We start from the raw sequence: 144,179 nt of genomic DNA on the forward strand, positions 1-144,179 counted from the left end.
ATCTGAATTTTCTGTTAGATTTGTAGAAATTTTTCTGTTGGCAGAACACACACACACACACACACACACACACACACACACATTTATTTAAAAATTTCCAAAATAGCTGTCATATAACCACTACTTTTGAAGAACGAAAATTAGCTGCTAACTGAAAATTCTGAGCATGTGAACTATTTGGATAGAACTCCTAGAAGAAATGCATCTAGAGGGATAAACAGAATCAAGAATCATAGAGCAAAATGTGCAGAAGGGGATGTATAAGGGTCACAGAAAGATTGATTGTTTTTTTTTTTTTTTTTTTGAGCAATCCGGAGACCAGCTCTAAATCATTTGCTTCTAGGGGCTCTCAGCATCTTTGCCTTATGGGAGGGTGGACACTCCAAAATCCCAAGGAACTCTTATCTAATACTACAACAATCCAAAAGAATGTAAACTTGGGAAAGGCCCTCCTCTCCTGCCTGGGGTGCGGGCTGGCTTCTGTCTCAGGGGGAGATGGCATCTGTGTATCTCCTGCTTGGAGACCTTGCCCTTTGGAAACCTGTCCTGGCTAACGCCTGTGAGCCAATGACTGCTTTTTCTTGGGAGCCTGGCACTGGAGTGCAGCTGCAGGGGTGTTCTTGCAGGAGCAGGCACAGCCCAGCCTTTTTGTTACTGTGCAAGCAGAGGGTTGTGGTGGCCATAGGGACTTGTGCACCCTTCCCTCCCTGCATTTCCGTAGACAGATTGAATGCTACACAGGGCAGAACACAGTCACGGGAAGGAGTTCCTGTTTTTCTTTTGACTGTGCCAAATGTGGGGGAGAAAAAAGTCCTCCTACCTTGTCTTTTTAACATGTTTTTCTGTCTCCTTTTTTTTTTTATATAGTTCTCTCATCTCCTTTTTGAAATGGAAATATCAAGTTCAATAGGGCAAATGTTTTGGTTGGGAAGAGAGGTGAGGAGCAGTACCGTAAGCTAGGACACCAGAATCACGTAAGCTAGGACACCAGAATCACGGGGCTCCTCTCACCTCAAGGGTCCTGGGAACCTCTGTTGTTTTCTTTTTTTTTTGTGTGTGTGGGGGGTTGGGGATGGAACCCAGGGGCATTTGACCTCCGAGCTACACCTCCTGTCCTGTTTTTTATTCTTCTTCTTCTTCTTTTTTTTTTTTTTTTTTTGTAGTACTGGGGTTTCTGGAAACCCTTCTACCTCCAGGTTACACTCCCAGACCTATTTTATATTTTTATTAGGAGACAGGGTCTCTTAAGCCAGCGCAACTGGCTTCAAACCTGCACCATCCTCCTGTCTCTGCCTCCCAAGCGTGAGGATTACAAGTGTGCGCCACCACGCCCGGTTTATTCTTTATTTTTTGAAACAGGGTCTCACTGAGTTGCAGAGGGCCTCACTAAGTAGCTGAGGCTGTGAACCGCGGTCTCAGCCTCCCGAATGCTGGGATTACAAGCGTGCGCCATCATGCCTGGCTTGTTGTTTCCTTTATTTAGCATCATTGAGTCTGCCTGACATTCCACGTTTGAGTTGAGGAACAAGTGAAATGAATTTATTATTTATATATATATATATATATTTATTTATTTATTTATTGTAACTGGCGATTGAGCCCAGGGGCATTCTACCGCTGAGCTACACCTCCAGCCCTATGTTTTATTCTTTATTTTGAAACAGGATCTCACTAAGTTGCAGAGGGCCTCACTAAGTAGCTGAGGCTGATTGTGAGCCTGCAATCCTCCCGTCTCAGCCTCCCAAGTATTGGGATTACAAGCAGGCGCCACCACACCTGACTGAAAAGAATTTATAATACTGGCTGTTACTAAAGTGATCCTTCTGGAGGCAGCATATGGTAGGGCCACTCTCTTGCTTCATAATCCTGAAAATGCCTTATAAGAAAGGAGCTACCCCCTTCTCTCCCTACCTTATTTTTCTTTACAACTCCTAGCTCCCACTCCCTTAAATACCACTCTTACTTCTTTAGTTTGAACCTTCTCTGCTGGAATAGAGGCCTCATGAAAGTAGGACCCTTGCCTCTCTTGTGCCCTGCCAAATCTCCAGGGTCTTCAACTGTACCAGGCACATGATAGTTGCTCAATAAATATTTGTTGTGGCTAAAGGAAGCCTTGCAGAACTGAGGCTGCGGTCGTTTGTGGAATTAATAAACAGTGATGAATATTTATCAACTGTTTCTCTTCTGGGAGGACCACACAATAATCAGGCTTTGTGTTCTCCAGGTCTTCGATCTCCCAAGGCATAATTTGAGCTCTGGGATATGTTCATTATTATAATAAAAGGTAGATTTTTAGGCAATATCAGATTTAAGGACATATAATTTATATACAGTAAAATTCATCCCTTCAAAATGTGCAGTTTGATATGTTTTCGTAGGTATATATGTTCTAACTACCATGACTCTCCCAATATAGAATATTTATTTGTTCCTTTACAGTCTCTCCTCTTCTTCACGGATCACCCCCTGCATCTATTGATCTGATTTCTGTCTCCTTTGTTTTATCTTTTCCAGCTCCTCAATCAGAATCTTACAGTGTGTAGTCTTTTGCATGTGACTCATTTAAGGCTATTGATACTTAAACATGTCGTGTGACTTAAACAGTTTAACAAACATAGTTTGTTCCTTCTTATTGCTAAGTAGTATTCTACTTTCGTTTGCTCACCTCTTGATGGATATGTGGGCTGTTTCCATCTTTTGGCTCTCCCGTATACCTTGTATAAACATTCATGTATAGGCCTTCATGTAGACATACTGTCATTACTTTGGGGTAAATACCAAGCTTGGGTATGACTGGGTGATATCACAAGTATATGTATAACTTTTCAAGAAACTCCTGAACTTTTCCAAAGTGGCCCTTCTACTTTATATTCCAGTTGTTCTACATATGTTTTAGCGCTTCCTAACTTTTAGTGGGTGTGTAGTGACGTTTTATTATGGTTTTCATTTGCATTTCTCTATAACTCAAGATGCATTTTGCTTATTGGGGAAGGTGATATTTTAGCAATCTTTTGTATTCTATAGCTATGAATAGCGTCAAAATATCAGTGGTGTCAGGAGTAGTAGCGGATGTCTGTAATCTCCATACTTGGAAGGCTGAGACGAGAGAAGAGCTGCAATTTAACCAGGCCCTCAGAATAAAAAAATAAAACAAGACGGTGTAGCAGCGGGTATAGCTCAGAGGTAGAATGCCCCAGGGTTCAATTCCCAGTACTGGGGAAAAAAATTGGTCAGCAGTTTGAGCAGTAACTTCCTCCACAAAACAATGCTGGGATGTGGAAATTACCACGTTCTGGCCAGGAGTGATCTACCCGGGTGGCTGGTAGGGAGATCCAGAGAGACTGCCTCTGGGACTTGAGCATGAGGATGGGTAGAAAGCTGATTTCATGGTCCCAGTGGCTGAGGAGAGCTGCTCAGTCCTTAACTAAACGTGATGTGTATGGCAAGGCCACTGGGATTCAATTACAGTTCCCAGGATGCCCCAGGAGTCACCTGGTGATCTCCTTAGTCCTTTGAGTATTCTGTGGAAGCCCGAGAACTCCCTCTCTGGGGACCATTCACCTGAATCAGTTAGTCAAGCTTGAGAAATCAGTTACCACAGGCTCAGAATTGCTGCCACCCTTCAATGCTCAGACCTTATTTCTCATGTCCATCTTTTTGTTAATTAGTTAAGCAGATGTCCCTTACTACAAGCCTATACTGGTTTGTGCATACTGGAAGAAGAAACAGAGATGAAGGAACCATGAGCCATCTTTGCTATGACTCAGGAGGTAGAAATAATCCTGCCAGGGAAAACAGAGGCTGGCTTTGGAGTACCTGGCAAGGGCTTCTGAGCCAGTGCAGGGGAAAGGACCAAGAAAAGACTCCTGAGGCACTGACAGCTGTGTAGACACTCAGGGAAGAGGAAGGCTTAGCCTCCAATGGTGCTGGACAAAGTGCTTCAGGACAAGGGAACCTGCTCCTGAAATCTCAGTGGTAGAAGCAAGCTCAGCCCCTCCTGAGCCTGTGAATCCAAGCTCCAGGGCATTGTTGAGTAGGTGGGGAGAAGAAGAGAGGAGCCTGCGGTCCCAGCAGGGAGGCCTGGTCAGTCTTAGTGAGGACCAGACTCCCACCTTCAGTGTCGGGGAGTGGCATGCTTGGATATTTGGTTTAGTGGAAGAGGTTCAAGTACTTTGTGTGAAACGGATGGAGTAGAGGTAGACTGGAGGCAGGGAGGCCAGGAAAGCAGCCCTTGTGATCATCCAGGAGTAAGAGGATGGTGGCCTATTGACTGGCAATGAAGTAGGAGCCTTTCCAGCCAGTAACTGGAAATGTGTATAAGGGCAGGAGTGGGTGTGCTATGCTTTGAAAGGTTGAGAAACCCAGTACATGGTACTGGTGTGTGTGTGTGTGTGTGTGTGTGTGTGTGTGTGTGTATGTGTGTGTGGTTTTGGTTTGTTTGTTCACTTCCTTGGAAAACTGATGTGGAAATGTCCTTTTGGCTTCAGTTACCTGGACAAAAGGGCTCGGGCATTGCCAAACCCCCTTCTTTGGATAGACTTGCTCCCAGGATCGATCTTTGTGTTCTGAGTTGGGGTCTAGGGAGGAGGGATTGTGTAGGCGACCAGGAAATGCCAAGGCTGGGGAGGGTTTGGTTCAGGAAACTTGACCATTTGCACACAGCCCCGTCAGCCAGAGCAGGATTTTCTACCATTGTTTTAGGCTACTTCTTGCTGACCCTCTCAGTGTGACCCTTGAGGGTCCTTGGGGTCAGAATAGAGACCCAGAGACTCAATTTGTAGGAAACTGTTTCCAGTGAAACTCTGCCTGGCTTTTCTTTCCTCCTCTTATGAACACTCTATAGAGACATATCTTCCCTTTTTTGAGCTTCACCACTCAGGATTTGGGGGAGGCATTTCTGTACTCAGGTTTGGCCCTGGAGAGCCCAACACTAGGCTACTTAGATTTCATCATTCCTCTTTAACCCCTCCCACGTTTCCAGAAACTCACAATAGATTTGCTAGAAATAATGGAATGTCCTATTTGGACAGGATATGGCTGTTTCTCTGGGTTATAATAGAACAAAAATACCTAAGTGGGTAGAAGGGAACTTGTATTTCTTTGGCACATATTATGTCATGGACTGTGTTGGCAATTTACTTATATTATCTAATTTAATACTTAGAATATCATATCAGGCAGGTATTTTCATACTTATTTTATATTGAGGAAATTGATGCTCAAGACAGCATGAAACCTTGGGCAAGAAAACATATTCCTGAGGGTAGGCTGGTGCCAGGGCCAGCAAGGCTGGGATCGGAGCCTGCCATGAGGCAAGGCCAGTGCTGGGGCCTCTGAGGCCAGGATAGGAGACTGCCAAGGGTTTAGGCCAGTGCCAGGGTCAGCGAGGCTGGGACGGAGCCTGCCTTGAGGTAAGGCCAGTGCTGGGGCCACTGAGGCTGGGATCGGAGCTAGCTGAGGGGTTAGGCCAGTGCGGGGGCCAGTGAGGCCAGAATCGAGGCCTCCCATGAGGCAAGGCCACTGCTGGAGCCAGCGAGGTCTGGATCAGTCCACCAGGTAGCCAGGCCACTACTGAGGCCGTCAAGAGTGGGATCGGTATCGCAATGCGGCATGCACAGAGAAATATCGCAGAAAATAAAAACCTCATGCTTCCCCTAATCAGCAATAACTAGGAGGAAAGGGGTAACAGGAAGAGGTCGAGTTATAGAAAGGGCCCTATAGTGAAGCAATTAAGGTGACCAATCAGAGGGTATGGGATAGGGGAGGATGGAACCTCTTTAAAACTCAGGAGGCAGGTAAACAAATGTATCAAAGTTAATTACCAAATAAGCTTGGGATCGAGGGGGGGGCGGAGGGAATGGGATGGGGAGTGGATGAGGGCTAATTGGATAATGTGTACTTGTGTATCCTCTCAAGTCTTATATTTCAATGTGATGTATGATTACAATGCACCAATAAAAATAAATAAAAAAAAAGAAAACATATTCGTGGGAGGCTGGGGCTAATGCAGGTCTGGGTTCTCTCTGTTAGGTTAGTTTTTCTTTTGTAAGAGCAAACTTGTGTCCCATCCTCCTCTGTGTTACCTTGGGGATCTGAAAAAATTCACTTAGCTTACCAATCAAGTAAGTGATTTTTGCAGTGCAGCTTTTTTTTTTTGTAATAAGAGAAAAACAGAGCCAATAATTTATTGTAGTGGTTTTTGGAATGTGAGCTGTATCCTTAACGATTTACAGAAGAATTTGGTGTTTTAAGCAATTGTCTCCCTGTACCATTCTGGTTTTGAGGGCTGTGAGGCCAGTTGAGATTTTTTTTTTACTTGCTAATTTTGAAATTATTTTTTATACTTTTATTAGTTCATTGCAGTTATACTTCAGAATGAGGTTCAAAGTGATACAAGCATATATGGATACATCACTAGGAGTATCTCAACCTGCTCCCTACTTCTTCTTCTCCCTGTCTGCGTTAGTGAAGCTGGTAGTAATAGTTGACATTTTTATTTTTATTTATTTATTTATTTTTGGTGGTATTGGGGATGGAACCCACGGGCCTTCTACCTCCGGGCTACACTCCCAGACCTATTTTATATTTTATTTGGAAACAGGGTCTCTTAAGCCAGCTGAGGCTGGCTTCGAACCTGCGTGATCCTCCTGTCTCAGCCTCCCAAGCGCGGGGATTACAAGTGCTCCACCATGCCCTGCTGATAGTTGACATTTTTAATCAAGGAACTGCAAACCAATGTGGTGCTGCTGGTTTAAGTCTTCCTCTTTTTGGAATGAGAAACTTTGGGACTCTGTGGCCTTTAGAAGTTTGCTGAGCAAAGGATAAAGAAAAGATAGGCTTTAAGGCTTGGCTGTCTCAGAATTCCTGATTTATTAGATTGCTAAGGAATGGAATACAAAAATGATAAACCCTCCCTTCTTCTCAACAGTGAGAATTCCCTCAGATCCCTGTTCTTTCTTAGATTTAAATAAAAAACTTGTGGGCTGAGGGACAAAAGGGGAAGGGCCGGCTGGAAGCCGACCTTTGCACAGGGATTTCCTTTGCTCTCCCGGATCTGAAGTCCAGTTTGGGGGTTTGCATCCATAAGTGGTTACTATGTTTGTAGCTCCTTTCGCTATCAGTCTCTCGTGTCCAATGTTTCACCCTATTTCTGTGTCACTACGAGCCGCAATCATTAACTGAGCCATTTCATAAGTAAAGCCGATTTCTGCTAAAAGGTCTGGCTACCAAATGCCAGTGTGTGTATTTCTTTCTGCTTCCAGTTTTCATTTTCTGCCTCCTCCCCAACTTTAACTTTTAGCAAGAGTACTTGGGATTATTCCAGCATTAAATAAATACAGCTGGTTAGCTGGGCGTGGTGGCTCACACTTGTAATCCTAGTACTTAGGAGGCAGAGACAGGAGGATGGCAGGTTCGCAGCCAGCCTCAGCTACTTAGTGAGGCTCTCTGCAACTAAGTGAGACCCTATTTCAAAAGAAAGAATAATGGCCGGGCATGGTGGTGCACGCTTGTAATCTCCAAGTTTGGGAGGCGAAGACCGGAGGAACGTGCAGGTTCAAAGCCAGCTGTGCTGGCTTAAGAGACCCTGTTTCCAAATAAAAAAAAAAAAAAAGAGTGTAAAATAGGCTTGAGAGTGTAGCCTGGAGGCAGAAGGGCTTCCAGGAACCCCAGTACCACATACACACACACAAAAAAAAAAAGATTAAAAAATAGGGTCAGGAGAGTAGCTCAGAAGTAGAATGCCCCTGGGATTTAATCCCTAGTACTACCAAAAAAAAAAAAAAAATACAGCTGTTGGGTGGGCAACTGGGACACATGGACTGTTGTATCTCCAGTGTAAGAACTCCTCTTTGTCTCTGCATGATGAAGTACTCCTCCCAGGAGGCAGTGGTAGAACCTGGTATGTTAGTTGGGCCCTGTGCTCAGGTGCAGGGAGAGTAGGGCCAGAAGCTTGTCTGTGTGTCTGGATCGTGGGAGCTTGTCAGTTCCACGGACGCCGTGCGCTTACCTTAGCAGACTCGCTTCTCTGTGGGATATTACTTCCTTTCTGTGGAGACGCAGCACTATGGTCAGGTCATCTTTATCATCTGGGTTACCTAAGACACACTGATGCTTTCCAGAGTGGGAAACTGCTGTATGCATGGGGCCCTTTATCACCTGAAGGACCCAACTTTGTGGCCAGAGAAAAATATTGTCTGCGGTGAAGTTTAGAGACTAGCATAAGTCACTGCAGGCTTGCGGCAAACTTCTAAAGGCTGCTGACCTTTTGTATAAGGGGAGATTATTCTTTCTTTGAGAAGGGAGGCAGGCCTCTGGGATTCCAGTATGCCGTTTCCGCTGTCAGTGTTTTAGCCATCTAAGAAGGTGCTTGCTCAAATCTGCTTTTCTATGCACATTTTTAATTCCCAGATGATTACACTAGTGCAGTTAAAATGGTTGGGGCCATAACCACTAGCTCAAAGAAAAAGTGTCTCAATGCCTTGTTTGCTATACAACCTGGAAGTCCAGGACTCTTTTATTTTTCTTTTATAATGGTACTATAGATTGAACCCAGGGGCATTCTACCTTCAAGCTACACCCCCCAGCCCTATCTAAATTTTTTTGTTTTGTTTTGTTTTGTTTTGTTTTGTTTGAAACAGGGTGTTACTAGGTTAGATTGCTTAGGGTCTCTGTACTTGCTGAGACCGCCTTTGAACCTGGGATTCTACTATCTCAGACTCCCTAGTACTGGGATTCCAGGCTAGCCAGGATTCTTGGCCACTGAAGAGCACACAGAACTGGCCGTGGTGGCGCACGCTTGTAATCCCAGCATTTGAAGAGGCCGAGACAGGAGGATCGCGGTTCATGGACAGTTTCAGCTACTTAGTGAGGCCCTTCACAACTCTGTGAGACCCTGTTTCAAAAAAATAAACAATAAAAAAAAAATAGGGCTGGAGGGTGTAGCTTGGAGGTAGAATGCCCCTGGGTTCATCCCCAGTACCGAAAAATAAAAAACGCCAAAAAAAAAAAAAGCACGCAGGATGCAAACTCCAGTACTGGAGGTGTGAGTTGAGGGCTAGAGCCACAGCCCTCATTGGTGTATGGCGTCTTTGCATCAGTAACTGATCGCTCTTGCCCCACCCTGCTTTATCTTTCAGTTAATGACTAGCCACAGCGACCCTGCTCCGGCCACCGCCTCCAGGGCTCCCAGCCACACACGCAGGTTGCTGTGGGCGCCGGCTGAGGCGACATGGCTTGCTGGTCTCAGCTGAGGTTGTTACTTTGGAAGAACCTCACTTTCAGAAGAAGACAAACAGTAAGCCTGGGTTTCTCGGGGGAGGGGGTTATTGTGCTTTTTTCTAGTTGCCCGTTGGAGAGGGGACGGAGTTGGGGTGCTCTCAGTTTTTCTCTAGTGATCAAATGATTCTGATACTTGGGGGCACAGAACTTCGAGGTGGCCCCATGGCTTAGCATGGGGGAAAATTTTCACCTAGGCAGAAAGGGTCCACTTTGGTGTGTGCTAGCACCCAGGTATGAGTTCTGTCTGACCTCTGAAACCTGTCAGAGAATTGCCTGATCACCCCACTGGTGTTTTTGGCTGCAGCCCCAGGAGCCTCCTGGCTTTCCAAGAGCACCTCCTGGGCTCCTGGGCTTCTGGGAGTGAGAAGTGAAGTGAGTTACAGCCTTACTCTCAGAGATCAATTTCAGGATCTCTTCGAGTCAGTCTGCTGTCCCTCCACCCAGCACTGGTGGCAGGCCTGGAGGAGTGGAGTAACAGGGACATGGCTCATTAGTGTGGAGGGTTCTTGGCCATCCGCTTCCCCAGATGGGCCGGTAATGCCTGGATTAATCTGGAAGATACTCTGTAATGCACAGGAAAAGGGTGCTTTCCACAGAGAAAAGAGAGTGCTATGGGCAGGGTGAGCTCCCTGCGTGGGCTCCTTGCCGCTAGACCCTATCCACTCTTTCTTAAGCGATCCCCAAGAGTCCACTGGATGTAGAGCTATGCCTTTCTGTAGTTTAGTTTCTTAATCTCTCTTTCCTCTCCTGCCTTTTTCCTGCTGCCCAAGCCTGCATCTCCACTTGGCTGTCTTAAAGTTCATCCTGTCTCTAACCAAAATGATTCTCTTTCTGAAACTCAAAGGGCAAGAAAGAACCTCGGAGAGAGTTTAATTCAATCGTTCTCAAACTAGAATAATGCTTGTATCTTCTTTAAAAGAAAACCAATGTCAGATTATCTTGAATTCATTAAATTCCTTTCTGTCATAATGTTACTTAAGTATGTTCACACATAATATTAGATATGATACTCTCTATATGGGTCATATATAAAAACAATACTTTATATATAAATAATAATATATAAATTTATTAAATATATAAATATATATTTACACATAAAATACAAGAAAACTATCAAAAAAGTACAATTCAGATGAACTAGACAACTGATGTTGTTTAGCTAAAATCCAAATTTACAAGTGGCAGCGTGAATATGGTTGTGAACGATACAGTGCTGAGTCTTTTGAGTTTGGCCACTGTATATTACTTTGGGCTAACGATTCAATTATCCATCCATTTTTTTTTTTCAATGTGAACAACTTTCATTTGATGCCATTTGGTTTCCCTTTGGTCCAGTCCCATCTTTCATAAGTTGAGTCTGAATCTGCACTTTTCTCATTAGTCTGCTACAGCTATACTGATGCCAACATAGCCGCAAGCACAGATATAAACTTGAGCTTTGAAGTCTTGTGCCAGAATTTGATTCTAAAGTAAGCGTTCAGAAAACCCAGATATTTTTATCAGGATTTGTTTGGATGACCATTCAATTGAAAACACAAATTTCTTAAACTCTCATAGAGAACGCAAGTATAATCCATCAAAGAAAACATGTACACCAAGTTTCAAGTTTGAGAAATAATGATTTTGTTCAGCCTTTTATGTTACAAATAGGGAACCTTGAGTTCCAGGGTCACTAGTAAGAGAGCAGGGACTAAAACCAATGTATCTGGTCTGTTTTAGTAATAATAATAATAGTGACATATAATGCATATTATATTAATACAGCATAAGCAAACATTTAGAATGAGCTTCCTTGGGCCAGGCGGGAAGCAGGATATTAACTGGATTTATTCCCTCGAAGGCCCAGAAAGTGCTGTTTTCTTTCACGTTATAGCTGAGGAATTTGATGCACAGAGAGTTTACACATTTTCCAGAGCTCCTCACTGCTACTAAAGAGCACCCGTAGGGTTCAAATCCAGATAAGCTGATTCCAGAGTCGAAGCTCTGCCTCACCACATGGGATTGCATATTAGTAGTGTCATTATTTTTTCTGCACTCTATCCAGAATCATGAAGTCTCTAACATCTTCCTTGCCTCAACTCCAGCCTCTTGCATTCGTCCCAGGCTCAGAATTTCTGTTGCTAGGATATCTTTGTGCTTATGTCTTAGCTACCGTGTAGTCCACGTTTCCTGCCTCTTCTCCACCTCGTGGCAGTGGCCTCCTTGGTGAGAAGTCATCCCAGCCACGGTGCGTCCATTAGTGACTTGTGGAAAGGATCCTATTATCTTAGCAGTGACAAGGGTGTTTGACGGTAGGTAGTCTGGTCCACACTGCTGATCTTACAAATGAGGAAGCAGAGACATAAAGTGTGGACGGGATGCAAGGTCAGCTCTGAGCAGCAACTGACCTGCGACAGAGGCTGATATCTCTTCATTCTATCCCAGCTTCCTTTTATTTGTTCTTCCTCCTCCTGAACCCTTCGCAGCTGTATAGCAGTGCCCGGGAGTGGAGGAAGTGGCAAAGGAAGAAGTTTGCTGTGCTCAGCTAGGAAAGGAATCTGGAGCTCACTGCCCTGGAGCAGGATGGGCCATCCAGCCTGGGTAGTCACCACCGGTTTTAAGCCTGTGGCTTCTTGCTCTATATTGTTTCAGCCTCTAAGAGGGTTAGGATTCAAGAGATAGCAGGCTTATTTAAAGGCAATTTGTGCAGAATTCCCATTGAAAAAGGAAGTAGGGACCCCCCACCACCACCACCACAAAAGGCCCTTTTTTAGATACCCTGCCTACTCTGGTTACTTTCCTTCATGGTTTGCAAAGGAAATCCATTTTGATGAATCGGAAAGAAAAATGGTTTCTTTCCAGTCATAGATGGTCAGAGCTGGGGCTGGAAAGATCTGGCTTGCCTCTTGTACAGTTGATGGAAGTAGGGCTCAGAGGGCTGCAAGGGTCCAGAGAGGGTTAGCCATGAATGTAGCACCAGAGCCAATCTCCTGGTGGCCTTATAGACTCAGTTCTTAGCAGACTTTGCTTACCTGCACTAACGGTTTTATGCTCTTGAGTATGAGATGGGAACTGGTGTCTACTTCTCAGTCCCTTTGGCTTGGATTTCTAGATTATATTGTTTAGACATTGGAACCTCTTAAGAGTTTCAGTGTTGCTTTGTTAGAGCACATGGTCAGAACCGGCCAAGACCATTAGGTATAGAGAGAAGTTAGCATCCCCAGGACTGCACTTGCCTACTCTCTATGGAAATTCATTCCCTGTTTTGGTGGTCCTGAGATTTTGACATGCATGCACTTGACCCTGAAGCCCAGCACAGAGCCTGGGGACATGCTTAATAAAAATTTGCCAAATTAATGGTAAATGTGTTGCTGGTCCCTTAGGCATAGGTCTTGAGATTTTCTTGCTTCAAGGGGACCTCATTTACTGCTGCCAGGAGGAATAGAAGAATATGTCAAAGTCTAGAACCCAGCAAAAGGAAGCCCATGGAAGCCCTTTGCTCCCCTTCATGCTGAGTTTGCTGATGAGTCCTAGAGACCTCTCTCTTGTGCCTCCATTGTGTAGATACATGAGGACCTAAGCCAGGGTTAGTTTTCCACCATTTTGTTAGGCAAAGAATACATTGGATTGAATTGCAAAAGTTGGGTGCAAAGTTCAGTTTGGGTCCAAAGTAACAGTTAATTTGTGTGGGTGGTAGTCACTCAGCACAAACAGGGCATGGGACAGGAAGGGGGAGGGACTTCAGATTTCTCATCTCAGGATCTTCATCTGGTTTTAGGTTGAGCCAGGGGCCAAGGTCTCTGTGGAACAGATGGAACAAAGCGAAATTGGCCATATGGCCTCTTTTCTGTTGACTTTACCATTCTTTGTTTGTTTGCTAGATCTGACCTGGTATGTGGCTTGAAACATAGATAATTCTAATTTTTCTATAACTTAGGATAATGCTGTTTGGGCACTCTTTAGTAACAAGAAATAAACCAGAAATAAAATTTCTCTTTCCTGAGCTGTTAGAGAGTATAATGAAGTAGATGGCAACTCTGCATCCCCTCTTCATTTCCAGGTTCATGGGCACATTTTGTCCTGGTTCTTAGTCTTGGCACAGCTACTATGGTCTTGATTCTAAATGTAGCTCGGCCACTGTGTCCCTCAGTGGCTTTACTTTTCTTTTCTATGGAATGAGGAAAGTTAGAACAAATAACCACTTGTCTTATTTGTATAAATATTTATTGAGCATCTAGTACTTAAGGGGATGTTGTGTTGGGTATAAAAACCAGACAGATGTGGTCCCTATTCTTACAGAACTTACAGTTTACAGTGAGAGAAGCAGGTATGAAACACATATGCACATAAACAAAAATGTAGTTATAAACTGCAGTTAAGTGTTATGAAGGAAACAATGAGACAAACCTTAAGACTAATCCGTGTGGATAGGAACAGCATTTAGAATGGAAAGTCATGACATTTATGCCTAGAGCCCTGAAATTTGAGCAGCAGTGTTTGTCAAAGATCGGGGCTCAGAGATCAGGGGCACTGCATTCTGGGCAGAGAGACTGCGGGTACATATATTTGGATCAGGGAACAAAAAGAAGCCAGAGTCACTGGTGGACTGATGGACGACTGGCGAGTAATGCGTTAGGCATAGGCTGAACCTTGAAGCCAAGCATACAGATTAACTTCATTTTATGTGCAAAAGGAGTCTCTGAGGGAAAGGGGAGGCTGGTGAATAAGGTCAGTCCTGTGACCCTTGGTGCTGAGGGAGCTTGAATGATGAGGCTTCAGGAAACAATCATGACCATTACATACAGTCCCACTTTACTCTCTGTTTTCTGTAGTTGAACATTATTATGCATGTGTTTCCAAACATGTTTACAAAATCTTTATAATGATTTCTGATGCATAGGGTACATTTGGTAGCTTTGAAAGTACTTTTAGGCTTCTTATGTCTCGATTTTTTTCAGATATTCTGAGAAGGATGCATTGCAGTTTCTGAAGAAGGTACTACTAGTAATTTAGTAAGAGGAGTGGATGGGCTGAGTGTGGTAGTGTGTACTGTAACCCAGTACTGGGGACGCTGAGACAGGAGGAGCTCAAGTCGAGGCCAGCAATTTAGCGAGATCTTTAGCAACTTAGTGAGACCCTGTTTCAAAATAAAAATAAAATAGGGCAGAGAGTAGAGCTTGGAGGTTAAAAGAAAAAAGAATACCTGAACTTTTCAGCTCCAAATCTATCACAGGACAATGTCATTCACATTCTAAAGAGCTTTATAGTAAACCATCAATGTAGTGTTTTTTTTTTTTAACCAACATTTAGTTTGCTTTGAGTGTTTACTATTAACAATAAAAAGAGTTCTCATAGATATGGCCTTTTCTTACTCTTATATTATTACCTTATGCCAGAGTCTCAGTATTGGGATTAATGGGCTGAAGGGAAATGGCCCTTGAAGTGTCTGATCAGATGTCTTTCCAAAGTATGGAACCAATTTAAAAAGCCATCAGCAAAGCATCAAGCTTTTATTGTTCTAGGGGGCAGGCCTGGTTTAAAAAATTGTACTTTCCCGGCTAGCATTTATCTGATTTTATCTTTGAGATTTCACTTCAGTTTTTTCTATGCTTTTTGTTTGTTTGTTTGTTTTGTTTTGTTTTGTTTTGTTTTGTTTTTTGGTGATACTGGGGTTCCTGGAAGCCCTTCTACCTCCGGGCTACACTCCCAGACCTATTTTATTTTTGGAAGCAGTGTCTCATAAGCCAGCGCGGCTGGCTTCAAACCCGTGCGATCCTCCTGTCTCTGCCTCCCAAGCGTGGGGATTACAAGCGTGCACCACCACGCCCGGCCAGATTTTTCTATGCTTAATCCAAGTATATATGGTATTAGATGAGGGTCTAAAATTATTATTATTTTTTTGTGGTAGTGAGCACTGAACCTTGGGACATTCTATTCCAAGCTATATTCCCAATCCTGACTTTAAAAACAAACAAACAAAGAAACAACAACAACAAAAAGGGATCTCACTAGGTTGCTGGGAGTCTTGCTGTGTTGCTGAGGCTGTCCTTAAACTTGCAATCCTCCTGTCTCAGCATCTCAAGTACTGGGATTACAACAGGTGTACTACCACACTGGCTTCAGGTTAATTTTTCTTTTTATTTATATCATGTTGCTGTAACTTTTGTTAAACAGTAATTCCTTTTTTATTTATTTTTGGGATGTTTATAAAATTGTATCTCCGTAGGGGGCTGTTTTGAAGCTGGTCATTTGGTTTTTTGATAGGTCTTTGATACCTTCTTGACATTGTGGCTCAGGGTGTGCACACCCTTTGGTGAACTTTCTGGTATCTGAGGGAGCTCATTGTCCCATCCTTCCCTTTTATTTGGCCCCTTACAATATTCTTCAGCATTTCCACTTATTTTTTTTTAAATCATTGAATTTTATTATCTTATGAAGTTCAAAAAAGTACCTATTGTTGTCCAATATATAAAATGACTTGGAAAGTTTGGGTATTAAATGTTTCCATCAAGAAGCATGGCTTAGCTCTCATTAATTCCCATTCCCCTTTAATTTACTAAGTTCTAGAATATTTGGCATTGAGTTAGTACCCAAGCTTTCTGTTTGCTTATGTGTCTGTTCTTACTACAAATAGTAATCACATGATTACTCATTACTGATTAATTTACCCACATTTTCAATTCATTTGCAGCTTTTTAGTTGATTTTGTGGCTCCTCCTGGATTTGGGACCATACTGGATATTTTCATCTCTTCATTTTTGATGTTTGCTTTTTTCTTTTTGGTGCCTTATTTTTTTCATGCCCCACTGAAATCTCAAGCATCTTCAACTCAGTACCAAGAAACAGTGACTCCTTTTTTTAGCCTGAACTGAATGTTTTTGGCCACCATTATTTAAGAGACCTTTGCCCCAGGGCCAACTTGATTCCATTGGTTTCTGTGTTTTGTTAGACATTCTTGCTGTCCCCCACCCTTAAATTCATGTGTGTTAGTCGTAAGTATTGAAGAGTACCATGACTGTTCTTAGGCTAGGTAGCCTAATGCTTTCACAGAGCGACTGAATTGTAATATATGAAAGTCTGTAACCAGCAGCAAAAGTGAGTTATGAATATTCAAGTGGACAGTGATTGAGTTTTGTGAACACTGGAAGTAGTCTCTTTATTCACACATATCTTTTAGTGTCTCTGCAAGGGCTTTGCAATGTAGCAGTCTATGTACTCTGGCTATAGGGAGGGAAGCGAGAGACCTGTATGTCCATGGTGGCTGTGAGCCATAGTCATAGCCAAAGCTCAGATTGGCTTTGAAGCTCAGCTGTGTTGCTTACCCATCTCATATCTCTAGCAGTTTATTAACTCTTTCTCAGTTTTCTCATCTGCAAAATAGGTATTATAATAATAGTACTAATTGGGTTGTTTGGAGGTGAATTGAGTAGGTTTATATAAAGCACTTAGCATACTGCCACATAGTAAGACCTATTTAAGTATTAGCCAGATCTAACATCGTCATCGTCAGCCTTCTTGGTACTCATTTCTCTGATGTGCTTACACACACTGGCTTTAGCAGTTGATGATGGTTTGTAACATTTTCCCTGTGCCCTTTGCTGTCAGTGCCATGGGAGAGAGCCATTCACTGTTTTCAATGAACCAACATATTTTGAGCATCTGCTACTTTACAGGGTCCTATATGTCGATCTGCAGTACAAAAACATACGGTCTGATACATTGGATCAGATTAATAGGGCTGTCAAGAGTGAGATGCCACTTCCAGGGCATATCTTAAAAGGTCCAGGTCCCCAGTTTTGCTCTGTAAGAAGCAGCATGATAGGTACCAAATCACAAATTTAGGGGCCAGTAGAATGGAGTTCAAACATTGGGTACATGCAGTCTCTTATCAGGCTTATGGTTCAGAATATATTTGAGCTTCAGTTCTTCACGTCTAAAGTAGTAATGATACCACTACCTCACTGGGTTATTATGGAGTCAATATTGGAGTTGAGGTAGAGAAAAATCCAGAGTACACAGTAAGTGCTCAGTGCTGCTGTAACCTGTAAATCTACAGGCTTTGAGTTCATCTTATGTCTGTGGATCCTGTTGATATTTTTAGTCTATGCTGCTTACTGGGGTCATCTCCTGGCTGAGATCCCTGTGACGTCAAATGGGATTTGATGTGGTCTCTGGATCTGGGCAGAACTGGCCACTAATCTCAACATCTCTGCTGACTAGTTCTGTGAGTCACACACTCTTTCTCCAACCTTCTCCTTTTCACATCAGAAATGCAGTCAGTCATGGGTCCTATCTCCCAGGTTTGTTCTGCAGAGTAAAGGAAAGAATCTCTATAAAATGTGCCCAGTAACTTATTGGGATCTAAATAGATGGTAGTAACTATTGTATCCTACAAGTACACTTGGTAGCTTCAGGGTTTCAAGGTTGGTGACTGTTTATCTTATACTCTTCATTTACTTTTCTTTTTCTCAGGGCTCATTACTCTTCTCTGAAGTCATTTACAGTCATGCTGTTTTTAAAAAGTTGTATTCCTATCTTTGTTAATATTTGTAAGTGCTTTCATTTAGCTGCAAGCTTGGAGTGCACGCGATTTTGTGTTCTGCTTTTTTTTTTGGTTAATGGTGTCGGTGTTTCATAAACATGGTTGTAATGACTGCATAATGTATTGCCAAGTACATGTACCATAATTTATTCATTTCCCTATTGCTGTGCAATTAAGTTGTTTCCAATATTTTGCAATTATAATGTTTCGATGAATGAATAACTTCATGTATATAGCTTTCTGATACTTTAAATTTAGTTCCCCAGGATGCTCCCAGGAATATTACTTGGTCAAAGGGGATAAACATGACTTTTGAATATGTATTGCCAAACTGCTTTCCCAAAGGGCCCTGTTGATTTATGTTTCCATCTCCATTACTTTATAAACTTCAGTTCATTCTCTTGCTCAACAAAAACTGCTGAAGCCCTCATCATGTGGCAGGTTTAGAGAGAAGAAAGGGACTGTAGGGGACAGCTTCATATGTAAACAGGACCCTGGCATGCCATGCCAACTGCTGATAAAGGCACAAAGTACCTGGGGGCTCAGAGGAAGGGCGTCCCGCTCACCTGGTACAGAGGTTTGCTTTGTGTGGTACTGAGGATTGAACCTAGGGGCATTCTACCTCTAAAGTATACCCCCAGCAATGCCTGGCTAAAAGTCATGTGTGTGTGTGTGTGTGTGTGTGTGTGTGTGTGTGTATAATATATATTTTTTGGTGGTACTGGGGTTCATGGAAACCCTTCTTCCTCCAGGCTACACTCCCAGATACCTATTTTTTTAATATTTTTATTTGGAAACAGGGTCTCTTAAGCCAGTGAGGCTGACTTTGAACCTGTGTGATCCTCCTGTCTCCGCCTCCCAAGCGCGGGGATTACAAGCGTGCACCACCACGCCCAGCTAAAAGTCATATTTTAAAATAATATTTTCTGCCGGGTGTGGTGGCGCACGCTTGTAATCCCTGTGCTTGGGAGGCTGAGACAGGAGGATCACACGGGTTCAAAGCCAGCCTCAGCTACTTAGTGAGGGTCTCAGCAACTTAGTGAGACCCTGTTTCCAAATAAAAATATAAAATAGGTCTGGGAGTACAGCCCAGAGGTAGAAGGCCTCTGGGTTCCACTCCCAGTACCACCAAAAAAATATATTTTTTTCTCTATTGGATAGTGTTCCCTTTATGATATTAAGGCCATGATGAGGAAGCCAGTGATTGAAACAAATGATTCGAGAGCTCATGTAGATGGACTGGAAGTCGGGTGTGTGGGTTAGTGGGGGAGACCAAGAGAAGGGCTTCTTGCTCAGGCCAAGATTTTAGTAAAGGACCATAGACCTGGTTGAGTCTCAAAGACTGCGTATGAGTGAAACTGCTGGAGCAGCAGGGAAGCATCTTCCCTGACATGAGGAAGACACAGAGGTACAGGTGAGAGCTGCAACCAGATTTTTATTTTTTGGTTCTGGGGATTGAACTCCAGGGGCATTCATTTGCCCCAGCCTGCTTTTGTTGAACCAGATTCTCTCTAAGTTGCTGAGGTTGTCCTCAAACCTGCTATCCTCCTGTCTCAACCACTCAGGTACTGTGATTTACAGGCGTGTGCCACCCTGCCCAACCAATTCAATGCTATTAAAGCACAGAGAGTGGCGGGAGAGGCTGGAGAAGTTGATCCATTATTAACTGACTTTGTCTGTGTATTTCTGGGACTGGGCACCATGTTACTTTTTAAGCTCATACCGCTTCTCTGTCTTTTCTCTGCTCAGTGTCAGCTGTTGCTGGAAGTGGCCTGGCCCCTGTTCATCTTCCTCATCTTGATCTCCGTTCGGCTGAGCTACCCACCCTACGAGCAACATGAATGTGAGTATTAGTGGATGTTGCCTGAGACTCGGCTAGCAAGTGAGATCCAGGCTAAAGGGACATGGGCTAAACTTCCGTTTCCAAAGGCTTTGTTTTTAGGGAACAACACTGATAGCCCGTGGCTGAAAATATAGGCTTCTGATTTTGTGACAAGGTATGAACTCAGCAGACTCTTTTTTTCAGCCCTGGTGAATGCTGATCATAGTAATGATAATAATAGCTAACATCCGTTTCACACATTTTAAATCACAAAAATACTGAGTTCAGAAAAGGAATGATTAAAAAAAAACAAAACTTAAGGCAAAGCCTTAACATCTCTGTCATTGGATCCCCACTGGTCTTTCCATATGTAGGTGCCTTAATCACACAGTTCCAAATTGTGGAATGCACATTTTTAGGCAGAATTTGCGTAGTCCATCTTAGTCTGACAATTATTATTTAGTTCGGTTTTTGTAACAACTTTATATAGTATTTCCTTCCTTCCTTCCTTCCTTCCTTCCTTCCTTCCTTCCTTCCTCTGGGGATTGAACCCAGGGACATTCTACCTCCCAGCTGTACTCTCAGTCTTACTTTACTTGGAAACAGGGTCTCGTGACATTACTGAGGGTCTCCCTAAATTTCTCAGGCAGGCTTCGAACCTGAGCTCTTCCTGTTTCAGCTTCGCAAGTATTGGGATTTCAGGTGTGGGCCGCCATGCCTGGCTTGCTTTAATTTCTTGATAAGTAGCTGGGGGCTAACATAGATGGAGGGACTTGCCCAAGGTCCCGTACCTAGTAAAGGTGGAGAAGGAAAGAAAAATCAAATCATCTGCCTCTCCGTCATATGTTTTGTAATGGCTGTTATTGTGAGTGTGGAAAATGCAGCAGAGACTAAGAACTTAGGGGGATCTGGGTTCGAATCCTGGCTTCAGTATTCACGATACATGTCACCTTGGTTCAGTAACTCTAACTTCTTTTTAAAAAGAATTAATAATATCCATCTCATATTATTGCTGCCAGTGTTATCATGCCGTAATCAGAGTCTCTCTCTTGTGGCTGGGCTCAGTGGTTGGATCCACACTACAGAAATGTCCAGATTAAAAGATCAGCACTTGCTGGGCATGGTGGTGCACACTTATAATTCCTTTACTTGGGAGGCTGAGACTGGAGGGTCACAGGTTTGAGGACAGCCTCAGCAAGTAGTGAGATTCTTTATCAACCTCACGAGACCCTGTTTCAAAATAAAAATAAAATAGTGCTGGGGGTATAGCTCAGAGATAGATTGCCCCTGCGTTCAATCCCCAGTAACACACACACACACACACACACACACACACACACACACACACACATACACTCAACATTTATGTGGGCAGTTAACTAGGATCTTGGCTTCACTGTCCCAGGGACATTTTGTTTGTTTGGTCTTAGTGGTAGTGGGGATTGAACCCAACAACATTCTACCCCTGAGCTATACCTCCAGCCTGACTTTTGAAATAGGGTCTCACCAAGGTACTGAGGCTGGCCTTATACCTGTGATCCTCCTGTCTCAGTCTCCCAAATACTGTGATTCCAGACATGCACCACCGGGCCTAACCTCCCAGGGACGTTTCTTACTTAACCAGCTCTACTCACACCCCCACCAGACCCAGAGGTTTGTAGAATTTTGTTCTTCCAGGAAAGCCAGTTATTTATATACTAATTTGCAACCGCCATCATACATATTCAGTTTACACACACACACACACACACACACACACACACACACACACCACACTACACCACACACACACCCCTAAAAACTTTCCCCAGATGATTCATATTAATTAATTAATTTATTTATTTATTCTCTTTCTCCAAAGTGCGTGTGTGCATGCACACACACCCCCACACACACCCAAGAACTTCTCTCCAGATATGATTTTTTACTTCATTAGGAAAGAATGAGCACAGGATGAAATCTATCCTTGATTAATGGGCCCATGGGTAATTCTGATCGATTAGCAAGTACATATTAGAATTTACTTACGCATTACCCTGAGCCCCACAGAAGCATATATTTTAGGGCATGCTCAGCGTTTTCGTTCCCTAGGCTTTTCTTGTTTTGGAATGAGCACAGGCAGGCAAGGTAGCATAGTGGAAATAGTACCGACCTTGGCTCAGAATCAGACAGATTGGGGTTTGTTTGGACACTGGCTCCACCATGCATTGGGGTTATGGTCTTGGGTAAGTCGCTGAGTTCTGCTCCAAATCCCTGTGGGCCCAGACCACATATTTTCAGAAATGTTGTGAAATTCTTGTACATATAAAAGGCAGATAGCACTTTCCCATCCATCCAAGGACTTCCTGCAGGCTTCGCTCCTGTCCTCACCACTTTCTGGAGGCCTCTTTGAAAGGACGAAGCTGATAGTTTGCAGAGGTGACTTGTCTCTGGGACAAAGGTCTGGTGGAAAATTCTTCCCTATAAGCCTTTCCCAGTTCAGCAGAGTCCTCAAGGTCCTGAACGCCCCCCGCCACCTGGTCCTGGGAGTCCAGTGTGCTATTTGATGGGCATCCCATGTACTCAGTGCCTACTCTTCACCCTGCTTTGTTTGCAGAAAAGACAGGACCTAACACACAAGGACCATCTCTCTTTCCCACACCACAGTGCCGCCTGAAATACCGTCACCATCACTGTTCTGTACTGCCTTAGGCCTACACCACCCTGCCCTTAGCACCAGTTTTTTGGAGTTGAAAGCAGAGAATCCCTTGGTCCTTGGAGTCATTGGTTGGGTTACATAAGTCTCTGAATGAGGAGCAGCTGACTTAGGCAAGGGGCCTTGTTTGGTTTTCCTTGAACTATTAACAGGGAGATAAAGAGATTAACTGAGCAAATGTTCCACAGGCCAGAGTCCCTGCAGAGAGTGACCACGGGGATCAGATCTCGGCACATCCTTGCTCTGGATGCTGTTTCTCTGTGGGAGTATGGATAGAAGAAAGATAAGAAGGGCCCACACACTGATGTGCAAAGTCCGGCTTTGGATTAATTTATGGGGACTCTCTATGAGCCCAGGCCCATCCTCTGAGCTTTTATTCTGTGCTAGGCACTCTGCAAAAGGCCTTTTCCCAGAAGAGTTTGTGTAATGCTTACCACCTGTATTTTTGCCACCACTTTACAGATGAGAAAACTGAGGGTGGGGGTCGGTTAGTGGCTCAGCCAGATTGTTGCTTAGCAAGTTGCAGGGACTCAGTGTGAACCCTGGTTGGTCTGACCTGAAGTCTGTAAAGCTACAGACTCTTCCCCACCTGCTCTGGTTCTTAATGGTTGTCAGCTCTTCTTGGGGTAGCAGATAATCCCTAGAATATGATGAAAGCTGGAGCCACGGTTGTTCTGTTCAAACATGAATAGACCCCTGGGTTAAGAGCCCTTGATCCAAGCAAGGCACGTTCATCCTGATCCCCATTCCTAGCACCCATGGGTGACAGCCACATGCCAACCTGTGCCTTTGAAGCCTGGGACCCAGCCCAGACATGCCCGATCATCCTGCTTGTAAGAAGCTCTCAGGATGAAGGGAGAGGAGGGTGGGGAACTCACCTGGAGGATGGGATGGGGTGGCCTTGTTTTGAGGCGTGACAGAATAAAAACAAAACCCTGTAGCTTCACAGATGACATCTGACCTCAAGTGAGCATGTTGGTGGGTTGCCCTGGAGGAGCTTTGGAGCTGGCAGAGGAGGAGAAACATATGGTTGGTCAACTGAATAGCAAACCAGAGGGAACTGAGAAGAGCTAGGTTACAGAGGAGGCCACTGTGTAAGGAAGGGGTTTGGGCTGGGACCATGGAGGGGTCGCTAGTGCTTGGTGACTCCCTGATGTTCCTCATCGGCCATGATGTCTTGCTGTCATCTCCTCCTTAAAGCCTGAAGGAATTAGGTCATCCCCAAGGCCCTGGTAGCTCTCTGCGAGGTGAGGACTGCTGTAGAAGGTGACCGATGGTGGCCAGGCACTTGCTGCCTGCCACGTGCATTCTGTATATGGCGTAATCTACCCACCCCTGGGGCATGGTGTCATGAACCCCACTCCAGAGATGATGCCAAGTCGATGTGGAGCTTCTGTCTGATGCTGGGCCCCCAGCCCAAAGGCAGGTCGGTCCCGAGGAGGCAGGTCTCTAGGATGGGAGAACAAGGGAGTTGAGGGATTGGGGATAGACCATCGTGTGATGGAGTCTCAGAAACACTTTCAAGGATTAATGCTTCTCCCTAAGTGTTTCTTCTCCTTTTCTTCCACAGGCCACTTTCCAAATAAGGCCATGCCGTCTGCAGGAACACTTCCTTGGGTTCAGGGGATCATCTGTAATGCCAACAACCCCTGTTTCCGCTATCCGACTCCTGGTGAGGCTCCGGGGGTTGTTGGAAACTTTAACAAATCCATGTAAGTACCAGCTCACGTCTTCTCTCTCAAACGCGTCAGCTAACTTATCCTTCCCATCTTGCCCTCTGGAGAATTCTCAACGGCTGGATTTGAGCGAAGTTGCTTGAGTGAGGTTGCTTTTTTTTTTTTTTTTGGTGGTACTGGGGTTCCTGGAAGCCCTTCTTCCTCCGGGCTACACTCCCAGACCTATTTTACATTTTTGAAACAGGGTCTCTTACGCCAGCACGGCTGGCTTCGAACCTGCGCGATCCTCCTGTCTCCGCCTCCCAAGCGCGGGGATTACAAGCGTGCGCCACCACGCCCGGCTATGAGGTTGCTTTTGTTAAGGTTTGTGTGAAGAAGCCTGCAGAAGGAGGGAAGGGAAAATGGCCACCAGGATTCAGGATGGTGGGACCCGACGTTGACATGTTTTGGGAGGAACAGGGATATGTAGCCCGGAGCTGTCTGGTTGGACGCTCTTCTCTACTCTGGCCAGTTGTTAGAGAAGGAAGGCAGAGTTTGGTGCTCCATCTGATGATTAGTTCTCTCCCTTAGCAGGTGTGTGCTGCCCCTCTGAAGTAGCTGGGTCCAGGGGCACCAGGCTGGGAGGGTCTAGTCTTCTGCTCTCAGATCCTGGCTCTGACCCCTGTTGCCGCCTCTGTCACACTGTGATGTCACTGCTGTCTGCAGGGCTTCCCCTCCTGGGGTGGGAACTCTGGGAGCACAGCATGCAGCTTTCTTTGTGTTTGGGTCCCTGGTTCCCGGCTCCAGTGCCAAACACAAGTATGGGATCAGTAAGGACCCTTCAGCCAGGTGTAGTGGCACATGCTTGTAATCTCAGCATTTGGGAAGCTGAGACAGGAGGCTTGTGGTTCACAGCCAGCCTCAGCTACTTAGTGAGGCCCTTTGCAACTCAGTGAGACTGTTTCAAAATAAAGAATAAAAAATAGGGCTGGGGGCTGGGCATGGTGGCACACACTTGTAATCCCAGCATTCGGGAGGCTGAGACCAGAGGATCGCAGTTCACGAACAGCCTCATCTACTTAGTGAGGCCCTTTGCAACTCAGTGAGACCCAGTTTCAAAATAAAGAATAAAAAATAGGGCTGGAGGTGCAGCTCGGATGTAGAATGCCTCTGGGTTCCATCCCCAGTACTGCAAAAAAAAAAAAAAAAAAAATAGGATTCCATCCTCAGTACCATACGCGCGCGCGCACACACACACACACACACACACACTCACTCACACACACAATCCTTCAAATGTGCAGAAGTTAGGATGGAGTTAGGATGGAGTGAGGGCAGCAGGGCATGCTGCACACGATTCCAGGGGAGCTGCAGCTGGGCCAGGCAGGGCCATGAGCTAAGGGGTCATGGGTCACAGGCTTTGGAGCCTTCATGGGCCTTTCTTTTGTATAAAAATATTAAAAATTAGATTTTATGATGGTTTGGGATAAAGGTGAATATCCAGGGCAGCAGGATTTGTTACTGTGTATACATTCTTGTAATTCTGGTATTTTTTGGGGGAAAAAAAGAGAGATGACATTATTTTTCATGGGCCTCTAAGTGCTGGGTTCACTGTGCCTTGGGTAAGTTACCCTTGGGGCATGTGCTCACACACACGTGCATGTGTGTGCGTGCACGTGTGTGTGTGTGTGTGTGTGTGTGTGTGTGTGTGTGTGTATGATGGGCTTGTAGACACAAGGGCAGGACACTTGAGGCAGGAGCGGTGGGTGAGGGGTGGGTATAGCTTGTTATTGAGCTGGGGTGAAGAGAGCGGTCTGAGCAGCCTGAGGTGTGTCTGGAAACCCAGCTGGACTTGTGGACCTGGGAGGCACTTTCTTAAAGCGGGAGCGGCAGCAGGCCTAACCTTGGCTTTTTTCCTTTCTTGCACTCTTTCCAGTGTGTCTCGCCTGTTCTCGGATGCTCGCAGACTTCTTTTGTACAGCCAGAAAGACACCAGCATGAAGGACATACACAAAGTCTTGAGGACCTTACAGCAGATCCAGAGTTCCAGCCCAAGTAAGCAACAGCCTCCCGCGCCTGCCTTCGGGACTGGACGGCAGCCTGCCCTGCCCGCCTGGGGCTTGTCCCTTGACTCTTCCCTAAGGGTTTTTCCTCATCAGTGGCTGGGTGACAGGCCCTCTCTGAAGGATGCACTGGGAATGAGACTAGGGAAGCAGGGTGCCACAGAGTCAGCTCTCTGGCCCTCTGGAAGACAGAAGAGAAGTCCCCAAGCAGGGGTGGTGCAGGCTTGGTGTGAGGACAGCTAGGGGTGCAGGCTGCTGCCTACTGCATTTTCTTAGGGTAGGCCGTATGGATGCCATGAGTGCTAGGTTTATAGACGGGGAAGGAGTACCCCTTCCTCTATGTGCACAAGAGCGATTCATGTTGCAACTTGAGGTAGGTAAACGAGAGCTTAGCATTTATTTCCAAAAAGAAAGTGCACTTCCTATTTCCCCAAGTCATTTGATTTAGTCAGATTGGCACGAGAACTCTGATCTTTAAGAAATGAAATCATTGCCTCTGATCTGGTAAGTGCCCAGGCAGTTTATTGCATCCCACTGAAGAAGTGGCCGAGGAGGCAGTTTGCCACAGTGCACGCTCCCAGGCGATGGCTTGCCAAGGGACGGAGGCTGGTGGGAGCGGTCTATTGAGCACAGGCAAGAATGGTGTGGGTGGTCTAGGGAATTCAGAAGAAGTAATAAAAACTCCTGAAACGTTAGTCTGCTTTTTGCTACCACCATGTGCTGGTGTTTCTTAACAACATCAGCGATCTGGTACTTTTCTCTTGCTTAACTGCTCTAGGAGATACTTTTTACTGAGCTTGGAGTTTGAGGGGAGAATGGACTGAGTCAGCCTTTGCTGAAAAGTTTCTAGATTTGTGATTCATTTTGCAAAAGAAGAAATGGTAGAAAGTGCTAGAGTTGAAGGTGGACTCAGACTCAAGCTTTTTCTTGGGCAGACAGAACTGTGCTTTTTTTTTTTTTTTTTTTTGGTAGGAAAAGAGACAGGGAGCCATGTGGGACCAGATGACTAAGGGAAGCAAGCCTGTACTGGGGTGGTGTAGAGGAGTCGCTACACAGCACAGGGGTGTGGCTGTACTGAGGCCCCTGGTTTGGATGCCAGGGGCATCTAGCTCGACTATTCTGGCTGTGTGGCCGGGCCATCTGGGCGCAGACCACAGGTCAATGCTTTATCCTTCCTGAGTTACTGGAGGGCCCCTGACTGATTGACCAAGAGTAGAGCTAGGTTATTTCTTCTAACACCAAGGGACAGTGGTACATGGAGGACAGGGTGCTAGCATATATAGCTTTGTAGCTATGACTTTGTCAGTAAGTTTTCCTCTTGTGGGCCATCTCATCTTATCTGTAAAATGGCAATGATAGGAGTTATCTAGGGTTGTTAGGAGGAATAAATGAGATAAAATATTTGTTTGAAAATCACATTTGGTACCTAAGAAATACTCAGTAAACATGAGCTACTATGTCAGACTGTAAATATCCAAGCTATTTACCTCGCTGAGTTAATTTTCTCAGTTATAAAATAACAGATAACTTCCAATGTAAAATGTGAAACCTAACACAATGTTTGGCACATAGTAGATACTCACTAAATGGGAGTCAGTTGTTATTCTAAGATGGTAGTGGTGCATTTCTGACCATCTGGCCTGGTTCTTCTGCTTTTCAACCGGTGGGGCTGTCAAAACAGGTTAGCTGATGGGTACAAGTTCAGCAGACACAATTTAGGGTAGAAAAGAGAAGCTATACATGTGTGTATGGCTTTGTGGAGAGAAGGTCTCTGAACATTTTTTTGGTGTTGTATTGTGTACTAGGGATTGAACCCAGGGGTTTTCTTCCTCTGGGCTATACTCACAGCCCTTTTTTATTTTTATTTTGAAAGAGGGTCTTACTAAGTTGCTGAGGTTGCCTTAAACCTGCAATCCTCCTGTCTCCGCCTCCCAAGTACTGGGATTACAGGTGTCTACCACCATACCCGGTTTCTCCTCCATTATGACTTGTCAGGGCTTGTTTGACATTTTGTGCCTCCCTTTTCTGCCCTACAGCTAGTTATTGAATTCCTACCATCTTTGTTTCTTTGTCTTGCAACACAAAGCAGCCTTCAGTTCTAGAGGAAAATGCAAAGAAATGCTGCTGCTTCCTAGAGGGAGTCAGTAAGCTGATTTCAGTGTTGCTGATTTTGAACAGCACTTGGTACATCTCAGAGAGAATATGAGACAGGGGTATGTCAGCTTTCATCTCCAGAGGCCTGTGTTTATCTGCTCTGACACCTAGTTTCTAGCAAGGTGGGCCCAACCCTCTGTGCAATTTCTCTTCAGGGATAGAGGAATCCTGGGAACTGCTCTGGGTCAGAACTCTGCCCTTGTTCCTCTTCTCTATCTGCCTCCAGTCCTCAGGTAGTGATTTACCACTCACCAGGTAGGGCATTTTAAGTCTCCACAGCACCAATTGTTAAAAAATATTTACTACTATGCTATCATTTTTAAAGAATTAATTTAATTCTATTTGCCTTGAAAATTTAAAGACAGCTTCCAAATGTTTTCTCTTTCTGGTGTCTTTCATGTGTGTGTGTGTGTGTGTGTGTGTGTGTGTGTGTGTGTGTGTGTGTGTTTTACTTGGGATTGAACCCAAGGGCATTTTACCTCTGAGCTACACCCCCAGCTCTTTGTTTTTGTTTTGAATCAGGGTCTCACTGGGTTGCCAAGAGTTTAGAGTTGCTCAGTCTGGCTTTGAACCTGTGATCCTCCTGTCTCAGTCTTCCTAGTACTGGCATCATAGGTGTGTGGCCACTATGCCCACCATCTTCGATTTATTTTTCTAGGTTAAATGTCCTCCACTCCTCCTCTTACAGAGTACTTTTCCTCCTAGATTTCTGACTCTTCTCTGGTTCTGTCTCAGTGTGTTTATGTCATCTTTGAAGTTTACCAGAAATTACAAAAGTATTCTAGCAAGGAAGGAAAAGGGACTTTTGCCTCCCTTGCTCTGAGCATGGTATTTCTGCTCATGCAATCTAAGATTGCATTAGACTTTGGGCATCCATGCCAGCCTATTGACTCATATTCCACGTGCAGTCAGCCAAAATTGTAGATGCACTTAAATACACAGGACCACAAATAACTTGTTTCCCTTTTCTTCATTGTGCTACTGGCTTTTTGAACTACAGGGGAAATGTGTGTGTGTGTGTGTGTGTGTGTGTGTGTGTGTGTGTGTGTGTGTGTATATATATATATATATATATATATATAATCTTTTCCAATTTACATTTTTAGATTCCCCATGCCTTCTTATCCTACCAAATCATTTTAGATTCTGATTTTGTCATGTATTATATCTGCTGCAGCCTCCCATTTCCTGTTATCTAGGAATTCGATGAATAATTCTCTTTGTTCTCATCCAAGTCATTGATAACTCTGGGATCAAAGCTTTCAAGTACAGATCAGTCCCTGAAGTTGATGGATCCCTTTGGATACTACCCCTCGGGATCTTTGAGAGGTACCAGCCTATCTTGCCACCAAGAATTCTGCTTTTGTGATCCAGTTGGAGGATTTATATTGTTCTTTCTCCATCTTGCATCTGCTGAATCTTTGGGACTCTGTGCAGATGATCTATGGACATGGCCATCTCAGCTCAGCACTCTCTTCTAGTCTCATCTCATGGTTTCCTGAACTAGAGCATCATTTCATCCCACTCTTGAAAGGGACTTTGGAAGCTATTTAATTTATTAATAGATAAACAAGTTAGTTGATTGGCTCTTTCAGCCATGTGCAGCTACTGTTATGAGTGCTGAAACACAGAGGTACACAAAAAATACGAATCTTTTAACTGGAGTATACTCAGATTCTGAAAGGAGAGTTGGCTTCTTCAGGTATGCACTGCCACAGGAGGGGCATTCTGGGAACGGACCACACTCAAACTCCTGTAGTCCCATGCAGTTTTCTCTGCCTTGTGCTCTTGTAATATTCTTTCATTTGGAAGGCCTCCAATTTTAAGAATTAAGTCATAGACAACTCTTCTAATTACCCTTGAAACCATCCTAAGGAGAAGCCCAAAGAGGAAGCCTACCACAGGTGGCTCACCTAGTCTTTTTATCACTGGAACTTTTGGGTAATTGTATTGTTTTCTTTCTAAACCATGGTATAACTGCAGAGGTTGAGCTGTGGCGACATTAGTGTTTGGGAGCCAGTGTGAGGAGCCTTCATTCTTCTTACATTCCTATCGGAGCTGCGACTCTAAATGTTAAAATTGGGAAGATTCTCAGAAACCCTAGAAAAAGTGACATGCCTCATTTCTGCCCCTGTGAGATAAAGATGGGCAAAGATGAAAGTTTTTTGGGGTAAGTTTTAGATAATAGCTGAGATGATTTTAGGTAGGACAGGGATGACATCTTTGCATCTTGGCTCCTTATTAAATTGTAATTTCATGGGTAGTATTGCTTAGAAGGAAAAATAAAGTTAAAGACAGCATCATCTTTATCAAGGTGAGAGTAGTTTATCAATGATTGAAGATTGGAAAATGCAGATACTAAGAGCTCAATAAGTTTTGAACCATGTATAAATATTGTTTTGGCAACAAATTCAGGTTGTATCCTTCACTAAATATGAACCTTGGGCGAATTTTAATTCTTTCTGCTCCTCTCTTTACCCGCAGTTTAGAGATTCGCTGCCCTGCATCAAATGAGATGATTTCTTGAATATCTGATAGTGGGCTCCTAGCATGTAGTTAACACACCATAAGCCTGAGCTGTGTCTGTATCCCTGTTCTTCCATTTGGCCTTGGTCTGTTTTTTCACCCTTTCTTGAGGTTCCAGTTTTCCTGCCTCAAAATTGAGGTTTGGTAAAACCTCAGGAGGATGCTTCATCTTAGAAACTTGGAAGGACACCTGGGCTAACTGGTGTGGGTGATCTCCTAGACCTTCAGGGAAGGGCTGGGCCTCGCTATGGTTCTGCCTGAGCATCAGTGCGCTGGCTGGTACGTGATGGGCTCATGTGCTGATGCGTTAGTTGTCAGGGGTCTTGCCTGGCTAGAAGTTGGGACGTGCATATCCCAGGGCTGACTTGTCTTTCTGGAGTAGATCATCCTCATAGTCTCTCTAGAAAGTTCTTCAATTCCCTCATTTCCCATTTCCACAGTTATCTGGGCCCTTGTCCATTGCTTGGCTCCTATGGGGGCTTCCCCAGTCACACAATCACTCATGCTGGTCTGGGGACCGTTTCTAAGCTTATGTGGGTCCTGTGAAAGTTCTCCATTTTTTTTATAGCTTTGCCATGTTTTAGGTAGTGTGGACAGAGCTGTGGGTTCTGTGGTGTGGCTGGGTGCTAGTCGATGCCATGGGCCTCAGCTAGACCCTGCTGATAGCTCTCCAGCTATCTGGCCTTGTTCTAAGTGACAGCCACCCTGACATCACTTAACTACAGAAGCCCAGTGGTTGCTTTGTGGGATTGAAGAAGCTCATTATCTGGACCTGTGGAGTTTGTCCAGGGAGTACAGATGGGAGAGCTTGTGATGCCCTCCACACTCCACCCAGGGCTGCCAACTTACACATTTCTTGGAGAGCAGAGCCCCATGGTCCATGTGAATGGCACTCTTGTGACAACAGTGCTCTTCAAGTAGGGCGTGGTGCAGCCTGTGTGGCTTGTGCTGCGGTCTGGAGTACTTTTCAGCTTCCCCCACTGAGGGCTAGGATGAGAGCTGCCTCCCAAGGCCCCTGACGCAGGGGCTTCTCCACTTGAGGATCTAAAGCTCCTTGAAGTTCATGAGCATTTTGTCACTGGGATGGAGACATCCCATCAGAGGACATCTTATGTTGCTGAGGTTGGAAAGGACTGGAGGAGAGACCAAGAGCGGTGTGTGTGCATCTCCCATCCTAACTGAGGCCTTCAGTCTCTATCTCACAGCTAGATCTGGCATAACGTCAGTGGTTTGTTTGGCCTTTCTAATGTGGCTCAGTACAAGGTTTTTGTGAAAGTGGTCCTGCAGGTTATGCCAGACTTTACTTAGGGAAAAGGTAAGTATTGTCAGATTTATTGCAATACTGAAAACTGATGGTGTGGGCCTTTGATTCTACTGTAATATTTGAAAGTCAAGAAGACTTGAGCTCCTGGGGGCTGGGGGATTGTGGCAACATGGCAAGGTTGTTGGCTGTGGCAGGGGTTTGAAGGATGGGTGTAAAATTAACATCGCAAATATCCCCGGAAATAACATTTTAGTGAACAGACTTGGCAGCCAGACTGCCTAAGTTCAAATCCTGGCTCTGCTATCTGCTATGGATAATCCCATAATGTCTCTGTGGCTCAGGATGGGATAATAGCACTTCCCTCTAGGATGGCATAGCAAGTAAGCGAACCAGGAGAGGTAAAGCACTTAGTATAGTGCGTGGCTCATTGTGAGTACCAGGCTTCCACCTTAGCTCACTGCAATTTCACAGCCATCATGACAGTAGGTGATTTTATTTTTTTTTATGCACATAAAGGGTCTACGGTTCACAGAGGCTAACTAAATTTGCCTAAGAAAGCAGTTATCAAGGGGCAGCAATAGGACCAGAATTCCTCTCTTTCATGCTCTGCTGTTGTTGTATCCTAAAGAGAGCTGCCCTGGATAGCTAGGAACTTCTTTGAGGTCACAGGACACCTGGGCACAGACAGGCTGGGATGACAAAGGAGACAAGAGGGCTTTCAAGGCAGGTGCCAAGCTTCTTCCACTTCCTGGCTTCTTGGGTAGTGGGCCAGGAGCAATGCTTCCCAAAGTCCATCTATAAAGAGCAGCCCCACGGCCACTTCTGTCTTGCCTTAAGCCTCTCATCCGTTCTGCTGAGCAGCTGCTGAAGTTGAGGTGACAGCCCCAGACTCCGTTTTCTTTCTTCCCCCTTTCCTGTCACATGTGTCTTCTTACTGGGAGACTTGTTGACACACGTGTCAACATTATTTCATCAAAGTGGGAATCCCTTGAAATCTTTCGGTGGTTGCAATTGATGTTCCGTATGCACTTGTTAAGAGTGTTGGTTTGAGGGTTTCATATTTTGAAATCTTTCCATCTACCATAAGAAAGTTCTCCCAGACCTGTCAAAGCCAGGCTCTCTGTCCCAGAGCCCAAGCTGTTGATTTCCATCCAGGGCAGGGGCCTGACCCCGCCTGGGCTGAAAGCAGAGGGATGTAACACCCCAGGACAGTGTTGAAATAGTGCTTGAACTAAATCAAATCAAAGGTCAGCTCTGCCCAGACAAGAATAGAAAACAATTGCATTTAATTACAGAACAGCATGTACCCCATAAGCACCAGTCTGCTTTGAAATAATTTTGAATTGTTAATATAAAACACAGTGTTGTATGTCCCCTGCTTTTCCAGTATAGATTTGTTTACCTTATGGTAACATAAAGCACCTGGGAGGTCCAGTTTCTTCCTCAGACTTTCATTTCTGGCCTTTCCTGCACTGTTACATTGAGGCACAAAAAACAAGGACTGGAACTTCCTTATGACCCAACTATACAATTTCTCAGTCCAAAGGACTATCTACCATTTCTAAGTCCTTCCAAAGGAATTGAATTCAGAATATTACAGTGGTACATATATATTCATGTTTGCAGCAGCACAATTCACAATAGCCAAAATACGGAGCCAGCCTATGTGTTCGTCAGCAGATGAATGGGTTCTAAGATGGTGGTATAGAGACACACACAAGGATTTTACTCACGAGCCATAAAAAAAGAACAAAATTATGTCATTTGCGGGAAAATGGATGGAACTAGAGAAGATCATGCTAAGTGAGAGTAGCCGCTCTCAAAAAGTGAAGGGTAAGCCGGGCGTGGTGGTGCACGCTAGTAATCCCATCATTTGGGAAGCAGAGACCTGAGGACCGCGGTTCGCAGACAGCCTCAGCTACCTAGTGAGGCCCTCCGCAACTTAGTGAGAACCTGTTTCAAAATAAAGACTAAAAAATAGGGCACGGGGTATAGCTTGGAGGTCGAATGCCCCTGGGTTCCATCCCCAGACCCGCGCACACACACACACAGAAGTGAAGGGTCACATGTTTTCTCTCATTTTTGTGGAACAAAAGAGACTTGAGATGAATGAGGAGACCAGGAGAATAAAGGGAACTTGGGGAGAGACATGAGAAGGGAAAGGGGAGACTTGTACGGAATCAGTGCAAACAATCCTATATACATTTGTGAAACATATATATATATATATATATATATATATATATATATATATATATTTGGTGGTATTGGGGGTAGAACCCAGAGGCTTTGTACTTCCGGGCTAACTTCCAGACCTATTTTATATTTTACTTGGAAACAGGGCCTCACTAAGTAGCTGAGACTGGCTTTGAACCTGCGCGATCCTCTTGTCTCAGCCTCCCAAGCGCGGGGATTACAAGCGTGCGCCACCACGCCCAGCTATTTTATATTTTTTATAGGTTATTTTATGCAAGACTTAAAATAGCACTAACAGCTTGGTTTTATTATCCTCATTTGACTGATGAGGAAACTGGGGCTTGAAGGGTTGTGTCTATGGCCCAAGGTTTCAGAGTCAAGTTGTAAGCAGAATCCAGGTCTGTCTGACTCTGAGCACAGCATCTTTCTCTCCTAGTATGCTGCCATATTGCTTTATTCCAACCCCAGGAAGTGTGGGTGGCAAGACCGGCTTTCAGTGAAGCCTTTATAGAGAGTAAAACAAGTCATTTAATTGTTAAGAAAGTGAAAAGAAACCAAAGCTTCGTAGCCAAAGCTGTTTGGGCTCAAATTTGCCGCTTGCTTATTCTGTGGCCTTGAGCAAAAGACTAATTTCTCTGAATCTGTTTTTCTTATTTAAAAAAAAAAGGAAGTAATTACACTTTTCTCATAAGCTTGTTTTGGAGATTCTGGAAAATAATACATACAATGTGTCTGATGCTTAGTCAATATGAATCACCTTTTTTTCCCTGCCTACAGAGCAATACCATGTCCTGAATAAGCTTTATTAATTTTAGAAGTTAGAAAAGATTAAGCTATTTATACATTACGTATGTTAACGATTTTTCCTAGACCAGCCCTGGAAGGAATTCTGTCTTGCTCTCTATCTTAGAAATTCATCTTCCTTTCCTTTCCTTTGTTCCCCGGACTTTCCAGGTCCCTGCACCATAATTCTAGGTCTGTGTCATGTGGTGTTGGAGAATCTGGTCCCATTTTTAGTCAGAGACAGCTCACCAGCGACAACGGGATGCCTCTAACGCTGTTCCTTCTCCCGGCTCTTTTTCTCTCTGCCCCTTGCGTTTGATTCAGTCTTTCCTGTTTTCTGACTCTGTTTCTTCCTACGTCTGACTTGTTGCCCTCTCTCTACTTTTTGTTCTCGGTGTGGAGTTCTCAGCTGTTTTCTTGCTTTGTCTGATTTGACTCCTTGTTTCCTCCTCTATCTCTTTAGGTTCAGACTAGTTTGGGTCAGTATTACCTCCTTCATGTCAGCTTGCTTTCCTTCCAGTTTCCCAAGCCAGCCTGACTGTGCTTGTCACCTCCCGGCCAGTGTCTGGGTCACCCTTCCCTCTGGGGCCACGGACCCCACGGCTCCTTGTTACCACTCAGTTTCTCACCAGCCAACACCAGTCCTTATATTCTTGGGGCTTCTTTTTTTTGCGGATCTGGGGATGGAACCCAGGTGCATTCGATCTCTGAGCTACACCCCTTGCTCTATTTTTTATTCTTTATTTTGAAACTGGGTCTCACTGAGTTGCAGAGGGCCTCACTAAGTAGCTGAGGCTGTCCGCGAATCACGATCCTTAGGTCTCAGCCTCCCGAATGCTGGGATTACAAGCGTGCGCCACCACGCCCGGCTCTTCTTGGGGCTTCTGACAGCCTTTCCCGTTTCCCTCTTGTCAATAAGACAGGGGTATTATCTCAGCCCATTCTGACTGCCATAACAAAATACTTGACATTGGGTAATTTTACAAAACAAAATTTTCTTTCTCCAGAGGCCAGGAAATCTAAGCTGCTGCAGATTCAGGGCTGCTTTCTGCTTTTTTTCTTTTTCTTCCTTTCTTTTTTCTTTTTTTTTTTTTTTTTTTGGTACTAGGGGTGGAACCCAGAGGCTTTCTACCTCCAGGCTACACTCCCAGACCTTTATTATACTTTATTTGGAAACAGGGTCTCACTAAGTTGCTGAAAGCCTCACTAAGTAGCTGAGGCTGGCTTCGAACCTGTACGATCCTCCTGTCTCAGCCTCCTGCTTTCTGCTTTTAAGATGGCTGCGTCTTGCTCCTGCATCCTCTGTGAAGGATGAATGGGTGAAAGGGACAAACCTGCCCTAACCCTATCCCTAAGGGCTCTGTCCTCCAGACTCAGTCTACTTTCAAAGGCCCCACCTCTGAATGCTATCGCAGTGGTGATTACGTTTTAACATATGAATTTTCAAACCTTTAAGGAACCTTGGTGTTGCTGCCTTAGTAGACAAATCTGGGGAGACATTAGTGGTGACACATTTTTTTTTTTGTGGTACTGGGGATGGAATCTAGGGGCATTGTACCTCCAAACTACACCCCCAGCCCTATTCTTTCTTTCTTTCTTTCTTTCTTTCTTTCTTTCTTTCTTTCTTTCTTTCTTTCTTTCTTTCTTTCTTTCTTTTTGCGGGTGTGGGGATGGAACCCAGGGGCATTCGACCTCCGAGCTACACTACCCCTGCCCTATTTTTTTTTTAATTTTTAATTTTGAAACCGGTCTCACTGAGTTGTAGAGGGCTTCACTAAGTAGCTGAGGCTGTCCTTGAACCATAATCCTCTAGTCTCAGCCTCCTGAATGCTGGGATTACAAGTGTGGACAACACGCTCTGCCTATTTATTTTGGAACAAAGTCTCACTGAGTTGCAAAGGGCCTCACTAAGTCCCTGAGGCTGTCACCAAACTGCATCCTCCTGTCTCAGCTTCCCAAAAGCTGGGATTACAAGTGTGTGCCACCACACCCAGCTAGTGGTGACACTTTTACCTTTGGTCTCTGCCAACTGGTTCTGGAGTGGGTGGCAGCAGGGCTGAGGCTTACCCTCTTCACCTGACCATCTCCTATCCCTTCTTGTAGGACAGTTCCAGGGATCTTGTCTTTACACAGCACCTCTTTTGCTACAGGCTCCTGCCTTTAGGGAGCTCTGAGTGACTCCTTTGGACCATCACTAGGGTTTTGGGTACAGTAGCCCCTTAGAAGTTTGTTGGAGTGATATCTACTCACATGTGTAAAATTTGGTAAGAAACATGTGGTCCCTATACTTACATGACTCTCATTGGTATAAAGGGGGGTGGGGTTCTGCCTTCCTTAGTGAAACCAATAGTTTCCTTACTGGGTTCCTGTCTGATGGAGCTCAGGGAGCGACACCCACCGTCACCAGGAAGCTGAGCAGAGAGTATATTGTAAAGAGAGCAGGAGGACTTTGGTGTCCAGAAGCTGCCTTCTGGTCACTACCTGGGAGTGGCATGGGCCACGTGCTATCAGTTTAACACCAGCTTCTTTCAAAGTCCACTTTCTACAGAAGAGAGTTGCAGATCACCCCTCAGCGTCTAGGCTGGCTCTGGTGTCCATTGGATGCCTTCTGGCTGCTGCCTGGACTGAGCGCTGTCAGATATCCACTGCCTTCCCCACCATCCATGTGATCTGGGGGGGGAGCTGACTCTCAAAGGGAGGGGTTCCCAAGTGGACACCTGTTTGGGGCTGGCTTTTCTAGAGTTTATGTCCTTTGAGTTTTCTTCTCTCAGTCTGGAATCCCAGGAACATCTAGTCTATGTTGATTTTTTTCCTCTGAATTATTCAAGTGGCCCGTGCCTCATTTTGAGGGGCCATGCCCAGGTCAAGTAACTTATTCATCTTTTGTGGCTGAGATTGTTTCCTGGGATTTAGATAACTGGAGCCTTGCAAACATCTGGTTGACTCTCAGGATGTTTGTGCTCATTGTTCCTCAGGAGGTTTGATCTTATTAATGGCTGGAGGTTTTGATCAGCCTAACTCAGCCTGCTGACCTTATCTGCCTGTTGCCTTTCTGAAACAGGGCTCTTCAGTTTCCTGTCCAGTAGATTTCTATGAATGAACTCCAAGGACTAGCAAAGGGTATAGAAATACGAAAGTTTAAGTCAGGGAAAGATAGGATACAAAGACAGCGCCCCCTCATTGTGGATTGGGAGTCCCTGAAAGAGAGTAACCGTGGAAGCTTTGGGGAGGTAGGTTTTTAAGCCTTATTGAGGTTCTTCATCTGTTCTTTTAGGATTGGTTAGAATTGAAGAACCAATTTGGGGACCAATATATTTTGACCAATTTCAACCTATAATTTGAATTGTTATCTTGTGGGCTGGTGAGCCCTGATCTCCTGGCACCTTTTTCTGAACATATTTAATCTTCCACTTGTATTTTTTCTTGCACTCGGCATCAGAATTCAGGGTAGCCGGGCGTGGTGGCGCACGCTTGTAATCCCCGCGCTTGGGAGGCGGAGACAGAAGGATCGCGCAGGTTCGAAGCCAGCCGCGCGCGCTGGCTTAGGAGACCCTGTTTCCAAAAATGAAAATGTAAAAATAGGTCTGGGAGTGTAGCCCGGAGGTAGAAGGGCTTCCAGGAACCCCAGTACCACCAAAAAAAAAAAAAAAAGAATTCAGGGTAGTCAACACACTTAATGTCATTAGTGTTGACTTAACCCCTACTTGTGGGAAGGTAAGGTGGACCTTCATGGTCAAAATGTAGAGGTTCAGAGCTTAAGCGACTTTCCTTATAACTGGGAGACTCTGGAACTGAGATTTGAGTTGGTTAGCCAGACTCTAAATCCTGAGCTCTTTCAGGCATGCCTTGGTATTCTACAGCAAGCCTTTAGTGTAAAGAAAGACACTTCTCTGGGGCTCAGGTGTGCAGCAGGGAGGTCTGGAGGGGTCTTCATACTAGCTCCTCTCACCTGCAGGAGGAGGTACCCCAGGGAGCAGCCAGGTACACCTTATTCCCTTCTCCAGAGCACCCAGAGAGAGCTCAGCCTTCCCATCCCTTGAAGAAATTAGACCAGCATCAGGAAAACAAAGCAACAACAAAATGCCCCAGGAGACACTGGTGTGTTTGTTACCAGCCCTTTCACAGCAGAGAGATGTTTCTAGGCCTTGTTTGTAAGATCAGCAAGTTCAGGCTGTCATGAGTTAGAATCCCCCCACCCCCAGGGCCTTCACTGAGAGACCCCACCCTGCAGTCCTTTGGAGGAGAGTATCTGGGCCTGACCCAAGCTGTGCTCTCTCTCTACTTCTCCTTTCTTTTTTACTGTGCTTTCTCCACCTACTTCTCAAGCTGCTGATTGCTGTGGTTCCTTTTCTTGTCCAGTAACAAGACTGCCCAGATCTTGAAACCAGAGGAGCTGGGGCCTCAAGGCCACTGACCGGGAGTAACCTCAGCTCCCTCCCTGAGGGCTTTCCTCCCCTGCCTTCAGCCCTCCCTCCTTGCTCCCTCCTCCTTGCTCCCCTTTTCTCTGCAACCAAGGTGGAGCCTGGCCTGTGCTCCAGCAGGAGAGCTGGGGAAAAGGGAGGGGACGCTGAGAGGCCAGGCGCTCCTGCTCCTCACCGTAGCCCTGGTTGCCTCTGAAGCCTCTGAAGCGGTCTACGGCCTGGGCAGAGAGGCCTGGCCTGCAGGAATGTCAGGAGGCTGCTCTGTCTCACTCGCCCATCCTGCAAGCACACAGCTCTCCTGCTTTGTTCTTTTGAGCTACCCGGCTCTTCTAGGTTTTGCCTTTTCTTTTCCTTCTCCCTGACTCTGTACCTGGAGAAAGCCCCTGAAGGATAAGGCCACAGCTTACTCTTCCATCCACAGCGAGAAAGGCCAAGCTCTGCCGATGGAGCACTGTGGTCCTCATTGAAGAGATGGTGATAGGAAAGCTCTGTGGCCTCTTGCTGGATAGTGGCTTCCAGTTCTGTGGGCAGTAGGGACTCGGGTTCAGTTTAGGGAGTAACCTGGCTCCCTGTGGCCTGTTGGTGATGGTGGTCCTGCCTTCCCAGTTTGCCATATAAAACATGCTAGTCGGCTCTTTCCTCTGAGCAAGCTCTTCACATTCCTGTGATCTTTGGTTTTCACAACAACCTGTGAATATTACTAGCCCCATCTCATATGCAAAGAAACTGAGACCCAGAGAGACCACGACAGGAAAAGTGAGATTCGTGGTTACCCAGTTAGGAAGCGGGAGAGCCAGGATTTGAATTCAATTCTTTTGACACCATATCCAGGGCTGATTTGGTTTGACCCTGTGCTTCTCTCAATACCATCAGGACACCTCAAAAACCTTTCTCCCACCCATACAATATACAGATATTAAAGTCCAGATTTATATCCGCTGCTTTGACCAAACTTAAATGAGCCAGCGACTCCTTTCCCCTGAATGTTCCCTGTCTCGCCTGGGGTGGCTGGTCTTTCTTATTGGTTCGCTTCTACCATTATCCATTCTTCCAGTGACCAGCAGATGGGCTCATTCCTGTTGCTTCTCTCTAAAGTGCTAGATTTATTTATTCTTTTATCAAGCGAGTAGACAAGTCATCAGCTTCAACCTTTTCTTTACCTTATGTAAAGACAGCATCAGCAGCAAGAATTCACTAATTCTAGCCAACTCAAGACCTCAGTCGGACAAATACATACAGCATACACACACACACACACACACACACACACACACACACGCCTACGTAAGATGGTATATTTGGTATATTTGGCAAAGTCTCCTCTTTATCCTTATCTATTCTGCATTTGCTTTAGGGTTAAATTAGCAGGGAAGCTAATGAGATCAGTCACAGCTAAGAAATAATGATGGCATTAGCCATCCTTCATGGAGCCGCTTGCTCAGTGCCAGGAATTATCCTGGTCCTGCAACTACATTCTCACTTTTAACACCCAGCTCAGCCCAGGGAGACTATGCCACTGACCTGCCCATCTTGTCAGCCTGCCTCAGCTCTGGTCCCCACTCTGCTCCCAGCAGCCACACACACTCTGCCCTTGACCTGGGCTGATATTACCAGTGAGTTTAGAGACATTCCAGTGTCATCTTGACCTGCTTAGTTTCATATTCACATCCTGCATGCTCTCTCACTTTTTTTTTTGTCTTAACCACTGCAAGGCAAATTTACCTTTCCACAAAGAGCAGTTTCCCAGGTCATAGCAACTCATGCATTTATTCACTTGTATTTGTTGATTCATTCATTCATTCATTCATTCATTCATCCGTTTCTATATCTAATAGGAATGAGAGTTTTCTGAGTGCTCATCTAGGCTGGGCCCTGTTGGTTTTAGAGTTGCAAATTCTGGCCGTCAAGGCATTTCTATTCTTCTTGGAGAAAGGTACACACACAGACACCTGAAGCTGGATGGCTTGGAGGGAAGTGCAGGATGTTGTCCAGCAGAGAAGAGGCCACCTCACCTAGTTTTAGGGTGGAAAGGTTAGGGAAGTCTTCCTGGAGGTAACTCATGGGCCAAGTCATGAAGAAGGCATAAGAGAAGATGTGGTGTTTGAGATGTGGCTTTTGCAATATTTTTGGCTTCTTCACCTGCTCTCCTGCTAGCGCATAAGTAGAAGATAAAGTCCAGCAGGTCCAGAGCCAGCCTGCGCCGTCCTCATACTATACCCCTCCTCTCCTCCTTTCCAACTCGCCAGACCTTAGGCTTTGAGGAATCCCTTCTCTCTGCGTTTGCTTGTCCATACATTCCTTTACTCACTCACTCACTCACTCACTCACTCACTCACTCACTCACTCACTCACAACCTTTGTTGAGAACCTACCCTGGAAGTACAGGCTGACTTGTCCCTGCCGCCGTGAAAGGTCTTACCCTCTCCTCACCAGTCAGAGTTTCTAGGGATTTGGGGGTTTCTAGCCTTTTCTAGAACTTGGCTCCAGCCTGATTTCCCCCCATGAAGCACTTGCAGATAAACCTCATCTCGGACCTGGGCTTTTGTCAACTGTCTTCCGTGAACTTTCTTAACCCTCCTGTGGTTTTCCCCAGTTCATGTCCCCCATCATCTCTTATCAGCCCAGTAAGTCCCCTGAAGGCAAGGACTGTGTCTTCGTCTTTCCTGTACACTGCATTGCTGTGCAGTGGTAAACTGGAGGAAAGAATCTTTTTCATAATAATAAAATTATTTCCATTTATTAAGCACATAAGAGTGGGCCAGCTGTCCACTCTTCACATTTTACACATTACTCTCTAGTCTCAGATTTTTGGAAGGCAGATATCATTATATTCATTTATACGTAAGAAAGCTTGGCTTCGGAGAGGCAACGTGACTTTCTCAGGGTACCCTAGCTAATGCACAGCAGATTGCAGCACCAAATTTAGTTTTGTTTTTTTGTCTCAAACCCTGATTTTTTTTTTTTCTTATCATTGTTTTCAGACTTGGCCAGAGTCACCTAGAAGAGGTTTTAAAAAAAAATTCTCATGCCTGAATCTTACCCATTACTGTTCTGATTAGTTGTTCTGGGCTGCAGCCTAGGCTTGGGGTTTTTGTAGTTCCCAGGCTGAGAACCAGCAAGTTGCACGAGGTCTCCTTCCTGCATCCACATACGTGTGGTTGTCAGTAGTGGTGTGAGATTCGGTCAGCATGTGTAGATATCCATGTGACCAGACAGCAAGTTCTTCATAGCCATGGCCCTTGGCCCTCCCTGTTGCTTCGCTGCCCGCCCACCCGGCCATCCTGCCACACTACGCACGTGCACGCACACTACGCACGTGCACTGCCGAGGGCTGTTGACTATTTAATCAATCTCTGGGTTCTTGTGTCTCATCCAGGATAGGCGGTTGGAGTTTGATCACATCCAGCTGTTTTCATCCTCAGAGCCTGTTGACATAACAGAAGAGTCTTATAAACATGCGCGGCACATTTGCCGGTCTCCAGAGTGTTGCCGGATGACCTACCCCCATTGAAAGTGCAGAGAGGGTCAGCCTCCTACATTTCTGCCGCCCTGCACAGGAAAAGGGGGGCTGGTTCTGAAGCGCCGTACCGCAATGCTGTGCACAGCACGGGCTCTGCTTGGAGGAATTTGTGGCCCAACCTGTGGATGAGGGTTAACCCCTATGTTTATTCTGTTCCGGCAAGGGTTCACGGAGCCCTTTTCTGACTTCTCATTTTTTTAGGTAAGGTAGCCTGAGCACAGTTAGGTGATATGACTCAGCAAATAAACAGATGCAGAACCCCAGGTTTCTGACTCCTAATGTGGCACTTTTTCTATTCCTATATGATAGTCAGTACCTGCCTTTTGTGCTACGCCTTAGCTGAAGTCTCCTGCCTTCCTACCCATCTTCATTCCTGTTGACCCCGATCATAGGGGTACCGGGATGTTGCAGATGTCTCTTTCTGTCCTTGGGGAGGCAGTTCTAGTAGCTAGGGGTTCTGTTTACTCCAGGGATGTGGGTTGGGGATGGTCCTTGCATCCCTGGGCTCTTGCTGTACCTGCTCAGTTGAAAGGAAATCTGGGATGTTGCGTGGATACTTCTGACTCATCTCAGCCCTAATCTCATCTCCTAGTATTGATTATTGAGCTGTCATGTGCTGAGCAGTAATTCTGTGCTGGGCCCTGATCTGGGAATTGGGAGACTAATAAAACACATATTCTGTATTCTTATGAGCACAGTCTAGTGGAGGCAATGTGGAAGTAAAACAATGTTTTTAAAAATATGTTTCCCCAGCTGGGTGTAATGACAAATACCTGTAGTCCTAGTACTTGGGAGGCTGAGACAGGAGGATCACAGGTTCAAACTCAGCCTCAGCAATTTAGTGATGCCTTTAGCAACTTAGCAAGACCCTTTATAAAAAATAAGTAAATAAGGCAGAGATGGGAGTGTAGTTCAAGTGTAGAATGCTCCTGGGTTCAATATTGCTAGTAACACACACACACACACACACACACACACACACACACACAACCTCTCTCTCTCTCTCCTCCCTCCCTCCCTCCCCACCCTCTCTCTCCCAGACCTCCTGCATTAGATGTACAAAGCCTACTTATTTAAATGTAGATTTTTTTGGACAACCCACTGTAAATCCACTATTTTGGAATCTGTAGGGATTGAATCTAAGAAACTGCATTTAAGCATAGGGGTTGTGGAAAACCATTTCTCTAGAGATGTGAAGATTGCATATTTATTTCTAGAGTGCTGTACAGTATTACTGAAGTTTACTTAAGGCAGGACATGCCTGGGTCACACCGCTCTGATGAGAATCTGGTAGGGTCGTAGGGGTCTCTGCCCATGGTCCGCTTAGCTCCGAGGATCAACTGTCTTCTCACACCCTGGTCTGTGTTTTTTCAGGTCAAACATCTGTCTCTTCAGATAAATGATTGTTTGTAAAGTTTGCCCCCTAGAGGTTGGTTAGGGCTTAGGCCCGTGGGCCAGAACTTGCAAGTGATGATCCAGGCTCTGCCACATGTGGTCATGATGAACTAGCTTTATTTGATTTTAGGAGGATGGGGTGGAAAGAGAAGAGTTGGACATTCAAATGTCAGGAAAATTAATATCTGAGTGTCAGAGGACCCCTCCCAAGCATCTGCTCAGCAACTTTTTTTTAGACATGAAGGAACTGAGGTTTAGAAAGATGGTATGAAATGCCTAGAGAACCTCTTATTCTAGAGACCAAAATGTTGGGTTCTGACCAGTGCATTTTCTGTTTTGTGTCACTGGATTGAAGCCTTTTCTACAGGTTCCTGGAGGCTTATTGTTTAGCGGGAATCTATTTGAAACCCTTAAGCAATGAAATCAGTAGGCTGGATTTTTAAATATATTCTTACGTATTTTCCTAAGGCATGGCAGACCTGGCCTTTAGAGGGCCATATCACAAGTTTAGTTTCTGATTACAATGAGATCATGTCTGTGAAAGTGCTTTGATATCCATAATGCATATCCCAAGTGGTCCTCGACATGGGGCCCCGAGACCCGCAGCATCAGCTTCTTAGAAAGGTAGATTCTAAGGTAGAGCACACTGGGCTGAGGTCCCGCAGTCTGTGTGTTGGTCAGCCCAACAGATGCCTCTGATGTATACTAAACACTGAGAAACATTGCAGCTCATGCAGGATGTCAGCCCCTATGGCGTGTGGGACACACACTTTTAAATCTACCCAGTTTTAGCTATGGATGATGGCTTTGGGGACACAGGAGCAGCGGGGTTATAGAGTCTCAAGTCTCAAGTCTCAAGGTCATTTAAAAGGTTTGGCTTTGTGTTTGGAAAGCAAGGGAAGGCTGTGTGTGGGGGGGTGTGTGTGTATCACACACCTTCACACTGCCTAGGCTAGGAACACACGCTGAGTGTGACTCAACGTGTTATTAGAAACAAGCTTTTTCATGTCTCTCCTGATAAGGCAAAGCTCCTCCAATTCATTTCTCTGTGTGCTTAAGCTGGTACCCTGTGGTCATCAATTGGTCTAAAGCAAGGCAATCAATACCATGATCTTTTTCTTCACCTGCTTCACTGGGCTAACTTTTTTTTTTTTGGGAGGGGGGGAGTTACTTATTAAATAAAAACAAAAGCATCCTTTTCCCACAGGCTTGAGGCTTCAGGATTTCCTGGTGGACAATGAAACCTTCTCTGGATTCCTGCATCACAATCTCTCTCTCCCGAGGCCTATGGTGGACGCCATGCTGAGGGCCAACGTCAGCCTCCACAAGGTGAGTGCTCGCCTCAGCGCCCTCCGTGGGCTGATGACAGTAAAGCGTGTGAGTGTTTGGAAAGAAGTATATCACCCCCATGTATGTCATTATGGTGAAGGAGGTGGTTAGCTCAAATTCAGCTCCACCTAATTCTACCTCCCATCTGAGGCTGGCATTGCCAAACCCTCCAGAGAGTAGAATGTGCAACCTGGTGTTAAGGGCCAGCTGGTTGAAGTAAAACCAGTTCTTTGTTTGTTTGTTGGCATTTGTGATGAATTCCTTCTAAAATGGTTATTTTTGGTCTTGGAGATTGAACTCAGGAGTGTTCTAGCTCCAAGCAATACACTGAACCTTTTTTTTTTTTTTTTTTTTTTTTTTGCGGTTCTGGAGATGGAACCCAGGGGCATTTGACCTCTGAGCTACACCCCCTGCCCTATATTTTATTCTTTATTTTGAAACCAGGTCTCACTGAGTTGCAGAGGGCCTCACTAAGTAGCTGAGGCTGTCCGCGAACCGCGATCCTCCAGGTCTCAGCCTCCCGAGAGCTGGGATTACAAGCGTGCGCCACCACGCCCGGCTTACACTGAGCGCTTTTAACTTTTTTTTTTTAAAACACAGTCTTGTTAAGTTGTTGAGGATCTCACTAAGTTGCTGAGGCTGGCCTCAAACCTGCAATTCTGTCTAAGCCTCCAAAATACTAAAATTACAGGTACGCTCCACCAAGCCTGGCTTGGGTTACATTTTAAGTTAAGATGAATTAAACTTTTAAAAACATTTTACAGTCTGAGATAAGAGCCAAGTGAGGGTTGAGGAGTATTGATTTGAATCAGCTCTGTGTTTACAGTCTAAGACAGATTTTTTAAAAAGTAATGCTTCTTTTAAAGATAGACAAAGATATATAAAGAGATCTTTTTCAAATTTATAAGATCAGGAAGTAATATTTATATTTTATAGAACTTCAAATTTACATCCTTAGAGAGATTCCTCTGGCATCATTATTTTTCTCTTCTTATTTGGTGTATTAGAATTTTATATCACATTGGAGTACAGAGTGTCAGAAAAACACATGCACCCAGCTCTTGTGTCCTTCCCACCAGTGCGCTCCTTGCTCCCTCACCCTCCTGGTGTGTGTCTTTGAGATTAGAATTGTTAGTTCTGTGTACATTCACAGTATTATTTCAAGTATTACATCCTTTATGATTTCATCCCCTTCCTCCTTTCTCTAATCCCCTTCAGTCTTCCCCTGGAGTCTCTGCTCATCTATCTGATGTTTCCTTTATTTATAACTATCTCTCTAGCTTCATCATATATGAGAAATCAGAGATACTCAATTTTTTAGACTGGTTATACTCACTCAGTATAATCTTCTCTAGTTCTATCCATTTTCCTGCAAATGGTGTGATTTTGTTCTTTTTTTATGTGTGTATATACACTGTGTGTATATACCAAAGTTTTATGATCCATTCATCTGTTGATGGACCTCTGGCAAAGTTGTAGAGAAATGGGAAACCTATTACACTGTTGGTAGGACTGCAAACTAGTACAGCTGCTATGGAGATCAACATGGAAGTTTCTTAGAAGACTGGGAATGGAACTACCATATGACCCAGCGATAGCACTCCCGGGCATCTTCCCAAAGGAAAAGAGATCAGAATATTATAATGATATTTGCATATCCATGTTCATAGCAGCAAAATTTTCAGTAGCCAAATTATGGAACCAGCCTAGTTGTTAACATATGAATAGATCATGAATTTTCATATAGCTCCTGTGCTGATTACATATTTATTTATTTATTTAGTTGCTAGGAATTGAACCAACAGTCTATCTCCAAGCTATACCCCTAGCCATTCAGATTTTGAAACAGGGTCTTGCTAAGTTGCTGAGGGTCTCACTAAGTTGCTGGAGCTGGCCTTGAACCCACAATCCCCTGTTTCAGTCTCCCAAGTACTAGAATTACAGGAATGTGCCAGCATGCCTAGCAATTATTGATTTTTTTAAGTTTATTATGTTTATTGAGTTTATTCTCTGGCAGAAAGGGGAACTGCTTCCTTACTCTGTCATGTGTCTGCGTACTGGCTTGTTTTTATGATAAGTAGAAGGAGTAGAAATGTTTCTGCTTGCATATGAGGGCTTTGCTTCATAAAATCCAGAATTTTTTAAATTAGAAAAATGTACTTACTGCTTGCCCTTATGAAACTAGGAAAATATGCCTTGTATTTACTGATTGTGTGGTTGGGAGGTGGCCCAGGGACAGCAGGCTTTTGAAAATAGTTGCACATGACACAATTTCCATTGCCCCCAGCCAATTTCATATCTGTTACAGGGGCATCCTGAGCATGGAGGTGGTCCTTGCTTAGCCATTAGAGTTTCTGTATTGTCAGTGCTCTTAAACACAGGCACTGAGGGTAGGCTCATAGCCTGGCAGCAAGGACTAAGGGAAAGGAGGAAAATTCAAGAGCACTTGCGTATCTGGCAGTAAAGGTGAAAATTTATTGGAAACCATGGTAGGCCAAACGCTCTGCAGTGTTTAGAAGCTGCCTAGGTTTTGAGAGGTTTTGGTCCATCACTCACAATAGGTTGTTCTCCAACCAGGACTGGCTACACTAATTTAAACTAACATGGGACTTAGTAATGGTGTGATAAAGAGCCTGAGTCATTCATTCATTCATTGATTCATTCATTGATTCATTCATTCAACAAATTTTACTGACTGTATTGATCCAACACTCAGGATACAAAGTGAGCACCATAAATAAAGGCTCTTCTTCTTTGTAAGGGCTGCTGTCTGCTGGACAATGAGGACCATATATGAAGAATCACTTTTTATTTAGGCCCAGAAAGGCTAATTAAGTAAGCCGAATATGCCCCAAAAGAGGGTTCCTATGGGTTTTTCAGAAAGAATCAGTAAACATGACAGAGCTGGCCTCTCAGTGACATGAGATTGGCTTTCTGGCAATCTCTTCTGGGGGAAGTAACATGAAAAATTCCGAATTCTGACATTACTTGAACATAATTCTGTGCATAAATTACATATCTAAGCCTGCAGATAAATAGCATGATCTTCCCCCCCACACACATAATTTAGCCTAGTCCCAGTGTTGGAGCTCATAAATTCCAAAGTAATGAGGATGTTTTTCTTCTAATAAAAGTGGTTCCAGGAGTTCAGACTCTGGATTCCTATTCAATGACTCATCCCAGGATTGAGAAAGAGTTGAAGTCAGGATTTCCCTCTGCCAGGGGAACAAGAATGCGGGAGACACCAAGTGAGACAAGTGCAGGTTTGAGATGTGCCATCAGATCATGCCATGATTTCTTCTGAAGTTCAGCAAAGAGACCCCATCCGTGGCCTATTGTCGTGGGCCCTTTCTTAGGACCTTGGAAGCTGGGGTGATGTGAGGCTCCCCCAGGGGCTTCCAGGATCCAGTTTCTCATCTTTGTAATCCTATTCCAATTGTCTCTCCTTGCATGAACTGCTTCCAGGTATTTTTGCAAGGTTACCAGTTACATTTGACCAACCTGTGTGATGGATCCAAATTACAAGATGTGATTCAACTTGGTGACCCAGAGGTTTTCGAGCTCTGTGATCTACCGAGGGAGAAACTGGATGTGGCAGAGCAAGTGTTCCGGTCCAACATGGACATCCTGAAGCCGCTCATAGTAAGTAGATTTGCTCTGTGGAGAAGCTTTGGCACTGATGCTTTTGGAATGTAAATTATTTCACTGGACATCCTGACTTTGTTTTTATAGAAATGTAGGGCTGGCTGGCTGTGTCTCTGTGATCTCGGTGGTATTGTAAGTGTTCTTTCAAACCTTTGGGCCGTCTCTCAAAGAATGAATAGTGGAAGAATGTGCTGGGTGTGGCTGAATCCATGCCCAAGGTCCCTTGCGGGGCTATTTCAATTAGAGAAGACCTACATTTTCATGTTTTTTTATATTATAATTATTTTCTTTTAATGGGAATTGAACCCAAGGGCATTTTTTTTCTTTCTTCTTCTTCTTCTTTTTTTTTTTTTTTTTTTTTTTTTTTTTTTTTTTTTTTTGGTGGTACTGGGGTTCCTGGAAGTCCTTCTACCTGTTTCTATTTGGAAACAGGGTCTCTTAAGCCAGTGCGGCTGGCTTCGAACCTGCAAGATCCTCCTGTCTCTGCTTCCCAAGCTCCCGAGCAGGGATTACAAGCCTGTACCACTACACCCGGCTTTTATATTATAATTCTGAGTAAGAGTTTATTTGAAGAAACAGTTCCCCATATTAAAGTAAATTCTCAAAACTACTGATAGGAAGACGGCTATGTATTCTTGCTTAAGAAAACTATCAGAAGGGCGACATGGTGGATTATCCCAGGAAAACTCTAAAATTGAGACCCAGCTACTTAGGAGGCTGAGACAGTGGTATCTGGATTTCAAGGTCAATCTGGACAACTTAGTGAGACTCTATCTAAAAATTAAGGATAAAGAGCTGATGATCACCAAGTGATATGTATGTGTATGTTTGTATCATTTTGACATATTTTGACATTGCACCAGTAAAAGTATATAAAAAATAAGAGGCTGGTGATAGAACTCAGAGGTAGAATGCTCCTGGGTTTGATTTCCATACTGCAAACACACACACACACACACACACACACACACACACACACACACACGTACATGCATCAGATGGGATCATGCCCAATACTTAGCTTATTCAAAGACAAAATTGTATTCAAAGAAAAACATTTCTAACAAAATTTGCTCAGCCCAGGAATGCATGGTTTAGAGAAATGCTCCATGAAAATACACTTTCATTCTTAACCAGTTAGTTGGTCATCAGAGTGTTGTATAGAGTAATTTTTTCTGAGCACGCCTATGAAATACCCCTTTAACATCATTGCTTACCATCCAGCATTCTGGTTTCCTACTCAAGAGAGAGTGCTTTGACTTCTCAGTAGTTAAAAAAAAAAAAAAAAAAAAAAGCCCTGGAGAAAAAAATGTGCCCCCAAAGAGATGTTCCTCATTGTAATAAAATAAAATTGTATTCTTCTTGGACCTTTTGAAACATGTTTTTTTTAATTGACGTTTGGATTCTGGACCTTGTCCATAGACCATACCTGACATTGAGACCTTAGAAACACATCTGAGACCCTGGAGTGGTGGCGCACGCTTGTAATCCCAATACTTGGGAGGCTGAGACAGGAGGATCGCACAGGTTTGAAACCAGCCTCAGCTACTTAGTGAGGTTCTCAGCAACTTAGTGAGATTCTATTTCCAAATAAAATATAAAATAGGTCTGGGAGTATAGCCCAGAGGTAGAAAGCCCCTGTGTCCCACCCTCAGTACAACACAAAAGAAACACATTTGACTCTACTCTGTACTCTAGACTCTGGACTAACCATCATGAAATTCTCATGTGCTGCTCGACTTTATGATGTGATGGTTGCTGCTAGAAACAAAGAGAGTGATAAAATTGGGCCCTTCTAGGCGCTTTTGCGATGGGCACCCAAGTCAGCCATTGTGACCAGCTTTAGTTTGATGCTTCAGATCTGCTTTTGTTTTATTCCCAAAGTAGCATATTCTATTTTATTTTTGGTTTAAATATACTCAGTGCTATGTTCTGTGGTCTTGGATGCTAGTGGTTAATGTTTCTGTATTCTAATTTCAAATGAGATGTATTTCTTTACTGGGGATGTTTACAGCCCAAAGTAACAGCCCTACATAGTTAGATAAGCCCACTTGTACAGGCATTTGAAGCTTGGTAACATCTTTTTCACAGTGTGAGACACAGGACATCAAGGTTATTATAAATGGTATAAAAAGTTGTGATACCAAACCATTTCCTTGGACTGTTTGGGTCTACTTAACTTGATTAAAAGACAGAAATGTTCACTCTTTAAGTTTTGGAAAGTGTTTTTGAAATAGAGTAATTTATTCTGGAGGCTCACTCATTCTGTTTATTTATTAAACACCTATTATTATGTGTGCAACCCAATTTAAAAATCCTCCATTTATATAATGTAGAATGTACAGAGTAGAATGACATTACAGCCCTCATCATCTGACAATGCACAGCTCAGATTTCAACTGGAAAATATCTCTCTGTGTGGGAGGATTAGCAACATAACAAGTACATGGAAATGCACTTCATCATGTCAGCCAGGTTGTAGCCCATCTTTTTTGTGCTGTGGCTCTACAGGTGTCCACTAAGCCAGCCCCAGGGTGCTTCTTGCACATCTCCTAGGTATATGGAACATCTGGATTCTGTTCCCACTCCTCTGCTGCTCCTCAGAAACCTCTATAAAGTTATAAAATGAAGCTTTTGATGAGATTACAGTGAGTAGACAACTGTGCCATGCAAAGATGATTTGGGAGGATGCCTTTGGGATAAAATGACTTCCATGCATTTTGGAATGTTATTTATTGAATGAATTCGAGCCTTACTTAGAGTACTGGGATTGATACTTGGTTTGCAGTAGGCAGGCTTTTTCTCCTGCCACTTGGTGGAAATTTCAACATTTGTGATGGTAGCTAGATGGGACATGTGATACCATTGCACATGGGCAGTTAATTGTGCCAAGAACTGCAACAGAAGCAGTAACCAGATGCCAGGTCCAATATCATGTGGGAAAACTGTTCTGTCGATTCATGTTTCTGTACCCAAAGTAGATCATCAGGAGAGACGTGTTTTGAAACATTTTTCCTTGTTTTACTCTTTTGGTGTGGGTGTTTTATTTATTTATTTATTTATTTATTTATTTATTTATTTATTTATTTATTTATTTTTGTCCTACTGTTGCTGTAACAAGTGGCCACATACTTGGCAGCTTAAGATTATACACGTTTACTCTCTCTCCAAATCCTGAAGGCCAGAAGTCTGGGGACAGTGGAGGCTCACCTGGGTTCAGTTCTTAGCATCTCACAAAGCTGAGATCAAATAGGCTCATAGGCTTGTGTTCTACTTGGAGGCTCTGAAGATAAACCTGCTTTCCAGCTCATTTAGCGTATTGGCCAGATTCAGTTTCTTGTAGGGATAGGACTGAAGCTGCTTCTTAGCTGAGTGTGATCTTTGCTTTTAGAGGCAGCAGTGTTTCTTCTCATTTTTCTCCTATGGCCCCCAACTAGCAGGTGGGCTGAAGCCCTCCTGTGGTTTAAATCTCTGACTTCTCCCTCTGCCACCTCTCTCTACCTCCAGTCCCAGAAAGTTCTGTGCTTCCAAGGGCTCATGTGACTAGTTTGCCCTCCCGGATAATCCAGGATAACCTTACTTTAAGGTCTGTATCTTTAAGTACATCTTCAGAGTACATATTGCCCATGATGGATACATAGATGCCTGTGGTTAGGGTGTGGGCATGGTTGGAGATTGTTCACCTGTCAAAATTGCCTTTGGATTGGAGGCTAGATTTCATTATATCTTTGAAGCATTCTCTCTGTACCCTAGGCTTTTTACTGATCCCTCTTGGATTTGTTGTTGTTGTTTAGTACCAGGGATTGAACCCAAGAGCATTCCACCTCCAAGCTACATTTATTTATTTTTTGAAACAGTCTTGCTAGGTTACTGAAGCTGGCCTTGAACCTGTGATCCTCCTTTCTCAGCCTCCCAAGAACTGGGATTACAGTCGTGCTTTACCACGCCTGGCTCTTATTGATCCCTCTTTAGTTGTCTGCTTTTCATACCCATATTCTGAGAGACTCTATGGCATAACAAACACTACTCATTAGGATTTTGTATACACAAGCCAAAGAGTGAGAAGCAGAGCAGTCCTGAGCAAGGCATGAGGCAGTCATCCCACAGAATCACTGAGTGTTTTATGGTAATCTTTCTTTGTGCCAGGCACTGTTTTAGCTCCTAAAAGTGCCATCATGAGTGAGACAGGTGAGATCCATGTGGCGCTTTCATCGAGTGGACACTAAGAACCAACTATATGGCTGAGATGGGCCTTTGAAGAGTTCTCAGGCTCTGGGGTTGAAAAGTGAGGTTGGTCCTCCCAACCAGCTCCCTGACAGCAGTCTTTGCTGACTTGGGCCACTGCGAGATGTTGTAGGAAGAATGTGAAATTACAATTATAGCCGGGCGTGGTGGCGCACGCTTGTAATCCCCGCGCTTGGGAGGCGGAGACAGGAGGATCGCGCAGGTTCGAAGCCAGCCGCGCTGGCGTAAGAGACCCTGTTTCAAAAATATAAAATAGGTCTGGGAGTGTAGCCCGGAGGTAGAAGGGCTTCCAGGAATCCCAGTACCACCAAAAAAAAAAAAAATTATAATTATATAGGCTTTGGGGCCCTGGCTTGCCATTTTCTCTGTGATTTTGTGTGGACATGTCTACTCAGATCTGATCCTTGAGGTTGGAGAGACAATCATACAGATTATCTTCAATTTCAGTAACAACTTGGAAATTGCTGTGTGCTTAAACTCCTATGTGCTTAGATCACTGACACTGCACGCACAACTATGTGCTTAGACTGCTGATGGTACCATCAGCCTCAACAGGACAGCTCTATTTCTGTGGAACAGAGGGTTCCATCCAATGTCTTCTGTGCTTGTGGAACATTCCTACCAGGGTAGAACTTGGTTCACAAGGGAGGGTGCCCTGAAGTTCCCGGCAAGACCAGTGATCTCACAGCTGGGCTGTGTACAGATCAAAGAGGCAGGTGGGTAAGGGGTGAACAAGACAATCTCTTCCTAGCAGGTTCTTTATTAGCCCCTTCTTGACTCTCAGATGAGGACTGAGAATACAGATGGGGCTTGTTGTTATCTTCTGCCTCCCACTTGTTCAGGACTAGATGCACAACTTTTATTTATGTGTAGTCCTGAAAGCATTTGTGCAGGTTCTTAAGGGAGAACCTGCATGAATTTTCTTCTCCTTGCTGAAACGCAGACATTGTGCAGCGTATCCGCTTTTGTTTAGCTTTGTTCGATTTTACTGCGCACCTGTTTACAAAATATGCCTTTTACTTTGAAAGCAGTTGCCAACCTCATCGCTTGGTGCTTCAGCCTTTTGGTTCACCCAGTTCCTATGCGGAAAGGGATACACAGGTGAATTCAGCATTGTGTTCATGGGACCACTCGATTACATCTACATAGACCTTTTTGTTTTAATTATACTATTTTGTCCTAGAAAAGAAACCTGTCTTTTCTAAGAGAAAGGTTTGATTTTGTTCTGAATTATCCATTTAGAAGAGGACAGAATAAAATGAAGTATTTTAATGCATGAAACATGGTGAAATTTGCAAGTTAACTTTTAAATAGTTTATTTGTTTTTAAATGATTAATACCTTCCTCAGCTATGACTTTTTATAATTTCCTACTTTAAAAAGAAATATTAAAATGTTCCTCAAAGGAAATCCTTGCTGTCATGTATGTCATTGAAAATAAGACAGTGATTGCTTCTGGCTGGTGGTAGTCTTTGTACCTGTCATGTGGCTTGCTTGTTTTAATTTTGAACCGAGGCATGTTAAGCCTAGCACTAAGTCAGATTTTCTGCATGTGGGCAGAGTAAGGAGAGATTTGCATCTACTTTATGAAGGTATTTAAGGGGAGTTTGAAATGTCCCAGTGATTATATTGTCACATGGATCTACAGGAGAAAAACAAAATTGTGTTGAAAGAAATATTGCTCAAATACATGCACGCTCATGTCTCACTTTATGTAGTAGTAGAATCCCTGACAGTTTTGGCTGTGGATATGATTGTGTAAAATGAAATGTTTTTGATCACATTTTACTTTTGTGAATGTTCTGTCCCCTATTTATACTTGTCTATAACTTCAAATGCATTGGGGATGCTTTTTCCTGATAAACTATAAACCCATTTCTTCAGCCAATACTTACTGAGCCCTAATCAGTGCCATGCATGGGGCCAGGGAGGCGGTGGTGTGTCTGAATTTCTGTTCTGGTGGAGAGTGAGTGGAATGGAGCAGGAGAGGATCAGCTGCTGTGTAGGTCCATAGATGCTCCCCTAGGTCAGGACAGAAGCATCCTCTACATAGGGACCTAAAGAACAGATGGTAGCTAGGTAGGTCACATGAAATAGAAAGCTCCAGGGAGGACACAGCATGCAGAGTGAAGAGGGAAGAAAAGGTGGTATTTAGGGGAACTGCACATGACTGAGATAGTTGAGAACACCCAAACCAACCAACCAAGCAAACAACCAAAAAAACTTGAAGGAACCAGCATGGTCGTGCACAGCTTGTAATCTCAGCACTCGGGAGGCCGAGACAGGAGGATCGAAGGTTCATGGCCAGCTTTTGCATCTTAGTCAGGCTTTCAGTAATTTATCAAGATCCTGTTTAAAAAAAAAAAAAAAAGGCTGGGGGTGTGACTTGAAGGGTGAATGTCTCTGGGTTCAATCCTCAGTATCAAAATAAAAACACCCTGGAAGAAAATTAAAAATGTAAATTCAAATGGAGAAGACCTATTCTAAGAGTGACATAAATCGCTCCCTGATTTGTACCCTTCAGGGAACAGATGGCTGTAGTGGTGACAGGGGGCCAGCATTGAGTCTGGGGTTTTTTGAGCTGCATTTTGTATTTAGCGACTTGTGTATCTAATTGATGTGACACACCTGGCCTCACATGCAGCTGGCACCATCTCCCTGTCTGCTGGGGGCTCGTGGGCTGATCAGCCTCTCTCCACTGCCTCAAAGTCTGAAGCTGAGTGTAATGTGTGGACTGCAAACACCATGTTCATGCCAAAAGCACTATGAACGAGAGGCTCTGTGAACATAGTCCAGTGCCGTGTGTCAGTGGTACACATGAACACACACTGAGATAAAGGTGTGTGTGTGTGTGTGTGTGTGTGTGTGAGAGAGAGAGAGAGAGAGAGAGAGAGAGAGAGATAAGTAGATGAAATGTAAAATATCTTATACATTTCTTATATTTAACAGCATCTTTTTTTTTTTCATAGTTTGGCAAACACTAGTTTAAAAAAAGGCTATAGGGGAGAGAAAGGCATTTTATCCTAGGCCTGTAGGAATTAGGATAAGGATGTCTTAACTTTGCAGTGAGGAACATTTACAGTTTTAGAAATAGCACATCGGTGTGTGGTAGATGTGCTATCAGATGATAACTCCAACGTTCTTCCTAGTGGAGAGAGGACATCCTACCAGGAAAAAAATTCAAGAGCTAGCCAAGAAATGGAGATAGGATATTTGTCTTTTTTAAGAACTGGAAGCTGAGTATGGTGGCACATGTAATCTTAGCACCTGTAATCTAAGTACTCAAGAGGCTTAGACAGGAGGATAACAGGTTCTAGGCCAGCTTCAGCAACTTAATGAGATTTTCAAAGTAAATATTTCAAATAAATAAATAGGGCTGAGGTTGTAGTTCAGAGGTAGAACACCCCTGAGTTCAATCCCCAGTGCCAGAAACAACAATAAAGACAGCTGGAAAAATCTGTCTATAGAGCAGAGCCCTCAAGTATACTGGCAGTGAAATTTTGAAGAAGGAAAGAAGGAAGTAGAGAATAAAATTGTTTATAAAGTAGAGGACTTGCTACATAACGGAGACTGTATGAGGTATTTTGGGGAAATTGAGTCATTCACCCAGGTTTCTGTAGCCAGGATCCAAGATTGGGAGGCAGAGGTGAGAGACAAGAAGGATGATAAGAATCTTATTTCTATTTATATTTGATAAAAAGATAGATCACCTACCACCTTTTAAGCTTTAAAACAAATTGCATGAAGTAAATTTGGCATATATTGTTTTGTCCTTGTTTGTTTTGTTTTTGTTCTACAACCCTGAACATCCATCATCTTGTGAGCCTCATGGTAAATGCGAAAGCACTTTACCTCCTATGGCTTCCAATTAAGACCTCTCAGTTTGTAAATTTCCCTTGCTGCGAGTTTTTGTAGGTTCATCTTCTAGTGTGGTAATCTTCAGTGATAAAGTAAACCTGAAGAGAGGAAAGTAAAAACCAAGCGCCCCACTGTTTTTGTTCATGAATTACTCTTTCAGGAAGGAACAATCACAGATACCATCTGCGAGTTGTATGGTGGAGCCAACTCTCTGAGCGTAGCATTTATGGGAGACCATCGGCCCCGCAGGGGACCGTGAACAGGGAATGCTGGGACTCTCGTGGATAAGCCATTTGAGAAAAGCCCATAAATCAGGCTGGACAAATTATTTCATAGAACCTTTAGGCAGATTTTTTTTTGAGAAATATGCTTTTAGACATATGCTTGGATACTGTGGTGATTATAATGATAGCAACTTAATCATCTGTATTTGGAAGTCTTATTTATTTATTTTTTAAATTTATTTATTTATTTATTTTTAATTGGTGCATTGTAGTCATATATCAATCACATTGGAGTACAAGACTTGAGAGGATATACAAGCACACATCATCCAATCAGCCCTCATCCAGCCCCCATCCCATTCCCTCCCCTTCCCTCAATCCCATGTTTGTTTGGTGATTAACTTTGATACATTTGTTTATGTTCCTCCTGCGTTTTAAAGAGCCTCCGTCCTCCACTATTCCATACCCTCTGATTGGTCATATTAGTTGCTTCACTATAGGGCCCTTTCTATAGCTCAACCTCTTCCTTTTGTCCCTTTCCTCCTAGTTTTTGCTGATTAGGGGAAGCATCTTATTTATATTTTCTGCGATATTTCTCTGTGCATGCCGCGTTGCAAGTACTGATCCCACTCTTGACGGCCCCAGTAGTGGCCTGGCTACCCGGTGGACTGATCCAGACCTCGCTGGCTCAAGCAGCGGCCTTGCCTCATGGGAGGCCCCGATTCTGGTCTCACTGGCCTGGACACCAGCCTAACCCCTCAGTTGGCTCCGATCCCGGCCTCAGAGGCCGCATAGTGGCCTTGCCTCACGGCAGGCTCCAATGCTGGCCATTGGCCCTGGCACCGGCCTAACCCCTCGGAAAGCTCCGATCCCAGCCTCGGAGGCCCCAGCACCAGCCTAGCCTCTCGGCAGGCTCCGATGCCGGCCGTTGGCCCCAGCACCGGCCTAACCCCTCAGCAGGCTCCGATCCCGGCCTCGGAGGCCCTGGAAGTCTTTTAATTAATTAATTAATTAATTATTGTGGTACTGGGGGTAGAACCCAGAGGCTTTCTACCTCGGGGCTCTATTCCCAGACCTGTTTATATTTCATTTGGAAACAGGGTCTCACTAAGTTTTCTGAGAGCCTCACTAAGTAGCTGAGGCTGGCTTCGAACCTGTGCGATCCTCCTGTCTCAGCTTCTCAAGCGCAGGGATTAAAAGTATGCATCACTACCCCCGGCTTTAATTATTATATTTTTGTGTGGTACTGGAGATGGAACCCAGGGCATTCTGCCTCTGAGCCATACCCTCAGCCCTGCTTAAATTTTTTATTTTGAAACAGGATCTCACTAAGTTGTTGAGATCTTCACTAAATAATTGAGGCTGGCCTCAAGGTTGTGGTCCTTCTGTCTTATTTTCTCAAAGTACAGAAATTACAGATATGTGCTACCACACCTAGCTGGTAGTTTTTATAAAATAGCATATCCCAGGCTGCTGTTTCTTAGAGATAGCCCCATCTGTTTCCAGCCATATTCTGTGTAGTCAACAGTGTAATTTCATAGCAATCTCTGATATGACAAATGTCAAAATAGCCTACCTAACCTTCTCTAGAAGGTATCTGATATGATATTGAACAAAACAATTTCCATAGAAACACCGGAGATCTTTTTTTTCCTTTTCTCTTCTACTGAACAAATAAAAATGACAAAAATGACCTATGTCTTTCTCTCTCTCTCTCTATCTCTCTCTATCTCTCTCTCTATCTCTCTCTCGAATTTCTGGACATTTCCAGCATTAGAGAGAGAGAGAGTACTCTCTTGAGCAGAGTGAAAAGCAAGACTTCCTTCTTCCCTGCTTTTGACAACTCTAAATGTTACAATTTCTTCCTTTTTCAGGAGATATTCACAAACCTGTTTCTCAGGCCATTCCTGCCATACGTGCTTTGCAGAATTATAGAGGTGGTCTGAATTGTAATGAATATGTGCATGTGCACACACGCACGCATGCGTGTGCACACACACAATGAGATATTTATCTATTGCATATTTAGTACCTTTAAAGATATATTCATATAGCAATTACAACCAATCATCCAATAATTAGAAATCTGATCTGAAGGGGAAAAAACCCATGCAAACAGCTAGAATAGTTTCTTATTTTTTAAATTCAGGATTGGGAATGGTTTTCATTAACTTGTTTATTTTCAATAGAAATTTCAGGCTTACATTTGAGCTCAGAAAAAAAAAAAAGTTTTTTTTTCCCCCTCTCATTCCAGAGAGGACTAAACTCTTCAGTTCCCTTCCCGAGCCAGCAGTTGGCTGAAGCCACAAGAACCTTACTGGACAGTCTTGGGAGTCTGGCCCAAGAGGTAAGTTGTGTCTTTCCAGCATCAGCAAGCAGACCATATACTATCGTTATTTTTTATTTGTGCATTTGGCTAAGAGGGTCCTTTTGATTTAAATAGCATATGAGATGTATCATCAATTTTAGAAGCATGAGTGATCAAAAAAACATGATCTGTTTTGATTTTCTTACTTTAGAGATGAATAAACCAAGACTTATTGAGATCGCAGAGCTAATTAGTGACTAAAGGCTTCATATCTAGTCTATACCTTTCCCCCATGGGTTCTGTTTGTTCCTTGGTAAGAGGATAGAGGAGAATTCTCTCTTTCTCTCTCCCCCTCTCCCCCTCTCCCCTCCCATCTATGCATAGCTTCCTCTGACCAGCAACTTCTCTATGTTGTTCCTTCAGTAGCAGGCCTAGTTAGTTGTTTTTACTAAAACATGCTTTCTAACTAATGAGAATGACATGTTATCCCCAGCTCTTTCCTTGTAAAATAGGGCCTCTGAGGTTCAGCTTTGGTGTGTAGTCTCTTCATGAACATTAAGTTAACTAGGCCTCTGAGGTCTACACGTTGACAAATATGTCAGAGTAATATTTGTCCTAGAATCAGGGCTAGAGGAGTTTGGAAAAGCAGTTAACCTTTCCTCTGACTTCAGCCAGTACGGGTTCCGCCTTTCTGACTCCCAGCCTCATGTTAAATTAGACTCGGAAAGCAGGAGCTGCCTGAAGCACTCATGCACAAGGCGCTGAGCCTGGCAGTGGATACAGACAAGGTGGACCTTGATATAAGGACATTGGAAAACAATAAGTTGGGGAAAATTTTCTCAGAATTGGTGTGGTCTTATTTTTAGCCATTTCTCTGACTTGTTTTTAAAATTCGGGTACCATTTTTTCAGATAGTGAAATCAACTTTATATTTTCTGATCATAAAAGCCTTGTGTGTTCCTTGTAGAAAATAGAGAACATCTGGAAAAGACAGAAAACGCTGACATTGAACACCATTAACACTTTTGGTGTATTTCTTTCTGTTCAATTCTTTTCTTGTTTTGGATTCTGCTCCCATGTCTCTGACAGTAGAGGCTTGACTGTTGAGTCTCCTCTCAGGAGCAGCCCTTTTCTAGCCTGTTACCCGGGTTCGGAAGGTCAGTGACCTTTGGTGAGGTGGAAAATCCCAAGCAACTGAGGTTGTTCCAGGAAACACAAAGAGGAAGAGAAAGAGAAAGAGAAAAAGAAAGAGAAAGAAAAAAGGGCTCTGCAAGCCATAGTTGTTTCTCCAGGGCTCTATTAACCAACACTAACTTGCCCTGGTTTACTCCTGTGGGTTCCCTCCTGGCCCTCTTCCCCTTGCTGATTTCTGGTTTCAGAGAAGTCAAAGAGAATCACAGGTTGCCTCTAAACTCAGGGTTTGTAATAGCTATTTTCTCTTACATCACTAGTCCTGATTTTTGTCTGGGATAATAAAAGAATTAAGAGTCTGTGCTGTTCCTGTTGAGGATGTGATATAAACTCTCCAACTTGCCAGCTGGTCCAGGCCAAGCCAGGGACACCTGCTTTCAGTAGAACACCTCTGCTCACTTTGATCAGAAGTTGCTTATTGTCTAACTTGCCCTTTTTTGAGACAAATGGGAGAAGGTAAATGAAAATGCTTCATTGTTTGGTCAATGTTTAGAAAGAAAATTTGTCATTTTCACCAAAGCACAACCATTGAAAATAAAAGGAGAGCCATACTGTTCTGAGCAGCTATTTGGGTGCAGGCAGTCTCACCCCATTTTCCTGAATAATCTACAAGACAAATGTTGAAGTCTTTCCCTTCAGCCAGCAAAAGGAAACGTATCTCTCTCTCCCTCTCCTCCCCTTCTGTAGTCTGTATACCCATATAGCTTATAAAAAGATAACCTGTGTTCTTGTGAAGTAGCTAGTTGCTTTTCTCTGGAGAAAGAAATCTTTGTGACCTAGATCCACACTGAAAGGCCCAGTTCTCATCCAGAGGCAGAGACAGAGGTTGCGACCCACAGCGCTCAAGACTACATTACTCTCAGGAGCTAGTGGGCTCAGGGAGGTAGACAAACCGAGCACAAGGTGTATTCCAGGGCATGTGCAGGGGCCCGGCCTGGCCCCTGCTCTCCCTGGCTCAGTGTTCCCAGGTTGGAGAACATGCAGGGACATTTCAAGGATTTAGGGATTTATGAATCATTTACTATGAAACATGTGGAAATAGAAAGTACTCTATAAATATTTAATAATAAGAGCAATTGGGCTATGAACCCCATAAGGTGCTGGAGTGCATTTGTCTGTGGGACAAGGCACTGTCCGTATTACTGATGTTTGTTGAATGGAAGTCCATCCTGCTTGGGGCTGTGCCGTGCAGTTCCTCCTCACCACACTGTTTGATCTTTGCCATCTTGAGGAGAAGTTGGGTCCTCAGAGGCACACAGTGACTCTTCTAAGGCCAGTGAGGGACACAGTAGGGATTCAAACTTAGATCTCCCACCTTCTATTTTTTCCTTTACTTGACATTTTCACCGAGGCCAGGCTGGAGGACTTTTGCTCTCAGTGGTAGGGGGTCTCCCCGACTTTTACACTGAAGTCAAGGTGTTTTGGGAATGAGCCACTCACTGTGAAGAGGGGCAGCTCCTGATGAACTCATCTGCAGTCAGACCCAGCTGTTTAAAGACAGCATTCTTTCTGATGAGCAAAAAGATGAGCTCAATGAAATAAAGGCCATGGTGGGGGCTCCACTAACCTCTAGCTGTGCCTCTTTAGTGGGTGTGGGAGTTACCTGGGAAGCTAGTGAAGATGGAAGTTTGTATTCTGCAGATCTGCAGAGGGGTCTCAGAATGGACATCTCAGATAGTGTAGATGCTGAGTGTCCCAGAAGCCACAGGTAGGGTAGGAAGGTACTGGTATACAATCACAAGGCTTTGAGATGATGTCGCACTAAATATGTTCTGGGACATGGATATTGACAGGTTAAGAAAATAAAGTGTTTCTTCCTCTTCTTTGTCCCAAACCTTTGCTCTACCCTTGGCTGCCTCCTCTTCCCCTCTGACATCAGCTGTTCAGCATGAGGAGTTGGAGTGACATGCGGCAAGAGGTGCTGTTTCTGACCAACAGCTCTAGCTCCAGCTCCTCCACCCAGATATACCAGGCCGTGTCCCGCATCGTCTGTGGCCATCCAGAGGGCGGGGGGCTGAAGATCAAGTCTCTCAACTGGTATGAGGACAACAACTACAAAGCCCTCTTTGGAGGCAACGGCACTGAAGAAGAAGCTGACTCCTTCTACGACAACTCTACAAGTGAGTGTCTCCGTAGACAGAGCCCATCCCCATCCCCGTCTTAGTGTGGGCTCAGCCCCTGTCTCTGCCCCATCCCTCTTACGCGTATCCTCTATAGCCACATGAGAGGGTGGTGTGACTGTTTGCCCACAAGACTGAACTCCTAGAGGACAGAGTCTTTTCTTAATCAGATAATTGTGCCCAGCTTTTGAATGGGGCCTGGCACATAGCACAGTGGTGTTGAAGTGAATGAACGATTCAAAGCCAGTCTTCCTAGTTTTCTGGGGGATGTAGGAAAGTAGTGTCAGAGTAATCAAGGATGGAATATTGGCAGGAAGACAAATCCTACAGGATTTTACTTATATGAAAAAATTTTTTTTCTTTTCTTGTATAGGGCATTGAACCCAGAGGTATTCTGCCTCTGAGCTACACCCCCAGCATTTTTTATTTGTTATGTCGAAACAGGGTCTTGCGAAGTTTCAAAGGGCCTCACTAAGTTGCCAAGGCTGGCTTTGAACCTACAATTCTCCTATCTCAGTCTCTTGAGTCCTGGGATTATAAGCATGGCCACTGTGCTGGGCCTATGTGTGGAATCTTAAGAAGACAGACACATAAAAACAATGCAGAGTAGAGGCCACTGGGGGTGGGGTGGGGTGGAGGAATGGAAGATGTTGGTCAAAGGGTCAAATATGTATTATCTAATTTCATCCCCAGGATAGCCCTGCAAGGAAGGTTTCAGTTAAGCAAGATGAGTAAAGTCTAGAGAGTTAATGTACAGCATGAAGACTATATGTCATAACACTGTGGCATATATTTAAATATATGACCTTAAGCTGGGCATGGTGGCATACACCTGTAATCCCAGTACTTGGGAGACTGAGACAGGAGAATCACTGTTTGAGACCAGCTTCAGCAACTTAGTGAGACTTTGAGCAACCTAGTGAGACCCTGTTTCTAAACAAAATATTAAAAGGGCTGGGGTAAATAAAAAATGAAAGGGTTTAGAGGTAGAATGCCCCTGGATTCAATTCTTAGCAACATATAGATAAATAAATTATAAATAAGTAAATAAATAAATTTGACCTTAAGTATTCTCTGTCTCTGCTTCTTTCTCTCTCTCTCTCTCATGTGAAAGATAATCATGTGAGGTGAGGTGATGGATATATTCATTAACTCAACTGTGAGAATCACTTCACAGCGTGTACATTTATCAATATATCGAGTTGAACATCTTAAATATGTACCATTTTTATTTTGTCAATTATGTCTCAATAAAGCTTGAAAGAAAAGTTTAGAAAAGGGCAAGATGCCGATTTTATTATTACAATGATAGATATTGCTTTTGAGGTCAGCTAAAACCCTTAAAAATAAATAACTGTAATAATAGTAATGATAAGAACAAAAACCAGACCTCTCATTGAAGTAAAATTTCCTATGTTCCCATGTTCCATATATATTATCTCATTCCATCCCCAGGATAGCCCTGCAAGGAAGGTTCTGTAACAGCACATTTCACAGGCTCTGAGAGGCTAAGCAACTCATTCAAAGCCACATGGCGGCTAATCCACCAGAGCTGGGATCCATGCCCAAACTCTGCTGGCTCCAGGCCTTGCCCGTAAACCACACTGCCTCCTAGGTGTGCGTTCAGGCGGGCCTGTGTGTGCCCTCACACTTGGATGTTTGATCTGCTGTTTGTTTTGTGTCCTTAGCCGCAAAGCAGTGTTAAAGAACCTTGTAACTAACTCCATATCTGCTTGCCACACTTGGGTGATTTTGTGGAGACGTGTATCGGTGCCTGGTGGCAGCAGGGAGCCAGTGTTACAGTTTTAAACAATGGCATCGTTTTTCCTTGAAAACCTGATGCCTCAGAGCCTTTCTGCATTCCCAGCCACAGGTGCATTGTTCAGACAGCGAGTGAGGCAGCTTCTTGAGCATTACTGTAACACAAGTGCCGGTATTCTTTTCTGGAGCCAAGCTCTCCAGACGATTTCAAGTTGCTTTACAAGGCTGATGAGGGTGCTGGTGGAGGCAGCTTTATGAAATGCCATCTCTTCCTCTCCTCTGGCCTGCATGTCAACCCAAGGGAGCCTTCAGCTGTGCAATAGATATGATTGTGAACAAATCCTCTTCATAAAAAAAATTCTGGTGCTGGGGATAGAACTCAGGGGGTTACAATGCTTGCTCGACATGTGTGAGACCATGGGATTGATTCCCAGTGTCCTTCCCCCAATTCTGTTAGCTTTGCGGTATATTGAAGCTGCTTAGCATCTAAAACAAAAGAAAAGTAATAATAATAATAATAATAATAATAATAATAATAATACAAAAATTGAAAATTCTAAATGAAATGTTTTGTTCTTTTAAATTGGCCATAAAATCCATTTTGTCTGTTGTAACTTTGGATTTTTCAGTTTGAAATTTTATCAAATTAAGTACACTTGTGATGAGATCTACTAATTACAGGAAATTTTTGACTTTTGCTTGAAAACCAAAGCTGACATTCAGCCCTTGGGATGCCCCTCAAGAGTCTTGTTTGTTTTTAGTGAAAACAGAATTCTAGAGCTGGCATGAATCTAGAGTTATGAGGGCTTGTGCAGAGTAAACATTTTTTTTCTAGATTGGTTCATTGTGAGTTATAAGAAGCTCTGATTACTTATCAAGCATTGTTCTAGAGACTTTACCAAAAATGTCTCAGCTAATCCTCTTCTACAGCCATCTATCAAGTAGGTGTTAAGAACTTTATTTATTATTTATTTATTTTTGGTGGTACTGGAAATCCTTCTACCTTTGGGCTACACTCCCAGACACCTATTTTTTATATTTTTATTTGGAAACAGGGTCTCATAAGCCAGTGAGGCTGGCTTTGAACCTGCGTGATCCTCCTGTCTCTGCCTCCCAAGTGCGGGGATTACAAGCGTGTGCCACCATGCCCAGCGCAGAACTTTATTTTTACAGAGTGGTAAACAGACTCAGATGTTACATGGTAGAGATAGAATATGAACCCAGGACTGTCTTCTTTCTGCTTCCCAAACCCTTGTGAGTTCTTATCAGTATATGGCCATGCATATGAATGTGTCTTCTGCCTTCTTTCTAGCTCCTTATTGCAATGATCTGATGAAGAATTTGGAGTCCAGCCCTCTATCCCGCATTATTTGGAAAGCTCTTAAGCCCTTGCTTGTTGGAAAGATCCTCTATACCCCTGACACTCCAGCCACCAGACAGGTTATGGCTGAGGTAAGCCCGCTAAGCTCAAGACACCTTCCCTAGAATCCTTTTAAAATTAGGGACAAAAGAGTTAAAGGTAGGTTCAGATGGAATGTGCTAGCTCATGGCCTCTTTGGATCTTTTTTTTTCTTTCTTTTTTGCTGGTAGAGCTTAAACACAGAACATTCTACCTCCCATCTATACCCAGCCTTTTTTTCTTTTTCTTTTTTACATTACTGGAAATGGAATCCAGGGGCAATGTACCTCTGAGCTACACCCCCAGCCCTATTTTTTAGTGTTTTTATTTTTGAAACAGGGTCTCACTGAGTTGCAAAGGTCCTCGCTAAGTAGCTGAGGCTGTCTGTGAACCGTGATGCTCTGGTCTCAGCCTCCCGAATGCTGGGATTACAAGCGTGCGCCACCACGCCCAGCTTTATCCCAGCCCTTTTTATTTTTATTTTTGAAACAGGGTCTCAAGAAGTTACTGAGTTACTGAGGCTTGCCTCAAACCTATGAACTCTCTATCTCAGCCTCCTAAATTGTGGGATTATAGGTGTGTGCCACTATGCCCAGCTTGGAACTTTTAAATAGTGGAACCCTGGATGCAGGGCCAGAACTGACCCTGGATTCGGGGCCAGTTTCCTACCCTTGGTGTTTGAGTCATAGCTTCAGAGAGGCATTTCTTGGGCATGAGTGAAGGCTGATCATGAATTGCTACGTATGATGTTTTGTCTTTTGGGGAAGCACTGAATTGCTCATTGTCTCTACCTCTCCTCTTTTTCTGCGGCTCCTGGCTCCCTCCTTCACTCCAGGTGAACAAGACCTTCCAGGAATTGGCTGTGTTCCATGATCTAGAAGGCATGTGGGAAGAGCTCAGCCCCAAGATCTGGAACTTTATGGAGAACAGCCAAGAGATGGACCTTGTGCGGGTGAGTGTCCTTCTGATACCATGTTCCTGCTTGATCCTGGAGAGGTGAGTTTCTGTTCATTTTCCCAGAGTGACTAGGACGAGAATTCTTTAATCGGTTGAGATGTAATGAACATAGCCCAAGCCGCAGGGCTGCCAGCCTGGCTCTGGTACCTCCATAACCCTGTGCACATCAGCCACAATGAGTCTGATGGCCAAATAACGGTTTCTCACAAAATGTCGTGAGGGCCGATGCCTGGCAATATTATGATGATTGCAAGACTCTGTTTTTATTTCTGGCTCCAGCTGCTGAGCCAGCCCTGGCCTCTTGTTTAGCCTTGCTGTGTCTGGGTAGTTCTCGGAAGGAGGCTTGGAGCAAGAGCGTGGTCTGGCATGCAGATAGGTTGGAGATGACTGCTCGGCTGCCCCTCCTGTGTGGCAGGGAATTGCACTTAATGCTTCAGAGCCACTTGAAAAGGATGAGTGCTTTAGAGACAATTGGATTCAAAAGCAGAGGGAAGTCGGAGAAGAACAGAATGTCTCTTTTGCTTTAGCCCTAGAGCCATTTAATCACATCAGTACTGCCTTGGGCTGAAGCAGAATCAGTAGAGTATATTTCCAATCACTGTGGTGAGGGAGGCCACTTCCTTTTGTCTCTGCTGCTATTAAGAGGCAAAGTAAACTATTTTTTCCAGCTTTCTTGTCTTGAACCTCATTGGTCTGAGGGGCACAGGGTTTTAGAGGTTGGAGCCATCTGGAGGGAACTCTTCTAAAGTTTAGGACTGTCTGTTGGAAGCAGGTCACTGGGGAGAAAGGTTGTAGTGATGGAAAAGCCTGAATCTCTTGTGATACACCAGTTCTGTCACACAGGTGCTGAATTCTTCATTTGGGGCATTTAAAAACAGGAGGTTTGAGTGAGATGGGCATGGGCAGGATTCATATGGGTTGATACTGAATAACAGGATTAGCTCCTGCCTTCTAAGGTATCTCTCTGTGGGCTGTATTCCCTCCTCATAGAGGGACTCAGATCTAGCCACTGTCAACATTGCAGACCTAAGTGTGGTCTCTGTCTTCTTCCTGGTTTTTCTCCCTGGAATTCACATTTCTACCAGTTGGACTTATTGTCTCTTTCTGAATCTCAGAAGATGATAAAGAATCTGGTTGAAGGCATTTAGTGAGCTTTAATTTGGAACAAGTAGATGCTTCCCTACTCTTAAACTGAGAGTTTGCCTTGGAGATTCCAATTGCTCAGAAACTCCCAGTTCTTAAGGGACAAGGCCCTCTTAAACGTGGCGGTAGCATCATCCATCAGGAACCCGGCTGGGGGAGTGTTGGGTGTGTGATAGGAACCAGAGGGGTAGGGCAGGAGGGAGAGGCCTGGTATGCTTTGTGTGTCAAGCTGAAGATCTTTGCTTTAAGCTCAAGGAGAGGGGACCCTGCAAGGATCTTGACCAAGGGGACACATAGATTAATTACTCTGACATAATGTGGATTGAACAGGAAAGATGGGTGGGTGAGAAGCAGGGACCAGGGCAGAGGCTGTGCCCTCGAGTGGCCAAGGCATCATGGAGGAGAGGCCTGGCGACTAGGTAGTTGTGGAGCAGCAAGAGGAGGCTCCGGAGTGATGCTTGATACATGGCTGGGTGGTGAGGATGTCTGCCAAGCCCATGGCTAGACTCATTAGCCTGTGGGTAGAAATTGGAGGAGCCTCATCCAACTGCTTTCTTCTCTGACTTAAAAAGTGTTTTTTTTAAACCTCTACAAGTACAGGCTTCCCAGCCTCAGCACACCCTTGCACCCTGGCATCTGGCAGGAGAAGCAGCATCTGAGGTTCTGCTTCTGCGAGGGTAGCTCTCATCCCTGCTGTCTCTGGCTCTGTCTACTCATATCTCCTTGCCCGACAGAGAGGGAGGCACTTCTCTGCATCGAGTCATGGCACCTGCTGACACTGATTTGTCTCTTTTCTAAGCTGCTCTTGGTCCCTCATCCTCAAGTCTTGGTTTCTCTCCATCTATCATTACAAGGGCAGTTTTGGGTGTCCCAGTCTTCTCAGGACCCTAAACTTGTCACATGGTCAGCGATTTCACTGGCCACATCCCTCTGGTCTTGCCGTCTTCCTTGGCCATTCTGCTCAGAAGCCACGGTGGACATGGCAGGTCTTATCCCACACGCCGCACCTCTTTACCCTGTTCTTATTTGTTCGATTCAAGTGACCAGGTAACTTTAGAATTGCTAGCCCTTGCCTCTGTGAACTTCTGTGAGGTTCAGTTTTATGTCTGTTTACAATGTTACTGAAAAAAAGACTGACTTAAAAAGGCAGTTTCAGGCCCTTAGAGAGTCAGTTCAGGAGAGCCAGGCTTCCTCTTCCTTCTAGAAGCTGGGATGAGGGTTGCAGGTGCATCTCCTCTTTGCTGATTTGACAGCTGCCCTGTTTTCCAGGCAGCACATCTGTGCAGGCCTCTGCCCAGCCCCTTGGGATCTGCTGTTTGAACACCAAATTGACTTACCCTTTTCTTTCACATTGCTCCACATTAAGAACAATCTGCTGAGAGGGAGCAAGGAGTAGAAAATAGACCCCCATTGTATCCACATCCACATCTCCTGATACCGGAAAACACTGTAATTTATTTGGTTTAACCAGTAGCATCATGTCCTTAAACTAAGCAGTATAAGTGGGTTCAGTCTAGAGATAGGGTTTTATTTGGAATAATGAGACTGACTCTCAAAAGAAGGCCATGACACAGTGCAGGGGGCACTAGAATCAGATCCTGGCTTGGCTACTTCTTATGGACTTAACCTCTCTGAACCTCAGTTTTCTTAGGTGCAAAATGGGGGAATATTACAGTTACCCCCCTCATGGAGTTGTGTGAGATGTATAGAAACCACTCAACATAGTAATGTTGTTGTCGTTATAGTTGACACTGTTAACCTGAGCTGTTTGGTACAGTGGAAAACATATGAACTGTGAATTCCGATGATGCTAAGCTTGAGTCTCAGCCCCATGCTTATTAGTATTATGACGCAGCCTTGGTTAAAAATCGCTTATGTTTTTTTCAACCCCAACCTTCTTACACATAAAATGGAGACAGTGTTATGTACCTCACATATATCTGTGAAGGTACACGAGCAAGGAGAATGTACACGTGAAAAGGTTGGATCCTTCATATAGTGCTCTTCACGGTGTAGTCGGTGTTCACTGCTCACGCATTCTTATTGGAATGGCAGACGCTGTTGGACAGCAGAGGCAATGACGGCTTTTGGGAACAGCAGTTGGAAGGCTTAGATTGGACAGCCCAAGACATCATGGCGTTTCTGGCCAAGCACCCAGAGAATGTCCAGTCTGCGAATGGCTCAGTGTACACCTGGAGAGAGGCTTTCAACGAGACCAACAGGGCCATTCAGACCATATCTCGCTTCATGGAGGTGAGGATCTGCTGCACGTGCCATTAAGAAGACTTAGGGCTTTTTTCTTTGAGAGGTTTCAGTACAGTTAGAGGCAGGAGGAAAGCTTAAATCAATGTGTCGCCTCATTTCCAGCAACATTCCTCACACTTAACACAGAAATTGGCGTACAGAAAGCGCTCCATTAATGTTGGTTGAATAAGTGAATAAATACAACTCTAGCTTTATTCTGTAGGTTCTCATATGTGTTAATATCTTAATGTCTAACAATAATAAAACATTCCCTTAAAGCGTATCACTTTTGAAAGGTATCTGAGATCTAACCAGGGTAGATTAAATATTAAAATTTTAATTTCATAAATTATGGCAGCTAATAGGGATGAATAAGGGTTTTTTGTTTGTTTAGATGCAGCATTGCTAAGAAAATAGTGAAGAAAATAAGATATGATCATTGTTTCAACTTATTTTTCTCCACAAAGACCAATATAAGTAACTTATCTCCAGATACTTCCAGCATTTCTCTTAAATTTAATTAATAACTGAAAGAGCCACTGTTGGTCTTAGTGAGGCTCAAAAAGGGAAGATTTAAGAAGTCAGGGCGTTAGTTCTCACCTCCCAGGGTGGGATCTGTCTGGGCCTCCAGTGTCTGATGGAGGCCACTTTTCCACCAGTGCGTCAACCTGAACAAGCTGGAGCCCATGGCAACGGAAGTCCGGCTCATCAACAAGTCCATGGAGCTTCTGGATGAGAGGAAGTTCTGGGCCGGTATCGTGTTCACGGGAGTCACTCCAGGCAGTGCCGAGCTGCCCCATCACGTCAAGTACAAGATCCGAATGGACATTGACAACGTGGAGAGGACGAATAAAATTAGGGATGGGTAAGTTGAATCTGTCACGCTGGCCCAGCCTCGGGGAAGTCAAGAACAGCTGTTACGACTAGAGGTACTTTAATTAATAGTCCAGTACAAAATTTAAAAACAGCAACAAACACAACAACAAAAAAATTACTGGTGGCAAGATTTTGGTGAAATTGGAATGTTGGTTGCAGGGGGCTGTAATTTCAAAAGGCATAAAACATTAGTATCTGTGTGTGTGTGTGTGTGTGTGTGTGTGTGCGTGTGTGTGATACTTGGGATTGATTGAACCCAGGGGCATACTTCCTTTGAGCTATATTTTTAGCCCTATTATATTTATTTTTAAATAGAGACTCACTAAGTTCCTGGGGCCCTTGCTAAATTGCTGAGGGTGGCCTTAAACCTTTGATCCTCCTGTCTCAGTCTCCAAGTACTGGGATTACAGGCATGCACCATGACACCTGGTTTATCAGTATCTTTTGGTTCAGCATTTCCATTCAAGGGAATTATTCCCAAGGAAATTAAGTCAATAGAAAGGAAAGAGAAAGGAAGGGAAGGGAAGGGAGAACAGGGGTAAAAAGAAAAGAAGGGGGAAAAAGTCTTTAGGGTCTCCATGTTAGAATCGTCCATTTTTATGAAAAGATACAAGCAACCAATAGACAGGGAATGGTTAAGTGAACTTTGGTATGTTCCCTTGATGCACGGTTAGGTAGTCATTGGAGAGGAAAAAGAAAACAAGTAGCATATTTATTTTGAGTATTTCTATTTAAAAATACATTTACAAATGTCAATGGAAGCCAGAAAGTAACATACAAAGCTAGAAACAGTGGTGGGATTGCGGGTGCTTGGGGTTTTTATTTCCTGTTTCTATAGAATGTTTACCTGTGTTTGGTTCTAGGTACTGGGACCCTGGTCCTCGGGCTGACCCCTTTGAGGACATGCGGTACGTCTGGGGAGGCTTCGCCTACCTGCAGGATGTGGTGGAACAAGCAATCATCAGGGTGCTGACGGGCTCTGAGAAGAAAACTGGTGTCTATGTGCAGCAGATGCCCTACCCTTGCTATGTTGATGACATGTAAGTTACCAGCAGTGGTTCACACTGTTCCAGGTGGAGTGAGTGTGTGTGTGTGTGTGTGTTCTATAGATAACTTGCTAAATGTAGATAGTCCACAGTTCCATCCACTTGACAGACACAGAGGTACACACTAGTCTAACAGTCCTCCACTTTTTGTTTTTAATTCTACCCTTTTGGCCAAAATTTGCCCCATCTACAAATTTAAAATGTGTCACGACAAACACATGCAAGTGCACATATGCTCATACTTCCAAACTCGGAAATAGCGATCTAAACTTGTAAAGCAAATTTCCTGTAGATTTGTCCACTTTCTCTAAGTGATTATCGAGCCACATTTTGAAACCATCTAAATGAAACTGAACAAAACCTTTTATCTTAGACCTTCTAGATGTTCTTTTAGTGCTCCGTCACTAAGCAGCCAAGTTCTTATTATGGGAAATGTGCCCGTGGAGCTAATGATTTCTTGTAAGAAAGAACAAGCAGAGGTAGATGTCGTTATTGCAAGTATCTCAAATATGTCATGTCTCTTCCCGATCTTCCCTATTCTGGAAATGGTCTTATTTTCTGGTGTGTGTGTGTGTGTGTGTGTGTGTGTGTGTTAGTTATTAAACCCAGGGGCATTCTACCTCTGAGCTACATCCCAGCCCCTTTCATTTTTTGTTTTGAAACAGGGTCTTGCTAGGTTGCTGAGAGTCTCACAACATTGCCAAGACTACTGTCCTTGGTTCTGCAATCCTCCTGTCCTAGCCTTCCAAGTACTGGGATGACAGCATGTGCTACCATGCCCAGTGTTATTTTTCCTCCCTTTAAAATGATTAGCCAGCCGGGCGTGGTGGCGCACGCTTGTAATCCCCGCGCTTGGGAGGCAGAGACAGGAGGATTGCGCAGGTTCGAAGCCAGCCGCGCGCGTTGGTTTAGGAGACCCTGTTTCCAAAATGAAAATGTAAAAAATAGGTCTGGGAGTGTAGCCCGGTAGAAAGTAGAAGGGCTTCCAGGAACCCCAGTACCACCAAAATAAATAAATAAATAAATAAATAAATAAATAAATAAATAAATAAAAGCCTCAGTTATCTATTAAAAATAAATAAATAAAATGATTAGCCAAAATTTCCAAAGGAAAATTTCAAAAGACCTTTAAGCCAAGGTTTAGTCTTAAGATGAGGCTTTGTAAGGGCTAATTGGGTGATGTGGGAACGTATGTCTCTACCAGCTTGTATGTCTCTACCATCTTGTACTCTATTAGGATATATGACTATCATGCACCAATAAAAATTTTTTAAAATGAGGCTCTGGAGCCGGGCGTGGTGGCACACACTTGTAATCCCCGCGCTTGGGAGGCGGAGACAGGAGGATCGAGCAGGTTCAAAGCCAGCCACGCTGGCGTAAGAGACCCTGTTTCAAAAATATAAAATAGGTCTGGGAGTGTATGTAGCCCGGAGGTAGAAGGGCTTCCAGGAACCCCAGTACCACCAAAAAAAAAAAAAAAAAAAAATGAGGCTCTGGAGTTCAGATGTGTTAAGAATCTTTGCCCTATTGTCAGGTAGTGAGCAAGTGCCTAGATGGTAAAGCTGGGACTTAAACCTCAGCTTTCAGGTTCCAAAGTTGGTGTCCCTCCTGCTTTGCAGCACTGTTTCCTATGCTGGTTTGTAATCTGAAATATTATTAACAAGAGCTACTTGAAATGTATTTATGCACTATGAGTTCAACTAAGCAAGTCAATAGCAAGATGACCTTGAAGATACTGAACTTTTTGGAGAGATTGGCTTGGCTTTTTTTTGTTTGTTTGTTTTTGTTTTTGTTTTTTTGCTTGGTTGACTCATTGACTGATTGATTGGGGCACTAGAGATTAAGCCCAAGGGGATTCTACCAGTAACCTATTCCCATAGCCCATTTTATTTTATTACTTTTTTTTTGTTTGAAAGAGGTTCTCCCTAAGTTGCTGAGGCTGGCCTCGAACCTGTGATTTTCCTTTCTTGGTCTCCCAAGTGCTGAGATGACAGGCATAATATACCTGCATAGCCACTGTGCCTGGCTTGCTTTGGTTTTTAGTACTTTAAAGAGTAACCTACCTTTACCTTAATATCATCTCAGTTACCTGGTTATGAAAGCAAGCCTCCAAAGAAATTTTGCTTATTGATACTTTGTTAGCCTCCCTTTTCTAACTGCTCGTGAAACATCAGGTAAGCTGGTCATTTTGGAGGCCAGAGGGTCTGCCCTTGTTGCACCAAATGTGCTTGGAGGCCCTGGCCCAGGAGCTTGGCTCACACGTGTCTTTCTTCCCCCACCCTTCATTGGCACCTCAGCTTCCTTCGGGTGATGAGCCGGTCGATGCCCCTCTTCATGACACTGGCCTGGATTTACTCTGTGGCTGTGATTATCAAGGGTATCGTGTATGAGAAGGAGGCGCGGCTAAAGGAGACCATGAGGATCATGGGCCTGGACAACGGCATCCTCTGGTTTAGCTGGTTCATTAGCAGCCTCATCCCTCTGCTCGTGAGTGCCGGCCTGCTGGTGGTCATCTTGAAGGTACTACTGCTTCGTTACTTTTTCTGCTAGGGAACTCCTAAATAGCCCAGTACGAGCTAAGGAGAGAGAACAAGAAAAGCTAAGACTCTGGGAAGGAAGGAGGGGCTTACATGTCACCTGCAATTTCCTCATTGTAGAGTTGGGAAAAGTGATGCCCAGCAAGGAGCAGGGGCTTGACATGGTCAGCCCTGCTGGTTGGTAGCTAAGTAAAGCTCCAACCAGGCTCCTGCTCTTCAGGATCAGCACACACTGAACTGCCCCACACTGACTCCTTGACAGGGTAGCTATTTATTTCCTTAGATGCATTGGGTGGTGATTCTAAGAACCATAATCAGAAGGACGCATGTCAGTTCAGGTTAGTCTAGAAGCAGAGGCTGAGACAGAGTTTGACATGTGGATGTTTATTACAGATTAACACTTGTGGAAGGGACGGAGGATGCAGGATTGGACAGAGGGAGGTCCTGGAGAATAGGCCGTTTAGTTAGTTGTCCTGTACTGACCTGAAATATCCAGCTTCATGATCCCCCTCCCCCACCCTGCCTCTCCTGATATCCCCTACCATGGCCCCTGAAGCAATCAATGGACTCTATATGGGCCATCCCAGGAAGGCTGCCCCCAGGCCAGGTGACTCTCTGTGCTTGTGACACACCTACAGACACTGCCATCTAGTGGCAGCCAGATATAAGTCCTCCCTTAAAGGGGACTTGGGCAGCACAGCTCTGGGATTGCCCCATACTTTACCGTACTTCTCAATTTTCTTCTTCCACAGTTATTTTGTACAAAGATGCATCATGCAAAAATAAATATTTTTAAAGAGAGGGGAGAGGCCAAAGGGATACGAACCAACATTGGGTTTAACACTTCCTTCCCTCTGTTAGGAATAATCAGATTAAGCACATACTGTGTGCTGCTTTATTTCTTTATTATCTTTACTAAATGATCCTTTTAAGGCTCAAGGAAAGGAGGCTAATGAAGGTCAAAGCTTCACCAAGGCACACAGCACAAGGACAGAACCAAGATCCAAGTGCTCTTCTCCTTAGAAACAGGCCCCGACCTTGCCCTCTGATATTTGCTGCATGGCCTCTAGCCTGTGGCAGGGTGGTTGTCCTGATGCTGCTGTGCTAGGGCTGCTTTGGGACCACCGCATGTGGGCGGGGCCCGCTGAAATGCACGTAGTGACTGGAAACCAACTCAGAATACCCCCGGCAGCTTCAGCCATGGTGACCATCGTGCAGTGCTTCAGCAATCATGAAAACAAAGAATGAATGCTTATCAAGGGGGAAATTAAGGTTGCATGACCCTTTTCTTTGCCTTTTACAACTCTTTCTTGGTGGTGACAGTCGTAGCCCTTAAAAAGCGAGAAGTCAGTTAGTATTCCTTATTCGAGAAGCAGTGCAAAATTTTCCCCTGAGGTGGAATAGAAAGCCTAGCCTCTGTTCTATCTCTAAATCTGCCTTTTTCTGTGTAGCCTCGGGTAAGCCATTTCTCTCCTCCGAGCCTCAGTTTCCTCATCAGGAAATGGCATGACATCGTTTCTCGGTGTCATGTCTGAGACAAGTATGAGTAAACTCTGACTCTTCCCTGTCAGCCGTGTAAGCGAGTGTTTGTGCAGGTTGCCAATGTCATGGGTCTTTCCTTTTCCAGTTGGGAAACCTGCTGCCCTACAGCGACCCCAGCGTGGTGTTTGTCTTCCTGTCCGTGTTCGCCGTGGTGACCATCCTGCAGTGCTTCCTGATTAGCACACTCTTCTCCCGGGCCAACCTGGCGGCGGCCTGTGGGGGCATCGTCTACTTCACGCTCTACCTGCCCTACGTCCTGTGCGTGGCGTGGCAGGATTACGTTGGCTTCACGGTCAAGATCTTTGTGGTGAGTAGCTCCAGCCCTTCTGCAGCTGCTGCAGTGTCACGGTCACCTCCAGGTGTAGCCCGTGACCAGAAGCCCCAAGTTGAAAAGCTGAGGGAGTCTCTTTCTAATGGGGCTTGAACCTCAGTTTTAAATCCTAAGGTCTTTGAAGGCAGGGATTATGTCTTAGTCAATTGTTTATCTTTAGTCCTCTTGGTGAATGCTGGTTGGATTGGATTGAGTGTTTTTTCCCCCCAGACAGTCCCTCGAACCTGGTGAGGGATAAATGGCATTGGAAACGGCTTTCAGTGATAGAGGCCGTCTCTGCCCTCTTTCTCTCAGCTGTCTGTGCTGAACTCATGGCAAAGTCACAGAAACACACAAAACTGACAGCTCTTGACATCAGAAATGGCTCATTCTTGACTCTTGTCTTCTTTGTATCCAGTACAGTGTTTTGCTTTAGCAGTATTTTCTGAACTGAGGCAGGACTAAGGAGCAGGTGTAAAACCTTGCCACAAATCCCTGACTTGGGCATTTCCTTCCCGTGTACAGAGTGGGAGTGGCCTTTGGGGGTATAAGAGCACCTTACCAGCTGTCCCCTGGGTCACTTATAAGGGAAGCTAACAGTCACTCATAGGATAGTCCAGGTGCCTCAGTCTGGGCCCCGTAGGCATCTGTAGCCCGCACATGCTCTTCCCAAAGATCCTGAATGTTCACTAGCTAAACAGGAAGACTGAAAAGACCTTGGTGAATGTCAGGGGGTGGGGGTGGGGTGGGGTAGAGGGCAGGATGGTTGAGCCTTGGAGCATCTTTGGAATCATAAAATTCTAACAGTCTTGGGGGCTGTCATGCATGTATTTCTGAAATGCATGTGCATAATGAGTAGTTATAAATGGAATCATTTTATATGCTGTGAGGGAGCCCACTCCCCTAAAGGGACTCCATGGGTGAATTCTTTCCTATCCTATAATTGATCCATCTTGCAAATTCAAATTTCTCCAGGTAAAATTTACATTAGAAGTGGTAGGAAAATGAGAGAGAGAGACAAGGAAATAGATACCTGACTTTTGCCTCTTTCTCTCAGAGCCTGCTGTCTCCTGTGGCTTTTGGGTTTGGCTGTGAGTACTTTGCCCTTTTTGAAGAACAAGGGATTGGGGTACAGTGGGACAACTTCTTTGAGAGCCCCGTGGAAGAAGATGGCCTAAACCTCACCACTTCCGTCTCCATGATGCTGTTCGATGCCTTCCTCTATGGGGTGATGACGTGGTACTTCGAGGCTATCTTTCCAGGTATGCTCAGCTTCCGCGCTGCCTTTGGCCATTTATTAGGGAATGATTTCTGGTTGTGGAGCCTTCCTTTCTTTGTGTTGGAGTTTCTTCAAGGAATGGGGCTCCATGGAAAATAACTTGTACATCATCGTAATTATTTTGTCCTTTTTTTTTTTTTGATTAAGCCCAGGGCATTGAGCATGCAAGGCAAGTGCTTTACCACTGAGCTGTATCTCAGCCATTTCCAGCTCTTTTTATTTTATTTTATTTATTTATTGGTAGTGTCAGGGCATTCTGCCTTTGAGCTACACTCCCAGCCCTTTTTATTTTTATTTTTGAGACAGGTTTTTGCTAAGTTGTTGAAGGTGGCCTTGAACCTGCCATCCTCCTTTCTCATCCTCCCAAGTACTGGGATTATACGCATGTGCCACATGACTAGCTAACTTGTAGTTTAGACCCAATGCAAACAAATAATCCAAGAAGAGACAGCTGATGCTGAAAGTACAGTGGTTACTACTACAGTGGTACTCATTTCTTGAGCACTGTTTGCTAGACTCTGTGCAAAGTGTATTATATACTGTGGTCCACTTAATCCTCAAAAGGCCACTCTGAGGAAATGACTGTTCTTGCCAGTATACTTCAAATTAGAGAACCGTAACTTAGAGATGTTAACTTGCCTGAGGACACACGGCTACTAAGTGTTGGTGCTGAAAGTGAACCCAGATAGGTTACACTGGGCCAGCCAGCCAAGTGACTCCTCCTAGTGCTGATTCAGTTGTGTAATTGTATCCCCAGAGAGGGTTCCCACAGGGGAGCTCTGTTTCCTGATTACAGGTTGTAAGTAATACGATATATTGGCTCTAAGCCTTTACCCATGATTCTGCGTGTGTGTGTGTGTGTGTGTGTGTGTGTGTGTGTGTGTGTGTGGTTCTGGGGGTTGAACTCAAACACATTCTACCTCCAAACTACACCCTCAGCCCAATTTTATTCTTATTTTGAAATAGGGTCTCACTAGATTGATGAGAGGTGACTACTTGCTGAGGCTATGATCCTGGAACCTATGATCTTCCTCTCTCCGTTTCCCAAGTACTGGGATTACAAGCATGCGCCACCACGCCTGGGTTATTGCCTGTGATTTAAATAAAATTCATACTCAGTAAAATTTAATTTGATACTTTCCTTAATAAATCTTCTTGACCAAGTCCAAGAGGAACCTGTTTTGAGATAAATTGGAAGATTGAATTCTGAGAGAGTGAAGTTTAACTCCATTTGGTTTATCTTTTGGTTCTCTGAGGAGGTAGAAATGAAGTGTTGACTATTCCTAGCTCAGATACCTTCACTGAACATGCAGCTTTGCATCATATAGATCTGAATTCAAATTGACTGGCCGAGTGACCTTGGGTAGGCTACTTAGGCCTCAGTTTGCTTGTCTCTGACATGGGGGTGGTACTTGCATCTCCACTGAGAGGTGCAGAATATAGAATGTACATAGTAGGTTCCTGCAAGGGCTAACTCCCTTCTCCCCACTCTGTCCCCCTCTGTGCCTCCTCCCAAGGGTGTGGCAATCAGGGTCTGGCTGAGACCTCTCAGGAGTACAGGAATGGCGCTCAGCTTGGATCCCACTTGTGCTTTGTTTTCAGGCCAGTATGGAGTTCCCAGGCCCTGGTATTTCCCTTGCACCAAGTCCTACTGGTTTGGTGAGGAAAGTGGTGAGAAGAGCCACCCTGGTTCCAGCCAGAAGGGGGTATCAGAAAGTAAGTCCATTCTTATACTCTCCTGCCCTCCCTGTCACCTGGTGCTGCTGCCCCGCTGCCCCTCAGGGACAAGTGATGGGCGGCTTCTGCATTTTAATCAAAGATTCTAAAGCCCCTCTAGGGGTAGAGAAACCTCACACAGTGCACTCTGGACTTCCAGATTCTCTAGTGCCAGTCACATCCAGTGCTGTGGTCTGACGGGGATTCCTGTCTGGGTCTTTGAGGAACACTTCTTTTGTTGTCTTGGTGTCTAAGAATGTATCTTTGGACCACTATTCCCTTTTCTCACTGTCTTCCTACCATGCTGTTCTATCAGGCTTGCAGGGAGAGGTGAATGTAGCCAGAGAACAGCAGCCTGGCTGGCTGCCTTGTCGTAGTTACCTAAGTAAGATCTCATGTGGGCTGGCATCACGTGGCTGCCATAGGGCTCAGCCCATTTCCTAATGTTCTCACTGTTTGTTACCCAGAAGCCTGATCTTCTCCTGGCTTCTGACTGCAGGTGGAGATGCCCACAGTTCAGCAAAGCTTCTGCCTCCTGGGTTCTTCATTTAGGTCTTTGTGCACAGAGTGGTTCGTTCTTAAGTAGTTAGCAGCACCTATCCTGATGACCTCTCCTGAGCCTTCCCTGATCACCAGTGGTAGAAGTCTGAATCTCCTTAGGGAGGTGCGCATGCCCACTGTTCTGCTGCTTCACCCCTGATCCTGTTCTTCCTCCCAGCCTCCTCTCTGCACCTGGCTCCTGTTTCAGTTGCCCTGGCTGCTCCTAGTTGGTTGGAGCTTGTCATATTCTTCCATGCCTCTGTTCCTTTGTTTGTACCATTTCTTTCCAGGGAGAACCTTTCCTGCTGTCTAATCCCCACTCTCAAAGATCTGGTTCAGTATCCCCTCTTAGATTCTCCTTTCCTCACCTGTGACATGTAGAGTAAAACACACACACACACACACACACACACACACACACACACACTTTTTATTTAAAAAATAATGGTAGACTCACAAGAAGATGCAGAACAGTCGTGTGAGGGGATTCCCTCTTCCCCTTCATCCAGTTTCCCCCCGTGGTGGCACCAAGACCCTAAGTAATTTTGTAGACTGTCACATCCATAAAATTGATGTTGGTACAACTCACAGACCTCCAATAGTTTTTACACGCTCAAATTTGTGAGGGTGTGCACTTAGATATGTGCAGTTTTATCACATTGTAGACTCATGTACTGACCAGCAAGGTCCAGACAAAAAGCTTGATTCATTGACACCCAGCTCCCTCATGCTCCTGCTTACTGGTCACAGCCACCCCTCTTCTTTCCCACTCTCTGACACCTGTTAACCTAGCCACTCATCTCTTCCCATTTCTACAGTTTTATTATTTCTCTAATGTTAGGGAACTGGAAACACATAGTAGGTAACGTTTTGATATTGTGTTTTTTTAACTCAGTATAATCTTCTTGAGATTCATTCAAATTGTGATATGTATCAATAGTTCATTCTTTTTCCTTGCTGAGTAGTAATTCATAGTATGCACATGCCACAGTTCTGGGGCACTTCTGATGTGTTTTTAAAACAGCTCTCAGTTCTCTGTATGTTAATTGTTTGTCAGATCTTCTCCCTCACTAGACTGTTAATTTCCCTTTATCGTTTAGTGCCCAAAGAGACCTTAAGTAAGTATTTATAGCCTTCTGCCTGCCTATAAAACCAGAGTGGCCTTGGGCCAAAGCCACTTCTGAGAGTCTAAGCCTAGTTCCCTCTGTGTTTGCACTCCACTTGTCAGTGTTTTCTGTGGTTTCATCCCTATCCCTTCTCTTTTGTTACAGTCTGCATGGAAGAAGAGCCCACCCACCTCAAGCTGGGCGTGTCCATTCAGAACCTGGTGAAGGTGTACCGAGATGGCATGAAAGTGGCTGTCGACGGTCTTGCGCTGAATTTTTATGAGGGCCAGATCACCTCTTTCTTGGGTCACAATGGAGCGGGGAAGACAACCACCATGTAAGAAGAGGGGATGCCTCAGAGAATCTGCCACAGGAGGGATCAGCTGTGTGCTTAGAAATTTATACCTAGGGAAACTGAATTGGCCACTGGGGCCGGGGTGGAGCTGGTTGAGTGATGAGTGTATCAGTCTCATCTAGTCATGAGCATGATTTCCAAGTGCTAGTTCTTGCTGGGTAGTTTTTTCTTCATCCTAAAACAAGCTAAGGGCTTCTGATGACCTGTCCTATATAGCTTTCAGAATTCGGTAATATTTTGAGACTCTGAGGCCATGAAAACTCTTGGAAGGGGTGCCCTTCTGAGCTGATTTGGCCAAAACTGTGAAGCAGGAGTCTAGACAGATTAGATATGTTGGGGGTGGGGGGGAGATGGCAGTCTCCAGGAACTGTCTCTGTGCTGACACGGGAAGTGGGTCATTAGTCCCATTTCCTTAACTGACCTATGTGGACCTTCTCTCTGGCAGCTTTGGAAGGGAGTGAGGGCCAAAAACACCAGAGTGAGCCTCAGTGCCTCTCATGGTGGTCCCTTGGCCTTGCCAAAGGGTAGATCTTCAGGGGTGATAGTCTTTTCTTATTTTTCTTTTCTTTTTTTAAAAAACAAAACAAAATCATTACAGTATGAATATCATTGAACTTTTTTTTTTTTTTTTTTTTTTTGCGGGTTTGGGGATGGAACCCAGGGGCATTCTACCTTCGATCTACACCCCCTGCCCTATTTTTTATTCTTTATTTGAAACCGGGTCTCACTGAGTTGTGGAGGGCCTCACTAAGTAGCTGAGGCTGTCCGCGAACCGCGATCCTCCAGGTCTCAGCCTCCCAAATGCTGGGATTACAAGCATGCGCCACCACGCCCGGCTCATTGAACATTTTAAAAAGTCCCTCCCATCGAGCACAAACATTATTTATCTTTGAATAATTTGTTCTGGTGTTTCTATTTTTTCAAGTGCACTTTTCATTGCAGACTGGAAGCTCTGGTTTTAAAAAATTCATGCTAAAGCTGCCATTTCTGATGCTTAGGTCCAGTCGTGGCTATTTATTAAAGCAAAGGACTTCTTGGCTTTGCAAGGATCTGTTAGGGTCCATTAGAAAAGAGAGGCAGGAATTGGGTGGGGGAGGGGCTAGTGCCCTCTGCTGTCCCTGTGCAGTGGGAGAAGTGACCAGCTCTGACTTCTCCACTGTTAATTTTGTCTTCAGGTCAATCCTGACTGGGTTGTTCCCTCCTACCTCGGGCACTGCCTACATCCTGGGGAAGGACATTCGCTCAGAGATGAATACCATTCGGCAGAACCTGGGGGTCTGTCCGCAGCATAACGTGCTTTTCGACATGTGAGTACAGCAGCACATTGAGGAGAGCAGTTCCCGCAAGGATGTAGGGGTCCCGGGTAAAGTGGGCCTTTACCTTTCTACCTTCTTTGGGAGGGGGGCAGGTCTTACCTCCCTGAACACACTGAGACCTAGCTGTCCTCTGTAGGGCAGGTTTGGGGTGAATTATTGGATGGGAGATATTATGTCAGTGTGGATGGCGGATGGGGTTGGGAAGCAGCACTCTTCATCAGTGGTCCTTTTGGAAGGTCTTTTAGCCTATCTTTTCCCCTGTCTCACCCCTCCCTGAAGCCTGGCTCCCTAGCTGGGCCTTAGGGCACTGATACAGTGCCCTGCTCAAGACATTTGCTCCCAGTCAGCTTGTTCTGTGAGCAAGTTGGGCCCCAAGGAACCCTCGTGGTGGAACATAGAAAGACCTGAGCTCTCTTGGGCAAGGCCTTCCTCCCTTGTGGGTCTTGGCTTTGTTTACAGTGAACATCATGTGCTTCTGAGCTTCCTAAAGCCTCCCTTGTAGACTCAGAGGTCTTTTAAAGTTCAGGGAAGCTGCTCCAGGTTAATGCCAAGCCATCATGGTTGGTGGGGGTATAGGGTATAAGACCTTTAAAGAACTGAAATCTAAAATTTGGACTGTCTTGATGCCTGGTGGTCAGGCCTGCTGGAAATAGGTTGGAAATGCACTTTTACCTGTGACCTTGGACTTACTGAGCAGCTCATGTTGCTCATTTTTCTACCGTGAATCCTCCCTTCTGAGTATTTTTTTAGAAGCTGATTAAGTTTTTTTTTAAAGTTAGGAGTGGAGTAGAGGAAAAGAAATACATGCTTGCTCTCTCCTGTTCTGGGTCAGGAGGTACTATACTCTGGTGCATCCTGCAGGGCCCGGAGCTGACCTGTGCCTCTGTCCCCAGGCTGACTGTCGAAGAACACATCTGGTTCTATGCCTGTCTGAAGGGACTCTCTGAGAAGCATGTGAAAGCGGAGATGGAGCAGATGGCCCTGGACGTCGGCTTGCCACCCAGCAAGCTGAAAAGCAAAACAAGTCAGCTGTCAGGTGAGGGCCTCAGGACCTTCCCTGTCTTCCCTCCCCTCTGCCTCCAACCCTGTATTAGAGACATGCCCCTGGCCATGCCTGCGTGCCTGCCTCATTCTTCTCTTGCTAGCTCCACCTTCACTCGCCGCCCAGGCTGGTCCTGGAACTTCTCCCTCTGTCTTGTAGGCGGGATGCAGAGGAAGCTGTCTGTGGCCTTGGCCTTTGTGGGGGGATCAAAGGTTGTCATTCTGGATGAGCCCACAGCTGGTGTGGATCCCTACTCTCGCAGAGGAATTTGGGAGCTGCTGCTGAAATACCGACAAGGTACCCGATGTGTGTGTAGCCTGAGTCGTGGGCTGGGAGAGAGCAGAGCTCTTGGGAAGTATGGCTGTATCTCATGGCTGTTCTTGCTAGGGCCACAGAGTTGCTTCTCAAGGAAAATGTGGAACTGCTCTTAAAGCTGAGTGAAAGCCCATGATACTGAGGTGGGAGGCCTTATTTGCAAGACTCTTAAAGCTGATGCTTCTTTCGCTAGGGGCCCCCTAGAAGAGTAGAAATGGCCTAGACGTGCAAGTGAATATTATAATTACGTGACCTGTAGACTGAGATTCCTAAGAGCAGAGGCTGGGTCCTCATTCACTGTTCTGTTCATAACTTCTTGCACTCGGCTCATGTTTGTTCAAACAGCAGATGAGTACAAGAATGGAAAGAGAAAGGTGCAGGAACACAGTCATCAGTGTGCGTAGAGCTTTGCCATGCACACCGTGAGGGGCACAGCTTTGGCAGCTCCAGATAGCCCTGAGAATTTGAGAAAGTCGCTTAACTTGCTTGGGTTTCCTTGCCTAAAGCAGTAATGGTGCTCACCTTATAAAAGAGTCAGCTGAGAATGCACATAAGCCACCGAGCACCCTGCCTGGCAGGTAGCAAGCTCCCAAATAAATACTATTCCTCCTTCTATGGAGACACGGTAGTTGTATCCTAAGATTGTGAGTCTAGGCTTCACAGATACATGGGTTGAAGTCAGCTCCCAGGCCTTTCTTGCCTGTTCCCCCACTAATATCTCTGTGGTCCCTGCTGTTATGATCAGTGAGAAATGACAGGACTCATCTGTCCCTCACCCCCCTGTGTTTGTGCCGGGCAGGCCGCACCATTATTCTCTCCACACACCACATGGATGAAGCAGACATCCTGGGCGACAGGATCGCCATCATTTCTCATGGGAAGCTATGCTGTGTGGGCTCCTCCCTGTTTCTGAAAAACCAGCTGGGAACAGGCTACTACCTCACCCTTGTCAAGAAAGATGTGGAATCTTCTCTCAGTTCCTGCAGAAACAGCAGCAGCACGGTGTCATACCTGAAAAAGGTGAGCCCGCAGTCTCAGTGCTGGCTGGGCTCGGCTGGGGCTGGGAGTCAGGACTTGCTGTCCGTGAGTGGTATGTCTCTGTCTGTCTCATCTTCCCAAGATGTGGCCACTATCTCCCTGCTCAGTGCCCTTTGGTATTACTTCATTACTTTCTCTTTGGAAAGCTCAGGCACCCGCTTTCACATTTTGCTAGTTTCCTTGAATTCCCTTTCTTTTTTCCTGTGGAAGTACAGTGAGTGATGGAGAGGTCCCTAGAGGATTTTATTATGTCAAAGAAAAGAGGCTTGCTAAGAGGTAAGAAGAGCCTTGACTACAAAATGCCCTGCCGTTCCCGTTCATTGCCTTTAAATCTCATTGACCTTAACTTTTAAACTACAAAACAGAACATATTTATTAAGTGCTGATTTCAAGCTACACAGACCCTGGGTATAAAAGAAAATAATGAACATAGTTATCCTTTTGTTGCATTTACAATTTTTTTTTACATTTATCATCTGTAAGTGCAGAGCAATCCTAGGAAGGCAGTCCTATAATTATTATCCCAGACGAGGGAAGCCAGCCATGGAGGGATTTGTTGGCTTATTCAAGGTCAACCAGCAAGGAAGTAGCAGGTGCAACTAGAACCTAATAACCAAATGTATTTTCCTCTGTATCATAACACAAAGGATTTACCTATGTGTTGGAACCGGCACCATCTAATAACTTGAGATTTACTTGTGTGTCGAAACTAGCACTACCTAATACATTCACATCCTAACCTTGGATTCCTATCCACTTATTTACCTAGCAGCTTCTTACTCAAGTGTGTGAGGACCAGCTGCATCAGGATCCTTTGAGAACGTGTTAGAAATGTAGCAACCTGGGCCCAATTCAGACATATTGAATCAGAATTGGCATTTTAATAAATTTCCTGAGTGATGGAACCCACATTAAAGTTTAGGAACCGTTGAACTAGACAAGCAGCTAGATAAACCCCATGCAGTGAAGGCTGGCAAATGCCTACTTGCAGTCCTCCTTACCAAGCTACAGACCTGTAGACATCTCTGCTCCCTGACCTTTTACCCAGCAAGGGAGGCTATCCACATGGCACACACGTCAGACAGTGGCCTCTGAGGTCCTGGCTACAAGCTTCATGAAGGAAAAGCTTTTTGCTCCAGCTCTTGCTCAGCAGAGCTTCTCAGAAGCCCTCCCCGGCAAAGGTGGTAGCGGCTGTACCTCGCTCGGTCCCTGATCCGTTCTCACCTCCTTCTTTGCCATCAGGAGGACAGTGTTTCTCAGAGCAGTTCTGATGCTGGCCTGGGCAGCGACCATGAAAGTGACACGCTGACCATCGGTAAGGACTCTGGGGTTTCTTATTCAGGTGGTGCCTGAGCTTCCCCCAGCTGGGCGGAATGGAGGCAGAGGAGGAGAGGTGCAGAGGCTGGTGGCGCTGACTCAAGGTTTGCTGCTGGGCTGGGCTGGGCTGGGTGGCTGTGGGGGTGGATGCTGCTTGGTGGCGGGTTGGCCTAACGCTTGCTGGGGAGCCTGGGGCTTGTTCTGGGAGCTGGCAGGTCAGTGTCCTCGAGATCTGAGATGACTTGGATTCAGGAAATCCCTTAAGAGAGTGGATCTGGCTGCACATTGGCTGAGGAGCTGGGGGCCAAGCCAACAGGAAGGGATCTGAGCTCAGTAAAGGAAGAAAAGACCCCAGGAGATAGGAAACAGACTTCTAGGTTTTTCTCAGGCATGGGTATGGGACACCAGTGTCACCAATAGCAGATGGAATAGAAATTATGACCCTGGCTATCTTGGTCCAGTCCTGATAGCTAACTATTTCCAGGAAGACATCTACTTCTATTAACTGTTTAATTAGCCCTCTTTGGAGGTAAATAGAAGGGAGCTTCCTTTGAAAGTTTAGGAAAGGGTGAAGAGTCTCTTAGGGTCTCTTTATTCAAACTTTCCACTAAAGAATGCTAGGATATAGGCAGTAGACACCAGGTTTTCATCCTCAGCAAGTCATCAATCCATCCATTTTGTGTTGAGTACCTACAACGTGCCTGGCTTTGAAAATATAATAGTGAATGAGATATTGTCCACATCATTCTCAGAGAAGAGCATATGGAATGGCTGAGGCACCTGGGATGGTGTGATGGGTAGCACTGGACTTTGAGGCATAGGCAAAGGGGGAAGGTAGGAGTGCCTGGCCCTTGCTGTGGAGCCTCCGAGCTCACTGAACTACCCATGTGCTCTGGTTCCTGCAGATGTCTCTGCTATCTCCAACCTTATCAGGAAGCATGTTTCTGAAGCCCGGCTGGTGGAAGACATTGGGCATGAGCTGACCTACGTGCTGCCGTATGAAGCTGCTAAGGAGGGGGCTTTCGTGGAACTCTTCCATGAGATTGATGACCGTCTCTCAGACCTGGGCATCTCCAGTTATGGCATCTCAGAGACTACCCTGGAAGAAGTAAGCTAAGCAGCTGTTTTAGAACATAGCAGGCCCAACAGTCTGAAGGCCTGACAGGTATCCCACACTGGAAACAGAATTACCACAGGGTTGCTCACTGAGCTTTTAGGTCGTTGACATCTGGGTAATGTTGGTCCCAGTGAACCATTTAAGATCACAGTGGGGGATAGCAGGAAAGTTTAGGATTGCTCTGTGTATCCTGGCCAGGTGTCGAATGGACTCTCATATGTAGGAAATGACCAGAACTTATAGATTGTCCAAGGCTGGGTGCTCAGCTCAATGTTTTTGGTGTTTTTTGTTTGTTTTCTAATCTTTGTAATCTTTTTAAATCCAGATAACAAGATGAGAAAATTAACAGTCAGGGATGTTGTGCTGGGAATCAGAATCAGGGGATTTGGGCTTTGGAGCCCAAGTTATCTCTACCACATAGTAACACCTCCTTTTGGAGACATATCACAGACCTTCCACCGAGAGCTAGAAGGGATATAAGTTGTCAGGCCTGGTGTCCCCAAGCTAGATCATGCAGTAGAGTCATCCAGGGATATTACATGAATAAGGACCTTAAGTCTCGGCTCTAGTATTTTGGAATCAGAAATTTTGAAAGTAAGGCCTTGGAGTCTTTACCTTCATTGTATACTTCCTACTTAGTGGGGTTTTTCCCCCCCCCTTTTTTTTGATTTTTTTAATTTTTTTTATTTATTTATTTTTTTGGTACTGGGATGTAACCCAGAGGCATTCTACTTCCGGTCTATACACCTAGCCCTATTTTATAATTTTTTTTTTTTTAAACAGGGTCTCACTAAGTTGCTGAGAGCCTCACTAAGTAGCTGAGGTTGGCTTCAAACCTGTGTGATCCTGCTGTCTCAGCCTCCCAAGCAACTGGGATTACAAGTGTGTGGCACCATGCCCGGCTACTTAGTGGTCTTTATACTAGATTTTGGGAAACACTAATCTCATTCAGAGTCTCCTCTGATGTTTGAACCTCTGCCATGATATCTCTAATCCCCAATCCAGTGGTAGTGATGGCCACTCTCACAATGCTGGTGTTTAAATTGTTACCTGCTCTTATTTTTCAGATATTCCTCAAAGTGGCTGAAGAGAGTGGCGTGGATGCCGAGACCTCAGGTAATCCCTTTTTGGAGGGACTGGACATTCTTTGGATAGTGCCTCCTGCAGGTTGTCTAGCTCAGCAGGGTCGTAACTGTCTCTTCAACTAGTTCTGATTCAGTTTCATTTTAGTGTGTAGGTTTGTTATAGAAGGAGGTTTATTTGTCTCAAGTAAAATACAATGTGGATTCTCTCCTTTCACCTTCAGATGGTACCTTGCCGGCAAGACGAAACAGACGGGCCTTTGGAGACCGGCAGAGCTGTCTCCGTCCATTTACTGAAGACGATGCTGTTGATCCAAATGATTCCGACATAGACCCAGGTACTTTTGGGCAAGATCTGTGTTCCATTGTTTGAACATGAATTTCTCTGCTGTTTCCTTTTGATGGCCTATAGCCAAGATGATAGGTCCCTATGGGGTTGAAAAGGAAGTAGGAAAATGAGAAAAAGCCACTTTCTCTTTTCTAGTTTTTGCATGCCTATGGAAAGAGCCTGTCCTCATCATTTTTTCTTCAGCTGAGATTGTTCTTGTAAGACGCACATAAAACAAGGGCGCCTCAGTCTTCTGAATTCATTTATTTATAGTTTTTATCCCAGAGTGTCCCCATTTTCTTGCATACATTAAATGTTTGAATGAATGAATGATTTGAAAGAGTCAGGAAGTCGAATTTGCTTTTAGAATTAATGCTGTCCTTAGATGCAGATATCTTGGATGACTGTACCTTTGTGTGCTTGACTGATATGGAGAGGAGAGGTAAGAAATCTAAGACTTGATTAAGAGGTCAGAACCTCAGTTGAGAATCATTAGTTTCAGACCAGGATTTCTATGTAATTTTTAGGGACAGAAAATGTTCTGGCTCTCCCCATCTTTGGTCCCATGAGTATGTAGCTCTTAAGTTCTCCCCCACATCATCATTATTTGAAATATGCCCACATTTTACAAAAAATATAAAAGATGGGAGACTAATTACCATTGTATGTTCTCAGGTATACTAGTCTACACACATGGCCTGTTTCATAGAATAATCTGCAAGAAATCAACAGTGTCTCCATTAATCTGAATAACTTGAAGTAACAACCAGTTATGTGTAAACACATCTTTTCAGTTAACTTTCTTTACCTATCAGATGAGGACTGAAAGGTGGGGACTGCTACAGTTGAACTTGTTGAGTTGTAACTTTTTCTTGGGTGTTGCTGTGTCATGAAATTCTTCACTTCTGTGAGATACTTTTAGCTTCAATTGCAAGCTTTTAGGATGGTTGTTGAAGTTACCAGAGGAAGGAGCGTAGTCATGTCAAAAATACCTAAGACAATAAGTGACCTTCAGTGTTGTCTTCTTGCAGAATCCAGAGAGACAGACCTGCTGAGTGGGATAGATGGCAAAGGCTCCTACCAGGTGAAGGGCTGGAAGCTCACACAGCAACAGTTTGTGGCCCTTTTGTGGAAGAGACTGCTGATTGCCAGACGGAGCAGAAAAGGATTCTTTGCTCAGGTGAAATAAGCTAGTCTTTGGCTTTATAAGTGGACTGCAGCCTCTCTGACCAGTAAAGGAAGGATGGCAGAGTGGTCAGGACACAGATATTGGAGCCAGATTATCTGTATTTCCATCTCAGTTTGGCTTCTTGCCAGTTCTGTATCTGTTGGTAAATGACTTCTCTGGGCTTTAGTCTCATCTAAAAATAGAGATAAAAATAATATGCATAAATCAGGGTTGTTATAAGGATAAAATGAATTAAGTGCTTAGAATGTTGGTCCGATATTATTAAGTGTGTAGTTGTGTATGTTCATATGTGTGTGTGGTGGATGAGTGTGCGTGTGTGTGTATTATTTTAGAGGGAAGAATAAAAGGGACAAAGTTTAGAAAAACTGGTTGGGCAGTTTCAACTCTCAGACCATGAGAGATACTATGCTCAGATGAACTTGACATGAATGTTTGAGAAACATGATTTTTTTCCAAGTTGATATTTAACTCAAACAAATAGGAGAGATACTCAGAGAGCTGAGAATGTAACCAGCAAAGGGAGATGACTCATTACACTAATGCCTACGTGTCAGAGTTTGAACACTTACTTGCTTAGTTAGAAAGGTTAAAATGATTTCACTTTTTAAAAATCAAGAAATAGAGAGAAAAGCTCTGTAGAGAGTCTTCCCTACAGACTCTGAGGGTAATGATAAGAACATGAGTTTGGAGTTTACTAATCTGGATTTGAAGTCTGGTTTTGTTACTTTCTGGCTGTGTAACCATAAGTAAATCACTTAATCTCTCTGATCCTTATTTACCTAGTTTTTAGATGGTGGTAATGATAATACCAAAAATAATGACAAGATAAGGTAGTAATTATAATTAAATCATTCTCCTTATAGAACTTCCCAGTGTAATTATTCATTCAATGATAATTTTCTACACTGAAATCCAAGAATACTAGAACCAGAGGCATCATGTAAATCTTAAGTTCATAAAGGCTGAATTTCTCAGCAGTATATGGAAGGACCTTTGGGCTGACTTATAAAGGACATCTAAGTCTTTGTTTTCAGAGAAGGCATGTAGAAAGTTTGTGGACTGTCAAGGAGGATTTGGGTAATTATGAGTTTTGAGGTGATCCTGGGAGAAAGTGGCTGCAATTGTCTCTGACTGGAGTCATTGCTGAAGAGTTGCAGGTCTCAGGAGTGAGCTATCTGAACCTGTTCTCAGTTCTGAGATTAGAAATGAGGAAACTGAGGCCTTATGGGGAAGTAAGTCACATGGGAACCCTTGCCATAGAGTCAGAACCAGGATTCAGGGCTTCTGGCTCCTGGTCTGGGGCTTATTCTCTCAGGCTTCCTTGGAGCAGAACAAGGCTCATGGCCCAGTATGATCTTTCTAAATCTTTGGGGGAAAGAAGAACAGGACCCAACATTCCAAGTCACACTGACATGGGTCATTCTTTACTCTTCTAATACTTACCTTTTCCTACCACTCCTCTGCTCTGCCTGATCACAGATTATCCTGCCTGCTGTGTTTGTCTGCATTGCCCTGGTGTTTAGCCTGATCGTGCCACCCTTTGGCAAGTACCCCAGCCTGGAACTTCAGCCCTGGATGTACAATGAGCAGTATACATTTGTCAGGTATGTGTTTGTCTTCTGTACCCTAAGGGAGAGGAGGTGCAATCAGACCAAAGGTGTTCACTATCCTGAGAGTCAAGGGCATGGACGCAAGGATTCTACAGTGGGGTGGGTTTTACTGACTGTGGCTCAGGACCCTACACAAGCTACTAGTGCATGCAAAGAACCACAGTGAGCTCTCCTTGGTATAATAGACTAGTCCTCTTGTGGGCATTTCAGCCCTTGTCTTTATACAGCTGTTATTGGGAACAACTTCACAGGCTTTAGGTAAAATGATATGCTCTCACTAAAATCTGTGACTAAATTATAAAATATTTGGGTCTTTAGAACCATCTTTTAATTTTGCAATCTATTCATTGGGCTTTATACATTGTCAGAACATAAAAGTTTCGGGTTCCTGATTTCTTTTTTTTTTTTTTTTTGGTGGTACTGGGAGTGGAACCCAGAGGCTTTCTACCTCCAGGCTATACTCCCAGACCTTTTTTTAAAAATATATTTTATTTGAAAACAGGGTCTCACTAAGTTGCTGAAAGCCTCACTAAGTAGCTGAGGCTGGCTTCGAACCCATGCGATCCTCCTGTCTCAGCCTCCCAAGTGCAGGGATTACAAGCGTGCGCCACCACGCCCGGCTCCTGGTTTCTGAATAATATAATTCACACGGTTATTTTCTACTCCTTTAAGTGTAAGATAGCTAGTGCTCATCTTTAGACAAGAATACTTCCTACTCCGTAACAATTCTATGCATCTAACAAAGGATAAAGGAATTCCTGGGTCTTGTTTGACAAGGGTTTTCTTCAGTTCTGTAGGATGTGTAATCCTGTAGGTGGGGAAGAGTGTATCAGTAACATAAAGGTGAACTTTAAAAAAGAAAAAAAAAAGAGCATATAAAAACGTGCAAATTAGTTTTTTTCTCTAACCCATGCTTTCTTCTTCTTTAGTTCAGGTTGACTTGGTTCTTTCTCTTCCCAGCTGCTGACCTGTGTCACCCATAGCTGTAGAACATGACATGTGCTTGTGACCTATGGCCATTATATTTTGTGCTTTCTAGTTGCCTATGTGAATACTCAGTAAATGAAATCTGCCTGTCCTTCCTTATAAAATCTTGGTTGTCTATATCAATGGAGAATTATGATAGGACTTTTGAAACACTGACCCTTCAAATAGAGTACATATGTAAATGTATCCATGTTTATATATGTATACATATATGCAGATGTACAGGCATCCTCATACATGCTTCACTTTGGGGTACTATATGTCACTTTGATGCCAATACATGGTCAGGCTTAATTCCATATAGGTAGGATCTATGTTTTATTCTGTTTGGTTTTAGGAGCCTGATATCCAAGGAGTGCTTCCTAGGGCTTTTTATTTAAAAGATTTTCTATCTCCCAGTTCCTGATGTGAATGAATTACTGAGCTAGCTGCTTCTCATGTACCCACAGTAATGATGCTCCTGAGGATATGGGCACACAGCAGCTCTTGAATGCCCTCACCAAAGACCCTGGCTTTGGGACCCGGTGTATGGAAGGAAACCCGATCCCGTAAGTATGACTTTAGCCATCAGCTGGCTTCTTATGCTTACCACCTGGCTTGATTCCTGATACATTGTGCTTGTCACATGCATGCCACATTAGGACCACGATCATTTGCCCTTGGAGTCATATTTCTATATACAAAAAGCCAATATAGTAACCTAATCAAACCATCTAGGAGCAAATATTTAGAGAAACTGATAACATCCTGAAAAGCAAATCATTACAAACATTTGTTTACTCCTTTACAACATTAATATTTATTTTCTTTTTTATTGAAAACAAAATATATTGCTATATTTATTTTTTCTTCTTTATGCAATTTTAGCATGATTTAAAAAGAAAATGAGAGATCAATCTGAAAAACTGTTCATTTGATTTTTTTAACATATCGGAAAATAATATAAAGTTTTGTGGCCTTATTTTTTTAAATAAGCTTTTATTGGTACATGTAGTCCAACATCCTGATGTAGCTTAGAGTGATAGAGACATACGTACATACAGCACTTGGTGAGTCCCACTCCCTCTCTCTCCATACATGATGCTGAGATTGGCGTTGATATTTTCACATGTGTACATTATACCAATGGAAGTGGTTTTTTCATTATTCTCCCTTCTACCACCACCTTTCATTGCTCCACTGGGGTTTCTCCTCCACTATCTAAACTCCCTCTTTTATCTCAGTTACTTCCTAGCTTCTGCATAGATGTGGCTCTACTTTAAATTGGAGACTTTTGAAACTGGGAAAAAGATTAGAAACAACGGGTCATTTTATACTTTTACTTTACCACTGAGAAAAATAAGCTCCGAGAGGACGAGGGGCATGGTGATGTTCTTATACTAACTCAGAGTCAAGTCAGGGATAGAGGCTCTGAGTTTTGTCTCCTGAGATGCTTGCAGATGACCCATCCTCAGACACTAAGCACCCTCACCCCACTGGTCTCCCAGTTCTCTGCACTTTGTTTTTTATTAGTGCATTGTAATCATAACCTTGATGCAGTTCAGGGTGATAGAGGCATACATACACACAGCACTTACTGAGCCTTCCCCCAGTTCCCACCCCACTTCCTCTCCCTTCCCACATCCCCATAGTCAACACAGTGATTGGCTTGATAAGTTTGTGTATGTACATAATGTACATTGAAGTGTTTTCTTCTTCCAGTCTTCTTCCCTACCCCCATGTCCCTCAGTTAGGTCCCCTCTTTCACACTACTAAGGTTCCTCCTTTGTCTGGAGTCCACCGTGTGTCCCAATTTCTCCCTGCCTGCCACATATGAGGGAAAACATCAACCCCTCGTTTGTTTTTTATGACTGACTAATCTCGCTTAGCATAATAGTCCCTAGTTCCATCCATTTCCCTGCAAATGACTTAACTTTGTTCTTTATGGCTGAGTAAAATGCCATTGTATATATATCCCAGAATTTTATAATCCATTCATCTGCTGATGCACATCTCAGCTGGTGCCATAGTTTGGGGAATATGAATTTCTCTGCATGTTTTAGAACATAGATTGGATCTTGCCACTTTCCACAGGATTTTCAACGCATTGAGCATAAAATCTAGACTCCTTTGCAGGCTCTTTCTGGCTCCTCCCTTGCTCTCCTGCTTCTCGTTACCATCACTCTTCTTGTGACTCCTCACAGTCCGGTCACTGTCATGCTATTGTTCCTCAAAAACACAAACACCTCTCCTCTGGGCCTTTGTATCTGGCTTTTTATTGCTTCTGCTTGCAGTGTTCTTCTCCCTCCTCCTAGATCTTTGCTTAGCCTTCTCTCTCTCATCATTTATGTCTTGACTAAGGCACTTTCTCTTCAGGAAGTTTGTTCTCCCCGGGTATTTCCTCTTTACCTTGCTTTATTGTTGGCCATATTTGTTTCTTTATTATCTAACTATGTGACATGCAAACTTCATGAAGGTAGTGAGTTTGTCTTCACCTGACTCTCAAAGATGTAGCAGGAGCTGGGCGTGGTGGCACATACCTGTAATCCCAATACTTGGGGGGCTGAGACAAGAGGATCCCAGGGTCAAGGTCAGCCTCAGCAATTTAATGAGAACCTGTTTCAAAATAAAAAAAAATAAAGTAGGGCTGGGGGTGTAGCTCAGAATTAGAAGGCCCCTGTATTCAATCCACAGTAACACACACACACACACACACACACACACACACACACACAGAGTTGAGGCATGATAGTGCCTGGCACACAGTAGATGCTCAATCAGTGTATGTCGTGTCAACAAATGTTGATTGGCTAGATTGAACAGAATTCAGTTTGTGAACACTTAGGGCCTGTTTGTGGAAGTTCATTTTCCTTATCTATAAAACACTGTCACAGCTTCTGGGGGTATTGTGAGATCAGTCAAATGAAGGCCATGTTCATTCTTTGAAAATGGTGAGAGAGAGGTGCATGTCTGTGGTTGTTACTGAAGGATCCTATGATTTTAAGGCAATAGGAAAGGCCAGGCTTTCCTAGAGAGCCTACCCTGGATGTCTTCCTTTGCAGAAACAAACCCTGCTTGGCAGGGGAGGAGGAATGGACCACGGCTGCAGTTCCCCAGACCATCATGGACCTCTTTCAGAATGGAAACTGGACGATGGAGAACCCCTCTCCTTCCTGCCAGTGTAGTAGCGACAAAATCAAGAAGATGCTTCCTGTGTGTCCCCCAGGGGCAGGGGGCATACCACCTCCACAAGTGAGTCAGTGTCAGGGTACAGGGTGATAGCATCTGCTCAGAAGCAGGGCTGGATTAGATGTGACCTCAGGAGGGCCTATTTCAGCCTTGATAGCACCACTTTCCATAGGGAAAGCAAGTGAGCATTGAAGGAAGGGGTTTGGACCACTGTGCCTATGCCTCTTCCACTGTAGTGGAGCCACAGGGCAGAATGTGACAGGCATGGCTTCTAATCCTAGTTTTAGTTTTGCCACAGATGAGCTGGTGCCCTCCAATACTCTAACTCTCTGGGCATCTTTTTCTACCTCTGAATCAGGGAGACTGTACCAGAAAATTTCTGTGGGTCTTAGCAACTTTGACATTCTCTGAGATTTTGATTTTAGGAAGATCTGAGCCTTGTTTTTGTTTTGTTTTCTGACAGTTTTAGGAAGAATCTTGCTTGTGAGTGCTCTCTGCTACTTTATCAGTGTCCAAATTCCAGGGAGTGGACAAACACTTTTAAGTGGGTGTGTGAACCTAAAGTAGTCTTGGTTACCACTCTGAAATAACAGCTTACCTAGTCAACTGTGTGACTCCAGTGATCTTAGGAATTCACCAGGCATAGTTTAGGATGCTGCTCCCTAAGATCTCTTGACTGTGAAGACGCACATCTCAGTGCTCATTGTTTAGATATTCAGAGTAATTCCCCAGGGAAAACTTTGGCTTGGTATAGGTGAATGACCAGCCCCAAGAGCAGAGTGAACCAGGTCTTTGTGGTGGTTGGCTGAGAGTGGTGCCTGGGCTGTCTGGTCAGGGTTCCAGTCACACTGCGGGACGTGTTGAAGAGCTTGTGTCATTATAGTCCTTGATCTATATTCTGCACCAGTTCTTATCTATAAAGAAACATATGCTTGTTTTTCTGTGGTGACAGAAAAAACAGAACACTGCAGACATCCTTCAGAACCTGACGGGAAGAAACATTTCGGATTATCTGGTGAAGACATATGTGCAGATCATAGCCAAGAGGTGGGTATTTACCAAACTTGGTCTGTGCTTTATCAGTGCTGATTAGAGGGATTAAAGGCCACAAATAGTGGATCCAAATAGTGGAGGAATTGGCCAAATTATGGTTTGATATTTCTCTTGGAGGTTGAGGATATTATCCCAAAGTAGAAAAGATGATGAGATGAAATGATGGGAGCCTTCAGTCAGCTTAAAAGTTGAGCCAGTCTGGTCTAGAATGAGAATAAATGTAGATTCAAATTTGAGTTCTGTCACCTATGAGCTTCTTGCCTAGGAGCAACCCATTGTCCTCTTAAAGCCTTAAGTTACAATGCTATATTAATGTCACTCTTACAAGCTTGTTGTTGAGACTAAAGGAAATGATACACATAAAGTGTCTTGGATACTCTCTCATGGATAGACTCCATTTTAATTTGTAATGTCATGAAGAGAGAGCTGGGAAGACTCAGTATTCTGTCTTGGTTGTGAAGTTTTGTAGCTTCCTAAGATAGCAGCATGGTGGCAAATGTTTAGTTGATACTAAAAAAAAAAAGTGACTCCAGGTGTGGTGGCACACACTTGTAATCCTAGTGCTTGGGAGGCTGAAACAGGAGGATCGCACCATTTCAAAGCCAGCCTCAGCTACTTAGTGAGGCTCTCAGCAACTTAGTGAGGCCCTGTTTCCAAATAAAGTATAAAATAGGCCTGTGAGTATAGCCTGGAGGTAGAAAGTCTCTGGGTTCCATTCCCAGTGACACACACACACACACACACTCGCGCGCACACACACAAAATGTCTCTTTCTTTTATCCTCAGGTAGATATGTGTCCCTTTCCCATCATCAGAAATAGGGTCACTGTTTTCTAGAACTGATTTTTGTCTTTTCTTCCTACAGCTTAAAGAACAAGATCTGGGTGAATGAGTTTAGGTAAGTTGATCTCTTCTTTCAGTATTCCATGGTGCTTCTAGCTTCAGGAGAATGCTTTGGATGCAGGGATTTTGGATGGAGGGATTTTGGCTTCCAGGGGAGTTTTCCACTCACACACCTTTAGGTGCCACCTCACTGTGAGGAGGACAGAGCCCTGCAGAATCTATGGAGCATACGAGGTCACATACAATTTAGACAAGACTTAACTTGCTTGGAGTTTTTTCCTAGAGCATCTCTTTTCAGGTCTGGTGGCCTCTGAAATATTTGGCTCACTGATTTCCTTAAGGAAATCAGAAATCTCCTGTGGATCTCTAGAGACATAGAGTCAGTACACTGCTTTGAGGAGAAGACCTATCAGAGTTGAACTTTCTCTCAAATCAGATCCCCAAGGGTTTGCGGGAACTCAAGAACAATTTTTCTCACCTTTGGAGTGAGATCAAGAAGTTCTTGGAGAAAAAAAAGGCATGAAAACCATTTATTTTCACTGTATTTCAACCCAGTTATCCCTCTGGGTCTTGAAGAGACAGGTGGTTTGAGGAAGGAAGCCTCCCCGAGAGCAAATTATACATCCTGGACTTGAGAGTCAGCTTGGCTGCCTTAGGGACCTCAAAAGCTCCTTGTTACCCAGTCCACTTTCCCTCTGCCTTTCCCCCAAGGGCCTGGACCCCTGGAACTCTAGGAGAGCAGACACAGTCCCCTAGCATAGCCTGCAAGCTGAGGAAGAGACATGGCCTGTCTATAAGCCCTATGGTTGGCCATTGCCCCCCTCCCACTTGCCTTCACTCCCCTTCTTCTGTCTCCATGGGCAAGAGCCCTTGGAGATGAATGACCACTCTTTCCTTACTGTCCCAAATTTCTAACTGCATAAATAGGTCTAGGCCCTCTCTGCCAGGTAGTAACCATGAGAGTTAAGAGATTACTAGAATCCTTGAGGTGTGATGTCCTCAGGCAAACAGGTCCTTGTGCGAATAAAAAATGAGTCTCAAGAAACTTGTCCATATGCATTTGGTGACTACTGCTGAGAAAGCTTGCAGCCTGCTGGGTTCTAATGTCAGGCTTTTCTTTTAGGTATGGCGGGTTTTCCCTGGGTGTCAGTAATTCTCACGCACTTCCTCCAAGCCAAGAAGTTAATAATGCCATCAAGCAAGTGAAGAAACACTTGAAGCTGGCCAAGGTACAGTATTCATCCTGAGATAGGGCAGGAAAACGAGCCCCGGGCTGCTGGGACATGGGATAATGGATAGATCCGATCACCTGGCAGGTTCTGGTAATTTGAATACCAAGCCATCATTGGTAGGCAGTGATTTCAGTCAGACAGAACTTAACTACTCAGTGCATATTTAAAATATGGTGAGTGTAGGTCCTGAGTGAATCCAATGACTTAAAAGCTCCATTTTAAAAGAACAACTACATTTATAAATTTAGCCCATGGTAAATAAACTGGGCTTGAATTTTTTCTTTGCCTTTTTTTTTTTTTTTAGAAAACAATCAGTAGCTGAGTGAGAAATTAATAGTTTTCATTTTTAAGCTGATAGGCTAGTCTTTGGGACCTAATGAACATATATTTCTCAGTATCTCAAGGTACCCATTTTGAGGTGAGAATAAAGGGGGACAGATGACCTGGGCTCCAGGATCCTGGCAGCAGTCATAGTCCGAGAGTCTGTAGCTTTGCCTTTGAAGCACAGGCCTATGTGCTACATACATCTGCATGTGGAGTTTGGCATCTGCATGTGGAGTTTGGTTGTGTTCTTGTGATGATGCCAGGGGGACACCTTGAAGAATTCTCCTCATCTGATTATATCCAGACAGTAGAGTCTCAGGACTTTAAGTCATGGGATTTCTCATGTCTTCTTTAAGACCCATGGCATCATGGCAATGGTGTAGGCTGTAGACTTCTGGTCACTTGGTTCTGAGGAATCATTTATGTCATGGCTTCAAATTTAGTGCCAGCCAATGAGTTAGTGGTAGTATTACTCTTCATAGGTTGTCCTGATGTCCATAGATTCCAGACTTATTGTTACCCTTACCTGTGTGAATAATCACACCTGAGGCAGGTTTCTGCTTTTTACAGGATAGTTCTGCAGATCGGTTTCTCAACAGCTTGGGAAGATTCATGACGGGACTCGACACCAAAAACAATGTCAAGGTAAACCACATGTGTGTTCTTCTAGTCTCCTGTATGCTATTGTTACTTTGCCATATTCTCCTATTACAATTTATTTTGTCTTCGTATAGGATTGGAATTTCTTTTCAAAATACATGTTCATGTTTTGGGTGTGTGTGTCTACTTCTAAGGGCATGGTTTGGGAACATCTCCCTGCTTTATTTCAGGTGTGGTTCAATAACAAGGGCTGGCATGCCATCAGCGCTTTCCTGAACGTGATCAACAATGCCATCCTCCGGGCCAATCTGCAGAAGGGAGAGAATCCTAGCCAGTATGGGATTACTGCTTTCAATCACCCCCTGAATCTCACCAAGCAGCAGCTCTCAGAGGTGGCCCTGTAAGTATAGCTGTGACTGGATGGAGAGAGTGAGGAGAGGAGAGGTGTTAGGAATCTGGGAACTGGGGAGGAATTACAAAGCTGGTTATAGGGTAGCTGCAGCAGAGACCGCAGTTACAATGTGTAAGTCTATGTAAGCTCTGGGCAGAAAATGATTAGTTTGCAGACTAGCTGGCAGGCTTTCTTGAACCACAGGAGAAAATAGCACGGATAGGTAAAATTCATTGTATTTTTTGAATTTATATAGAGTGAGTTAAAATTATTAATACAATTCTAAATTGGTTAACACACGATTAGCACAGATGTTTAATAAAAAATATTTCCATTTGTTTTAGAACTTCTGGTTTAAATGCTGTAAAACATGCTTTTTAACAGCTTGATTTTATTTTCTGAATAACTCTGTGTCCAGTTAAAAGCCAGGACAGTCTTTGGAATCATAGAAATCTGGGTTTAAATCTGGTCTCTAAACTTTCTAGATGTCTGATGTTAAATGAGGCAATTTATGTAAATCGTCAAGCCCAGCACCCAGCACATAGTTGATATTCAACACGTCAGATCCCCTTGCTATAAATGGAGCATGGCGCAGTTATTGTTTCTGCTTAACTTCTATAGAATATCAATATAGGACACTGGCATTTTTATACCAAGACCCTGTTTAATGTGCTTATGTCTTCTTACAAAAATAATCTGATGGAATTTTTTTGGTATATGTGTGTTAGATTGAAATATTGCATCTTGTTATTTTAAAACTTATTTATAGCTATAAAAATTAGGTAGTTTCCTCCTAAAGGGTTTCCCTTTATTTAGTGGTCAAGTCACACTAATTTTTATCCTTTTGTATGCATATTCACAACCAACTACTCTTGCAAGTTCAAGAATAATGGACAAAATTGAACACCATTAGACCACCCCCAGACTTCCTTCAGTAGTTTCATTATGTCAGTGGACTCTAACCTCAGTGAAATAATCCTTGCATTTGAAATGTCACTCTTTTTTACTTGAAAATGATCATATTTAACCTTGCATAAAACACATTTATTTTTTTGCGGCTCTGGAGATAGAACCTGGGGGTATTCTACCTCCAAGCTGCACCCCCAACCCTATTTTTGTTGAATAATTAAATGAGTTTATTAAAAAGATAGAAATACAGAAGATAGTTACAGCCTCATGTACCCAAGGGTAACATGAGGGGGTGGTTCGAACGAATGCACCGAGATACAAAACATGGAACAGACTTTTTATACATGACAGCCTCCATCTTGTTCACGTAATTCTGACGTAGTAAAGGTCCCTGTAAGGTACCTCCCCTTACCCTGCATTGTCCCCCCACCCCCCTTACTTTCCTGCCAAGGTGTACTTTCCCTGTCTAAGTGTCTCTTTTCACCAAGGTCATGGTCAAAGGTCAACCCCTCCTCCCATCCTAGCTAGATTATCCAATTATTATGTAGACCTGTCTTTAGAATGAGCATGAGGAAGTCCTAGTTCCCTTCTCCTATAGACTAGCTAATTACCTTCAGCTAGGTTAATTTACATTGGAATAGTTACCTGCATTTTTTTTGGCAGAAACCAAGTACTTTCACCAATTTTTGAAATATAATAATCAGAGCTTTCTCAAATCTTCCTAGGCCATTCCCAATACTGGTACATATCTCCGCCCCCCCACCCCCCCTTCAGTCTAGTAACTTCCTGACACCTGTCAGGCCATACAGAAAATACATTTTTTTGTTGTTGTTATACTGGGGTTCCTGGAAACCCTTCTACCTCCGGGCTACACTCTCAGACCTATTTTATATTTTTTATTTGGAAACAGGGTCTCTTAAACCAGCAAGGCTGGCTTCGAACAAGCGCAATCCTCCTGTCTCTGCCTCCCAAGCACAGGGATTACAAGAGTGCGCCACCACGCCCGGCACAGAAAATACATTTTGACTTTTACAGTTCTTATTAACAGTTAACATGAACTCAAGCCCCATCTATTTTTCCCATTTTTCTTATATGCATGTATCCCTTAGCAAAGGAATAAGGACGATGAAAGCCCTAATTTTTACTCATTTTGAAACAGGGTCTCACTGAGTTGCAAAAGGCCTCACTAAGTAGCAGAAGCTGTTCATGAACCACCACGATTCCCCGGTCGCAGCCTCCTGAACGCTGGGATCACAAGCGTGCACTACCACACCTAGCTTGCATAAAACATATATGGTAGACAGACGTTTCTCCCTGAGCTGTGCTTTTGGATGTGTGTGCTTGTTTATTGTGTCCCCTACTGCATCAGCAGTCTCTCTGATTCTTGCTGCTTTTTTCTTTCTAGGATGACCACATCAGTAGATGTCCTTGTGTCCATATGCGTCATCTTTGCGATGTCCTTTGTCCCGGCCAGCTTTGTTGTGTTCCTGATCCAAGAGCGGGTCAGCAAAGCCAAGCACCTGCAGTTCATCAGCGGGGTGAAGCCCGTCATCTACTGGCTCTCCAATTTTGTCTGGGATATGGTAGGGACACAGGCCTATCTTTGAATGAATTTCTATCAGGGCTGTGGAATTGTGTGGATAAGATAGAAAGAGCTATTACTATCAGCAGGATGTATTCCTGTTAGCTTAAATATGCATGAAAAAGGAAAAGAGAGAGGTAATTGTACACTTCCATGACACCAGTATGGCACCAGGTCCTAAGCTGATTTCATACCAAGAGGCATTTGTCTACACTGACTACAGTTATTTCCACCACCACCACCACCTAATTTCCTGTTTCCCAAGAAATATAGAAATGGAAGGACCTTGTCTCTCTCAAACCAGTATTTCTAACTTCTCAGATAGGTTTTAACCTACATAGTCCGGGTATTCCTTGCCTCACTAGGAAAGCCATCTGTCATTTGAAAATTCCCCACATTTTACCACTGCAAATATGTTTTTATGCCAGCTATAATAAATTGCTTCTCTTTGGACCAATATGGAGGACTTCAAAGAATTCTGAAGTTCTAATTATTATAAAGTGAAGTTGAACTATATTTTCCTATAACTTCCATTAATTCTAAACCATACAGACCAAATCGAATTCATCTCTAGTTGGAAAGCTTCTTGGATATTTAAAGACAACTCTTTTAATGAAGTCTTCCACAGATGATCTGATACATGAGAACATACTTTGTCATCTCTAACACACTGTACAACCATGAACAATGATGGTGGAGATGATAATAATGTCTGTGCTAATTATACCAATCCTCTCAGATTGGCTCCTGTGTGGTTTGCTTGCTCTTCCACAGCCCCTCTCCATATTGTTAATTTCCCTTTTGAAAAGCAAAGTCCAGATTTAACCTTGTGTTCAGGCTGTGGTCTGAATGGTTACAAGTCTAGAGGGAGTTGATTTGTATCCCATTTTTATTTCTGCAGCACAAGAGAATTGCGTTTTAGAAATAGACCTGTCTTATTGTCAACTACTGTGAACTGAAACCTCCATTTCACAGAAGGGATTGTTAAATCGAGTCTCTTTTGTTCTGTGCTAATGCAATTAACTTTTTTGAACCTAAATTTTATATTTATTTCTGTTAAACTGCATCTAGTTTAGTGTCCATTTGTTTTGTTTTTTATTTTATCTTGATCCATTCATTATATCATGTATTGAAAATATACTGAATACTTGGCTATATGTGTCTGACAATGCCAGGCATAGGAGATACAGAAAAAAGATGGAGTCCCTGACTCCAGGGATGTCAGTTATATTCTTGTATTTTCTGTCCTTCCCTGATTAGGAAATCTGAAATTTGCTATTAGCACCTCTTCTTTTAAGTATTAATAAACACACTGAGTAGAGTAGAACTAAGGCAGAGCTTCAGCCTGAAGCTGCAGCATTTTAGCGGCTAACAAGCCCACTGTCCCCTCCCTGCCTGCGCCCTCCTCTGCCAGTCGTGAATTCCCATAATCGTTCCATAGTCACGTCTTTATTTCTGTATTTTAATGCTTGAAGCACTGTCAGGACAGACTTTAAAATTCTTCTCAGTGTGATGAAACAGTTCTGACATTCATGTTATGAGCACTTACTCCACAAATAGATTACATGTGAGATTGAACTTGGGCAGACCATAATATAGCATTAACGATGAAACAGACACAATCATCTTTGGGAAGAATAATGGAAGCTTATTTGCCTCCTGTGAAATTGCAATTCCTCTGACCGAGACTCCATCGTTCAGTAAGTTTACTGAGCGTGACACCTTGGCTTAGCTGTGGGAAAGACAGAAAGGGCATGCAGTTTATAAAACCAGCCAAGGATAAAATGCTTGTCAAAATGCATTGTCCAGTATTTTGATTAATACTTTATGTGGCTTCATTAATTCAAAATTATTCTCCAATATGATTATCTGTCCTTTTTTTGTCTGATGATGGGGAGGACTTGAGAGGAAGTGTATATTTGACTTAGGGGTCAATTTTGTTTCCTTGTTTTCTCTTTCAGTGCAATTATGTAGTCCCTGCCACATTGGTCATTATCATCTTCATCTGTTTCCAGCAGAAGTCCTATGTGTCTTCCACCAACCTGCCTGTGCTAGCCCTTCTACTTTTGCTGTATGGGTAAGGCGTCTCTGGGTGAGGGCCTCTCACTGTGGGCAAGGCATACTGTACTGAGTGTCATAGGGTGGGCAGAGGACTCCAGTGGACATGTACATTCTTGCCTCACCAGGTGGTCCATCACACCTCTTATGTACCCTGCCTCCTTCGTGTTCAAGATCCCCAGCACAGCCTACGTGGTGCTCACTAGCGTGAACCTCTTCATCGGCATCAACGGCAGCGTGGCCACCTTTGTGCTGGAGCTCTTCACTGACAACGTGAGTTCTGCTGCTGGGATGAGCATCTCTGGGTGCCAGAGGACAGTGGGTAACTGATCTTACTCCACTTGCCTGTGGCACTGTCACTGCTGACTACCCTGACCTTTTCCAGATTTTGCCTTCCTTTGGTCTGCACAACACATTTACCCCTGTTGTGCAAAGCCTTTTGAGTTTCTTTTGACAGGTTCTTTTTACTTGTATTTCAGTGTTGCTTTCCCCAAGACTCAGTCCTCTGCCATCTTTGATTTCCATGCTAGATGCCATCTCTGGGCGATGTTAGTCTTCCATTTTCACATGCCTAGTAGATGGCTCCGTTTAGGACACTTAGAGATACCCTGAGTTGGACACGGTGTCACCCACCACTTTTCCTCTGACACTCTGATCTTTCTCTTGTCACCCCTGTCACACTTGGTGGCATCACCAGCCAAGCTGGCTCTCTGGTGTCATCCTAGATGCTGATGTTTATTCCCCATATCCAACTGGTCATGTGACGGGTTCTTCCAGTTACAGATCTCATGAACTCCTCCATTCTTATTGCTGTTGTCTTTGCCAAATGCCTAGCTCAGCGCACAAGGCTTTTCATAGGTGACAGCCTTTTCTGGCCATTTTGTACTGCTCCCGTTACCAATGCCCTATAACTTCAGCAGAGTTGGTCCTTAAGCTCAGAAAACTCTATAGGTTTGGCTTCAAATGCTCTTCTGTCATAGGGCCTGAAGTATATTCTCTACCCTTCAAGATTTAGCTCAGAGGTGCAGCTTTCCTTATTTACCCTGTGGGGTGTTCTGTCTCTCTCTTCCTTGTGTTCTCAGAGCCTTCAGTTCTGCCTCTAGTACAACTCATATCCAGTTATGTAGTAATTTCCTATTTCCATGTTTTTCTTCCTCAAATTGGAGGCTGTCTGTTAACCTTTGCCTCTCCACGCCCTAGCACAGTGCATCTAGCACATGGCAGTTTTCTTCCATTGCTAGAAGTTTGGCCACTGTTGCCTCGTGAGATCATAAGTTCTGGTGTACTTAAGAATATTTTTTGAAATTCCAACAAAATCCTGAAACTCATATGTTAACCAAGATGTGAGCAATTTGCTGCAAAAATACTAAGCAAATATTTTGTGATGGGCTTGCTGTCGATCGAACATAGCCATGTTTCTGAACGTATTTCATTTCTCCATACCCATAGCATGACTCCAGATGTTCTAAGACACAGAACATGCCTGCTGCACTGTATTGTAATCTAAATTCCTATGTCCACTTTATCCCTAGGGAATCACTCCTACATTTCAGACTTGGTTAGATTTTCAGCCTAAACAGTGACTAATAGCCACACTTTCTCTCTCTCTCTCTGTTGTTTTAGAAGCTGAATAACATCAATGATATCCTGAAGTCTGTGTTCCTGATCTTCCCACATTTTTGCTTGGGAAGAGGGCTCATTGATATGGTGAAAAACCAGGCAATGGCTGATGCCCTGGAAAGGTTTGGTGAGTGGAGACTACCTGTAGGAGGCTTCAGTGGAGATAGCAATTGGCCTGGGCCTCGCTACCCTGGCTTTTGTTTTGGAGAGAGGCTGGGCTGGTCACAGGATGTCTATCTTTCCCTTGCTCCCCTGAAAACTTATGCCAATGCAACTGTTTTGGCATGGGTCATATGACAGAGACATTTATCTGTACCTTTGAGAGCACCAAGAGGAGTAAAAGGGCAGATTTGGAAGCAAGGAAAATGCTGGCATTTGCTTGGACCTAGTTCCTAAGGCCACTGCTTAGATTTGTTAGAATCACTGGAAAAGTCAAATCACAGCTTTGGGAATTAGATATAGGCCAGAGAATTTTAAGGAAATATGCATACTTGGACTCTGTTAGGAAAATCATGAGCCGGCAGACGTGGTCATGTATTATCTTTTACACAGTCTATAAAAAAGATAACTTACTGCAGCTCCTTCTACCCTTAGAGTGGTTAAAAATATTTCTTTTACTGTCATTTGACTATCATTCATCTACAGACTAATATAGTCAGATGGGCCATGTTATTTAATGGATGTAGAAAAGGGATTTTTCCAACTTGGAGGAACAAAGGAGATAGATAAAGAACTTAAGGAATATTTACATAAAAACAAGGTGACTTAGTTGAGTCATTTAGGTTATAACATGTGCTCCTGAAGTAAATATCTTTTTAACATACTTTCTAATATTTATTACTAAAACGTGGACTTTATTCACAGTTGGCTCTGTATAGGGTTATATGATGTTTCTCTAAACTAGATTTGAAAAGTAGCCTTTCTCTTGTTATTTTTTTCTCCGTGTCATGGGTAAGAGGCATTGGAAAATAGGTGAACTTGTTCTTGATGCCTCCATTCTGACAGACCTCTGCCTTGTGTCTACCAGGGGAGAATCGCTTCGTGTCTCCACTCTCTTGGGACTTGGTGGGACGAAACCTGTTCGCCATGGCTGTGGAAGGGGTGGTGTTCTTCCTCATTACTGTTCTGATCCAGTACAGATTCTTCATCAGGCCCAGGTGATATTTTTCTCAGAACTCATGGAGTACCTGGTAGAGGGTCACAAAGGGGGAAAAAAAAGGAGACCTTTATCAGTGATGGTGGAGTCGGGCATCTTGGCATATGCCTGTTAATCCCAGTACTTGGAAGGCTGAGACAGGAGGATCACAGGTTCAAGGACAGCCTCAGAAATGTACCAGGACTCTCAGTAACCCAGCAAGACCCTGTTCAAATACAAAAATAAAAAGGGGTGGGCATATAGCTTGGAGGTAGAATGCCCCTGGGTTCAATCCCCAGTACCACAAAAATAAAACAAATAAACAAATAAGTATTTTTTTTTAAAGTGGTCAGATTGAATTTGAACTCAGATAATCAGATAACTGATTTTCCTCTTGTGATAACTGATTTTCCTGTTGAGGCCCCCACTCAACCTCCAGCCTTGCCAGTTCTGGGAGTTTTTGTGGCAAGTAGGTTTTGAAAGATTGTTTTAAAGACTGTTTATTTGTTTTGTCTTGAAAAATAGTTTGAAAGGTTAATTTTTTCTTAATCTTTTTTTCCCCTGAAGACCTGTGAATACGAAACTTCCTCCTTTGAATGATGAGGATGAAGATGTAAGGCGGGAGAGACAAAGAATTCTAGATGGTGGAGGACAAAATGATATCTTGGAGATCAAGGAACTGACTAAGGTGAGGCACAATATGGGTTAGAGCAGTTATCTTCAGTTTTTTCAGTTTTATATGCTATAAACCAGCCTTTTACTGACTTTAAAAAAAAAAGCACTTAAAAATATGTCTCTACTCCAAGGTACCGTCAGTTAATTTTATTTAAAATATGTGTTGGAGCCGGGCGTGGTGGCGCACGCTTGTAAGCCCCGCGCTTGGGAGGCAGAGACAGGAGGATCGCGCAGGTTCGAAGCCAGCTGCGCTGGCGTAAGAGACCCTGTTTCAAAAATACAAAATAGGTCTGGGAGTGTAGCCTGGAGGTAGAAGGGCTTCCAGGAACCCCAGTACCACCAATAAATAAATAAATAAACAAATAAATAAATAAATAAAATATGTGTTGGAGAAGAAATGCTGCTGAGAGTGCTTCTACAGTGTGAATTTCCATTCTCCAGCTTATTTATTTTGAATGGTTACATTTATGTGTTAGTTATTAAAACATAGTAATATTATATGTCTAATCAAAGCTAAGGTAGGGAGAATAAATAATTGCTTTGGGGTTTTATAGTCTAAAACCTGATATATCCCCATTGCTCAGAGGAGGGTCTGTTTCAGCTCTCAAGAAACTAGAATCCCAAAATTTCACTTTTTTTGTAATAAGTACAATATTTGAAATATTTTTATCGCAAATTTTTATGCTGTAGAACTTAAAATTTAAAATGTATACAATATATATTTTATGTTAAATGAAAAAATTGTAGATATTCATGACTAGTATGTTTTTAGAAGACTCAGATTAATAAACAGAAAGGAACTCACTTTTATTTGGACTTCAGAGTGAGACCTAGTGACACACAAAGAAAACATCTCTTAGTACATCCAGTCCATGGCTTGGTCTTACTGAAGAGTGTTATTTTGAGTGCATTGAATTATGGTTCCCTCTTCCACATTTGCTTGGGAGAGCTTTAAGTCACTGAGATTCACCAATGTTTGTATTCTGTTGGTTGCAGATATATAGAAGAAAAAGAAAGCCTGCTGTCGACAGGATTTGCATTGGCATTCCTCCTGGCGAGGTAAGCATACTTTGTTGTCTCTATTAACTCAGACCCTCTGCCCAATCAAATAGTAACGTTTGTCAGGGGTGAGAGTGGCTTCAGAGGCTTCTCAACTTATGCTTTTGTGAAGTAATCAGTCATCGAGAGGATAGGAACCCCTTAGGTCAAGACAATAATTTTGGATAATCTCCAGTAGTTAAGAAAAGCTTGTGCACCAAAATGTACTTTTGTGATGCATTTCAGACGATGATGAAATTCAAACAGAAAAAAAAAGATTTTCTTCTTTCTCATTTCCATTTATGTTCTTTTCTTCCCTCTAGCTATATGAGGTGATAAGAGTTTCGTGAGTTGGCTTTCATTAGTTTTTCACATATTAACTTTGGTCTTTACCCGATGATGCAAATGATATTTATAAATATGCCTACACTTAAAGTGGTCCCATTATAAAATGTAGATTTAAATATCTAAATGATGTCTTAACACCAAGAAGATACTTTACTGGCCATTGATAATTAGTGTTGATGGTTCACATCATAAAACCTAAGCTCAGGTAGCTATTTGATAAGGTCTTCATACTTAGAGCTAGAAATTTGCTGATATAACTCATGCCATCTTGCTCTTCCAGTGCTTTGGACTACTGGGAGTTAATGGTGCTGGGAAATCATCCACTTTCAAGATGCTAACTGGAGATACAACAGTTACCAGAGGGGATGCTTTCCTTAACAAAAATAGGTGAGAAAAGAAGTTATCTAGATTTTGCCCCAATGAAATTTTCTTTTAGCTTAAAGAAATATATTGTTATTTTCTGATAATAGCAGTACTATTTAGAGTTTATAAAAATGTTGAAATATAGTAAAAGTTAAAGAACCTGAAAACTGCCCTCTATAATTTTATGATGTAGAGATAAGTATTTTCTTTCAGCCCCACTTCATTCTTTTAAACAACTGTATTCAAGTATAATTTATATACATATAAATTACTTGTTTTTAGAAAACAATTCAGTAATTTTTAGTAAATTCATGGAATCATGAAACCATCACCACAATCCCCCAAATTTATCTTTCTATGTATATTAATGTATATAAAATGGAGATCATACTGTACATAGATTTTTTTAATTAGTTTTTATTATGGGGTGTATCATGAATATTATCCAAGGGGTTACTTATTCTAAGATGTCAAATTTTACATTGCTATATAACATTCCCCTGTGTACATATACCTATAATTTGTGTAATCAACTCCTTATATTTGGTAGATATTTATTAGATTCCATTTTTACTAGGTAAGCATGTCTTTATATATAACTTTTACTATTTCCTAAGGGAAAATTCCTGCAAAAGTGAAAGGGTTTATATATCTGTCCAATCGTCTTTTCTAAGGCGTTTACCAGTTGATTGAGCTACTATTAGGCCATTTTCTGAGATTATACAGGTCCTAAGCAGTCTGATCTTTGGGGTACAGCTACATATTAGAGACCTGTTACCCTCGAGTATTCTAAATATGTGGGGCTTCTAAGCTTTTTACATGGACTAATGGTACAAAGAAGAAACTTTTACACTTTTCTGACCACATTCTGTGTAGGAAATTCACCCAGTATATGGATGCATTCATACTCACACTGTATCTAGTTAAAAGCTTCACAAAGCCGGGTGTGGTGGTGCAAGCCTGTAATCTCAGTACTTAGAAGGCTAAGACAGGAGGATCACAGGTTTGAGGACAGCATCAGCAAATAGTGAGATTCTCATTAATCTAGTGAGACCCTCTTTCCAAATAAAAAATAAAATAGGGCTGGAGGTATAGCTCAGAAGTAGAATGCCCCTGGGCCAAATCCCTAGTACCACACACAAAAAAAATTATTCATAAAATGGTACCTACTTTTACTACTTATGAGTACTCTGATACTTTTTATTCTACTATACACCATGTCATATAGAAATTTCTACCTACTAAATTTATTTTACCATCCTCTATTGGGTGATGACTTGCAATTTGAAACAGTGACAGGGGCTAGTCAATAACATTGAAGAGGAAGGAACTTATTAAACACTCATCAGTCTTCTTCATTTTGTCCAGGATTTTTTTTTAGTAGCAATGCAAAGGAGCCTTAAGAGAGCTGAAATCCTGAGAAGAGCACCACTTCCACAGGCTTGCTCCTGTCAGCATGCTCTTGGGAGTATATAACAATGGCACAATAACTGGCCCAAACTAAGGTTTGTCCCAGTGACTGGTTATAAGAACCAGTAGTGAAACTGTGAGGGCCAGGCTCATTGTTCATGAGTACCTCAGTCACAACTGTGGAGGAGGCTGGCCCCAGGAGTACTAATTAAACACCCAGAGTGACTGCTGCTGAAAGGCCAAGGTCATGCTGTCTAGGATGGCTGAGGAGCAGGCGTCAGAATGGGATGTGGATGCTGATATGTGGACATTAGGGATTCTTAACCAGATTGGTTTCATAGAACCTAAAAGTTGCCCCTACCAATATATGTAAAATTGACTGAATTGTCTGCAGATGTATTTTTTTCTCTGTTACTGAGTTTTCAGAGGGTCTATGATAAAACAAAAAACACAAAACTTTTTTTTAATGTGCTTCAATTGGTGCATTATAGTCTCACATCAAAACTTTAACAGCTAGTAAAGTATATGGGCTGGGAGTTGAGTGGTGCCAGGGGTCGGAACCTGCATACTCTTAGTCACTATATGGGCAGTAAAAGTCAGAGAGTGCTCATACCCAGATTTTCTGGATCCAAATAGTCATGAAGAAGACTTTGAGACAACAATGCACCTGGTACATATGACCTAGTCACAGGGCAAAATCTAGGATGGACACTTAAGGTTACAGGAGAGTGTGACTTGGGTCATTGTTAAAAACTGTGCCACAGTTGGCATGGGCTCAGGAATTTTGGGATGGTACTGAGCATGCAGGTTGATGTGCTGGGAGAGAGACAGGTGCAAGGACTGTTCAGGGTAGAGGCAGAAAGGCTGTTCCTTCAAGCCACAGCAGGTACTTTGGTATCTGTGTTAAATACAAGCATATTTTATAGGAACAATATGCCAGATTTGTCTAATCAGAATACTTCTACTTAAAATCTGAATGGCTTTGTTTTCCTTTTAAGCATCTTATCAAACATCCATGAAGTACACCAGAACATGGGCTATTGTCCTCAGTTTGATGCCATCACAGAGCTGCTGACTGGGAGAGAGCATGTGGAATTCTTCGCCCTCTTGAGAGGAGTCCCAGAGAAAGAAGTTGGCAAGGTACTGTGGATGCCAGAAAGCCAGCCTGCCTCTTTCAGTATTTTGATACAACACTCTATGGCCTTTCCACATAGGACATGGATTTCAGGCTGTTGTTTCTCGTGCATATAGCCGTATGATATACTAGCTCTTTGCACCTGTTCCCATCCTGGCAACTTGTGGTGATGGTGGTGTAGGGTTGGGTGGGCATTCCTAAACTGGGGCCAGGCAGAGAGGAGGTAATGCTACTCCAACCATGCAAATCCCTTCTTCCTGCTTTTGGCCCATGATTATAGAATCCAGTCCTACATGGTGAAATAACTTATATAAACATAAGACAGCTTGATAGAATCCCCAAGCCAGACAAAAGCCAGGGTGTTTTTTCTCTCTCTAGGTTGGTGAATGGGCAATCCGGAAACTGGGCCTCGTAAAATACGGAGAAAAATATGCTGGTAACTATAGCGGTGGCAACAAGCGCAAGCTTTCGACAGCCATGGCACTGATTGGCGGGCCTCCCGTGGTGTTCCTGGTGAGTGCCACTGTGGGTAGGAAGTCATTGTTTGGGTCTGAATGGAAAACCTCACTTTTCAGAAGTCCTTGTACGACTGGCATAGCAATGGCAGGTCACCCATCAGGAATGGCAGAGCAGCCTGGGAAGAGCAGAGGGAAGTTTCTTTCTTAGAGGACATGGGGGTGATTCTGCCACACCTTTAGATGCTCTCCAATGGATGCTCCAGGCACCCATTTCTCCGGCTTAGAGAAACTTCACAAGTGTGACAGAGGCTGAATGTATGTTTTGACCTTTCTTTGGAACATTTTTTTTCCTGGCCATCTTTGTGTTTATCCCCTGAAGACAGAGAGTGAAGATACAGCTTCAGGATCCCCATACAGCCTGATATAGCGGTGCATACCTGTAAGTCTAGCTACTTAGGAGGCTGAGGCAGGCAGGTCACAAGTTTGAGGCTAGTCTGGAAACTTTGTGAGATGAAACATCATTTCAAAATAAAAAAAAAAAGAGGGCTGGAGATACAGCTCAAAGATAGAATGCTCCTGGGATCAATCCCTACTTTAAAAAAAATTCCATGGTAGCAACTCAATCAATAGTTCTTTACACACAGATCAATTAAAAACAGATTAGAATGGAGAGTGGCATTAAGCCCTTTTATTCAGTAGAGAAGAGGCACTAAAGGTATTACAGGAAGAAGCATTGGGGTGAGGAATTCCTCTAAGAATAGCAAGTATAATATAGTAAGGTAAGCTAGAGAGCTAAAATTAAAAAAAGAAGAAGAGGAATTTTACCCAAACCTTATCCTGACTTCAATAGAGGTTTCAGAAAAAAAAAACATTTTTAATATATACTTATCAGTCATGAAAAGATTATTGAAATTAATGGCTTTTCCCTTCCCTACATATTTGGAGAAATTTGTTTAATTTCATAGAAAATTACTTTGAATATCTGAGTTTCTTGCTTCAATGAGACATTTATAAAAGTGACCTTGTTACAAATGGATTTGAAACTTATTCTAGTGTTTTGGTCCATTAAGAAATAAAGTGGAAAATTAAAACTTGGGCTATTTTAAGGGTGATTCAGCATTTAAGATGTCTTTGATGTTTTATTTCTAGTGAGTGATAAACCTTACATTATCCTCATTTCAGGATGAACCTACCACAGGCATGGATCCCAAAGCCCGTAGATTCCTCTGGAACTGTGCCCTAAGTGTCGTCAAGGAGGGGAGATCAGTCGTTCTTACATCTCACAGGTCTGTAGTAAAGTATTGGCTTGACTCCTGCACCATGTGATTTTTGAATTTGCTAAGTAGTATGTATGCTCATTTTGTAAACAGCAGAATATACAAAAAGGCAGAGATTACAACAGTTACCACCTGAAATTGTACTACTTAGAGCCATCTATTATTATTATACGTCTACAGAATTTTCCTATGCAAAGCTTTCTCTATCCATGTGTGTATTTTTACAAACAAAATATAAACATAGCATATACACTGCTTTGTTTCACTTAACACTATATAGTGAATTTTACTCTGTCCGTATATGTAGATATCTCAACATTATTTACAGTTGAGTAGTATTCCATTCAAATATACCTTGGTGTATTTGACTACTCCTGTTTGTGTAGACGTTTGGATGGTTTCCAACTTGTTCACAGTTGTAAACAGCACTGCAGTGAAGAGCATCATCGTCTCTGTCTCTTGACGTCTTTGCAACAGGATGCGATGATGCCCTGGGAATCTCTTTCTGTGGAAGACCAGATGTTGTGTTGGTGGTCCAATGGTCACAGGAGCATCTCTCTAAAACTAAAAGGCCATTCTCTTTTCCCACAGCATGGAAGAGTGTGAAGCGCTTTGTACCAGAATGGCAATTATGGTCAACGGGAGGTTCCGATGTCTCGGCAGTGTCCAACATCTAAAAAACAGGTAAAGATAATTTCTTTGGGATAGCACCTAGTAAGAAAACTTGATATTCCTTCTTTTGTGAGTGTCTAAATACTGGCTTAAAATAAATTAGCCGGGTATAGTGATATATGCCTATAATCCCAGTATTTGGTAACCTGAGACCAGAGGATCACAGCTTTGAAGCCAGCCTCATCAACTTATGAGTTCCTAGGCAACATAGCAAGACCTGTTTGGAAAAAAAAAATAGGGCTAAGGCTTTAGAGGTAGAATGCCCCTGGGTGTTCAATCTCGTGTGTGTGTATGTGTGTGTGTGTGTGTGTGTGTGTGTGTGTGTCTTTCTCTCACACACACAAATATATAAATAAATAGAAATTAAACTGAAAATGTGGTATAGAAGAAAGAACAGGGCATTGAAAACTGAGCTACATTCATATTCTGACTTTACCATATACCGGTTGTGTGACTCATAGACAACTAACTTGGCCTCTGTAAGAGTCTGCTTTCTGGGAATATGACTTCTTAGCTTTGTTATATAAGTGAAATGAAAAACCTCACATGTGACAGTGTGATTGAGAGCACAGGCTTTAGAGTCTGTGCAAATATGTGTGCATTCTAGGTCTTTCGCTTATGAATTTTATTCCAGAAGCAAGTGACTACTCCCTTGGCTTCAGTTTCTTTGTAACATCTATCATACTTCATGGGTCAAGTGAGGATAAAATGTGGTCATCTAACTTGAAGGTAGAATGACCCTGGGTTCAATCCCCAGTAACTAACACACACACACACACACACACACACACACACACACACACACCTGTAATCATGTAATCATATACTCTTTTACTCTTTTCACTGAGCAAGGCACTACACATAGAATAGATACTCAGGAAAGATAACTGGTTCCTTCTCTTGGAAACTGATCTCCAAGTCAGCCAGCAGCCTGCCCTTTCCATGGCATGAGTTGGATTCTCCAGATTACATATTCTTTTGGGAATTTTCCTGGGGATACTCCATTTGGATTTTTTTTTTTCCTGCTTTCAGGTTTGGAGATGGTTATACGATAGTTGTACGAATAGCAGGAGCCAACCCTGACCTGAAGCCTGTGCAGGAGTTCTTTGGACTTGCCTTTCCGGGAAGCGTCCTGAAAGAGAAACACCGGAATATGCTGCAGTACCAGCTTCCTTCCTCGTTATCTTCTCTGGCCAGGATATTCAGCATCCTCTCCCAGAGCAAAAAGCGACTCCACATAGAAGACTACTCTGTTTCACAGACAACACTTGACCAAGTAAGCTGAGTGTCAAACATAGATTTTCTTCGCAGGGTGAGGATTCCTGCCCACTTGCCCCCTGACCATGAGTGCAGGAGCAGTTGGGACTATATGTGTTTAACTTCCTTTTTACTAAGGAAGTTACTATTGCTTTTTACTAAGCGTCTATGAGCCTAAAAAGAGAGATAATACATTTTCCTTTAAAGGTTTATTATTGTGAGAATTTATTATATTATCATCATAACAACTACCATTTTATTGAATACCAACCACGGTCCAGGCATTTGGCTAGGTGCCTTATCCCATTTAGATAATAAGAAGTCCCAAACAGATCCTGGCACTTAATAGGTATTCAGTAAATGTTTTCTTCCCTTTTAACTTTAATCAAACCTATATATGCCAAAGTAAATAGATGATTAAGTAACTGGTAGTGTGGGCTTCCTATGGGATTTTATACAGAAGACCCAATTTTTTTTTTTTTTTTTTTTTTTGGTGGTGCTGGGGTTCCTGGAATCCCTTCTACCTCCGGGCTACACTCCCAGACACCTATTTTTTATATTTTTATTTGGAAACAGGGTCTCTTAAGCCAGCGAGGCTGGCTTCGAACCTGCGTGATCCTCTGTCTCTACCTCCCAAGCGCGGGGATTACAAGCGTGCACCACCACACCTGGCTCAGAAGACCCAATTTTAAAATAATTATTGTTTTTTATATACTTTTATGGGTGCATTGTAATCTCATTTCATTATGTAGTTCAGAAGATAATATGCATGCAGTATTTGGTGAGTTCCCCCCATCCCCAGCTCATTTTTCTAGTACCCTTTCCTCTCACACACAGTTTTCTGGTTAAACTATTCATGTAATTCTTTATTTTAAGACCTGGTTTTAAGATAAGGGGCAAATGCAACTAGAATAAAAATGATTAGAATAAGGAAAGAGCAAATTGAGAGGCACTCATTGATGTCCTTCCTTCTCTGGACAGGTATTTGTGAACTTTGCCAAAGATCAAAGTGATGATGACCACTTAAAGGACCTGTCATTACACAAAAACCAGACAGTAGTGGACGTTGCAGTTCTCACGTCTTTTCTACAGGACGAGAAAGTGAAAGAGAGTTACGTATGAAGAATCCTGTGCACACAGGGTATCTGAGAGTTAGGAGGAGCTAGATCTTCCTGTGCACCATGTGAAGTGTTCCAGAGGAAAGAGCTGGAAGTTTCTGTGAGAAGAAGTAAACTGGATACTGTACTGATACAATTCAATGCAATGCAATTCAATGCAATGAAAACAAAATTCCATTACAGGGGCAGTGCCTTTGTAGTCTATGTCTTGTATGGCTCTCTAGTGAAAAAGACTTGAATTTAGTTTATTACCTTATAACTATGTGAAACTATAGTATGGAACCCAGTGGACATATGGGTTTGAAGTCATACTTTTTTTGTACCTGTGTCTTCTCACTGGGATTGCAACAAGAATTCATCAAATAATCATGGCCAGTGATTGTCAAGGTCAAAGGCATGTGCATCTTTATGCACTGAGCCACACCATCCCAGGAGGCTGGTTTCCTGGTGACACATCCATTGCTGGCAATGAGTGTGCCAGAATTCCTAGTGCCAAGTTGCTCAGAAAGTCTGAAGCACCACGGTGTGTCATACACACGTTTGTAAAGCTGCTCTGCTTGGAGTCTATCAACATCAATAAATGTCAGGTGACAAAACGGTCCCATGTGTGGCTAACATCCTGCTCTGATTCCCTTTTTGATGAACTGTTTCGGTGGCTGTTAAAATGCAAAGTCTGGATATCACTACCTATGGGAAACTTGATTCCACTGTTATGTGGGCCCATGCTTGGAGCCGTGGGTCTCCGGGGTCCTTCTGGGACTGTTTAAATACAGTTAGATCCTGGAAAGAAGCAAATGCTCAGCAGCCAAACCACTGGGGTGTAAGCTGCGAGGTCAGGGCATAGGGTTAAAGATGTGGCACCTTCAACCTAGGGAGGCCGGGGCTCATGTGTCCTCATTGTCACTAACACGGTACATTGCATATCTCAAGATCTTTGTTATCTGACACAAGTGTGTAGATTATTTCTGGCTTTTGAACTAATCTAGAAAACAAAAAGAGTTGCATTCAGACAAAAATCTGTGTCCTATTAATGTGATTTGGAATTTTTTTAAGTTCTCTTATTAGTGGCTTCTGAAACGTTAGGATGGCCTTTTGCTAGAACCTTGTGGTGTGGAGGAGTATGGTTATACTATCCGTTAACTTTTATTTTTCTATGTATGTTTGCAGGTAGAATGGGTGACTGGTGCCTAGCAGCTAGAAAACTGTGTGGTGGCCAAGATCTCATGACATTGTATATGAACTTTACATCACACAGAATATGCTTAGTTCATCAATAAAGTATTTTTTAAGTGTGTGCTTAGCTGAATGAACGTATGTAGATATGGAGAGGGTTGGAGAGAGATTTAAGTCTCAGCAGATTTCCTGTGGCATGTTATTCAGCTAACAGGATTACAAAAGATAGTTTCTTGTGATTGGGGGAGTCCACCGAAAGAATATTGGCTTGTCATTTTGCTCGTCTGTCCTTCCTTCCTTCCTTCCTTCCTTCCTTCCTTCCTTCCTTCCTTCCTTCCTTCCTTCCTTCCTTCCTTCTTCCTTTCTCCTCCCTCCCTCTCCCCTCTTTCCAACAATGCAAAAGCCAAGCTAGGGCAGGAGGCTAAACAATTAAAAGGAGAAACCAACTAGCTGAAAAACTTGTTGAACACAACTTGTACTTATAACATTTAGTACCTTCAAATAACTGGTTCTGCACAGATGTTAAACATCCGTTAAATCTCTGATAATCTCAAATTTTTTTAAATCTCTTTGGTCACTATTCAGGAAAAGAATAAAAACAGAAAATGCTTCCACATGGAATATTTCCAGACTTTTCTAACCCAGTCTTTTTTTTTTTAGTTAGCATATACTTTAAAAAATATTTTACTAATGCTTTATGACATCTGTCTTCAGACAAAACAAGTGTAAGAGAACTATTTGGCAAAGTACAAGTGATCTTTCAATTGTAAGTAATTTCGACATTTTCTGAAATTTAAATATTCTAAAGGAATATGATTACAGATGTATTTCAAATTTATATACATGCATGTTTAAATTTACAGAACATTGCTATGTAACTTGTTGCTTGAAAAGAAAAACAACTGTTGTAGAAATTAATACCAATGTGATAATGAAAGCAGATTTCCAATTACTATGGCATGAGGTCACAACATTTTATACTGTCTTCAAAGATAAGAGTTCAAGAAATTTTAAGTATTTTTTATGTTTCAAAATCAAACTTCTGTTAGTTTTCTCACTTCACCACAATCATGTTCTAATTCCTCATTATATTAAATCTTGAGCAACTTACTGCTTCCATTACTTGTACTCCAAGGCCATATTTAAAAACATCCAAAGGCACTGTGAACTATTTTGAAAAAAAAAATTAACTTTGATGCAGATTTTAAAGGATCTTTTCTGAAGCTAGAAACAATCTACAGTTACACACTGTACTTCATTAGTATTGTGCACATACTTCATTAGTATTGTGTTACCTTTTGGATTATCCAAATCCTTAAAAATGTCCTGTGTAAACCTACTTATTGTAGAAAATTTTTACCAGCTCTATCCTGAGTCAAACAAAATTTCATCAGATTCCCTGTGGAAATATACCTATGTGAGTTTTAGACATTTTCAAAAGGAGTGTTCAAATATTTCTGCTCTTGAGTCTTCTGGATACCTTGGAAAACTTAACTGTGAATATTAAAAATGCAAAAGAAAATAACAAGTCCTCTCTCTATAAATACCCAGCACAATTCACTAGTAAAAAGAAACAAGCAAACCTCAGACTACTGTATTTTGGTATCTGTACTGAAAGCATATGCTTTGTGACTGTTAAAATGCTACACAGCCTCCACTCACTGTAATCATTGACTAAAGGGATTTGTCTGTTTTCTTCTTGTGGTTGTATATATCAGGTAATTTTTTCCAAAGAGCCATGTGTCATGTAATAGTGAACCACTTTGATACTGAGATATTAATTTGTATTCTTGTTACTATTTACTAGTAATAATGTAATCCCATAGTGATACTGCTCTAATTCTTTTCGAGAATTTTGCATCCTTTTTATAGAATGTTTATATTTCCCTAAGAATTAGGTATGCTATTATCCCCTCTCCTTCCCTAGGAGGAAGCTGTTTTTGTGCTTTTTCTTTATCATTGGCCCTTCATTCCAAGCACTTTATGCTGTCTGTAATGGATCTATTTTTGCACTGGAATAGCTGATAATTGCAAAACTAGACAAAGGTTTCACATTAGATTTCTAAGTTAAATCATTTTCATTAAAAAGAAAAAACAGAAAAAAATATTTGTATTGTCAGTAACTTTATATGATGTATTAAAAAGGCATATTTCTATGTTGTAATGAGTCACAAAATAAAGCTGTGACAGGTCTGTCAGTTTGTACAAATTTTTGTGGATTCATAGCACCACCTACTGTTAAAACGTTACAGATCCTTTACTAAAGTAAATGTCTCAGGGGAGAATCGACTTGGAGCAACAGTAAACATTTTAAAAAGGTTCAGATGTCCTACTAATCAAAAAAGAAAACCCAGGATACTTTTTGAAAATATAAAAAAGGAGGCGGGCCTGGTGGCATATTCTTATAATCTCAGTACTTAGGAGGCTGAGACAGGAAAATTGCAGGTTCACAGCCTGCCTCAGCTAGTTAGTGAGGACACTCCGTGACTTAAGTTTTTCTAAAGAATAATAATAGGTAGTGTGCGTGGTGGTGCACGCTTGTAATCCCCGCGCTTGGGAAGCTGAGACAGGAGGATCAAAGCCAGCCTCAGCTACTTAGTGAGGCTCTCAACAACCCAGAGAGACCCTGTTTCCAAATAAAATACAAAATAGGTCTGGGAGTATAGCCCAGAGGTAGAAAGCCTCTGGGTTCAATCCCAAGTACCACACACACACACACACAAAAAAAAAAGAATAATAATACGGCTGGGAGTGTAGCTCGGCGGTAGAATGCCCCTGGGTTCCATCTCTAGTGCCAAAAAAGAAAAAAAAAAAGAAAGAAAGAAAATAGAAGAATGTGCACTTTTGTGATACAGTTAAGAATAACTGGTATTTTTAAAATTTAGGTTAATCAATAAATTTATTCTGTGCAATTATTATTAACCCAAGTTTTCAACTCTGCAAATGTGATAAATATTCAAATACTACTTCAAGATTACCAAAAGTGATCTATTTCTTGCTCCATTTAAGGTTTTATACATGTTCCACATCTGGGATGATGGGACAAAATGGGTTAAGCTGTGGAGATCGCTGTAAAGAATGAACACCTATTTCCAATATGCTATAGCCAAGCTTAATAAGAATTCCACTTTTTTTTTTTTTTTTTTTTTTTTTTTTTGGTGGTACTGGGGATGGAACCCTTCTACATCCAGGCTACACTCCCAGACCTATTTTATATTTTATTTGGAAACAGGGTCTCCTAAGCCAGGGAGCCTGGCTTCGAACCTGCATGATCCTCCTGTCTCTGCCTCCCAAGCGCAGGGATTACAAGCATGCGCCACCACGCCTGGCAGAATTCCACTCAGTTTTGAGGAGGCTACAGTGACAGCCTTTGGCCTCTTACTTAACCAACAATACAAGGACCCAATGTGGCATGTGCTGGCAAGGTACTGGAAGCACAGTGAGGGGGAGCACCCAGTGGAAAGAAGGAGGCTGAGAGCTAGCGGAGATGTAGCCTGTTCATCTGTGATGAGAGCTAGCAGAGATGCCATCTGCTTGCCTATGATAAGTGAGATGCAGGCTACACACCGAGGTGCCATGATGAGACAGTGTGCATGTACTTTCTCTAGCTCATTAAGCATTGGTCTCAGAAAAAGTTGTCTGCTCATCTTGGTACTTGAAGAACCTCTGTCTCACAGTCCTGTTTCAGCAGTACAAGAGATTCAGTTCATTGTGAATTCTTTGGAATGGCCACGGTGACGTAGAGACTGGCCTTTCTGCTGAGGCTCAGGTCTGAACTTTGATTGCAAGGGGTTCTGGGCCTGGGGGGGGGGCTCCACCTACCCAGTGGTCAGCATCGTAGTTCATCCTTCCTCCTGAAATTTCCATTAAGTGAAGTGAATTAAGTGTTAGAAACTGCATTTGTTAAAAAAAAAAAATAAGGAAAAGGAAAAATCTTTAATAAAAATTGGAAAAGAACTTAGTTCAAATGAAAATATAGGTTACCCAACAGTCTTGACCAAACCATTTCTCTATAGAGAAAAACATACATAAATGTTTCTGGATTAAAAACAACAACAACAACAACAACTCTGGACCCTTTGGAGTGCTGATGCATACATTAAATATGAAAAAGTCTGAGAAAATTAGCAACTGCTTTCACTTTATTACTGTGTTATCAGAAACTTGATTTAATCCTCAGTTGATACCTGTCCTGTGAAGCAAGTAGTACCACCAGATATATGAATAAACCATAGCTCAGAGGAAAGGAGCTCGTGCAAAGTCACAGGGCTAAATGGAGAGGGTTCTTTTTGTTGAAGTTAGGTACCAGTTAGACTTGTCCTTGAAAAATCTGCTTAGCATCGTTATTCATTAATTTAACAAATATTTGTTGAACCTTGTGTGCCCTACACTCTTCTAGGTTTAGGGACACAGTGTTGAAGAAAATAGAGTTCCTGCTGTAATCAAGTTTTAGGTGGGTGCAAAATGACAATGGGTGTGTGGACAAACAGATCTGAAAGTGCTGAGAAGGCAATAAAGTGCATATATTTTCGCACTTCATTGCTGTGACCAAATTACCAGACAAAACAACTTAGAAGAAGAAAGGTCTATTTTGGTTCACAGCTTCATGGTTCCATCCATGGTCAGCTGGCTCCAAGGCATCGTCTAAGAAGCATCATGACAGCAAGGCATGGTGGAGAAGAGTCGCTCAGCTCATGGACACTGAGAAGCAGAGATAGGAAGGGGCCAGGGACAGGTTTTCATAATTTATTTTGGTTGTGGCAATGAAAAGCTGACTAACACAACACCAGATATTGAGGGCAGAAGTTGTCATTTACATGCCAAACTGCTGAGATAAGTAAGGTAAAGGCAAAGACTGCCCACTGAGTTTGATAACAGAGGTTCTGGGTGGCCTTCATGCGTCACCATAAGTAGATTGACAAAGGTGCAGACCTAACTGAAATGGGTTTTAGAAAGACAAAAGGTGGGGAGATAGACAATACACACATCAACAAGGAGTTTTGATTTGAAGGGAAATAGGGCAACAGCTGGATTACAAAACTTTTATTTAGATTTTTTTTTTGCCTGTTAATAGTAGAGTTTGCAGCTGGCATCATTTCTCCTTTCCTTTGGTTTTGTTTTTAATCATTTGAGGTATATTATGTAAGAAGGCTTATACACAGTCAGGTGTGGTGGCACACACTTGTAATCCCAGCATTTGGGAGGCTGAGACAGGAGGATCGCGATTCGCGGACAGCCTCAGCTACTTAGTGAGGCCTACGGCATCTCAGTGAGACCCTTTTTCAAAATAAAAAAGAATACAAAATAGGGCCCAGGGTGTAGCTCGGAGGTAGAATGCCCCTGGGTTCAACCCCCAATACCATAAAAAAGGCTTACACATACACACTATGACTCCTTTTACCTCAGGGTCTGGGATCACCTACCTGAAACTAAAACAACAACCAAAAGACAAAACAACCAAGCCAGAAATGGAGGCACATGCCTATAATTCCAGTACTTTGGAGGCTGATACAGAAAGCTTGCAGGTTTGAGACTAGCCTCAGAAACTTAGTGAGGTCCTCAGAAACATAGTGAGGTCCTCAGAAACATAGTGAGGCCTATTTTGAAATAAAAATAAAATAGGGCTGGGGGTGTAGCTCAGAGGTAGAATGCTCCTGGGTTCCTTCCCTAGTACCATGGCAAACAAACGACCAAAAACACATGTTCTTCTGGGGGAATGCACTTCAAGTTCATGCTTAAAGAAGGGGAATTCTAGGTGACAGAAGTTATAAAAGAGGTCTCTTCATGAATGTCACACTTCTTCCTACATATTGGGGGTTCATGCTCCTTCGATAACTGAATGCACCACCAACTTGAGTTGCCACAACCGTCAGTCACCAAGGGTTGCTCAGTGCATTTAAGGGTGGTACTTGAATGAAGCCCAGACTTTGAGTCTACCAACAGCATTTGTCAGTCTTTTGGGATTACATGGTGGTGGGTGAAACCAGACCAGACTGGTTTCATATCTGTTTCTCTTCCTGAAAATAATATTCAAATACCCTCATAATGTGAGATAGCAACTTAAATTCAACAGGCATTAGTATTATTTATTTATGGCACCCAGAGTGAGACCTTCTACTGAATTATTAACTGTCTTTCTGGGATACTTTCCAAGCAGGGCAGTGAGGCACTTCCAATAATAGTCTTATAATACACCATTAATAGTGGAAAATATGAGGTGTGGAGGAATTATTATTTAAAAAAAAACTCAAACATATTAGTCTATTTTCTGTTGCTGTAACAAAATTCTGGAGGCTGGATCATATATAAAGTAGTATATTTAGCTGGTAGTTTTGGAGGCTGTAAGTCCAAGCCCAAGTGGCCCCATCGGCCTATCTCTGCTGAGGGACTCATGACAGATGGCATCATGGTGAGAGTATGTGCAAAAGGGAAAGATCAGATGGTGAGACCGGGACCCAAAGAGGATCACTGGCCAGGCCTGCTCTTTTTATAACAACTTCCTCTCAAGGAAACTAAAAGGGGCCCAAGAAAGCTACATTAGTATCTTCTGAAGGGGGTACTCCCAATAACCTAATCACCTTCCACTAGGCCCAACATCTTAAAGGCTCTACCCCTAGCTCACCACTGCAATGGGGGCCAAGCTTCCAGCACATGGCTCTTTGTTGAACATACTCCAACCATATCAAAACCACAGCAGGATATTGCATGCAAGTCAATTGACAAATACTTAGGGCTTACCACATGCCATGCATTGGTAACACTACAAGAATTAAAACTCCCTGCTGTTGCAAAATTTAGTTTCCAGTGAGAGGAGACACACAGTCACAAAAACTATAAAAGGAAAACATTAAGTATAAGTGACATAAAGAAAAATAAGGGGAGAGGAATAGTGTCTTAGTTGAGACTACTATAACAAGAATGCCATTGATTGAATGACTTAAACAACAAACATTATTTTCCACCATTGCAGAGGTTGGGAAGTCAGAGACCAGGGTACCAGCACCACTGGCATCTGGTGAGGGCCCTCTTTCTAGTTTCCCCACATGGGGTGGGGGAGAGCAAGAGAGAGAGAGAAAGAGACCCTTCATCTCCTTCTAAGTCATAAGGGCACTGATTTGACCAACTGTGGAGGGCTCATTCCCTCACCTAAACATCATTACTTCCCAATGGCCCCACCTACCTCCAAGGACTGTCAACATTGGGAATTAAGGCTTCCATACATGAATTTGGGGGTGATAGAAATATTCAGTCCAGAGCAAATAGGGAGGTTCATGGGAGTGCACAATTATATTAAATAGGGTTGTCAGAGAAGGCCTCCTGGGACTTTTGGGTAAAGTTCTCAGGGCAGTGTAGACTGGACCTACGGAGATTCTCTTCTGAGACAGCATTCCAGGCCAGGAGATTACAGGCATGTGCCACCATGCCTGCTTTTCTGGCTGATGTTTTATATTATTATGGTTGCTGTGTTTAAAATAGACTAGGATGGGGGCCAAGGAGCAAGGAAGGGCAGGAGATCAGTTAAGAGCTTTTCCCCAAAATACACATGATGACTGCCTTGAACCAGGATGGTGGCTATAGGGATGTCAAACAATCAAACTGTGCACCTTTGGGATGTGCTGACAGATACATAATGGAGTATAAAAGAAGGCATCAGGAAATGGAAAGATGAGGTTACCATGAACTAAGATAGGTTTTCTGGGTGAAGATCCAAAGCTCAGTTTTGAACAGCTGAGGTGTGAGATGTCTAATTCAGGTAGAGGTGTTGAGATGACACTTGGATAAGATAAGGCTAAAAATCAGAGAGGAAGTATGGACTGGAGGGGCTTTAAGGCACTTCCTATATAAGTGGCATTTGAAGTGAGGACACAGGGAGATGATGCAGGGAGAAGAGGTGCCCAGGCATACAACAATACTGGGAGCCAAGGAGACAAAGTAGAGACTAGAAGACACCAGTGAGGAAAGAAGGCTTAGGTAGTTAATGTTCAGAAAGAAGGACAGGTTGACTGCACAGAGGTCAAGTAAGATGAGAACTGGGAGATAAGTTTGACAAGAGCAATTTGGCTGGGATGCTGACAGAGGATTTTTAAGAGAAAAGGTGATGGGAGAACATAGAGGCAAGAAATATGGACTCCTTGTTTGAGCCATAATGTCAAGAAGAAAAAAACTGAGGCAGGAAGTTTTTATTTTCTTTTTTAGAAGACAAGGAAATAGAAGAGCATATTGGTATGTTGAGGTGAAGGATTCAGCTGAGGGGGCAACTGCAGCTTTAGGAGACTGAAGCGTTGGAGCCACCTCAGAGCGTGGACTGTTCATCCAGAAGAGTGGGAGGAAAAGTCGTGCATCTGAACTTGGATGCTGAAAGTGACACGAAGTTAGGAATGTGCACAGTCTCTTCTGGTCATTTTTATTATTTCAGTGAAGAAGTAAGTTCATCAGCTGAGAATGAAGATGGGGAGCAGGTGTTGGGAATCATCCAAGAGAATGGAAGAATAAATGAGCTACAGAAAAGCAGAATGCTTTCATATGAATATATAAATTACTTTCATCTTCAAACTAGATCTCTTGGAAGGCACATCTTTTGTCATTGAAGTTTAGAGAAAGTCAAAATTGAGTTAGAGCTAAATATGATAAATGAGCACATAATTTAAACCAAGTTATCTTATCTTGGTTCAAACCAGGGAAGCCCTTAAGAGAACTCTGAGTGTATCCATCAAAAAGATCAGAATGCCAGGCTTCTCCCTTATCCTTTGCTTTATTATAGTATGGATCAAAGATAATTTGATGTTCACAGCCCTAAAACCCTATAACATTCTGAAGCAGTATTAAGCTATCTTCTGTACTATTCTAGTGTTATCTTTAGAATTTTAACTCAACTTTCAATTTTTGTTCTTTGTGGCACTAGGGATTGAACCCAGGGGTATTCTACCTATGAGCTATATTCCTACCCTTATTTTATTTTTTAAATTTTGAAACAGGGTCTAAGTTGCAGAGGATCTCGATAAGTTGCTGAGGCTGGTCTTTAGCCAGCACACCTCCTGTCTTAGTAAGTTTTTAATTGAATATTTATGTGTATGTTAAGCATATACTGAGTCCCCAACTATTTCACATGAACATGAGATGTCTTAGAACTTTTTGCATTGTTTTGTCTTTTTGGTCCTAGGGTTGGACCCAGGGGCACTGTATATCTGAGCTGAGCCCCCAGCCCTATTTTATTTTGAAACAGGTTGCTGAAGGTCTCGCTAAATTGCTGAAACTGGCCTTGAACCTATGATCTTCCTGTCTCAGCTGTCCAAGAACTGGGATTATAGGCATGTGCTACCATGGTCAGCTACTTTTTCTGGGGGGCTACTGAGGATATAACCCAGGGGAATGTACCTCTGAACTACACCCCCAGCCCTATTTTGTAATCTTTTTATTTTTGAAACAGGGTCTTACTGAGTTGCGAAGGGCCTTGGTAAGTAGCTGAGGCTGTCCGTGAACCATGATCCTCGGTCTCTGCTTCCTGAATGATGGAATTACAAGTGTGCACCACCACACCAGGCTTGCCAGCTACTTTTTGAACTCTGCTTGGAGAGAATATTGAAGAGCCACACGTCTGTAAGCTCCCAGTGCCTGCTGTTCCTGAATAATATACCACACTGCATAATAGTTCAGATATACTGCTGAGCACATGGAGCCTGATAAATGAGAGGAGAGTATTTGATACTTTTTCATTGTCTAAATTCTCCTCAGAAAGCTAAATTATAATTTATTATACTGTAATATGTTTTAGAAATGTAAAGTGATATACCTGCAAATAGAGCCTATCAAGAGAGCTTGGAGTACTAAACCTAGTTTTAGAAGGTAGAGGCATCAGGTAAAATGGAAATTAAAGATATTTCAAGAAAAATATTAGAATGTCTGTGGAACTAATAAATTCCTTCTGGGGTTAGCAGCCTGCCATTTTCATGATGTAACTTAACATTTACAAAAAAGTAGGCAAATTATTATTATGTTAGTATAGCAACATAATAAGACTTCCAAAGAAGATTAAAAACAAAAAACACAAATTTACAGAATTAGGATGAATATACAGGCTTTATTAGGGCAAGCATTTCCATAAACATAAATACCTCTTTAAAACAAATAAATGTCTCAAGATCTTTGTAACACAAAGTCAAGTTAATTATAAATCAATTATAAATGAACATATATCAACATATAACCCACGCTTCTCTAGATTTTAAATGCTGTAATTAATTAATTATTTTTTAAGTTTGAGTGACCTAATTATTAATATGAAAACCATAATTAACACAGAGGAAACAGAAGATAGCGTACATTTCCAAAATAAAGAAATAGACTTTATCTAATATTTTTATGAATTCCATTTGTTCTCACAAAGTAAACTTTACTGAGTAAAATTTTTATTTAATATCAGAAGAGAATAGACAAAATGAAAAGGTAGAAATTATACGGAACCAATTAAAAATATTATCTGGCAAAGAAACATAAACCCATTTAAATGTAAGAAAATGTTATAAAGAGAAGAGCTGTCAAAATACAAAGAAAAGAGCCAGGCATGGTGGTGCACACTTGTAATCCCAGCATTTGGGAGGCTGAGACTGGAGGGTCGTGGTTTGCGGACAGCCTCAGCTATTTAGTGAGGCCTTCCACAACTTAGTGAGATCCTCTTTCAAAATAAAGAATAAAAAATAGGGCAGGGGTGTAGCTCGGAGGTCAAATGTCCCTGGGTTCCATCCCCAGACCCTCAAAAAAAAAAAAAAAAATCCTGAAGAAAATATATTCTGAAATAAATGAAAAATCAAGATCATGAAGCAGTGACAACTATTTCTAATGTATAACAGATATTGAAATATCATGGGGAAAATGAGCAGAACTATTTTCTGAAGTGGTGGTGAGAAATGATAGAGGTAGCTTTAAAAAATGCAAGGGACACAGTGAATTCACTTACCACCTCCTTCAACTAAACGAATAGCTCTTGTGGGAAAATATAAGAACCATTTGCAGACATATCTTATGCCAGTTAATGAAATATTTTGTATTTCAGTAGAAACTATTTCAACGGTGAAAATGACGTAGGAATCAGAAGCATGTTCTGCTGGGACACTAGGTAGTTGACGCTTTCCCGAACTGGAAAAACATTTCATAATTAGGCATATAAAGTTGTTGACTGAATCAAATTTGTTCTAAAAATAAATCCATGCCTAGTGAGAGAGCTTACCAGCCGCTACCACTCTGGGATCCTCATGAGACAGATGCCTCCCAGCTGCACGACTATCCGCACTCTCATTCCACCAAAGAACGTGAACTGCAGAAATAAACCACGTGTTAGTTTATACTGGTTTTTAATAATAGTTTCTCTTAATGTTAGTGTTAAAATCAATACAACTTCTGAGGGGTCAGAGATTCGAGAGAAAAGCTGACATTAATCAATCAAACTGAAACATAAGGCTCAAGAAAAGAAAATAACACAGCTAAAAGTACAATTAAAACTAGGTTCAAATGGGCACAGTGGCGCATGCTTGTAATCCCTGTGCTTTGGGAGGCTGAGACAGGAGGATCACACAGGTTCAAAGCCAGCCTCAGCTACTTAGTGAGGCTCTCAGCAATTTAGTGAGACCCTATTTCCAAATAAAATATACAATAGGTCTAACTGTTGTGCTTGCTTTGGCAGCACATATACTAAATTTTGCTATTTTGATATATCATAGGAAACAGCAGTTCAGCATTTGAAATAGGCTCTGTAACATATTAATGTTCTAAGAAACCAAGAGGTAAATGAGTTTTTTCAAATCTTAAAATTACAAAAAAAAAAACCCCTAACAACTTAGCAATCACAATTAAAAGAGGTACCATGATGAAAAAAGTGAAAATAGGCCAGGCGTGGTGGCGCACGCTTGTAATCCCTGCGCTTGGGAGGCAGAAACAGTAGGATTGTGCTGGTTGGAAGCTAGCCCTGCTGGCTTAAGAGACCCTGTTTCCAAAAATAAAAAAGTATAAAATAGGTCTGGGAGTGTAGCCCAGAGGTAGAAGGGCTTCCAGGAACCTCAGTACCAAAAAAACAAAAGTGAAAACAGACACAAGAAACATAGTAGATCACCAATATTTATTAGGGTTTCATGAGAGAAATAGTCAATTTACCTCTGTTGAGTGCTCCATATTCTGTGTGGAAAACACCAATCAGTTTTGTGTAGCCTAGATCAACATGGGCATTAATTGCTTTTTTAAATGCATTACCCCATAGAGCTGGACCACCAGGCTTCATCTGGAAAGTAACTAGTTCATAGACTCCTGAAATAGGGAGAAAAATAATTATAGAACACAGTCAAGCAAGTTTTAATTAGGTTTGCTTTACTCTTTTTTTTTTTTTTTGGTGGTACTGGGGGTGGAACCCAGAGGCTTTCTACCTCCGCGCTATACTCCCAGACCCTTTTTTATATTTTATTTGGAAACAGGGTCTCACTAAGTTGCTGGAAGCCTCACTGAGTAGCTGAGGCTGGCTTCGAACCCATGAGATCCTCCTGTCTCAGCCTCCCAAGTGCGGGGATTACAAGCATGAGCCACCACGCCCAGCTAGGTTTGCTTTATTCTAGTAGTGGAAGGCTAACCTATGTATACTTATTTGAAGGGTCATCCACATATAAGCAATTATGTAGTTATATTAATTAATTCTTCAAATGATTCTTTCTTGCTTTTATGTTTAGAAAGTCTTTGTCCATGTTTAAAGATCACTTTGTAAGTTTAATCTCAGAGTGGAAAAAGGACTAGCAGCTCTCTCTCTCCACACACATAAGCTATTATCTGAAATATTTTTTTCTCCTTTGGTACTGGGGTTGGAACCCAGGGTCATTCTACCTCTGAGCTACACTACCAGCCCTATTTTTTATTATTTTGAAACAGGGTCTCACTGGGTTGCAAAGGGCCTCTCTAAGTAGCTGAGGCTACCCTCAAACTGTGATCCTGTCTCAAAATGCTGGGATTACAAGCTTGTGCCACCATGCCCAGCTATTCTCTGAAATTTTTTAATCTGTAAACTTTGTCAATATAGCAGACACTAATAATTTATACTTAATGAGGATTGCTGAGCTGTCCAAGTCTACTAGAAATTAATAAAATAATTATATTCTGATATATTACATTTCTTTTTTCAACTCTGGAAAGAGATAGTTTATTCTTTGTATCATTTCCCTTTTGCAGGAATCAATTTCTTACAGAAATATCAAGCAAACAGTTGACCTGAAGTTCATAACTGAATATTGGAAGGGGGGGGGAAATGAAATGGAGTTTTATTATTCTTAAATATATAAGTAAACACTTAAAAAGCTTTTTACTTGTAATCAGAAGTACAGGAAGGGTGAAGATAAAGAAACTAGAGGATAAGCAGATCAGACAAGAAAAGAGAAAAAGTACAAATACTTAAGAATTACAAATACTCTAAAGAAAAAGAGCTGACATTTGATGCTGCCAGTGAAACCAATTATTTTCAAATAGTGCTGTGAGCTGAAGGGAGATTTAAGTGGATAAGGATCCCAATAAGGTTTTTCAAATTCCTTGAAATCTAAAATACACTACATGTTGGGAATTATACATATATATATATGTATATATATAATCCCCAACATATATATAGATAATCCCCAACATATATATATAAAACCCCAACTTGTAGTGTATTATATATATAAATATATATAGTATGTATATTATATGTATATATATATATATATATATATATATTACAAGTACTACAAGTTGAGAAATAATATAAAATTTAAATTAGTTTATATTTTCTTAATCTGACTTTGGTTTAAAACTGGACTGAGGTGAGGTAATAATTTCAGTTAGCAAGAAGTGAAATCATTAAGAAGATATATCTTTTTTACTTTTATTAGTACATTATAGTTTCACATAATGTAAATCATGTTGACAATGACACACATGCACACCGTATTTCATGCCCCCTGACCTCCCCTTTTCCCAATACCAAGTATCCAGACTGACAATAGTATATTCACAAGTATATCCATAGTCGATGGTAATATTTCCATTAATGGACCTCAGTCTTCCTCCTCCCCAACCCTTCCTCCTTGGCTTCACTGGGGTTCTCCTCCATTATCTGGAATCCCTCTGAGTATCTTTCCAAAGGGGTTGAAACCAGAGAACTACAGTACTATGCATACTCATATTCATAGCAGCACAATTCACAATAGTCAAACTATGGAGCCAAACTAGGTGTCCATCAATAGATGAATGGATTGCAAAATTATGGGAAATACACCAATGGAATTCTACTCAACAATAAAGAAGAACAAAATTACATCATTTGCAAGAAAATGGAAGGACATGGAGAAGGTTATGTTAGATGAGATTAGCCGAGCACAGAAAGTGAAGGGGCATGGGTTTTCACTAATATGTGTGAGCTAGGGAGTATTTGAGATACCAGAGGGACTCCAGATAATATGCGCACATATCTTAAGGAATTATTTTCAAACTGAGAAAGAGGAAGGCGGAAACATTAGACTATAGTAATATTACTCAGAAGTTTTAGTTAACTGATTTCCCCAGTCAATTTTATAAGCAAAGATATATTTCATGATTTAAGATTAGTAATAATCTGTGGGAAAAAAACCTATTTTTTTAGTATCAAAAATTCCACTGAGTGTCCACACATGCTAGTCATCCTCTACACTGAGAGACATCCTCAGCATATTTTGAACTTTGTTTTTAAACAGGGTCTTGCTAAATTGCCCAGGCGGACCTTGAACTTGTAATTTTTCTGCATCAGCCTTCCAAGAATCTGGGATTCTAAACATGTACCATCATGCCCAAATGTTGAAAATATTTTTTATATTTCATTGTTATATTATTTTAAAATTATAACAATCTCATACACTTACCACCCACACACAGAACCTGCTCCCAAAGAGTAATTTCTCAAACTTTTAGCAGCCACACAGACTTTTCTATAGCATAGCTAAATGTACTAATCTGTAAAAAATATCAATTTAGAAAAATTCTTCATTAATTCTCCTTTTAAGGATAAGCTAAAAAATCAATATGGTTTTATTTCAACAATCACAATATGATCCTAATAAAACAAAGGATTCATTTTATTGTTTTTCAGTGGGATTTTAGTTTTCATCACTTAAGTTCCATAGTATTTTTTTGATCAAAACCCAAAATGCTCACAAAGGAAGACTTACCTTCTTTTGGGGGCATTCCTAACTTGCACCAAGGTACCAGATAAGTAATCTCACTTTCTTGTTTATCCATGAGAGCCAAATTTGGAATGAGGAATTGTTCTTGCCATTCCTTATCGTTGGCCAAGGCTTTCCGAACTGCAATTCTATGAGCAAAATTATCTGTGGGGGAAAAGAATTCATAAAAATTAAAAATTTCAACCTAAAATCACCCGTACTTCTCTGGCTTTCATCCAGATCAGCAAACATTCATCCACAGCATATAGGAACACTGTGTTATGTCTTCAGAGCTACCAACATGAAGAGAAGTGACATCTACTTTCAAGTTGCTCATGGTCTCAAGGGGAACCAAAATGCAAATGACTGTGAAGTCCTAGAATGGGCTACAGAGGTCCTACTTTGTAGGAGGCCATGTGAATTATTGTCACTTTCTGTGCTTAGTTTCTTAGTCTGTAATAATGAGATAGAAATATAACATCGACCACCAGGGTTGTTATGGGGATTAAATAAATTAATACACGAAGAGAGCTTAGGACAGTGTTTGGCACTTAGTTAATACTCAAGATATATGGACTATTCTTATTAAACAATTGAGGCATTTAACTGATAGTGCTAATTTAGAGAAACACTTTTTCTTTGGTGGCAGTGAGTAGTAAAGGTACACCTTGAATCAAATTTAATATGTTAAAATAAACCTCTCCTTTTAACAAACAGCTTTCAAAATAGTGATGATTCTCTTACTGAATGATTGCCACTACTCCCCTGACCCCACACTTATCTCTTTAATTTTGAGTTTTAATAGGGCTTTATTCTATTATAACGGGAAAAATCTAAAGTGTTTCTATATTAGGTATAGAATAAATATTTTTCACAATAAACTATTTTATAAATATTAATTTGGGCACTAATGTCCAAACAGAACATGAAATTATTAAAAGTACTTTTGGTATTCTAAGTCCTAATGTGAACTATTAACACTAGTCTGTGAAACAACAAACTTTCTGGGGATTCTTATGGCTTGTTCTCCTTCCTCAAGGCTAGGTCAGCTTCTCCTGGAGAACTGATTACTTTTTCTTTCCTTCTCTAGAGTAGTATGACAGTAAATTCCTTGAAGCTCCTTGAAGCACTTTGGAAAAAAGGTGATTGCTAAACAGTACAATTATTAAATCCCAGAACTGAGTGAGGGTTAAAAGTTAACTGTGATCCCCTCTGAACTTCCATTAATGGAAAGCTCCTAAAAGTGTTGGCTAAAACATCAATATCCACCCATAGTTTTGAGAAAAGAAAAGATACTTTCCCTTTTCCTTTGAGAGCTTAACCCACTTGGGCTTTTATAAGTACTGCTTTAAATTTTTCATGAACCATGTTTCCAAGAAACCATTCTAAACTTTTTCTAAAAACTAAAATCTAGTTCACCATATTATGATTTCTGACCCTACATGTTCTGTTCATGATAATTGATTTTTTTTTTTTTTCAGGTTTGGGGACAGAACCCAGGGGCATTCTACCTCGGAGCTATACCCCCCTGCCCTATTTTTTATTCTTTATTTTGAAACAGGGTCTCACTAAGTTGCAGAGGGCCTCACTAAGTAGCTGAGGCTGTCCGCCAACCGCGATCCTCCGGTCCCAGCCTCCCAAATGCTGGGATTATAAGTGTGCGCCACCACGCCCGGTGATAACTGAAAAATTTGAGACAGAGGTTTTAGAGATGGATCAATGGGAAGAGTAATAACCTTTACATTTTTATGTTTTGGTACTGCATTAATTTTTAAATATTTCACTTAACCTGTATGTATCTACAGTAATATAGATACAAGAACTAAGTCTTATGTAACATGTAGTGCAATGAAAGCACATACTGAACACTTGCGCTGGAAGAATCATACCATATTTCCAAATATGAAATACTTTATTCATTCTTCCTCCAAAGTCTACACTCCAGTATCCAACCAACTCAGAATGAGCTGTCCGAAGATGCACATTTTTCTTAAAATTTTCCAGGAACTCATTCATCCTTGAGGGTTTGAGACAATAGGTACGAAATTCATAGAATGTTCCATCATCTTGTCTGGGGCCAGTAGCAAAAGATGAACACACCTGCAGAAAGCAAGGCAAATTTAAATATTTGAGGAAAGATAGGATTTATAATGCTATGCCCAAATCTGAGTCTGAAAACAAGAAACACACAGTAGACTCATAATTTATAATAGGCCTAGAAATAACTAAAGCATTAGGATGTTATGTGCTATTTCATTACATAGTAATATGGTGGTAGACTAAACAATGAAAAGGGAAAATTCAAGAAATCAGAATTGTCTGAATCATTATTAGTTCCTAATGATAGATACAATATGAAGAGTATATCTAGTTATACCAGTATGATGGGAATATTCCTTAAAAACCATTATAATATTCCTTTTATAATTGTCCTATGTGCAATATGAAAATCTCTAATTCATGTTATGAGTGAAATTAATATCCATCAGGAATGACTTGTCATAAATTATACTTTGTGAATATGTATATATATATCTGTGTATGTATATATATATGTACATATACATATATGCATGTGTATATATGACATATATATGTGCATATATATGTGTATATATACATATACAGAGACATTCATATGGCCTTCTAGTTTACAAATCCATTTTATGAAAATTTGGTTAATTAACATCAGAAAAATCTATTAAAACAGTTTTGGTATCTACAAAGCTATAAATAAATTAGAACTTACATTGACTGCATGGTATATCTAACAAGAATAGAAGACTTTTTTTCTGATATGTTTATGAAATGCAATAGTACATGAAACTTTAAAACTGTGTCTAAGTTTTAAAAGAATCACCACACTTGAGTTCATTCCATTCAAGTATGAGTTATATTCTTGTTGCCCAAAATGACAAAAACAGCAGCAGCTGCTCCTTTTCGTACTTTTAAAGCAATCTCTATTAGCAGAATGTTAGTAAACAACCGTCTGGTGTGTTCAAACCACATATAGTAGAGAATCTTTAAAAGAGAGGTGTGGGGGGGGATGGTTTAGGTCATTTCTTGACTTTTTTTGCAGGGCTAAGAACTGTATTGGAACAGAAATCATCAGTGCTTCATAATTTTCAAGTTAGGATTCATTCTTGCCAACAATGATTTAACAATTCACTTAGAATGTTTATACAAATGTAAAGGTCTATGAAAAGCTGCAAGGAAACCGTTCTTGGCCCTGTTCACCTGAGAGAGGATCAAAGACTGCATTGTTAACATTGGGTGAAGGAAAATCAATCCCATTATGTCTCAGCATCCTATATATAGTAAACCTATAAACTTAAATTGAACAAATATACCTTTGGGTAATATATGGATTAACAGGTCTCCTTTAGTCTTCTCCTGGAAGTTTGTCTCTAAAATAGTTTACTCCCCTCTTTTATTCTACCGCTTGAGAAAGGGGTAAAAGCTTTAACATAGAGAGGAAAAAAAAATCTGTACATTAAATCCACAGAGTAAGCTATTGTCCAAGAGTTAAGGCTGGATCTCTGGTTCCATTCTGGACATTTTTCATCTAAGGCTAAAAGAGTTTATGTTTGTTCTGAGGTTCCAGTCCCTGGATGGCTTGGGGACCGACCAGAAAAAACCTGGGCAGCTGGGCAGGGTCGTCCCACACAGGAACCCCGGCCTCCAATTCGAGATTCTCTGCAAAATGCTCTTCATGAAAAGTGGAAATCAGCAGAGTAGTGGAAGGGGAAGAGGATGGTGTGGGGAAGAGTGATGGGAAAGGTAGGTACCGGAAAGGAGACACAATTGTGCAATGTGCGTAGATGACTATAAACTCCACTATTGTATTAATGATAATTCACCAACAAAAAATTAATTTAAAAAATGATCAACGCCAGGTACGGTGGCCCACGCTTGTAATCCCAGTAACCTGGGAGGCTGAGACAAAAGGATCACAGGTTTGCGGCCAGGCCCTCCGCAACTCAGTGAGACCCTGTTTCTAAATAAAGGATAAAATGGGTCTGGGGGTGTAGCTCGGAGGTAGAATGCTCTTGGGTTCCATCTCCAATACCACACACACACACACACACACACACACACACACACACACACACACACACACAGCTCTAACGTTTCACACTGAGTCTTAAATGTGGGGGCCGGTTCGGTCTTAACCACTTGGCGGGCCTTTTGCTCCATTTAAATCTATGTCTAGTGTGGATGAGGCTGCAGCCGATCAAACCCAAACCTACAGGTGACCCAACAGGTGACCTGGGGCCTGCGGTCAAAAGGCGAGAGATCCTGGAGTCACAGCTGCCTGGGTTCTGGCAGCAAAACGCGACTGTGCCTGCTTCAGGGCAGTGTGGGGTCAGTGGCACCGAGGTCAAGCCTGGAGACCTGCCCACAGAACCTCCCAGACCACGCCCACAAGACCACACCCAAACACCCACGCCCCGCAAGCCACGCCCACAGACCACATCCTGATAGCCACGCCCCGTGGGCCACGCCCCTCCCGACGCCCCTCCGTGACCTCGCGCCCCTCCAGAGCCCCGCCCCCGCGCGCCCCGCGGCCGGTACCTGAGGCGCCAGCGTGCGCGCGGCCCGCGTCCTGCTCAGGCCGCTCCGGAGGGCGAGCATGGCGCGGCGGGGGTGCGAGGCCGGCGGCGTCCTGCAAGAAGCTCCCTGTTAGGCCGCGTCCTGCCAGGAAAGGCGCGGCGGAGGGAGCGAGGCGGTTCCGCGGTGTTTTCCACGCGTTCTGGCCCCCAACGTCAGGACGACGCGAGAGGAAGACTCTGGCGCCACCGCCGCCCGCGCGGGACTGACGGCCGCGGGAAGGGACGCTGCGCGCGCATCCGCCGCTGGGCGGCCGGCCGCGGGCTGGGTGTGCGCTGAGTGACGGGCCGGGCGCCGGGCCTGCACCGCCCGGGTCTCCATCCCGCCGCCGCCACCCAGCATGGCGGTGGAGGGCTCTTAAAGAATTCCATAAAACTTTCTAGGAACCCAGAGCAATGAGGGCATGGACTCTGATGGAGAAATTCAAATCTTAACGTGCACGGATTGAAGTCAAACAGTGTTACAAGATTTAAAACAGCAGACCTCTGATGTAGTCCTCCCTCTCTGATGATTGGTCCCAAGAAAAAAACTTCATTTATCATTTTAAATCTTTTTTTTTAAATGGGTGTTTCTACCTTCATCGATCTGATATGTCATGGTTTTTCAGTTGTTGATAGTATTTATATTGATTTGTAAGATGAAGGATTTAGGTCTCTTCATTTTACAAATACGCTTCCTTTCCAAAGTGTATTAATGTCAACATCAAAAGTAGTAGTTGGCTACCTTACTATTTTACAGTAGTCTATATTACATTAAAATTTACATTATTTTTATAATACAGTATTACCCAGCTTGCAGTAATATTGCTTACATCATTAGGACCAGGGAATTATTACAGGGCTATATGTATTGATTGTGCTTTCTGGAAAGACTTTTGAGTCACCACTTCAGTTAAAGGGAGCCTGTTGTTGTTGTTGTTGTTTGTAGTACTGAGGATTGAGTCCAGAAACATTCCACCTCTAAGCTACACTCCCAACACTATTTTATTTTTATTTGGAAACAGGGTCCCCCTACACTGACGAGTCTCACTACTTGCTGAGGCTGTTCTTGAACCTGTGATCCTCCTATTTCAGCCTTCCAAGTACTAGGATTACAGGCTTATGCCACCATGCCTGGCTGAGAAGATTCAAGCAACACTAAACAAAGCATCATTTGTGTCAGGAATGGATCTAGATTATTAAATTATTTAATTTGATTAACTCACTGTTTCAGTCAATAGTTACTGCCTTGTTTTATTTTATTTTTTTGAAGATTTAAAGAAGTTTATTAAAAGATAGAAATACAGAGGATAGGTACAGCTCCATACTAGACTGGCATGGAGGGATGACTTGAATGAGTACACCCCTGCCTTCTGTTTTTGACCTTCTTCCAGATACTATAGTACTGAGGGGAACAAAGTCAAAGTCTCAGTCCTCTTGGAACATAGGTTGGGGAGAACATAAAAACTATATCAGGGATTAATAAATAGTTTGAAGAACAATACAGTCAAATATGAAGAATAGCAAGCACTGGAGGGAGGCAACCGAGACTGCTAGCTTTCTCACTATTCATACTCCACTCTTGTCTTTTCTTAAATGAGTAATAGAACCCTTAGCTTGGTATAGCCATGTGAATGAATATTGGACAGTGGGAACTGTCAGTGTGTTAATGATCTGTAAGTGATCTAAATTTGTGGAAGAGAATGGGGGGGGGGATTCCTTCCTTATTTCTGCTTGTTGAGATGTGGTTGTAATGGCTGAGTCCTTGGACTATAGGTAGAAGATATAAGATCTTGATGGTGTAACAAGAGAGAAGCCATTTAGATTTCTGACACCCTCTTACACACCACAGTGGGAGACATGGATCTCTTGTTTTGGGGTTTCTTTTACATAAGAAATCACTTAGTAAAGCCACTGTTATATGGCATAAACCTGCAAAGTAGTTTTAGTTTTGTGGTGAAAGCATTTTTAAACAGCATTTACAAAGAAATATTTTCCTGTGACTTTTTTTTCATAAACCTTCAAAGTGTCTCAGAGATACACAGTAGTTTGAAGATTATTATTGTATATCCTGAAGAGTGAAATGCTATGTAGAAGAAAAAAGACTAAATCTCCCATTCTGAACCTTTCAACATGTTTTCTTATTTCTGTATCAGCCTTTTTGCTAAAATTTATTGGAATCAGTGGTAGGAAAGATTTATGGACATTGTCATATTTAACTACAGTATATATGAGAAGTCTAAAGCAAAGGTAGTCAAAAGATAGAGAAAGTCATGCAAAAAATTGAATTATTAAAATAGGCTATTGTGATATAGAATAACTTGTAGGTATTTTATATTGGATAGACAAAGATCACCTCTGTAAGGTAACATGAACAATTTATCATAGCTACAAAAGTGCATATGAGATATCTATAGATTTTAAAGAATAATAAAATGAATGCCTGTGGCTCTTTGACCAAGCTTAAGAAATAAAATAGGTAGTAGGGGGCCTCTGGCCCCGACCCTGGGCGGGTTGGCAGGCGCTGGTGGGGCACCCTTCGGCGACCCCCTCTCCACCCGGAAGGACCCTGTGGTCCAGGCCTCTGGCCCTGACCCTGGGCGGGTGGGCAGGCACTGGTGGGGCACCCCTAGGTGACCCTCTTTTCACCTGGAAGGACCCTGTAAAAAAGGAAAAGAAAAAGAAAAAAGGAAAATATCGGAGAGGGGTCAAGGAGGCCGTGGCAGATGCCAGGATACTGGAGATGCAGACAAAACTTATCCAAATGAACTGGAATTATTGGAAAAATTCCCCGCTAAGGAGAACTGCTTCTTCTCTACATTGTTAAGAATCTTGGATATCACCTGTAAGGAGAGAGACTTTAGCGGAGACCAAGGAGAAAGGCAGTGCTGAAAGCGGTCTCCGCGTTGGCGGTGGAGACTTGTATTCAGGAGAAGCAGAATCGGAGCCTACCAACCTTATTTTTTATTTTGGAGAAATTACACCAAAGGTCAAATGCTACCGTCGCGCATGCTTAGGAACACTGGAAAACATTCAGAGTGGAAAAAGAGCTTGGGAAAGATTTGAAATGGTGGAGGCAGTGGCAATGGCAGTGGCCAGTACTCAGGGGAGGCAGAGATCTGATGCATTGGAACCTTTGAAGTAATGACCCCAGAGGCAGAATGCTACCACCACGCACCCTCGAGAACGTGGGACGAATGGTTGGGCGAAGAGGGTGCTCGGATTAGAGCCTGCTGAAGGGTGAGGCCGGCGACGGACACAACAAAGCTGGGATTGGAGCCTGTCATGAGGCAAGGCCGGTGCTGGAGCCTCCGAGGCCGGGATCAGAGCCTGCCGAGTGGTTAGGCTGGTGCTGGGGCCAGTGAAGCTGGGATCGGATCATGCCGTGAGGCAAGGCCGGTGCTGGGGCCTTCGAGGCCAGGATCGGAGCCTGCCAAGAGGTTAGGCCAGTGCCGGGGCCAACAAGGCCGGGATTGGAGCCTGCTGAGGGGTTAGCCTGGTGCCGGGGCCAGTGGCCGACATCGGGGCCTGCTGTGAGGTAAGGCCGCTACTGGGGCCTTCGAGGCTGGGATTGGAGCCTGCCGAGGGGTTAAGCTGGTGCTGGGGCCAGTGAGGCTGGAATCGGAGCCTGCCGTGAGGCAAGGCCGGTGCTGGGGCCTCCAAGGCTGGGATCAGAGCGTGCTGAGGGGTTAGGCCGGTGCCGGGGCCAACGGCCAGCATCGGAGCCTTCCGTGAGGCAAGGCTGCTATTGAGGCCTCCGAGGCCAGGATTGGAGCCTGCTGAGAGGTTAGGCCAGTGCTGGGGCCAGCGAGGCCGGGATTGGAGCCTGCCATGAGACAAGGCCGGTGCTGGGGCCTCCGATGCCGGGATCGGAGCCTGCCGAGGGGTCAGGCCGGTGCCAGGGCCAGCGTGGCTGGGATCGGAGCCTGCTGTGAGGCAAGGCTGGTGCTGGGGCCTCCGAGGCCGGGATCAGAGCTTGCTGAGGGGTTAGGTCGGTGCTGGAGCTAGCGAGGCCGTCATCGGAGCCTGCCATGAGACAAGGCCGGTGCTGGGGCCTCTGAGGCCGGGATCAGAGCCTGCTGAGGGGTTAGGCCGGTGCCGGGACCAGCGGCCTGCTTTGGAGCCTGCCGCGAGGCAAGGCCGGTGCTGGGGCCTCCGAGGCCGGGATCGGAGCCTGCCAAGGGGTCAGGCTGGTGCCAGGGCCAGCGTGGCCAGGATTGGAGCCTGCCGAGGGGTTAGGCCGGTGCCGGGACCAGTGGCCGGCATCAGAGCCTTCCGTGAGGTAAGGCCGTTATTGAGGCCTCCGAGGCCGGGATCGGAGCCTGCCGAGGGGTTAGGCCAGTGTTGGGGCTAGCGAGGCCGGGATCGGAGCCTGCCGCGAGGCAAGGCTGGTGTCGGGGTTTCCGAGGCCGGGATCGGAGCCTACCAAGGGGTTAGGCCAGTGCCGGGGCCAGCAGCCGGCATCGGAGCCTTCCATGAGGTAAGGCCACTACTGAGGCCTCTGAGGCCTGGATCGGACCCTGCCGAGGGGTTAGGCCGATGCCCGGGCCATCGGCTAGCATCAGAGTCTACCGTGAGGAAGGCCAGTGCTGGGGCCTCCGAGGCCAGGATCAGAGCCAGCTGAGGGGTTATTCCAGTGTCGGGGCCAGAGAGACCAGAATCGGGGCCTCCCATGAGGCAAGGCCGCTGCTTGAGCCAGTGAGGTCTGTATCAGTCCACCGGGTAACCAGGCCACAACTGGGGCCGTCAAGAGTGGAATCGGTATTTGCAACACAGCATGCACAGAGAAATATCGCAGAAAATTAAAACCAGATGCTTCCCCTAATCAGCAATAACTAGGAGGAAAGGGGCAACAGGAAGTGGTCGAGCTATAGAAAGGACCCTATAGTGAAGCAATTAAGGTGACCAATCAGAGGGTATGGAATAGTGGAGGATGGAGCCTCTTTAAAAAGCAGGAGGTACATAAACATATGTATCAAAGTTAATCACCAAACAAGCATGGGATCGAGGGAGGGGGAGGGAATGGGATGGGGACTGGATGAGGGCTAATTGGATGATATGTGCTTGTATATCCTCTCAAGTCTTGTATTCCAATGTGATGTATGATTACAATGTACCAATAAAAATAAATAAAAAATAAAAAAATAAAATAGGTAGTAGCTTAGAGGCCAAATACCTGTTCC

General features: G+C 43.2%; 2 protein-coding genes across 2 annotated transcripts; one reads left to right on the plus strand and one right to left on the minus strand.

Annotated features, from left to right (window-relative positions):
• Positions 1-9,229: 9,229 nt before the first annotated feature.
• ABCA1 (ATP binding cassette subfamily A member 1) lies at positions 9,230-118,038 on the plus strand (the record flags this gene model as incomplete). Its single annotated transcript, XM_080708505.1, has 49 exons — positions 9,230-9,295; positions 19,553-19,646; positions 23,891-24,032; positions 25,912-26,030; positions 45,505-45,626; positions 49,092-49,268; positions 59,852-59,944; positions 62,976-63,216; positions 66,290-66,429; positions 67,212-67,328; positions 70,532-70,729; positions 71,380-71,585; positions 72,460-72,636; positions 74,940-75,162; positions 76,807-77,028; positions 78,089-78,293; positions 79,913-80,026; positions 81,838-82,009; positions 83,203-83,334; positions 84,237-84,379; positions 84,545-84,682; positions 85,500-85,720; positions 86,981-87,053; positions 87,961-88,163; positions 89,240-89,288; positions 89,479-89,592; positions 90,614-90,762; positions 92,251-92,375; positions 93,818-93,916; positions 96,410-96,599; positions 97,489-97,583; positions 98,455-98,487; positions 99,556-99,661; positions 100,559-100,633; positions 100,819-100,988; positions 103,294-103,471; positions 105,432-105,547; positions 105,657-105,801; positions 107,152-107,275; positions 108,176-108,305; positions 108,851-108,971; positions 109,955-110,017; positions 110,625-110,731; positions 113,116-113,257; positions 113,631-113,765; positions 114,893-114,996; positions 115,579-115,671; positions 116,692-116,935; positions 117,898-118,038. The coding sequence occupies 49 exons, from the start codon at positions 9,230-9,232 to the stop codon at positions 118,036-118,038; spliced, it is 6,786 nt and encodes a 2,261-aa protein (XP_080564631.1).
• Positions 118,039-130,263: 12,225 nt separating this feature from the next.
• LOC308271913 (protein NipSnap homolog 3A-like) lies at positions 130,264-139,042 on the minus strand (the record flags this gene model as incomplete). The annotated part of the gene is made up of 6 exons (XM_080708579.1): positions 130,264-130,340; positions 130,432-130,518; positions 131,352-131,501; positions 134,414-134,572; positions 136,297-136,507; positions 138,983-139,042. 6 exons carry the CDS (start codon positions 139,040-139,042, stop codon positions 130,264-130,266), a joined length of 744 nt encoding a protein of 247 aa, XP_080564705.1.
• Positions 139,043-144,179: the final 5,137 nt, after the last annotated feature.

This window comes from Muscardinus avellanarius (genome assembly GCF_963383645.1).
Source record: "Muscardinus avellanarius genome assembly, chromosome: 13".
NCBI classification, from domain to species: Eukaryota; Metazoa; Chordata; class Mammalia; order Rodentia; family Gliridae; genus Muscardinus; species Muscardinus avellanarius.